Here is a 120,466-nt window from a genome sequence, read left to right as displayed (position 1 = left end):
GGTTTCTCTCTCTCTCTCTCTCTCTATATATATATATATATATAATTCTCACAGGAGGAAAAATAAATGAGTCCAAGGAATGTCTATATCATGAAAAAAATAAAATGACTTCGTCAAACATTAAATTAATACTGCCGAAAAAAGAATCGTATTGAAACGTTTCTAAATCATTTCTAATATTTTTTTTCATTTAAATATTCTTTCTGTTTAGAAATTGCTTTCACTTATACGATCTTCTAATGAAAGCTCAAAACTAATTTTCCTAAAATCACTACTCATTAGGCAGAAAGTACTTAAAAGGAAATTTCAAACAACGATTTTAAACATTTAATCATGATTTAATCTTTCTGAAGATCTTAAGAAAGCTCTTCTTGTTTGGTTATATGATCCGATTCTTATAGAAAGTATGTTATTAAAAATGCCTAAGAATATATTAGAAGCATAAAGTGGTACATTTTCACCCACAAAGGAGATTTATTCTAATAAATGTTATGAAACGTAATCCTAAGATTATAGGTTTAGGGAGAAATGTAATTTCTTAATTATCCCCATAATCTTTGAAACTTTCGTTAAAGATGTACTGTTTCTGAAAATTTTCAAAAATATGTCATGACTGGGCCATGAGAGAGGTAATTAACTGCTTAAAGAACAAAATTTTGAAAGAGGAATAAACCATATTTAAAGCGATAAAAGCTTAAAATGATTACAGAAAATTATATGTTAATTAGGGAGTTAATTTAGAAGTTATTTTTAGACCAATTTTAGAAATTGCTCCGAGTTGTTATCGTAAATTATCATATTTTTTTACTTCTAAATTTTGCAGTGACTCATTAAATTTCATATCTTTAGAATAATTGTTCTAGCTTGAAATCAAACTGATAAAATTCGTGGGATTTGGATGGACAGGGTAATCTGAAATAACAACCAAAGAAGTTTCGTCAAAAATCAATAAAAAAAACTATACTCCTTAGAGTCTCTCTGAGTGTCTCATTTAAAAAATGCTATTGAAATATAAAAAAGTACTTTTGAGGAAGTGATATTGAAAAGATTAAAACCTTTGTAATTGCGTTGAGAAAGAGAGAGGAGATTTTAAAACAACAGATTTCGGTGATTTAACCCGGCTTTCTTCAATAGTGATTTGTAGCGTTTTTTTTTTATATATATATATTTTTTTACTTACATATTAGTTTGTGGCATTCAATGTGTACTCTTTTTTGCTTTATTTTTGGGAATTGCATGTTAAACTTGGTGATTATGATACACCTTTCATAATACGTATTTTCAACTTTTGAAAGTTCCCCCCTTTTCATTTAAAAACGCAAATTTTAATTTTTATCGATATCGTTTATGAAATAAGATCTCTTAAAAATGGAAATGCAAAAAAATTGTATCCAATGTTTTGGAAATATTTTAATCCTGTTCGCATAGAAAGAAGTTAGACGTGTAGCGAACCAATTGTGCGCAAAATCTTCTACCTCTTCATTAGATGATTACCGTGAACTTCTACACACTTTTTCCAACGTTTTGGTTTACCCTGGTGACATAGAAAGAAGTTAGCTGTGTAGTGAACCAGTTGAGCACAAAATCTTCCACCTCTTCATTAGATGATTACCGTGAACTTCTACACACTTTTTCCAACGTTTTGGTTTACCCTGGTGACATAGAAAGAAGTTGGCGTGTAGTGAAATAGTTGAGTACAAAATCTTCTACCTTTTCATTAGATGATTAATGTGAGCTTCTACATACTTTTTCCAACATTTTGGTTTACCGTGGTGACATAAAAAGAAGTTGGCGTGTAGTGAACCAGTTAAGCACGAAATCTTCTACCTCTTCATTAGATGAAAATCTTGCTCCCCCCAATGCCACGACCAGAAGGATGTATGGAGGATGTTCAACTGTTTCCGCGTGTAATGCCTGTAACTTTTATTGTGCTACTGCTGCTTTATGAGGTGTCTTGCTTCAAGAGCACTTTGTAGATCGGCATGCTGCGTCTTTTGGACTGATAGGCTGCTTTGACTTTCTCTGAAAGTTCACAAGTCCCGCAGTGATCGTTTAGACATGGTTCCCAGCAGATCACCGAAGTCAAGCATCACTGGCTAAGGTCAGTGTGCGGGTGGGTGATCACTTGGATCAGTCTTGGTATGGACCGAGGGTGTGCGGTATTGGTCCTCGTTAAACTGTTCTATCGTTAATCGCGTGCAGGTCGACGGGCTACCGAAACGGGGGTTTTGCTTCATAGCGACTCAATAATCTTTGACAACTGTCTTTCCTTGCATCGTTTTGATTTGTGTTCAAAATTCTAGGCACCTACGTTCCTGAGATTATTCAATATTCTAAATCGCCCTTAATTATACTTTGCATACTTCCGTAACTCATCTGGGTTGCAGTACTAATTTCTTAACTTTACTTCGTCAGTCATTATGAATAAGGTCACGAACTTAGTCGATTTTCTCAGTTGTAAGACACGTTCTTGGTCGAAGAGCATGAGATAAGTTTTAAACTCCTTCACATCCTTGTTTAAATAACTTGATCCATTAGCATGCTTGAATCCTCGGCAGAGTGCCATTGCCGAACTGTGTTTGTAATCTGCGCAAAGTTTCAAAAGGTTTGACATTTTATTTTGTTAAAAATTTAATTATTATGCATTGTGCAACTGCATTAGGAACGTTAGGCTCACTCATGATTGAAGTTACTAAAAACGATAATAATAACAAAGAATTGAACTCAGCCAAATAACTATTTAGACTCTATTGTTGTTATGACAATGAAAATAAAAATCTTCGACTGCAATTAAAAAAAGTCTCATTGATATTTGATCCACCTACGTATTATAGATAAACCAGCCAACGCAGAAAACGTAACAAGGACGATCATGTTGTTCTTACCATGCATAATGACCATAAAAATACCTGATTAACTCAAGTTTAAAGGAAATTGGATAAATAAGGATTAATAAAGCTCATTTGCAAATAAATACACTTAAAATGTTGTAAGAAAGAACAGATAAAAACAAAAAGGACGGATTGCTTCAGTATGTGAAGAACTTTCTTCAGTATCGAAGCATCGAATTAGAATACGAAATTCAAAGATTCAAGAGAATGAATCTCAATGTTTCTCTCTTTCCTTGGTTTTTCAAAGCAGGTTTATTGGTTTATTGATACAACTTTCATTTGCAGGCATGTGAGCTCAATTAAATATTTTCAAAACAAACATTGAAGTAGGTAGGTACTTTATTTACATCGCTCTAGGATGACCATAGGATGATCTCTGACGATGATCCGAAGACGTGCCATCACAATTTTTTGATCCTCTGCAGAGGAGATAGTTCCCCCGCTTTGGTAGCCCGACGACCTGTGCGTAAAGTCGAGCACTTTACGGTAGAACAGTTTAGCGAGGACCGATACCTTTGCACCCTCGGTCCTTAAGCAAACTGATCAAAGTGGTCACCCACCCGCTTGCAGACAGCAGCCAGTGATGCTTGACTTTGGTGTCCTACTGGGCAACGTGCTCTTAGGAACGGGACGATAATTGTTGTTCGGGACGATAATTTTATTGTTTTTATTGTTTTATTGATACAACATACATTTGCAGGCTTGTGCGCTCAATTAAGGCTTGTATACCTTTGTCAAGTAAAAGAATAGATAGGGTTTAAAATAATCGGTAGTTAACACAGCTCTTTTTTTAAAAAATAACCTTCCAAATCATTCATCATGGGGCCTCGTGGCCGAGCTTTCTTGTAGTACCGCCAAATGCTCTGTAACGTGGAGGTAGCGTGTTGAAATCCCGCCGTAACCTTGGATGTATCTTTGTAATGTCCTTCTCTAATTTACTGTAGCTTGACAAGGTCTTATAGGCTGTCTTTGTAATGAGCACATGATATGCCCGTATATGTATGCGTAATAATAAAAGAAATTAAACAAAATAGTATAAGTCTTCACTAAGATACATCCAAGATTATACGGCTGGATTTGAACCCGCTTCCTCTACGTAACAAAACGATTGGAGAAACTGAGAGATCGCTCGGCCAGGGAGACTCCATTTAAGCCTTTATCAACTTCAAGTAATGGTAGTACTTTGATTACGTCACACTAGAACTGCACAGTCGGCTATTAGCAACGGTCTGGTAAACATCCAAACGAAGACATGCCATCACAATTTTGATTCTATAGAGATTGAATGATTTCCCCGCTTTGGTTGCCCAACGACCTGCACGCGAACTCGAGCATTTTATGGTAGAACAGTTTAACGAAGATCGATACCACACGCCCTTGGTTCCTTCTCAGTATAGTCAAAGTGGTTAGCCACCCGCTCACTGACCACAGACGGTAAATCGTGAGGAACTGGGTCCATGTCTTATGATCAGTCCACTGCGGGTCCTGACGTTAACAATTATGTTTTTTTTTTCAATTTAAGACTCTTGTTTCTTTTTATTAAATGCTGAAGTTCTTCAAGAAATTTAAGGGCATTGATCTGTGACCTTTACGGGACTTTAATTTCTACACCTCTTTAGTGGTCCTGATGATGGGCAAAAATAGGCAACCGGAAATGTGAAAAACTTAAAATTTCAAATGTTAGTTAAATTTGTATCAGCTTGTTGTTGAGAGGCGATTTATTGTATTGAAATATTTTATCCAGGAGTTAATTTATTAAGAAGATTCTTCATTTTTAAATTTATCATTTAGAAAACTTGCATAATGTTCCAACCATATCTGAAACTAGTGTTCAGTTTTTTAATGCATTTCTTCAAACGTTCTGTCTATGAAGTTAATAAACTAGTTTCACGTAAGTAAAAAGTTTCGAATTTCAATTCGTTATAATTCATTTACTTTTTAAATCAAAAAAATTCAACCAAAAAAAAAGGTTAAAAAAAAGTTCCTCTTTTGAAAAAAAAATTATAAATTGCTAAATAGTTGGTATTGAATGTAAAATTTTTAATGATTTATATTTTCTTTTTATATTTTCTTTTTATGGTATTATTTATAACTTTTTAAATTAGTTAATACTCATGAGCTTTATCAGGAAAAAATTGTGTTGATGTTTGTTTTGACAAGATAATTATTTCGTGAAACCTAAAAGATTAACTCAATCTCAAACCCATAATGTATTTTTATAGTTTTATATTTATAGTTTTATATTTATCATAGTTTCCCTTCATAAAATATATACCGGGTGCTTTAAGAAAAGCAATACAGTAAGTTAGCACAGCATCTTTTAACTTAACTTAATCTGGTGTGCACCGTTGGCTCTGTTAATTTTAAAACAACTTATCAGTCTATTCATATAATAAAGTAATAGGGTTTCTTTATGTAGTTTTATGTTTATCAGGATAATTTCAATTTTGAGGAAATAAAGTATTTTTAACAGAGCTTGTGTATTATACTCTTCTCGCAACTTAATTTCCAAAGCCTAAAATTCACAAAAATGAACTCTTACTCTCTGTTTCAGAAAATAATTGGAGATTAAATTTTATATTTAGTACTTATTTTTGGGTTCTTAACTTCTTGCCAACCTTAACTTAATATTCAAAATGAACATTTTAAATGCAAATTTAAATTTTCTGGAGTAAGCGTTATATAGTCTATGCATAAGTGGATGTAGTTTTTTTTCAAACTTTGCATTGATTTTTATAACATTCTTCAGAGATCAAAAATAGCAAAAAGGAAATCATTGTTAACTGTGCTATTTTTTTTCTCCACTAAATGGAGATAACGTGATAACTTGAAACAATGCTAAGAACAACTTTTAAAAAAAAACCAATGAAATCTAAATAATAGTTTCTTTACAAAAATTTTCAGTTGAAAACAAAAAATTTGATATTTAAAGATAGTGGTATGGAAAAACAATTTGTTTGAATTCTACCTAAAGAAAAAAGTAAATGGTTTTTAATGCTAAACAAAGATTTAAAACCAATTTAATTACATATTTCTAAATATTTAATATTCTTATAAGAGCCGTGATGGCTCAGGGATAGAGCGTTCGCCTTCCAATGAGGTGGACGATACTAATCCTGCATCTGGCTTGCATCAACCACAGTGCTGACGTTAAATATCCTCAGTGGTAGATGGTTTATGGATTAGAGTTCCCTTGCAGTTAGGCTAACCGTGGAAGGTTTCCTCGCCATGCAAAGCAAATGTGGGTTAGTTTCATCAAAAAGTCATCTACGAAGGTTATACGAGGGTAATAACTGTAACGACGGTTATAAAATAAAATATTCTGATAAGCTGAGAAAAAATTAAAATATTTTGCAGATGGTTAAAATATTTAAATGGTTTAGTTATCAACTCACACTAGAGCTACACTTGAAGACTATTTTTGACGGTTATAATTTTTACTTAATGATTATCTGAGGACAATATGCCACCACTATTTAGATGGGAGAACAGATGGAAGTAGTTATCACTTGATTAATCTATTAAACTATCTTACTAATCTATTGTACATTTGACACTGATATATGGCAAAAGTTCATAATCTAAATTATTAAAAATATTGAATTATTTAAAATTTTAATTGTTAAAATCTTAAAAATATGCTGCATAAATCTCAATATTTCTTAAATTTTAACTTCATTAAAAGTCTAAAACTGTTTTTACGTAATAAATAATAAAATAAACTTTACAATTATAGTTTCGAAAAATTTTTTTTGAAATGTTTTTTATCCATTACAGGTAATAACTGCAAAGATCAGAATTATTTAAAATTTTCTGAAAATGCTTGGGACATCGACCATTATGTTTTTCAAGTTAAAAAAACTAACTTTCTGCATGATTTTATTAAAATAAATGGCGATATGGAGCTCAATGGCAGAATCGAAGGCTTAAAAAATATTAATATTATCCGTTACAACTATTGCTACGATGACAAAGTCCTATGCATGATGGCAGAATTCGAAGCAAGTGAATTAAGGATACATTATGATGGAATTATAAGGCTTGCAAGCATTGGTCTAGGATTTCTTGTGAGAGCTATTTTTAAGAATGTAAAAATTCAAATTAAATTCAAAATTTATCCACTCCAACGTATAACATTTTACCTCGATGAGGTAAGGATTGATGATTTGAAAGTAATAGTCAGTGTTTCTGGACTGAATATAATTAGTTGGATGATTAATTTAATAATTAATTATGCCATTAAAGTAATATCTTTCATAATTCTATGCGTTATAGAGTTTCACACCAAGTGTTATTTAAATAAAACTTTTTCGAAGCTTTATTTCTCTCAAGATTATGTACTAGAAAAAGTTTACAGAAAGTTGAAAAAATATACTTCGGCAGAAATTGAACCTTGTTTGAACTATCTAGCTGAAATTGAAATTGCACGCGAAATATTACTTAAAAAAATCAAGTTCGGACCTACATCCCATTTTTATAATCTTATTACTGGGCTGTTCGAGTTCAATAAAGCTTTTAACAAGGCTGTCATAGCACAAGAATTGAATGAAAGTTTTAAAGATTTCCCGTGCAACGCTTTACACTTGGAAACATCTGAATTGGATCTAAGTTTCCCCCAATCAAGTGAAAGTGAATCTGACACTAGTTCTTCAATAAGTAGCTATTCTGGATTTGATAATTGTGGCCAAGAAAATACAATAAATTCGAATGAAGGAAATTCAAAAAGGGATTCATACTCGACTGAAACTGTCTCCACCTTCAGTGGATTTAGTTCCGATTATGGACATAGTTATCATAATGGCTGGTGAAGATGTCGTCCATTTGGAATCTTGTCTTCAGAATAATTCTCATGATGAGAGTACCTTCATGAAATGAAATAAAAACCAGAGTGAAAAAAATACGATTATCAAGCAGGAAATTGTAATTAGAACTTTTTTACTCAAATTCAGAACATCAATGATGACATTGTTACTCCACCTGAAAGCAACATCATTATTGAAGATATTACTCAATCTGAGAACTTCAGAGAAAAAAAAAACTCCTAAATTTGAAGAAATTATGCATTCAATTTTTGAAGTTTCTCGCTAATTAAAGCCACAGTTCATTTTTATGAAGATAAGAGATTTGGATTGAAAAACAAAATAGACAAGTCTCTATTTAAAACTATCGTTTCACGATTTGAAATTTCGACATCTCAGACATTTTTTCAAAAATAAAAAACCACCGAATCTGAGATCCCTAAAAAATTAAAAACTTCCATTAATAAGGTGTCAGCAACCTAGTGTTTTCAAAAGGCCAACTCAATTGTTAATATATTACTTGATTTTTTTTTCCAATTTGTTTGGAATTTATTTCAAAATTCGAATGCTAAAAGTTCGTAAATTTTTTTCATTCATATATGGTAAACTATCCTATATTTAGAACTCTGATACTCGAATGTTTTGAATTTAGCGTGCTCGTTAAATTTCATATTCAGAAGGCCTAAAAAGAGTATTGTTTTGCTTAAGAGGCTTTTACCCTCTCCACGTTGTAATTTAGGTTAATTTTTCGACTTGCATTTTCTTTATTTTTTTATTTCTTCTTATTTATTTGCTAATAAAATTTTGACGCAGTATTTGACAGAAGCTTTTAAAAGAGATAAAAAATAACACTTTAAAGGGAGATAAGTTTTAGAACTTCCATGGAATATTGAACTATAACTAAAAATGATGCTATTTGTGGTTTTTTAATCAGTCCTTTCAGTTTATGGATTTTTTTTAAATTAAAATTAATTCTAGTTTAAACTGACAAAAACAGATTTGGACAATTCTCACTACGTTCTCTGCACAAAAACAAAGATGTTTATCGAAAATCTGAAAACAGACAACCGTATACTATTTAACTACTTTTCAAAAAAATTAGAATTGCAGAATCGTAATGGTGTAATCTTGTCAGAAAAAAGTTAAAAAGAATCTATAATGCCGCATGCTTTTTATCTCAAATTCTGATTGTGTGACGGCCTTTATACTTTACTGGTAATAAAAAGTACTGTCTAATAAAGATCCATCATTTTATTTGTAAAAATTATATAAAAAAAGATTTCAAAGGATATTGAGGACTTTCAGTCTTGGTCTTCATACCATCAGTCCAGAATTTGATGTCAATTATTTACTGTGTTTTTCATCTGTTTGTTTACAACTATTGTTTTTCTTAAATATTTATTTTCAAAATATATTGAATAAAGTAAGTATAATTCAAAAAGAATACTGAATGGTTAATCTCTTTGACACTAGTATTAAACTGGATAGGAAATATTGTTCCTTTGCAATAATCATATACTTGCTCTCTAACACAGAATCCTATTTAGTATAAACAAAATACGATTGCTAAGGGTAAATAGAAATGCGCTCTGAAAGTTAAAATATAATATTAGCTATTTAAAAACAGCCTTTTGGTGAGAAAGTAAAGAGGTACTTTAATGCATATCAAAAGTAGTTTATGAAATTTAGAAAAATGAGGAAATTCCCGAAAAATCTGTTTCTAAATAACTTTAAAATTCCTTTCAAGATTAACACTTTCCAAGGCTGGTTTAATAACTCCTCTTTATAATATCTTGTTAATTACATACCATACCCATCTTGCATGTGTAAAAAAAGGTTACTTTAAACTGATGTAATGAAGTTCTGTAATATACTGTAAAATTTTCAACTTTTCAGAATCAACTTATGTCCTCGTTTGGAATCTACTTAAATCTTGAATTTGGGGTTTTCTTAATGACTTCGACATGCTTAAACCTTGTTTCTTTAGCAAGTTTTTTTTACTGGAGGTTGTGGAGATAAATCATTCACCTTACTCATCGGAAAAAATTAAGCATCCCTTAATATACCACATGTATTAGAGTGGTTGGTAATTAATTAGTCACAAAGGAGCAAAAGTATGCCAGACTTTTTGTTAATTAAACTGAAATATTTGTTAAGGGAACTAGGTTTTCCCGAAGTCACCATGGAAACTGATCCTAAGTCAAAGGTCAAAACTGGTTTTGCAAGAGCAACACCAGATTAGATTCCAAAATTTCATTTCACCGTGTACGTAACCCAGAGTTAACCTGAAAATATTCTCGGTCAGAGTAACCACGCATGAGCAGTAAACTAATATTTATATACTCCCCGTTTTCACGACTGGCATATTTCTATATTTATTATTGGACGATTATAATTTAGTCGGAGAACTAGAATTTTTTAGAAAAACTTGAAAATAGAAAGCCATGAAACATTGAAAAGGTGAGAATAAGTCCATTCGATGATTTAAATCGATGATTAATTCGATGATTAGTCCAACATTTAAATTTTAAAAAGAGATTATGCCTCGATAAAGAAAGTGTTTGTACGCTGATTTCGATCACAGATAAAGACTAAGAACAGTCATCTACATTAAATAATGCCTTATATCTATTAGAGCAAGTACTTCTTGCACTACTTTATCATGCTTTCAGCTTCTTCTCGGAGATTGTTTCCAGGTGAGACAGCCAACAGTATGCAGAGTAATTCTTTGAGTCAGCAATGTCCTTGCCTCAATGCGCAAGGACTTTATTTTCTTCCCAAAGACAAAAGAAGAATGTGAAGAGGTGAGTGAAGTTTATTTTACTTAACTTGCTAAAACCTACAAAGCAAATAATGTCAATAAAAATTAAGCACCTGTTCAAAAGTAAAATTTCTAAATTATATTTGTCTGTCAATTACATTCAAGATAATACTTGAGATAATACTCAAGCAAATACTTAAGTTATCTTAATTTACAATCATTTCTTATAGTTAAAGTAAGAGGTCTTATATTTAATTGAAAAAAATATGTTTCGCATATTGTATAATCATCAAAAGTAATATAGCTTATACCTCTGTGAATGTTATTTTTTAATGCATCTGCTAAATTTTTGTTTATTAAGTGATGTAAGAAAACGTAGTGGTTGACATAATCATAAAAAATAAAGGCAAAATCAAAAAGCTTAAAGTTTGTAAAAATTTATCAATTTGCATTCTAATACTTAACTATTAATTCATATTTTATTACATTAAATAATTTAATTTACCATAAAAAATGTTATTAAATTATTTCTACACAAACGGAAAATACTAATTTCTCTGTTTTTAAACAATCATACATTTGCTAGTACTATATACCTTCACATGGGAATAGTTTTTTAAAGATATTTTAAAAAATATCAATGATTACCGAAACATGAAAAGTTATGTTGTAAACATGTAGCTAAAGTTGAAGGCACTAGCATTATTTTGAAATTTTTTCCTTCGAAATGAAATAAATTTTAAATTTATTTAGGGAGTTGATAAACTGTGTCGAACTGAACACGTTGCACGCAGGAAGTTGGCTAATTTGGCAACAAGGACAGCCCAAACAAAAGCGGGGAAAAAAAACTTTTTTTTTTTGCAAACCATAAATAAATCACAAAAAATTAAGTAATTTGAAACTATAATTTTTAAGTTTTGTCCTTTACGCACTATTCAATATTCAATTTATAGCTAGACATAAGGTATGAACAATCTTAACATCCATTTAAATAAGTTTCTCCCACTTTTCATACGATAATTAAAGTTGAACTCCAATTCTTGGGAGAATGTTACATATGTCAGAAGAAATTTAAAATTTTAGTGAGAAAGTACTTGGTTAATGAAATATATCATAATGTAATGTTTTCAAAAAATGATTGGAAGAAAAAAAGAACCCAAACATTTCTAACACAAACATGGGGCTGTCTCAATCTCTTAACCCTCAGGCCTTCTTGTTTATAAGCTCTGTTCTTTTTACAACTAAAAATACAAAAAGTTCTCTCACAATTGAGAGCAATAAAAAGTACTGAAACTTCCCCAAAACATTTAAACTAAAATTACATAATATTCATAAACTTTTCTTCCCCTTAGGTGTCGCGAAAATTTCTCTGTATAGCTGGGTTTCCTGGAGTACTGGGAGCAATTGATTGCTCTCATGTGAGAATTCTTCCTCTTGGAAGATTTCAGTGTAAAAAGTGTTTTCTTTCGTTAAATGCTCAGTCTGCGATGTAGATTTGTTAATAAGAAATGCTATGGCAAGGTAGCCTGGATCTGTGCTCGATAGCACAATTTTCTAATAATGCTGCCTGCTCGACCTACAGACAGAACCAATTTTTAGGAATTATATCATATAGGTTATAATGGCTATAGCTGTCAGCCCTTTTTTTAATGACGCCAGAATTGGGATCTAGATCACCTGCGCAGGGAGGTATGCGATTGCATTCGTATATTTTAAAATGATTATTATACTTTAAAACATGATTTTATTTTACTAACGAATAAAATCATTTCATATGATATGTTTTATAATGAGGCAATAAATTATTGCCCCCTAGATTTTAATTATTTACTCTAACAATTAAATATAAAAAAATTTATCATTTTGAAGCTTATCACTTTTCGATAGATATAGTAACTATTACACTGTTGAATAATATGCTGATATTAGTAATGAAAGGAATTTATCTATTTCTCTAATTGTTCTATTCTCCGGACTATTTTTAATGAAATCAAAACATTTAACCATGTAGCGATTTTCAAATTCTATACTAATGTGTTAGGCAGATGTAAGGGGAATCTCACAAAATCTTTTATATTTAACCTCAACTCAAGATTGATTGGCAGAAAAAGACTACCGATTGTATTAATCTTTTTTATTCATTTAAAAACGATTACATAAGATAATTCAGTTTTTCAATGTTCGAAAATGTACATATTTTTGCATGGCATATACATAACGTATTTTTTCTTATTTCAATAAAAGTGTATGACTAATTATTATCCAATGTCATGACGCTTGAGTATCAAAATCAATTAATAAACTAAAGATGAATCACTTTAAACATTGAATTTCCAACGAACTTTTGGCCAGATTATACTGTTAATAATGCGGGGTTGGCTTTATTTTTGTCTGTATTATTTTTCGATAACTCTCAGGATTTTGTATCTCTTTCAATGCTTCTAGCATCCATTAGCAAGTATGCATTCACTGGAAATTTAAATTTCTTCGTGTTAGGACAGGGAGTTTTTTGATGCCTATGGCCTTTCAGTCCAACCATTGAAAAGTGTTACAAAAATCTATAGAAACGGATGCTTGAAACAAACTCTTCGAATCTGCAAATGAGATTTCTAATAATCTATTAACATAATATAGGCAATGTACCAAATTCACTATAATCATCTGGCATGACAGGCACAATGTATATCATGTTAAATTAATATTGATAGAAAGAATGTAATAAAAACAGCTGTAATTAGACTGGGATTTTGTTTCAGATACAACAAAGCACGTGTATTGACCAGAAATATAGTCTAGAGGAGCTACTGAATTTTAAAGAGCAGGTTCTCTTGTCTCAAACTGGGCATGTCAATAATAGTTGCATGTTGCGTTCTTCAGAACATTGCCTTAAATTTAGGTAAGTATCTTTCTAACCTTCGATCCTTTTAATGATTTAAATTTTATATATTAATTATTGATGTGATCAAAGTTCAGGCTGTTATGCAAAAAACAGATTACATTAGTAGTGAATTATTTTGAAATAAGTTGCAATAAAATATAGTAAAGTATCAAAACTTTCACTAGATAATTAATTTTAAGAGTTCAACAAGACTTATATCTACAAGTTATCAAGGCTATTCATTTTTTCAAGCTTTTACCAATCGCCTAGTGTCTATTGGAATTTGATTTGACTATTGGAAAAAAACTGAATTTTAGTCGCCATGTGGCAGTCTTTAAATTTATAGAATTGTAATATGCTGCCAAGAAAAAAACAAATTCTGTGTAAACTTTTTATATTTACAATGTATCGTGCTAACTTTTCAGCGCTGAGTTGTGTTAGTTTTAACACACATCAAGGCAGAAAATGTTTCTTCAAGTTACCTCAAGTAGTGATTGTATTAAAAACAGCAACATTGTAAAATTTTGTAATAGATTTACCATAGCAAAAGATTTACCATAAAGAAAATGTAGATAAAAAAGTGTAAGCAAAAGATAATGAAGAAAGTTTGAAAAGGAAGAAAATTTTTTAGTTACTGAACCTTTTTAATTTATTTTCTGTAGGTGATGAAGATGTAGGTACCACCTATGGATCCAGAGATAGAAAAATTGCTGAAGCAGCTAAAGATACCAAGAAATTATAACCTCGCGCTCTCCCACCGGCTTTTCTAAATAAAATGTCCTCTTTTCAAGTTATTTTAATTAATATTTGCCTTTTTGTACTCAAGTAAATAAAATTGTTTCTTAGTTTGTCAAACTTATGTAACATAATAAAATTCATTCTAAAATAAAACACTTTTCTTTTTTTACATACCGCTTGTTTCACTTGAAAATTAAAAGCTTACTACATCCAATTCTTTATTCAAAATATAACATTTTAAATATTTAACAGGCCATCAATTACTATTATAGTTTTCATTTCAGGCAGCAAGTCTCTTGAAAAAAAATTTTTTTTAAATGACAGCATATTGAAAGAAAAATATCTTTTAATAAACTCTTAAAATTCAATTAATCAAAGCTACATATGTGACAAAGAACATCATATATGTAAAACGAGCTAAATTAGTAACAAAAACTTTGTAAAATTTCCATCCAACCCGAATGAAATTTTATGATGTAATCAAGTTCAGTTTTTATTAAAAAAGAAAAAAAATTGCACAATTTTAACAGGGATTGTCAAAAGTTGTAAAATCTTAGTAGACAACTTCTGGAATTATTATGACTTAATCACATTTGATGCAAAATAAACTAGTTTTTCAAAGACATACATACTTTCCAATTTTTTAGTGATATGAGTTATATATGTGACTTTGAACAAAAAATAAATAAATGAATAATTAAAAAAAAAAGTTAGACATTCTATTAAAAATCAAATTTGAATCAAATTTTCTAGATAATTCCTTCCTATGAAATTAACACAAAAGCAGTAGATAAATGAAAACATACATTACATTTGAATTAAAATACCAACCATAAATGACTATTTCACAACAAAGGAAAAATTACTGGATTTGATTTTTTTAATGAATCTTCCTGCTTAAAATAAAAAAGTAATAGAATAAAATTCTGAAAAAATTAACCACCAAGGAAATTTTTCTAGTCACCTGGATGACTTGGCATCCGGGATTTGTCAATCCCTGCTCATTCAATATACAATACAGTGCCAAGAACGGGACTTTTCAGTTTTTACAAAATCTAAGGCATAAATAAATTGGCCTAAAAAAGCATGGTTTCAAAAACCCCATATATTTCAAGGTAGTGAAACTCAACACATGAATTTGTAGAGTACTGAATTGCATAAAGTGTACAAATACTTAATTCCTTTAACTCAAATAAGATGTGAGAGCGTTCTCTGAACTTAAACTAATCATGTCTCATCTTCTTGGACGATTAGCATTTAGAAGCGTTTGTTATGATGATTACTGAGAAAGACATACTAAATTTCCATTGAAAATGACAGTGTGAGAAAACAGTTCAAAAACGAAACAACTTTTAACTTTTTAAAAGCAGCAATCTTAACTCTTCAGAAATATTATTTAAACCTACAAAACCCTTTTTTTAAATATAAATATTATAATATTAATGCTTATTTATGTTTTTTATTTTTTTGTTCTATTTTTTGAAAGGTTCAGTAAAGATTTTACTGACCCTTGTAATAGCTTGCAAGGACAATTCATGGGTTCACTTAAAAAAAATTCTTTTGAAAGTTTTTCCAAGAAATTTATATTTTTTTAGATTAGTGTTTCGTAATATTTTAAAATATTAAAGATATTATGCCTTTTTCGTTATAATTTTAATCTACAATTCATTTATTTGCATTTAGTTCATTTCAGAAATTTAAAAAATTTGAAATAATTTTAAAAAACTGTAAAACTACTAGAGGAAATTAAATTTTCCAATTTTCATCTGTATACATATTATTATATTTAATATAACTGTTCCACACGTCGCCCCCTAAAAATTGCACCCACCAGTCCACCCTTGACTGTTTCCAAATCGAGATTTCGGACTGGGTGTTTCACGTTGGGTCAGGGTCAGCGATGAAAACAGGAGGTAAAGACTGGCCAAATTAAAAAACATCCAGGAAATAATAGTTATAAAATAATTGAAGATGCAATGGGGAAAACGGCTTATCCATGAAAGCTGATTCTGAGAAAAACGGCTTATCCATGAAAGCTGATTCTGAGAAAAACTAATTTCAAGGTTTGAGAATTTTTAGAAGCAAGCCTACGATTGAAATCATAAAAATAAAAACGCCTGAATGTCATAAGCATTTATTTACGTCCCCTATAAATTTAAAAACAAAATTTACAATTTTTGATGTGAAGAAAAAATTCAATTTAAGCACCTTCTCAAATTCCTCCCAATCAATACTTCCTCACTCTAGTCTTGCCGTCGTCTTCTTCACTATACTTTTCTTTATTCCCCGTATCTATGCTTGAACAGGAACCTCACTACTCTCGGGAAGAACTGATTTTCTAAATTATTAATTTCTCAAAACTTAGTAATCTTCAAAATGCACGAGAAGGCTATCCAAACATCATTTTATGAAAAATGGACATAAACCAATTTTCCCCTTTAAATCTTCAGTTGTTTTTGAAACGTTTAAAACCGCGTACAAAAATGCACTAAGTTGAGGTTACTATGAAACTTGTGAAATGGGTATGTAATTGATATTTTTAGGAGATATTTAATTAATTCTGGAAATTAATACCCACACTTTATCAGTTGCTAATACAAAGTCTTGCAAATATTTCCGAACATTCTCTGCATAATATTGGTTTTTATTCATATAATATAGGGCCCATGTTCGAGAGTTCATGGGTTCGAACCTCGCTGGCCGAAGACTCCCCGTGTAGTAAATGGTGATTGATGCGCGTTAAGTCCGTCGAGTCGCAAAGTCCTCCATGTTCTCATAACAAATCAAACCCCTGGGGGTACTGGATTGGAGATTGATCGTTCTCTGATTCAGGTCAAAATTACGATCTGTAGATGAATGAAAGGATGTATGAATGAGTCCGCCCTATAAACAGGTGCGACGTATGGGTGTGGCCTAAGTCAAATTCTTGACCATAGATGGCGCCACTAGAAGACAAGAACAATCGCACCCCTCTGCCTTAACAGGCATACGTCAATAGCAACATTCACTGTAATCATGTATAGCTACAACATGCGATTCGTAACAGTTAGAAGAAGGTAGCAATCTTTGAACTAGCTTCCTCGTTGGGACACCTTCATTATTTTGTAGTCATTGACAACAGGCACTCCCTGATGACTACTTAGTATACTTTATGAAGTGTGAAATTCGCCATCTTGACTTTGAGTTAGCTCACATTCAAATGAATTTCCTACACTGAAAAGTGCGAAATTTGTACCTTTCTTATAAATTTAGAATGCGAGCAAACTATGGATATCAATAAGACGTTGTTTCAATTTTTGCAGATAACATTAAAAGCTGCCTTTAACCAGCGTTATTTAGACATAATTTACTTTGTTACAACAGAATTAACGAACGGCCGAGTTGCTATGAATAGGCTGGTGACCACAGAAAAAAACCGCACATCCATACCTCTGAGTCACTTTGGATTGCGGTGCAGAAGAAATAAATAGCTTACACGTGCTTTACATAGTAACTTTTTGTCCAAAAAAAAAATATATATATATATAATTCAACGTTTTTTCGAAAATGTTCAAGAGCACTTTTATTCTTGACTCATACTTAAATCGGCAGGCACATGAGATCAAATTATATAAATTCAATGAAGAGCAGATTGCAAAAATTGGAGGCAAAGATACGGCGAGAATAGAATTCGCTACCTCAACTCTTTAGAACATTTGGCGGCAGGACAATATGCCTGTCTAAACAGTCTCTCAGAGAAGTGAAGTTTACCTCACTTGAGCTGAGCTTTTTTATGCTATTCACTTGCATAAGCACTGAGGTTTTTTCTTAACTCCAAAGCATGAGCATGGGCATGAACCTGTGATCTTTGCCATCGCGGTACGGAAACTCAGTCTCTAAGCCTCTTGTTTCTTTATTCTTTATTGGAAGGCTCTTGTGCTCAATTTAGGCTTATAAAACCCTGGCAGAACGGTATCGCATGCCAAACGATGTGCAAAGCATTGAGGTAGCGGGTTCGAATCCCGCCGTTATCCTGGATATACTATCTGTCCTTCCATTTGACAAAGGCTTATAAATATGAATTGAGCACATAAGCCTGCAAATGCATGCTGTTCCAATAAAAAAAGAAATAAATTTAATGCTAAAAATGTTCGTGTTGTTCAAGAAGTTAATTTGAATTACATAAAAAATAGTCTTTCTCACTTGAATTTCACGGTTCTCAGCAGATCACCGAAGTCAAGCATCACTGGCTGCCGTCAGTGTGCGGGTGGGTGACCACTTGGATCAGTCTGCGTAGGGACCGAGGGTGTGCGGTATTGGTCCTCGTTAAACTGTGCTACCGTAAAGTGCTCGACTTCGTGCGCAGGTCGTCGGGCTACCGAAGCGGGGGTGCCATCCCCTCTGTAGAGGATCAAAATTGTGATGGCATGTCTTCGGATCATCCTCAGGGGTGTTTCCCAGACCTTCGCCAACAGCCCATCGTGAAGCTCTAGTGCGACGTAAATTAACTACAACAACAAGAACTAAGCTTTATTATGCTCTTCACTTGTATAAGCACTGAGGTTTTTTCTTAACTCCAAAGCATGAGCATGAACCTGTGATCTTTGCCATCACGGTATCTAAGCCTCTTGTTTATTTATTCTTTACTGGAATAACATACATTTGCAGGCTCTTGTGCTCAATTTAGGCTTATTGTTGTTGTTGTTTTTGTTGTTGTTGTTGTAGTTAATTTACGTCACACTAGAGCTGCACAATGGGCTATTGGCGACGGTCTGGGAAACATCCCTGAGGATGATCCGAAGACATGCCATCACTGCAGAGGGGATGGCAGCCCCCGCTTCGGTAGCCCAACGACCTGCACGCGAAGTCGAGCACTTTACGGTAGAACAGTTTAACGAGGACCAATACCGCAGACCCTCGGTCCCTACGCAGACTAATCCAAGTGGTCACCCACCAGCGCACTGACCGCAGCCAGTGATGCTTGACTTCGGTGATCTGCTGGGAACCGTGTCTTAGCGATCAGTTCACTGCGGGATCAATTTAGGCTTATAAAACCCTGGCCGAACGTTATTGCATGCCAAACGATGTGCGAAGCATGGAGGTAGCGGGTTCGAATCCCGCCGCTATCCTGGATGTACTTCTATTTGACAAAGGTTTATAAATATGAATTGAGCACATGAGCCTGCAAATGCATGTAGTTCCAATAAATAAATCCAATGTTGAAAATGTTCGTGTTGTTCAAGAAGTTGATTTGAATTACGTAAAAAATAGTTTTTCTCACTTGATTGTTTGTTTATTTACGTCGCACTAGAGCTGCACAATGGGCTATTGGCGACGGTTTGGGAAACATCTCTTTTCTCACTTGAATTGCGTTATGTTTGTTTTAACTCTGTTTAATTTTTAATACATTTTGTCAAACGTTCAGTTTATGACTTATCAACTGTTTTTAGGTAAGAAAAAATATTTGAAAATTAACTTTATGCATTTTATTATGTGGTCTTATTTGCGCTTGTACCTTTGTTTTTTAGGAATTGAAAATATGCATATCTATGTTCATTTATCAAATAGAAAAATGGTTCTTGTGTTAGAAACGTAAGAAACTTTAATTTTACATTTCTTTTTAAAAATGCTAAAAAGTTGTTAAAGAGTTTGATTATTACTAATATTAATTATGATCATAATTGTTATTTTTCCTTTGATGTCATATTTTTCAATTTTTGTGAGTAAATATGATAAATGATATTAAGAAACCCAATGCCAAGCTTCGTGCATGACTAATTTTTTTATGACGAAAACTAATTTGAATAAAAGAAGCAAAAATAATATTGGTGTAATTTATAGAACTTGCTGCAATTACATATATTTATTTATTTATTACTATAATTTATTTTTTTACTAAGACTAGAAACTTTGATTTTGTTAAATATTACGAGCTACTTTAGAATATAATTTATGTTAATATTTTTAACGTTAAGATATCCAGGAACCTAGATTTTATGCTTACTGCAAATTAGTAATAATTTTTTATATAATTTTAACTTACATTTTGTTCCTCCAGAAATTTTTACTAAGTATTTTAAGAGAAACGGTGCACAAAATATTTTTATCTTTTGATTTTAAAATGCACTGCTTATTTTAAAATATTGTATTAATTCTACTCACTTGAGTGCTAAACTTATATTGTCTTACATTTTTTTAATACTTTCAAATTTGATGAAACACAGTGCATTGAAAATAGTTTATTTTGTATTTCACGTTGATTTCTTTCCAATATCAGATATTCATAACACTGGATTCATTATTTTTGAAAACTTCTCTACCAAGAAACAAAGCATAAAAATTATTTTAATTAGAATTCGAAATTTTTCTAATTTAAGCGTATTTCTGGTGTTATGGCATTCGACTTCTTGCCAGTCATTCGAAATCTGCATTTTAAATGCAAATTTTTGACTATATATGATTTTGGACCATAAATATTAATTTAAGTCTATATCTGGTATATGCAATATGCAGTGCTGTATGGTGTAAAAAAGAGTAAGCGCTACGCAGTATCGAACAACGGCGTGATTCGGCGTGACTGTATAACACCACTGTATGGGGGAACGGCCGTAGGTATTCAGATAAAGAGGACTAAAATTGACAACTAAGGCTAGTTGAAATTTTACCATCGCAGAAAATAGTAATTTCGATTATTTTCTTGATACAACAAAGATGCTAACAAAAATAATAGGCCGTGAGTTCGATCCTTGCCGGCCGAAAACTCCCCGTGTAGTAAATGGTGACTGATACACGTTAACTCTGTCGAGTCTCTAAGTCCTCCATGCTCCCATAACAAATCAATGCCTCTGGGGGTACTGAATTGGAGATTGATCGTACTGTGATTCAGGTCAAAATTGCGATCTGTGGATGAATGAATGGATGTATGAATGGGTCACGCCTTATAAACGGGTGTGATGTATGGGTGTGGCAGGAGTCGAATTCTTGGTTATAGATGGCGCCACTGGAAAGCAAGAACAATCGCCCACCCTCTGCCTAAAATGGCATATGTCAACAACAACAACAAAAATAATTTCTAATACTCGTCAACCAAATTGGAAACGGTTATTTTATGATTCATTATTAGATTGTTTTGTCGCAATATATAAGGAATTAATTCCAGTAAGTTTGGAGAAGAGGCAACTTTATCTACTACAGCTGAAATTTGTATATTAGAACTTTAAATATATAACTATTCTTTTTTAAGTGAAGTTAAAAAATTTAAATGATAAATATATGGCACAAGGAAAATATTGTACGGTGAATATATTAAGCTTTTCCAACAAATTTAAATAAGATGTTTTATGTCATGATAATATTGAACAGATAAACCACGAATGGGAATAATTTTTTTCAAGGAAATAATTTCCGCTTGAATTGTAAGTGAAAACCTCATAATATGGATTTATATTTAAAATGAATCTGTATCTTTTGTTTAAATTCATTTCCCCCCTTTCAAGTGGTTATTAGAAAAGTAGTTGTTTCTGAGACTTTTACAATCGAGTACGGAACTGTATTATATCAAGTGGAGATTATTTCAATGAACTATCTTCAGTTATGAATGTTCTGGTGGCCCAAACACAGAAACATTATCTAGGCTAACACATTTTGCAAATTGCACAAAGAAATGCCGTGATTTCTGATTTAATGGATATCAGGAGTTATCATTCTATAATAATCTATTAATTTCTTTCACATCTATGTAGTAGGAGTGGGAAATTGAACACCTTAAATTACTTTTGATCTAATGATGAGTTTTTTCACGCACTAGGACTCAATCTTTTTTGAGGGGTTAACCTCAAATATGCTAATTAGCTAGTGCTGACGACATACTTTATAAAAAAAATATAACAGCAACCGGCTTATTCATAGAAACTTCCTGACCTTATGAAAGCAACCGGGTTTCTTCAGTTGGTCTAGGGCTGTAGCTATTATTTTTCTAATATTTACTTAACATTTTATAATTATAACGTTTCTATGGTATGGACTGTATAACATTAACATGTCCAAAACTGTAAAATTGATCAATTTAATGCCTAAGTCAATGGCCGAAATTAAATACCCCAACAATAACAAACTTCCCCTAATTATGTAAACAAGATTACTCTAAATTAGATTATTCTAACAATTACAGATAACAGTACGTTCAGTACAATATTTTCCTCTTTTTTTCCAAAAAGAAATTAAATATTTGTACGCGCATATAATTTTTAGTGAATATTTTCAGTATTTCTGGTAAAAAATATTGTATTCTTACAGGGAGTATTGTACTTTTACAGGGACTTTAGAATCTTCTAATATATCAAAGTATATCATCCTTGAGTTTTATATTTTAAACACACTCTAAATGCTTGTATTAGAAAATGAACACACCTCAAGATGCGCAAATATAACTAATATAATGTCTATTATTCCTGGAAGAATTATCTGAAGATTTTGGACCCACTTTCTATCATTGTTACTCATTAAAAATGTAAGCGGAATTTTAAATTTATTTGTTTTAATGCTTAAAACTTTGCCAATAGGGAAAATGTGTATTTTGTATTGGGTCGGTTTTATTTAACGCATTCTAAGCTAAGTCCATTTTTCAAAACAAGCATTTTAATCTGCGTCTATTTTTTTTAAAACTACACATTTCAAGCTATGAACACGCGTATTGCGCTGTATCATTAAAAGCTCACCAATCGTATGCAAGGTGTTCCTAAATGTCCACATTTAATTCATACTTTCAAAATCCTTGTCAAAAATGAAGACAAAGTACACGCGATGGTGGTAAACAAATTAATATTAGATCCCAAAAAAAAAAATTCTAATTCGGAAAAATCATTGAGAAAGACTGTTGTAGAAAACATGAAATTTGTTCATTTTGAGTTTTCCACATTTCATTTGCTTGTGACAAAGAACGTCACATATTCGAACTACGAAGTCATTGAAAAACTTATGCACTTATTTAAATTAAACATTCTCCTGCGTCCTCTCTGTGTTGTGAGTGGAGTGTTCATATACCTCGGCTTGGACGGAGAATTTGATTACTTATATTAGACACTGGATGTTCGACCGGAATTGCACTTTTTCCGTGTAGAGTTGAGTCCTTTCTCAATGCATCAGATTTTTCTTCATGGCATGCCTTTTGCCGACTATCATATCCAGCAGGGCATGCAAAAATTGGGTGATTTTACGAACTTTGGTGAGAATGACTCTTTAATGGTTAAGAATAAACTCTGATTTGATGCTCTTGATGGTTTTAAAGTCCGAACTATTGAGATCGTGATACGGATGATTGGTGGTAACAATTGCTAGCTGCTTTCCGATCTAAATTGTGGAAGTGAAGTAGTTACATGGATCAACATTGTTATCGGATCATCATCTCAATGTAGAATTCCAGACTCTCGCCAATAGTCCTAAGTTAAGAAACGAAAGAAATTAAAAGTTAATTGAATGTGAAGTGTGTATCCGGTCTCCAACAGTTAAAAGATGTAGGGTGCAAGCAGTTGAAATTGCTCTAGAGTAATTATTCAAGTATATGATTACAATGGACCGGTGTTATATAATTACAATGGATAATTAAAGAGACAATAACCAAGTACTATATAATTTTGTACACTCTTTATTATTTCGTCATTCTTAAGTTAATTAAAAAAAAAAAACTTTACTCACTCTAGATAAGTTAAAGTTAGTGGTTTATAACTCTAAGTAAAAAAAATAATTTAATATTAATAAGACATTTCAAGGAAATTTTCCTTGTGAAATAGCAGAAGTGTGGGGGCTATCTAAGCAGATGAAATAAATTACTTCACTCATTTATTTAGTGGGGAATTTTCGACGCGGAAAGATAAATCTCGATTAAAGCTGCGCGAAAGTATGTGAAAAATGCTTCCAATCGTGGCCACCCCCTCTTATCAGCAGGTGTGTGTGTGTGAGGGTGGACATTATCTTCCAGATGAAAGACATAGCTTCGTGGTAGCTAAGCACCTAATCCCTCGGTAGGGCCTACTCCTAAACGAATTCGTTCCGCGCAAACTGTTTGCTTCTCGGCCAGATCATTAGTGTGAAACGCCGATCACTTTACTTGACCGCTGTAGGATTAGGCTATCAAGGGAGAGGGGCTGCTCCTGCTTCCTAGGGCTACGCTCCACTGGGCGCGCCCGGAGCCTTAAGCGCCCTCCGAAACCGATTTTCCGCTTCTTCCTCCACCAAGCTCTCTCATTTTCAACCCTCAACCATTACAAAATGCAAATATAAAAGCAAAGAATGTGCTGCTGCCATCTATTGAGCGCTATTGTAACTAACTTTGTAATTTTCTTTACTCTATCTTTGTAAACTTTCTGAAAAAGATTTAAAAAATTCTGAGGTCGATACTTCGAACCATCGGTCGATTACCACCGTATTTCTTCCCAACTTTTCCATAACTGTAACTTGTGAATGCCTTTTAGTAAGGGTGGACGAGAAAAAGATTTTTTGGATGGTTGAAAGAAAGGCCATAAAACGGATCGAACAAAAGGTTGAAACGTTTTATATTCTGTTCTGGTTTTGAAATGTTTAAGGGAAAATCTCTTAGGGCTTATCCTTTTTATTTTTTTCATTTTTGAAACAGGCTTTATTTTTAGCTACTTGTTTTCGGTAATTTTTAACTTAAGGAACTTAGAGAAAAAGCTGAAAACACAAAAAGTAGTGATCTTTTTTTTTTTTTTAATTCTTAACAAATATGATTAAATGAAAATAGTAAAAATTAAAAATACTGTAAAGAAGTACTTTTATTTAGACGAAAATGCTCAAAAAAGTCTTCACACATTCAAGATAAAAATTTCATTGTTCGTAAATTTATATATATATAATATATATTTCCAGTATTTTAATAATTTTTATATCATAGTTCTCACATTTTTTTTTCCAATGACACTAAAATTAAGAAAATTGGTTTAAAAATTAAAAAAAAGTCGTCTGAACATATAGACGTTTGAACATATGAGCCATTTTTTTTCTAGTTACGCAATTTTTTTAAATTGAGTAAAATTTTAAAATGGCCCTCTCATCTTATAGTTTTGGTCCAAAAAGTTTGTAAAAATTATAAATTTCCCAAAATTTTGTCGCATGTCGGCAACTAGATTTTTTTAAAAATTTACTTCCCTTTTTTTATTTTGAAGAGAAATGCATCTTCTTTTGAAAGAAATGCATCTTCTGTCTAACCTAAATTTANAAATTAGTGTATTGGGGAGAAAGTTTCTCCTAACTTTGCCCATTTGCTATACCGCCAATGGGTTAAAATGATAATTGTGTTTATTGGAAATTATCGTAGAAGGTAAAGGAGAATCGTTGCTAAAGAACACTACTTTAGATCAAATTATTTTAAATTCTTGAAAACATCTATGAAACTTTTAGTAAAGACAATTATTTCCTGAAAATATAGCAGAATTTTTTTTTTTTTTTTACATAAATAATTAAAAAATAGATATTTTTTTATTTTAGAATTTTTTATAAGATCGTTCAAAGAAAGCAGTCGCCATTAGTCATTTATCAACGACTATGAAAGAGAATTGTAAAATTTAAAATTATTTGATAATTACAAACTATGATAAATCTAAGATATATTTGTTAATATATTTTGCAAGTTAAACAGAAAATATCTGATTGAATTTGACTTCGGCTCCATTAAAAATAAAGCTGATGTTCATTTTAAATAAGAAAAAAAATAGAGAATTAGATATTAATTTAAGAACTAAACGAAATTAAAAAGATAGGACATATGTAATGCCTAAAATGGCATGTCAAGAATCTTTGTCAAAAATGATGTCAAAAAGATAGGCACACTAGGAGTTGATAAATATCTATTGGGGGAATATGAAAACCAGCTGGGTTGCTAGATGAAACTTAGATGTTTCAAATAATCGTGTTCTATATTCTTTCAATTTCTTCCGACAATCAAACAGGTTTTGATTTTCTCAATCTCGCATTCGTTGTCAATGATTCGCCAAGCTTTAATGCTTTTCTTTATCAATATTTCCTTTCTAAATATTAATTTGCAACTAAGAACAGTGATAGCAGAAGACTTTTTCTCTTTTTTCGAAGATGTTTTTCCAATATACATTTTCTTATACATTGGAATTACCTTTTTAATTCAACATAATTTGCAAGCATTTTTTAAGCTTACTCGCAAAGTGGAAAAAACTTTCATCTCAATGCAATTGGGTGCATTCTTTTTTTGTCGAAAGCTAGTTCTAGACATAAAATGAAACGAAAAAAGTGAAATTCACAAAAGGGTGCTACTTTTTATTTTACCAAGTAAGTTATATTCTAGATATAGAAAATAGAAAAATTAAAATTCATAAAAAGAGCAACATTTTTGTCCATTTTTTTCCTTTTTTAATTAGACAAAGTTTTTCTCTTAATTTGTTTATCTGAAGCAAATAAGTGAAATTTCGATAACAGAAAAAGTAAAATTTATAAATGGTATAACTTTTAATCTTTAGCATGACTAAATTGTAAATAGGTATAGCGTGTTGGATCTCAAACTTATTGCAGCTACCCTTATATTTTGAATCGATGGTTAAAAATCCAAATCATTCGGAAAGATTATATTTGAATGTCTTAGCTTTAATTAATTGATGTATTTTAATTGGGCATATCATAATGGTTTGAGAAAACCATCATGATTGTTCCGTACTAAAAAAAATATGTAGAAACAAATTCAAGTAGGTCAGAATTCCTTTCAAGCAAATTCATTTAAATTTTCAATGAAAAGGTTTTTCATTGAATTTGTTCACTTGTTTTGTTGAAAAAAAAGTTAAGTGAAAAAGTGAAAAAAGTGAATTTGTTTTGTTGAATTTGTTTTCATTAAATTTGAATTGAATTTCATTGGTTTCGAAGACCAATGAATTTCGAAGACCAATGTCTTCGGTTCATCCTCTGAGATGTTTCCTAGACGTTTACCAATAGCCCATAGTGCAGCTCTAGTGCGACATAAGTAAACTACAAAGCCTGAAAAACTCATAATTTTACATAGCTTTTAGTCTTACATTTTTAAGGATATTATAGAATCTAAATTTATTGTAGAAAAATGAATGCTAATGTTAAAGAAATTTTTATTATGTGTTTAATAAATTTAAGATAAATTCGCTCGAACATTTTTTTTAAAATTTATACGAATTTTATTAAATACATTAAAATGCCACGAAAACAAATTCAAAAGCAAATAAAAGTCCACGTAATGAAGCAACTGTTTCATTTATTCAACTCAAATAAATACAGTAAGCTCCAACACACATTTTATCCAAATTAGAAAATAAACAACGACATACATTCACTGTCTCGATGGCAAACTTTTGTTCGAAATAAAACCTTCCTCCATGCTTCACAATTTACAAAATGCTACTTTTTAGTGTCAATAAAAAGTATTCCTTTTCTTTATCCTCAAAGACTGAATCATACCAGGCGTTGAATACATTTCCTCAAAGCCGGTGGAGAAAAAAAAATCAAAAAATTACGCAAGAAAATACGCGTAAGGCATTGAATTGAATCAAAAGTTATCGTATGATAAAAACGATGGTGTCAACCATGCGAAATTCAAACGATGCTAACCTTGTATTGCTCTGGCTATAATTATGATCCATTACTAGGTTCAGACAAGCCAGGAAACATCCCATCTTAAGTGAATGCGTAAATCTCAGTTCCTCCTATTATTGTGAAAGTAGGTAAATCTACCGCTTCATGTTGACTTAGTAAGTCCCTAGGTACCGAAGGGAACTATAAAAGCTTGAACGCTTCTTTTTTTGAAGAAATTTATCGAGAGTACTGAACACCAGAATTGATGGAATTTAATTTCCTACGCAAACAGCAGTGACAAGATAGACTTATACGGATCGTCGAGCCTTGACTTGAATTTTACTTCATGGCTTTTGACTTTTTTTTCCCTTCTTTTTGGTGTCAGCCCGCCTTACTTCTCAGTTTATATATATATATTCGCTTTCCGCATCTCCTTGGCTTCTTATAAAACTAGCTAAGTACATGTTTCTGAAATAAGCTAAAGATATCGCCTTTTCTTCTTGAATGACTTCAGCTCCATCCAAAACTCTTCTTTCTGCTTGGTGTATTTACCACCCTTCCTAGCTTTGAAATAAAGCCTTAAACTCGTTTTAAGTATTAAGAACTCTGTATCCTGTGATTCTGATGGGATACGGAGGAATTTAATTTCCATTCCTTATTACGCAAAGAGTGAAAGAAATTAAGTTACATTTTTGACAACTTTTAATCATGGGCTCTCTTTGAAGGTTTGTATTTTGAAATGTCATAAAAAATATACTTTTTGAAGACACTTAAAGTGGATGAATCATGTAAGTGAAATTTTCAGATTGGCTGTAATCAGGGTACGAAAAGTGCTATACGAACTATTTTATTATAAATTCATTAGATGGCGGGGCTGACAATTATTTACCTTATTTTATTTACCATTACCTAATTGTAAAAAAAAAATCAAGCAAACATATTCAAAACTAATATGGATTAGTTATGTTGAAATTAAAGGGAAATCAAAAACAATTTTGTTACATTGCGACCACTTTATTTTTTTCTGATTGACTTACTCCTGAAAATGTCACTTACTTGCTTCATCCACTAAACTCTTCAAATGCACTTTGATACACTTTGTACCTTGGTAAGAGAAATGTATCAGAAGAATTTTATTATTATCATCATATACAAGATGTGGCTCATTCTAAGTGAAATCGACCCATAAACGTTGCCGTCATGTCACAGATTTTTATGAAAATTTTTTGTAGAAAAGTACTTTATTAATGAAAATTCAAAAACATTTTCTGAAATTTTGGATTACAGTTATCACAATGGCGTCCTAAGAAAGATGGTTCATATGTTTGTAATCTCTAACTTTTTATTCATGAACCAATTTTTTAATTTTTATTTTTTTTGTGTGCGTGTGTCATTAGAAAGATAACGGTACCAGTTATGCATTAAAACTATTAAAATGCTGAATATATATCCAGAAATGTTTTAAAATTTGCATTAAAAAAATTAAGAAATTTTTTGCAAATTTTTTTTTCTGAGAAGGAACAATTTTTATCAGATTTATTTTTCTCATGATGCTTAATAACGCACTTTTCAGCATAAAAAAAATCAGGTGGGTTTTTGTTTTTAGTATTGAAAGGACTTAAAAATGAAAGAAGCCAAACTTTTACAATGAAGATCATAACATTTTATCGAATTGCTCTAATTATTTATCGAATGAGAATAGTTGAATTAATAATAGTATTCTTATGGTTTTTGATATTTGATGACACTTAATTCTCTGTGATTCGCTTGAAATTTTCAAATTGAAATGCAAACAAGTGATGAAACATTTTTAATTGTCATTAAAATGAAATTGAATAATATAAATAAATATAAAAGTAAGTAGAAGCAATTATCACACTCTATTTTTAAAATATTATGCATTTTTAAAATTTTAACCATATTTCAGTTTTTTTATTGATGGTTTTTTCCGTTGTAAAATGAACTACGCTAATTTTTAAAACTTTTGAAATCAGTTTTTCTTCCTTTTTTAAACCGGTTTTTTTTATATATATTTTTTAAAACAATAGGACGAATAAAATTTCAAGTGTTCTTAATTGAAATTAACTAAACAATTTAAAAGTTTTTCATAGCATTAAACTATTTTATTTTATTTTATAACCGTCGTTGAACAGCCGACCCAATTTATGGGTTTTCGACTACTAATATTCAATTCCGTAGACTTGTAATTTTGAACCCAATCCAGAAGACAAGAGAACTCCTGGATCGAGTATTGGGAGAAATTTGCCTTCGTGGAGGACTTTTGATGGAGCTAACCCTCATTTGCGTTACATGAAGAGGAAGACCATGAGAACCTCCCACGGTTAGCCTGACGGCAAGGGGACTCTAACTCATGATCCGTCTACCACTGAGGATATTTCACGTCAGCACTGTGGTCGGTGCAAGTCGAATGCGGAATTCGTATCGACTGGGTTTTGAACCCGGTTCGCCTCATTGGAAGGCGGCATTAAACTATTAATTAATGTTTTCAATAATTTGGCCCGGGATAGCCTGTTTTGTAAGGCACTGGACCCATGTCCAACAGGTCGTGGGTTCGATCTCCGCCGGCCAAACACTCCCCGTTTAGTAAATAGTGACTGGTGCACGTTAAATATTTCGGGTCACAAAGTCCTCCATGTTCCCTTAACAAATCATACCTCTGGAGGTACTGATATAGGAGTTTCCTTGTCTTCTGGATTGGGTTCAAAATTACCAGGCTACGGAGTTGAAAATTAGTAGTTGTAAACCCAAAATTGGGTTGGCTATTCAACGACGGTTGTAAAAAATACAAAATAAAAAAATATAAGCGGCTCAAAAATATTCACTTTTTTTCCTTAAAATTGCTAACAAAATAACAAAAAAAGAACTGAACAATTTAAATATGCTTTTATATTATTTTACAACTTAACTTAACAAGAAATTAAACGCTCAACATTTAAATTCTATTTTAGTAGTATACGTTAGAGAGTGATACCCTCCCCCCTCTTGCTTGTCCGTGATATAAATATAATATAAATATCAAAATAAATCTGCATATCTGTAATGCAAATAAACCTGTAAATAAATATAAAAATATATCTGTAATATGAATATAAAAACAACACATTTTAATATATTTAAGACAATATATTGTAAAGATTCCAAATTAAAGATAGTTAAAAAATTGCTTGATAATAATGGAATAATGAAAAGGTACAAAAATGACATAGGTTGCATATAAAATAGTAAAATGCAATTGCTATTATTCACTATTTTTCATATATTTCAACATAATAGAGCTTAAACTTTAATATCTGAGTTAGTATGAAAACTCTCATTTTTCTGATAAAAATATTTCTCGTTACTTGCCCTTAATTTTCAGCTTTTCGTCCTGATATTTCTGATTCGTATGCGTTCCGAGCATCCCATTTTCTACTATAGTTATGCAGTTCCTAAAATAATCGGTTTGAATAATCGAAAGTATTGGATTTTTGATCTAATATATTTTTACTTTAATTAATAATTCCTACAGAGAAAATTACTTTTGAAAACAAATGCTAAACGAAAAATATTCTGTGTGTTTTCGTTTTAAAATTATTGAGACCCCTCTTATATTTTATTAAAGAAGTCATGAACTCGATTGCAAATGTTAAATAAATACTGGTATGTAAGAATATGAAATCGAAATGAAAATGGAATTGAAGAATATGAAATTGGAGATCGACCGTTCTCTGATTCAGGTCAAAATTGCGATCTGTGGATGAATGAATGGGTCCGCCCTATGAACGGGTGCGACGTATGGTGTGCCAGAAATCGAATTTTTGGCCATAGATGGCGCCACTGAAAAAACAAGAAACGCACACTCTGCCTTAAATTTGCTCGGCTTCAACAAGCAGGCTTGTCCGTGTGGCAAGTGGCATTAGAACCAACCNTTTTTTTAATTTTTTGAGGATAAAATTGGCACTTATTATACTTAAGTAAATTACACTTTTTATAATTTGTTGTTTGCAAATAATCTAGTACACGTATATTGTACTAAAAAATGCCCTGGTTTTTTTCTTTAGCCCACTATAAGGCCTGCAATTTGCTTATTATCATAATGCAGCACTAAATATTAAATACAATGTAAATATAGTAAATTAATTCCAGAGTTAGCAAAAATAATGATATAGAAGGGAAAAAAATGGATTTATTTGATTTAAATCTGATTTTTTCTACAATTACCAATCATTGACCAATGTTTGTCTTATAAAATGCTTTAATGTAATACTTAATATTATTTAAAACAATATAACAGCTAAAATAGTTGATATTTCTCACAAAGATGGTTAAAATTATTTAATTATTAAAAACTAATCAGTGAATAAGTAAAACAATAGATATATTTCACAAGTTCAGCTTAAAGATTGAGATACTATTTGTCAATTATGTAGATATATAATGAAAACTAAATTAGTTAAAATCAGAAAACATTGTTGAAAAAAAAAACATTTTATATTACTTTGGGTAGAATAAGTCTTAGTATACACGAGCTACATGCGCAAACTGCATTTAAATGAGCATAAAACTAAATGGGTACAATTGAATTATGTTTTCTGCTCGCAAGCTATTTTGCGTGCATTTAATGGAAAATTATAAAAGTTGAAAGTCACTGTTATCCATATTTATTTTATGTTGTTTTCAGTCAATTACTCTTTTTTTTTCTCCTTTTTTGTCTATTTACTATTATTCAGCCTTTCATCCCTTCAGTGGGTCGATAAATGAGTACCAAGCATGCTGACCACCTGACCTTAATGACACCATAATGTGTCTTTAACAAGACAAAAAAAAAAAGTCTCTACCTTTTTACTATAACTTGTTCAATAATTACATATTTAGCTAATTTTATCTTCAATGATCAGGAAATTAATTCGATGACGCTGTATGTTATATTAAGCATTTTTAGAACATTTTGCTCACATAAATTTATTTTTATACATATATTTGCAGAAAGCTACGATATCTAAACATTTAAAAATTATATATTTGTCTATTTAACGAAATGCAAATTCCCGTTAAACTTAATAGTGGAGATTTTTAATGGGGAAATCTGATTTTTTTTCCTTTTTTCATTTGGCTCTATTCAAACTACGTGTTTCCACATTAAATCAATATTTTCAAGTTTCACTTGTGCCTCAAATCAAAAAACCACCTACTAGGATAATTAAAAGTTTGTGGCAGCAATCTACAACAATCAATATGCCTGAGAAAAATTTGGCCGATCAGTGAAGAAAATCAAGATACCAGCCAAAATAACTTTCATGAAACCCAGCTCTCCATCCTCAGCTTATACGTAACTTATTCCGTTGGATGTTTGCTGAGCCCCTTTCGAAAATCTTCTCATTAACTTTCCTATTCCAAGCAAAATGATCAGTTCTGGTCCCTTATATATAGTTAGCCCAGATGTAACATCATTCAGAAATTATTTGAAAAGATTTATAAACATTAGAATGCCTTTTAAATAACATTAAATGTTAAAAACACCTAAACTTGCAATGTTTATTTTTAGTTTTCATTGTTACTTCTTTAATGACATAAAACACCCTTTTGATTTTTTTGAACACTGAAAAGTACGAAAGATTTATTTTCTATAATCTTTTGGGTAAGAAATTTGGCAGTAAGAATTGCGATTTCCTGGTTGAAAAACAAAACCTTAAATTTGGATTTAAATATACTGAAGCATATACACATATCAAACAATTTAATAAGTTTGTTTCATACTTGTGTCATTTTTATACTTATAACATTTATAATTTTATGAAACATAAAATATATGCTTATTTAGATATTATGTATTTATTTATATTGTTAAACTTAAGTTATTATTAAAATGTATTTATTATGAACACTTTAAGTAAATTATATTTGTCTCAGATGTTTGATTTATATGGTATAGTATTTAAAAATTAGTTTATTATTTAGTTGCATTTAATTTTTTGTTTTTAAACAAAACAATTGAAATTAGGCGTTTTCAAGCTTTATAAACTATTGTAGTTATGCTGTTATTAAATAAATTATTCTCAGTTGACAAAAACAAGCAAGTATTATTATTTATTTTTATGCAAATACAGTCAACCTACGCATAACGGTTCCAGCCAAAGCTATGCTATTAAGCGGGTTATTCGATTAAAAGTTCAATATTCAATATTTAATTTCTAAATTTTTGCGAAATTTTGCTTTTTAATAATATTTAATACATAGTATAGCGTTTTGATTAAATAAACTCGGTTTTATGATCAATAAACAGTTATAATTAAAACTGTCTGCGTTAGTATCATAAAATATAAATGTCCCCTAAAGTTACATAAAACTGAATCAATGTTAGTAAAAGTATAATATAGGTACTAAAATATTATTTGATAACTTCCGAAAAAATTTATAATTGTGGAAGTTTTTATACACGTTAAATTCGTCAATTTATCAAAATTAGATTTTCCCTTTCAATTTGTACTAAGACTTTCATAACTTGCGAATTCCTTTCAAACCTTTTTTTACATTCTAAATGATGTGTGAGTGAAGTAAGTCAAAGAATGTATAACTGGCATCAAGATTTGATTAATTTTTCAACTTTAAAACCTGTTTAGACCAATTAAGGAACAGGAAGACCCTATTGAATCCTTATCTTAACTGAAAAACGGAATTTCCAATTTAACTGGTGAAACATTTCTCATAAATAAAAAATTTTTCATTTCTGTACCACCTCTTCATGCAATTCGGCAGGGACAAAAAACAACAAATATCCGTTTAAACGGGGAAGTTTAACATTAGTTTCATATAAAATGATTTGGTTCCATTAAATTTTATTCGTATAAGCGGGTTATTCGATTATCCGATATGCAACTAAGCTGGGACGACTATAGATTGCGAAATTCATAATTAGGCTTTTTTCACTGTTTATTTTTTATAGATTAAAAACAAAAAACACACTCTTGATTTTTTTTTTAATGTAAAAAAAGTGCGCTATTAGGCATCATAAGAAAAAAATCAAAGTGGTATGTTGTTTCTTCTCTGCAAAATAAATAAAAGAAGAAAAAAAATTGCCAAAAATGTTTTTAAATTTAAATTTTAAAACAGTTTTGGATAGATATATTCAGCATTTTAATATTTTTAACACATAACCGGTACCTTTATCTTTCTAATGACACAAAAAATGGTTCATAAATAAAATTTGAAGTCACAAACATTGAAACCACCTTATCTAGGGACACCATTTTATTAAAATGAGCCAGATTTCAAAGAGGCCCCGCCCCCCTAACACCAATTTTGATACAAAAATTCTGAAAAAATTATTGTAACAGTTTTTCACAAAATACTTTCCAACAAAAACTCTTTCATGAAAATCTGTGACATGACGGCAACATTTTTTGTTTTAGTAGATTTCATTTGGAATGAGCCACGTGTATTTTAAATCTCAATAGTTGTTCAAAATAAAAGAAAGAAATATGTTACTTCATTTTTTTTTTTTTTGCAATTAGCATTAAATCTGTGCATTATTTGCTTATAATAACATTTCATTATATATATCCCAGTCACGTTATACTTACAATCTGATAGTAAATATAGTATAATTGGCAATGAATATATTCACATTTCGATATTGTTTTAATAACTACAGTGAAACCTCTCAGGAGCGACCACTCTCCATTCCACAGTAAAATGGCGTTGATTTGGGTTGGTCGTTTTTAGAGGTTACCTCCATTGACTTCAAAATTGTCATCGAAGGTACACGAGATTTTAATTTAAGTCAGTAGAAATGACACTTCTGCTGGTGTCATGAAAAGACTGATCGATGAATAAAATTTAGCATCTATAAAAATGATCCCAACTGATATAATTAAGTGCAAAAACAAATTTACCAATTATGCATAATAAACCTATTTTAAATAAATAAATAATCATGTTTGTTTAAATTTGTATATCATAAAAATTAGTTAGCTTTAAAAGATGAGAAGAGGCTTGTTTGTTTGAGATGTTTGCTTTTTTTAAAATATCTTTTTTTTTTCTTTCTAGTTTAACTTTCAACTATAAAAGTAAATCATTGATAATGGCTTCTTTAGTGCACTCTGAATTCAACATGAGATTCAAAAAGAGCTCTCTAAATAAGAGCATCACACAAATATTTTGAATACATTTGTATCTACCTTTATTGTTTTGTTAAATTGTTTGTTTTCACTTTTTTGTGTGTGTTTCCATATTTTACCTTTTCCGCATTTGGTGCAGATGTTTTCCTGGTCGCTAGAAGAGGTTTTAACGGTCTCCCCTGAAAGTTTTCTTCATAAAGTCTAAGGAAAAAAATTCCATGCCTACCAAAAGTGGTCGTAAATAGAGGTGGTCACGACATAGAGGTGGTCTTTCTGGAGGTTTTACTGTATTTCCATATAAAGGAAATAGATTGCCCTGTTGATTGATCAGTGATTGTTACATTAAAAAAAAAACATTACAAGAGGAGAAAGGTTTTCTGATAACTGCTTTTGCTTAAGTTAATTGTTGTTTTCCTAATTAACTGAATGATAAAAAATGGAATCTGATAAAATAAAGTGAAAAAAATGAGTACTTTAATACCTGATTTGAATTTCAGGAGTTGTAATAAAACTCAAGCAAAAATCAAAACAATTTTCAAAAAAAAAAAGGCACTACTTGACTTTCATGGTGACCACTATTAAAATGACGCCAAGAATAATGACAAGCTAGAATTATTCGCATTTAGCTTGTGGCTTCCGTATCACCCCGATTGCTTTCAATATTAAAAATTAAAACGCTTGTCTTCCCCATAGGATTTTAGACACATGAATTCTGCAGGATAAGACTCTAAAGATGACAAGCCATGCCTCTTTGACTTTCGCTCCCAACATAAAAAAGGCTGAAAACTTTTCACATTGCACCTCCACAAACTTTCCTTTACACAATTCGATAGCGAGATACCTTTTTTTCCTGGAAAAAACTACATTACTATATCACACGCTTTGAATGCAAAGTCTAAATGGAATCGAAAGTGAGTATAATTACTCTTAGTTTGGCGGTTTATTGCGGTCGCCATGAAAATATAGTACCAAAAAATTGCCAATTACAATGTAAATTTAAAAAATAATAGAAAAAGAGTCTTTTTTGAGCAATTACTTCAAAATACAGTATATTTTGAAATTACTTCTTATACTATCAATTATACACATTAATTTTTGACTTGTTCTGTGTAATAAAAAAAATAACAATCTAAGCATATATAACAAAATACTTTTATTATCATTCACTGTAAAAATGCTTGAGATATAATATTAAGCTAATGAGTAGAAGAAACTGTCATGACAAACTGCAACAGTAAAGTAATAAGGTTTTTTGTTGTGCAAAATTGACTTAGAAAATACTTATTGAACAAATAAATTATCAAAACTATTTAAAAATTTTTATCAAAACATAAATAATATGAGCAATAATTAACAAGGAACACAAAATTAGATGAAAATAATCAATGGAATGAAATAACATTAAAAAAAATAATTGCCCTCAAAATTCTTCAAAACATTTTTAAGATCAGATTTATCAGCATATTTCACACATAAACTTTGATTACAGGAAAAAAAATAAAAGAACCCAAAAAAAAAAAACATACATTTACCAAATTAAGCTTTTTTTACTCAAGTTTTAAAAATTCAACAATTAGAATAGAAAATATTAAGTATGAAAAATTGTTTCAGTCCATGGCTTCAAATAATGGGACATTAAACTCCTCTATTTGGCAAATCTTTCACTTTGTATATCCTAACAAGCCAATGTTCAGTTGTGTAAGCCTCTTCTAATACATCTAACTCAAAATCTTTATTTCCAATCTCAGCATTTCTAACACGATCATATCCAGGAGGTTTACCTAAAATTGAAAATACAATATTGATTAGTAAAAGATGCAATTTTTGTCGTTTTTAAATATTTATTTCACAATAAAGTGAGGCTAACTTCTACAGAGTTCGCCAAGGTGGGCCTACAAGAAAAACTTCTTTATACCCACCAAGTGGGTTTTTTTTAACATAACATTTCTAATCAAATTTCTTTGCAATTATTAAACCAAATTATTCTTTAAAACTATCAACTTATTGCTTTAGAAATTTAACCTTCTCAAACTTTTTATACAAAATTAAGTAAAGCATATTTCAGCTAAGAAAATGTATTATAAATGAAATAAAAATAGGGAAAAAAGAACATGATATACACTGCACAAAATAAAAAATGAACCGCCCGTAATAACTTTTGAGCAATGATCGAATATATTTGAGGTCACTAGAATGAGTCCTAGAACGTGACCTCAAATATATTAATTTAGTGCAGACGATATTTTAAGTTACGAAATTCAACACAACAATGTACTTTCTCTGAATAAACATATTTTTGATGGATTCAGATTTTTGCCCCCCCCCCAAAAAAACAGAGGGTAGCTGAAATTGGGCTATATGGTCCTCATAGTTTGGACCCTTTAATGTTTACTTCTCTTTTAGCATATCTCCAGAAATTAAGCAAATTGAAAAATTTTTGCCCAAAGATAATTCCATGCAAAAAATAAATGTTAGTAAATATTTATTATTTTATTTAATAATAATTGAAAAATGTTTAAATTGTAAGATAAACAATTTTTTACATCATTTTAAAGAATATAATTTTTTATGGCAAAATTTGAGTAAAATATGTCTAATAGTCCCTGAGAAATCGAATTTTTAAAATACGACTTTTTTTAAGATTTGGTTTCTCAGGAATTATTCGATCAATTTTGCCAAGTAAAATGATATATTTTTAAAATGACGTAAGAAATTGAATACCTTACAATTAAAAAAAATTTTCAACTAATATCAAATAAAAGGATAAAAAATATATATTTATTAATTTTAATAAGTTAATTCTTCGGATAAACGAATTTTATAATTGTGTGCAAAATTTTTCAGTTCGCTTTATATACGCAGAAGGTAAAATTATCATTAAAGGTTCCAAACTTTGGACTTCTCTCCTGACCAATTTATTGGGACCATATTTCTAAGATTGCAGTTACCTCTTATGTATTGGGGGTTAGAAATTCGAACCTGTAGAAAAAAGTAATGCTAATTCAGAAAACATACGTTTTTGTGTCTGATTTTGTAACTTAAAATATCGTCTGTACTAACATATTTAAATTTATCCCCTTAAACCATTAGATCAAAAGTTATTTAGGTTGGTCCATTTTTTACCTTGCACACTATAAATTATATATATCTAATATTTCAAAATGAATATAATATATACCTTTAGACTAAAAAAATACAACACGAAAAAATGTCTGTACTGAGTATTTTAAAAGATGAAAATATCCCTATTTTATTTTAAGATTTTGCTTACAATTTTAAAGATGACAATATGTTTTCTAACATTTCAACAGTGGGAGCAGAAGAAAACCACATTATGCCATCTTCCTTAAATAATAATTTCTTTAATAAGACTGAGTGATGTCTTTTTCACTACTTTTATTGGAAGATTCCCAAATAATTAAACTTAATGTGACTTACAGATTAAAACATTATAATTTCAGCATTAGATATATGCGAGCATTCCTAGAAGAAATCATCATTCTCTAAAATGTCAGTGCTATTAAGTGGTGTTCTCAGACATGTCGCACTCAATGGATTTGGGAAACCGCTTTTTCTGAAACCATGGACTATGCAGTCTTGAGTAACTTTCTTCCAAGTAGATAACAAATTTAAGATTCTGAAACGTTTATTTTTTTTTTTCAGTTGAATATTAAATCTCACATAAGAATCTAAATTCAGCCAATGCTACCTTTATAAATTGTCGGTAAACAACCCTAGAAGAATTAATGATGTCTAAATCACATGGTAGTAATTTGATTGTGCAGGAGGAAAAAAATTTAATCTGATCACCTCTTAGATCCAATTTTTTATGTGCTCCTCACTGATCAGTAAGGAAGATAATTTCCTTTTTATGTAAACACATTTTTTTGTCAAAATTTCGTAAGTACTCGGTGAAGATAAATCGATGATCCACACATTTTTTAAAGCACTTGGCCACCTGTCCAGCCTATATAATTTAAAACTAATCACTTAACATATTATGCTTTACATTTTACAAATAATCATTTCAGTAACTTCATCATCAAGCAATTCAATATACATTTAGAAGAAAGAAAAATGACTAAAATAGTTATTTTAGGCAAGATTTTATTTGAATCTGTAGTACGAGATAAAATGCATGTCAGTAGAAGATGTTTGAAGTCCAGAGACAAACATAAAATCCATTTATTATATTCATAAAAATGACCCAAAATAAAGAAGCCATGTACCAACTTGTACCACGAAGGTGGCTCGAGTTGGTGCTATTGTTTTATGAAAAGGAAAAAAATATCTGTAAGGACAAGAACCACTGTTTGGCAAAACCATCCAAAAAATTAGGAAGGAAAAAAAATTACTTCCTGAAGTTTGTAAAAGGTGTGGTAAAATTTCTCCTTTTTTAATTATAAACTTGGAGGAAACACCACTCACATTTGATTGCCCTGCTAGTAGAACGGTTGACAATACAGGAACAAAGTGTTCCAATAATTACTACTAGGAATGAGATTACATCTTTTACCTATATATAAGCCTGCACAGTAGATGGAAAATGATTATATTGAAAAGAATAATGCAATCGAGTGATATGGTTAAAAGTAAACAATACCAAAAGGTAATTCCCCTCAACATAATTGTCAAAGCAAACGATAATGTTGGTTTCATGCCGCCAAACGCCTGGGAAAAGGTTGTGATGTTGCATGACAAAGATGCCGTGGTTACCTCGATGATGGATTATAACATTTGTTTTATTCTAAAAGTGAAGAATCTGATTTTGATTAAATAAAAGATCAGAAATATTTGAAAAATAAATAAAAAGATGATTTATTTTCATTTTGTGATTAGTTTATTTTTTATCGCGTACACATTCTCAACTTATAATTCTGATTGGTTATATTTTTCTTCTGTAAGTAAGCATCATTCTCAATACATTCCTGTTACAAGTGCATATGAAAAAAAGATTTATCAATAACTGTTTTCTAAGTATAGATTTTATGTTTTAAAGATTATTTTCATGCATATCATATTTAATAAGAATTGATGTGGCGACCAATGTGGTGCCCACTATTCCACATTTATAAAGATGTTACCTTCTTTCTTTTGTAAATAACTTTTATTATGCATTTGGAAAGCGAACCATAGCGGACTTATATGTAGTACTCCTTTTCAATATAATTGAGTAAATCTCGTGACATTTCATACTTTAGTGAATAAACAGTGCGACCTTTACCACATAATGGCCCACATATGAAAATTTAAATTCTTAACAATATTCTTCGGATGTGCGGTGTATCTACCGGAAATTAAAGTCCAAAAATAGAATTAGAATATAATCAAACAGTTTTTAACTATCTCTTTTTCAAATTTAAAAATATGCAATGAGAGACAATAACAGAAATATTAGGTCAGAATAAGTTCTTCTAAAAACATTTATACAATTATTTGCATAAAAATACATTGTACTGCTCATTATTTCAAATTTAAGTTTTTACATTTAGTTTGTGAGGCTGAGCGACTGTTTCCATATGGTTCCTTAATTTTTTATTAGGAGTTAGGAGAAACACATATAGAACATTCAGTCTCATTTAAATTATTATTTACACTGTTTAATATGAAAAACAATGTGTGTTCATCCATCATTTTTTACTTAATCAAAAAAAGTTAATTCTTTCTTTGAGTCATTTTCTGACTTTCCTTTGTTAGAACATTAAGCTAATTTCTACTCTTTCTGTCCTTAAAATTAGTCAGCAAAATCCTTATTTTTGTTTTTTCAAAAACACTGTTTGTTAGCCTTTTGGATAAGCTCTTCAATTAAGATTATGTGCCTGATATTTAAACAAAATGTATTAAAAAAGTGTATTCTGCACATGAAAATACATACAGGTTTTCAAAAGTGCTTTAGCCATTTCCAAGTAGTTTGTCAAATTCCAATATTTTTAATAGTGTTATTAGTGTAGGCTTCCAGTAAATGGGTAACTCCATAAGCAGATAATTTATTTGGTCCCAAAAGTGTCCACTTAACGAAGGTTACAATGTTATGACAACATCCGAAAATCAAAATTAGGTTATCACTTCTGGCAGCACTTGAAAAGAAAATTTTTTTTTGATTTTGTTTAAAAATAGTAGACTTTCATGATTTTCAAGAGCAGAAGACATCCCGACTCTTATTAAAAAAAATTGAGAATGTTTCAAAAATTAATGAAAAATCAAGTAAAACTCTGCTATTTTTCTAGTAACTGTAAATAAACTTACCTGCTTCAGTATAAACAGACCCAAATCTATAATAACACATTTTGTACATCAAACAGTTCAATAGTGTTGGAGAGCCTTCTTTATCAATACGAAACTCTCCTGACGAGGTATAGTAATCATTTTCTTTTATGTGCTTTCCTCTATCTGTGCTTCCTCCAATTCGAACCATCCACAAAAATTTATTTATATCTAAAAAATAAGTTTTAAATCAAATTGCAATATTTTACACATGCAAATTACTTTTTCTAGAACCCACAAACTGAGTTTTGTATTTGACTTGATTACTTTCATGAACAAGTTTTTCTTCATTGTTACATCACTAAATGCTTATGTGTATTATGCATTTAAAAGGTTAAAGCACAGAGACAAGTGTTTTCTAAACATAACTTTTCTAAAGCGCATTTACCTATATTTATAATAAAAAAGTATGTACAGAACTCTGAACACTAAATTAATGATTATGGTTAGTAATTCCCCTGCTAATTTTTAAAAACAAATTAAGTAATCTATTATTTTAAATTTTAACAAAATTTTTAAAAAAAGACAGCCAATAATTGAAAACAACTAAGCAAAATATTGGCAAATAATCTAGCAGTTAAAGCTCAGTAGAATAATTAAGAGAATACTAATATGTCTATTATACAATTGATAATAAAACATATCTCAAGATTTTCTTTAAAAAGATCAGACCTTTAGAATAGAATCTCTAATTTTTTTGTTGTTAAAAATTATAGAAAATTATCTTACCATCAGAAGAATATCCAGTAAGTCCACCAAAAATAACAAGAACATAATTGACATCCAGTTCTCTCATTATTTCATAAGCTTTTTCTTCAGTAGAAGCCATAGCTTGGCCAACTCTAGAGATATGTGTATTATTCCAAGTATTATTATCAACAAGGATAGTACGGTTAGCCATTGCAGTAATTTGATAACCATAATCCCACCATGACATTACTTTTGCATCCTAAACACAAATAAAATAATTTTATCATTTGACAGTCCCTTTACATTTGTTTAAAGAGTAACCAATAAATTTGTAGTTAAAAATGAAAATTTCACATTTTATTTTTCAAATCAATGTTTTGAATTACTCAATGGATTAGATGATTTGAATCATCAGGATTAGAATCACTTGACTCAAATCAGTTTCAAACTGATAATTCAAATCATTGACTCAGTACTTAACTTCAATTTCAGCTAGAATTTAAAATGTGAAATTGTTACTTTTTTGTTTGTTACATTTCATTTAGCAACAAATTTAATTGATTTTCAAATTCAATTGGTTTGAATCATGATCACTTCATTTGAATAAGTTCACGACTCTGAATGACTTTCTTTTACTTAAGTATACTTAAATAGAAATAATGTTTTTCTTTTTTAGAATTATATATTGTTCATATCTACATACCGTTTCACTATGTAAACATAAAACTTTACTATAACTTCTCATGACAAAAGGGACATACTAAATAACCCACTTTTGGTAGCCAACTTCTTCCGGGTCATGAATTTCATGGACATTGTTTAGCCCTGCTAATTTTGGGGATAAGGAAGAAGATAACTTCTCATTCTCTAAGCATTCTGTGTAAATACATTCAGCAAAAGTGCCTGCATTTTATTAAATTATGTTCAAAGAATTTCACACAAATTTATTCTTTGCTTTGCTTTTATTTTATTTTTCTATTTTTATTTCAGTTATTAAAATTTAGCATTTTGGCATTTTTGAAAAATTACCCCAAATTAAAAGTATTTCACCATTTAGCATTAAATACACTGGTGTGCAAAACTTAAGCAACGAGTGCGCTTTTTGTCATAACTCTACAAGAAATCATCTGATTGACATGAAATTTGAATATGATGTACATTATTTTGTACTTAAACGATGGTAAAAGAATAATGGCGCAGAAATGAATATAAAGCTTAAAGTAGGGTATGGAACAAAAAAAGGCTTTATTTGACATATAGTGGCGTTACACATGATTGCCTGAAGAAGCGTAAGTACAACTGGCAGATGTTCCCTAGTATGGGATATGCCCTCCCCTTACTGTAATTGTTGCTTGGCATCGTCTCTCCATGCTAAGCACCAGATTATCCAGGAGTTCTTGGGGTAAACGTCTCCATTCCTCCTTTAACGCATCTTTCAGCTGATGGGTGTTACCAGGAGGATACTGTCGTGTCGCAAGACGTCTCCCTAATGCATCCCACACATGCTCTATGGGATTTAGATCTGGAGAGTAAGCTGGCCAATCCATTCGTGTGATATCTTCACTTTCCAGTAGCTCTTGAACATTAGCAGTACGGTGTGGCCGGGCATTGTCATCCATAAAAATGAAGTCTGGTCCAATGGCCCCTCGGAACAGACGCACATGGGGTAGGATTACCTCATTGCAGTAGCGGTCTCCAGTTACAGAACCTCGGTCGAAGATCTGAAGCTCAGTCCGCCCGTTCAACATAATGCCACCCCAGACGACAACTCCAGGACCACCGTAACGATCTCTTTCCGCGATGTTATTGGGATGAAATCGAGCTCCAACCTCTCTCCAGATCAACTGACGTTGAGAATCGCTTGTAGCACTAAAACGACTCTCATCTGTGAAGAGGACGCGACTCCATTGTTGAGGTGTCCAGGTTTCATGCTCTCTGCACCACTCTAAACAGTGCTGCCGATGGCTAACTTTTAAAGGTATGCAGCGTTCAGGACGTCTAGCAAATAAGGCACCTTTGTGGAGGCGTCTGAACACTGTAAATCTTGATACTTGTCGTCCTGTGGTTGTGCACAGTTGCTGAGATATGGCGCTCACTGACTGAAAACGGTTTTTTTTCGCCTGGAGGACAATGTAACGGTCATCTCTTGGTGTTGTTTTCCTTGGACGGGCCACCACCAACCTTCCGAACAGCTGTACCAGTAGTTTTAAAGGCATTCGAAGCATGAGAAACAACACTTTTGTTGATCCTGAACTCTTCGGCGACACTGGTCACACTACGCCCCTCCTCAAGCTTCCCAAGCATTCTTCCTCGAATAAAGTCCTCTAAATGAATTCTTAAAGACATGTTTCACAAAACAAATCACTTGCACTTACAGCGGATGTCTTTAACTACGGTGCTCTTCATCCTTTTATCACAGCTTTCACCTGCGCGCCGACTCACAAGGTTTACGTACACTTATATCACCTACGACGTTTTATTTCCAAAATTTGCATACAAATAATCTTTCTACTGAATTACGTGCATATTATACTGTAATTTCATGGCTATCTTATACTTTGTTGGGAAGCTGTGGCTGAAAAACCACTTGTTGCTTAAGTTTTACACACCAGTGTATATTATAAAAATATAATTGGTATTGGAACAAACTCTAAACATACTCTACACGAACTGCAATGGGAATGATTTTGAGCCATGTTCAGTAAGGCTGAAAATCATTCCTTTTTCATCCCAGGTTGAGTAGTGTAAGTGCAAACAATTCTATTTAATAATTACTTAAATTTTCAAAACAGTATGATGCAGATAGTACTAATTAAAGAAAGTACCTAAATTGTTAATGATTAAAAATTTTTAAGTAAAAACTGCTACCACAAGCAATGAGAAATATAATAAGTATAGCTTAAAATCATTTTTAATTTTAAGTGAAATGAAAAATGATATAAGTAAACATTATTCCTTTCCCAAATTTCCAGAAATTTAAATATAATAAAGAAATAAGAGATAATCACATATAGAATAAAATGGAGAAATAAAATAAAACACAGAAATTCAATCAAATTATTGTATTATAATTTGCTTATTGTTGTACTTCTTGAAATTTAATGTTCTTGAGGACTGAGATGTTTACAACAAAGGAATTTCAGGTGTATAAGCAAAAAAGACACAATAACTTACATAGGGTTTGCAGCATAAAATTGAATGTTGGGAAGAGGGGTAAAGTTAACTTCTTGTTCTTTAAAAAACTTGCTGCTCCTTTAACTCTTAGCAACACACATATTTTATTATTCCTTTTAAATGTCTTAAAAATGTTATTTAATTTAAAAGTTAAATACAATTGTTTCAGCTAATAGAACATGCTTTTTTGGAAAAAAATATTTAAATTAATTAATAGTTAATAAATATTTTATTTGAATTATTTTAAACAAATACATAATGATGTAAAAAACAATGAAGTACATAATTAAGCTAATACATTTATTAAACTTTTATAAAAAATATGTTATAGACACGCCTAATATTTAATCGTAATATTCCTTTAATCGAGTACCGTAAATCAACAAATACTAAAACAACTTATTTAAATATCATTTCCTACATTCAAGAAAATCAATGAATTTATTTACAAAATAGAATTTTTAAAGCTATGGTATCTCTGTATTTAATTTCCTCTTCAATGATAATGTATCACTTTTTTTGTCCGATGAGAAATCTATTAATGTTTGAATCAACAAGAGTTTCTTGATTTTAAATTCTGATTTGAACCAGTAAATGATTCACTTTAGTGATTCCAAATCCCCGATTCAAATTACCTAAGTGTACTAATTCAATTCATTTGAATTACCTTGACGATTCATTGTACCCAACTCTTCAGTAAACTAACCCAAAGCAAACCATATAAAAGCTCGTTGTAAATTTTAAAACCTTGATGAAGTTAAAATGTTGTACTACTGTTAAAAAAAATGTTAACAAAATAACTGCACTGTGAGGATTGATTTATATGGCATTTAAATTTGCTAAATTTGATCAAGTTTACTTGTATATTAAAAAACCAAACCTGTCATCAAACTTATTTTAATTGGCAAACAAACACCTTATTATAATATGTACAACTGCTTGTTTATATTAGAAGATCAAGAAAATTTCCAAAGTTTTGAAGTAATTTTTAAAATTAATTCTAAGTACTTTTATAATCTTTTTTAAAAGTTTTAAACATACTTCAGGAGTGTTATGCCTCAACCAATAATATGCTTCTCGAAAATCATCAAATATAATTCTGGAACCATCATGACTTCGCGCAGAAAGAACTATTGAAGGAGATGAATATGCTTCAGAAGTTACCCATGTACAATGGATCATGTATGCAGTTAAGAAAAATGACATGATGAAAATAAAGGAATAAGCAATCTGAAACAGTGAAGTTATGTATTAAAAACTGGTCTTAAGCAAATTTACAAATATATACTCATACACACATGAATTTAAAAAATGCAATTTCCGAAAATTACCTCATTTTTCTTAAAATAATTACTTCCAAACCTCTTAGATTTTTTATCTGGTGTAATTTCTAATTGTTTACAATAGATGGTGAGAACTGAAGAAATTCCAATACCAGAAAGAATACACATAACAGGTGCTAAAACCAGCATTAATCGGACCATAACTCCCTAAAAAAACATAAGACACTCAGTATTTTTATAATTACAGGTAATCATATTTCAATAATAAAGATCTTATGAGACAAACATTACTTTAATCTTGGGATTTTTAGATTTGAATAATAAAAGCTATTGTGAAGGAAAACCAAGGAAAAATTAGAAACATTTTTACACCAAATAATCTTTTATGAAATTTTTTTCCAGGGACAATCTTTATGGTTTGTGAAAGATACTTACAGACCTAGTGGTTCAAAATAAAAAGCAGGGCAAAATTTTTTTTGTGCGATATATACAAACTAGATTATTTTTAAGGGCAAAAAAAATAAATAAAATATTGTAATCCACTGGTTTAAAAATTTCTTTTTGAATGGCATCTTTCTTTAATTCACCACAACATAAAAAAAGAAAAAAAAAACACGGCAACAATTAATGTTCCAAATGAAAATTTAAGATAAAACAGACGTGTGATTGCTGGAAGAAGAAATTATCTGAATTTTTTTCTTTCTTTCTCAATCAAGTTTTTTTTCTCTTTAGAACTCAAATTTTCTTTTTTTTTAAATCTTTTTGTACGAAGATAAATAACGCCTGTTATTTTCATGCATGCAAAAAGGAACATATAATATTGAAAAACATTAGTCAAACAAGTTAAAGTAAAAGTTGCTTTTACTACTTAATTCTATATAGGTATACACTTAATTTTATTAATATTAAGCATAAATTTACTATTTAAAATAATACTAACACATAAGTGTTTTTTTTAATGTTTGCTGTAAACAAAAAAACAAAAAAAAAACAAAAAAACTTAACTTTTATTACTCAACCATAAGATTGTTTTAGCTATATTAATATTGCAAATTTAAGATATTGAAATACTTTTTTTAAAAAAAAACATTTGAAACTGTTTTTCTTGCAATCTGAAACATTTTTATAAAATCTATTATCATGCCACAATAAGCATAGCATATTTCCGAGCCTTCTTAAATTATTAAAGTTATTTCTCAATAAAATTCTTTTTTTTTTCTCAATAAAATTGTCAAATTATCACATGCTTGAAACTAGAAGCTATAAAAATTTTTCAAAAGGACCTATGTATAGTTTTATTCAAAATCCTAATAAACTAATATGAATTTCTTCCACCATTGCAATGAAATGGAATATCTCTTCAATAATTATAAAAAGTAGTCTTTCTCACCAGATTTAGAATATTCATTAATGGAATAATCAACTCCAATAAAAATATCAACTGCAACATAATAATTTCTATTTTTTTCATACATAATATTAAACTTGTAAAATTTTGAAGTCCTTTCTTTATTTCTAATAGCTATGCAAACAAATAGATAGATCATAAAATGAAAAACATAAGACTTACGCCATTGCCCAAAGAACCTTCTTGCCTTTAACTACAATTTATGTTTTTTTTTCTAATAAAACAACAGATAGAACACTTAAATGAATATACACAACACATATTTAAAACTAAAGTGCACAGCTAAATATTATGCATTATTATTGGAATAGAAATTTACTTTTTTTAAAAATAAAACACTTACAGCAAAATAAATACTTGTCACACCATATAATATTATGAAAATATTAGCATCTGTCAATTTTGAGAAGCAATAGTACAATCCAACTATAAAAAAAAACATAAAATTAATTTATGTATTAGTTCAAAAAAGTAAAGAGTGCTTAATATATACTGGCTTACTTCAAGAAAGGATAATTTTAAAAGTTGATACACTATTTGCAGTCAGGTTTCTCACAAATCTAGTTCGAGACTATAATTTTTATGGCTACTTAAGTACAAAATTAGGCTATATTTAAGTTTAGATTGGCTTCATAAATGACAATTGAATTTAGTGAAAGGAAAACTTTTTCCACTATTTAGATGTCAAGAAATTAATAAAGAAAGAAACAAAAATGTGAACAGAACACATAAAATTTGGCAGTTATGTAAGTAATTGATGCAATGTACAAAGTTAATATAAAATATTCCCAGTGATAAATGGTTTATAAAGTTGTAAAAGCTCGGTCCTTAAAGCTGCCATTGTGAAAGACTGGGGTTTGATCCTCAGTTGTGGTGCTAAGACCACCTAGATTCAGATTGATGGACACCAGCTTGTTTGGGAAATAAAGGAAAATTGAGGGCAATGCTGACTATAGCCACAATCACACAATTAGTCATGAAATTGTAGAACCTTAAAGACCATGATCCCCGTAGCCCACAATAGGTCCATTGCCACTGGGCTGACCATGAGAAATTTTTACATATTTCCTTACATGTAATATAAAAAGTGATAAATTTAATTCTAAAGAGACCTCCAAACAGTGAGTATAACATTAAACTACACTCTGGAATTACCTTGCCTTTTGTTTCCCTCATAATTATAAGATTACGAGGCTGTAATTCTAAAGTTATTTAGTTACATAAAGATAAATTATAACTAATGATAAATATAAATAATGTATGAAATAAATAAAAGTTTTGTAAAAAAAACAATTTTAAAAAAATTATTTTTTTTACAGAAATTATTTATAATAAATTAATTGAAGCTTTTTAAAATATTTGAGGAAATAATTTATTTAAATTTAAAAACCTCAGATTTTAAATGTTATCTGCTGCGATTTTTTTTTTCACTTATAAAATAGTTTAATATTACCTTTACCTTTCACTTCATATATGTATAGCAAAATATTATGAAAATTATAAATATTTCTTAAATGAGCTCTAAATCTAATACATGCTTATTACTAGTTCTGATGAGGAATCGAAACGTACATAATTTTCAAGCGATAGGTGGTAATAGCATGATTTTAATAATTATTATTATATATTCTTTATCCAAAGCAAAATTAAAAATAAATAAATTAACAGCACTAACCGGGAAACATAAATACTAGAAATTGAAGATCAAAATAAAAACTTGACCAAGATGTTGGTTGATGTTCTGAGACGGATGCAATAATCGGAATGTTGTTCTTTGCATAAGAAGGGTCCAAAAGAGAGTAAAATCTTCCGGTCCAAGGAGAAATTTCTAAAGTAGGTTAAGACAACTAAATAGTTCAAAATTTTAACAAAAAGAAATATTACAACTAAAGATTAGCTTATCAAAATTTATAGATACTTGTGAAATTTTAAGCGATTCATTACAAAATTAATAAAAAATTTTGTTGAACAGTCAAAAAATAGCTTAAAGCACAAAAATTAGAAATAAGAACATTTATAGTTGATGTCAGGTAAAATCAATAACATGTTTAAAAAACAATGTCGGTCATAACAAATAACACAAGATTGAAAGGGATAACATCAAACAAAATGGACAATACAAAATTAAAACAGAAACTCACAACTTTTATGTTGAAAAGCAAAACAAAAATATTCAAGCAATTTCTGAACATAGATAAATTTCTAATTATAGATAATTGTAATTTTTTATCGCTTAAGGTAAGATGAAATACTTACAACATTACACTTTAATTTTCATCATTTTACAATTATGCAACAAATAGTTCTCAAATCGAATTTGTAACAAGAGTTGCAAACAGTACTTATATTAAGAACAGTCAAAATTTGAACAGTACTGATGTTTAGAACAGTCAAGACTACTTACAGCAGATTTTCCTTTTCTTAACCTATGGTGTTGGATCACAATATCTTAGAAGTTATTTAACCAGCTTGAAAAGTTTTGTGTTTAAAATGCTCTTTGGTGAGCTTTATCCCCGAGATGTTGCCAGCCAGAAATTACAAAAGTGCATCAGAAAATAGCATCAGCCAATCACAATAGCTTTTAAAAATAACTGTTACAGACAATTATAAGAAAACCAGTAGTAGACGAGATGGCAATTACCAAAGCAAGGTATGTCCACCATACGGACTGTACACAGCTGTATTGTTTCTTTCCATGAAACAAGTCAGTAATTACTGGTGTAAACATTCCAGAGTATGGAATAATATATTCATTATTTTCATGGAAATAAATATCGATTTTCCACAGGATGGATTAAGTAACGAAAATGAAACTTTCTTATCAAACATGCAATCTGAAAGCATCAAGTATGGTATCTGTTGAATATTGTTCTCAGTTCTGTTATTGTACAATATTTAAAACTTACCACAAGAGAACTCAATTACAAGTCTGTCAACTGCTATGAAATTTTTACAAAATATTTTGCAGAGAAAGAATAATCCATTAAAACATAAACTCAGCAACTAGTAGAAGAAATTTTCCTCAAAAGTGTAAAAAGTTGGCAACCCTGCAATTATAAAACTAATAAATGATTTTAGGAAGGAAAAAAAACTTACTTACAGCTTACTAAAAACATCATATTTTTTCTTTCCAAAATTCTTATACATATTTTACAAATAGTTACAAAACATGATTTAAAAAAAAAAAAAGCAATTTATAATATACTTCAAATTATTAAGAAACAACTCTTTAGATCTGATGCAGAGAATTTTGAAAAATTATAAGTCTATTTAATAGCAATGAAAAAATGAAATTGTAGGGTTAAGCTAATTGTAAATGTTTTTCACTATCCCCAGAAAATGAAAAAAAGAATCTTAACAAGCTTTTTTTTATTTTAGGTTCATAGTAAAAATTTAACACAAGAGAAAGATTATAAAAATGATAAAAATAGAGAATCAGCCTTTAAAATATTTAATTTTCAATAAATTATCTTCTAGTTATCAGTTCATTTCACCAGAGAACTAATGCAAGAAAATACCATTAAATGCTTTATCTTTTTAACTAATTAGACAAATTTATAGTAACAAGGAACCAGATTCCTACCTGAAACTTAATTTTGTGTCCACAGTTAAAGTGTTAAACCCAAAACAAATAGCAAATTCTTAGAAGTATTTTTGTTTAAATGACATTAAAATGAACACACAATTATTTTTAAATATAGCTGTTCAACATTTCCTTAGTTTTACATTATAGGTTAACATTTAGTTTTTAAGAATAATGAACAGAAAAAGAAAATAACGTTATAATAAGTTACAACAAAAAGGATACTTCCAGTGAAAGTTAGAACTGTTGCTACAGCTATAAATGCAACAGCAGCAATAGTATACACAGCTTGAATTAAAACACGGTAATTTTCATAACTCAGCCGAGATTTCACATAATCTGCAAATGCATGAAGCTGACACAAGCCAAAAACTCCTAAAGCCTAGTACAAAAAAAATTATCTTCACTTAAAAAAGAAATAATAATAATAGCATTAACAATAGCTATCATGCAATAAATTCTTAAATGATTCAAATTAATATTACAAGTAAAAGTAGCATATATACAGAAACGAAATACAAAGGATGATCAAAATTCATTAATTAATCACTGTTTTAAATGAAATTTCAACATACATAAGCTAATAAAATATGTATTCTATTTTTTGTCAACATATTGGACAAATATTTCAGAATTTAGTGTAATCGTACACTTCTTACATAGTTAGATGCTACCATTCTTGGAGTTGAACTTTATTTCTGAATAACGGCACATAAATAAATAAAATTTTGAATGAATTTTCCACCAAGCCAGGGACAATTTGTGGCATGCAGGGCCTTTGGAAATGGCCCCGTCACTACTTCATTAAAATTTTGATTCTTCTAAAAAAATAATTTGAAAAAATTTCAAAACATTCATTTTTTTCTTCCTTGAATGGAAAATATTTCATTCTAGACAGTTCTCTTTTTTTACCACATGGATTACACCACTAAAACTGGTTGAGGAAGGGGAAAAAAGTATAAAAGACACCTGGGAAAACAGTGGAGGAGATAGTCCTTATTAACATAAATAAGCTTGAGTCCCCACGATTCTTAATTTCTAAGAATCACTTGATACTGCTTTTGACAACAGGCGCTTTGCTTTCTAAATTCTTTGTAACCCGTAACAGAGAGCTCCAAACCATCAAACAAATCAGCCTGCTCCAGTAGTTGTGTCACTACAATATAATACATTGATATCCCCACTTTAAAAGAATTCTTCCGCTACTTTTCTAAGAACTTCTTCCAAAAATTTTATTTACATCATAACCCAATTGTTCACTCACTCTCAGACATTGACAGATCAGAGAACAGAAAAAGACCCACAGCTACTTTGAGAACATAGTCCTCTCTCCCTACCATCATTAGTCAAGTCTCTCCCTCACCAGGCAGACTATTAGCATCTTCTTTTTTGATGATACCTAGAATAACATTTTTTAGAAGTTTTTTTTTTACTTCGTTGTTTTACTTACTTACGTCTTTGGCCAAACTTAATTTGTTTGTTAAATAAAGGAAAGGTGATAATAAAAATCAGAAATTTCAAGATGCATGGACTGAAAAATATTGTTTCATTAATAATGATGGAGAAGTCATATGCTTACTGTGTACTAGTAGTGGCAAAATGACATAGCAAAAGAATGACATGACAATGGCAAAAGAATATAACTTGCGTCATCGCTATGAAACAAAATAAGAGTAATTTTGATCAACCAAAGGGCACAAGGGCTCCCAAAAAAATCAAAATTCTTAATCAAATCAAGTGAATTATTTTCAGAAACAATCATCTAAGTTAGATTCCTGTGTGAAAGTGAGTCTTGGCACACCCCAATTGATTGCTAACCAGGGCCAACTGTTTACTGATGGTGATTTTAATAAAGATTGTTTACTGCTTAAAAAAGTTTAAGAACTTGAGTCTTAATAAGAATGACTATACAAAAAAGGGGATGGAATTAAGGAGCAACTTAAATCTGAGGCCTCGCAATTTCATTTTTTTCTCTTGCTTTTGATGAATCCAGACTGTAAATCAGTCGCCCACTTACTGGTGCACGTTTAAGGAATTTCTGATCAATTTTCCATTACTGACGAATTTCTTGGTGTAAATCAAACAACTGTAAGTGAAATTCTCCTGATCTTGACAGGATTGTGTTACAATGATAAAGATAAATATGTCAGCATAACTAAGGATGGTGTTCATGCTATGATGGGAGTGAATAATGGAATGGTTTCCTTGTTAAAAGGACAACTTGGACATGGGCATGAATTAAAACAATTTCATTGCCTTATTCACTAAGAATCATTAAGAAATAAAAAGCACCGGTTTCATGATTTGATGAAACGTGTTAAGGAAGCCATCAAATTTGTGTGTAGTTGTGCATTAAAACACAGAGAGTTCAAAGAATTTTTAAGTGAGTTTGAAGACATTCTTCATTACAGAGGAGTAAGGTGGCTGAGCCACGGAACTTCACTAAAACGTTTCATCAAACTTTTTGATCAAATCATCTCTTATTTGTGTAACAGGAAAAAAACTAAGCAATTAAAAGAACTGATTTAGCTTTTTTAACTAATACAACTGGTTATTTAAATTACCTAAATACCAAATTACAGAGAAAAGATTAATTTTTATTTCTGTTAGTGAATAATATAACTACCTATTCAAGAAGCAGCTCAAAAAAGGTGCCCATTTCCGCACCTGCCAGAGAATGTAAGAAAAATTTCCTCATGTGAAAATGCAGTAAGAGAATCAAGTACAGATTCTTATCAATGCATTTGGCAAGCACTTTGTTGATTTTGAAAGAGCAAAATAAAGCTCAATTTGTTTTTTCCATTTTAAATGTGGATTTAAAAACAGTGAGTGATAATTTCCAGTTAGCATTGGTTGATTTGGAAAGTTCAGCTGTTGAAAAATGAACACAAGAAAAGGAAGCTCTATCAATTTTATAATTCCTTACCTGAAAAGTTTCATGAGCTGAAAAAAATGTTGCAACTTGTTCTGCAATATTTGCAAGCACATATATATTTTGATCATAAATGTCAATAAATGTAAGACAAGATGCAGTATATATAAACGAACTATGTATAATATAAACGAATGCTTAAAATGCATCGGGAGCTTTTTGATAATCATTTTTCAATTTAATAAAAAAAATACTCCTTTTCAAAACAAAGTTCACCTTTTTCAAATTCCCGAGGAAAAATTATTTGTTTTTACACTTTTGCCTACATATGCAAACACAATTTAAAATTACAGTCACATGATTTAAAATCACACATACCAATATGTGTTCACATTATTTAAAATTGCACGTCGCGATACAGGAAAAGCCACTATTGTGATTCTTGTCCAAGTGACTCAAAAATTATAAATTTGAATTCCTATTTTACACAATTTTAAAATTAAATATCGAGATTGGTATTTATATGATTTTAAAAATAAATATCGAGATTCATATTCGCGTGATTTAAAAATCACACTGAGAATCACATTCGCACAATTTAAATAAAATTTAGCATTGATATGTTTATTAAGATGTAGATAACATTCTGTGGATAATGCTTCCTACATGCACTTTTTTCTTCCTACATACACGCATATAAAATTTTGATATTTCCATTTTCAGCTTTTTGGTTCAAAACTCATCCTGTGGTTTGAATCAATATAGAGTTTTAAACAATCCATAATTTTCAAACAAATTTCACAAAAATGAGGTGGCAACAAAAAGGGTATAAACCACTTACCAGAGTCCATCAATTGCTTGCAGAAAGATATTCATTTTATTTAAATCTGATAAGAAGCAGAATGACAGATGAAAATTTCCTTTCTGTTTCATATATTGCCTCCAATAAACTCAATCAATGTAAAAAAAGTGTCCAAAATTCAGTTCCAACCATCACAATAAGATAGGTGGGAAAATTGTAATATTTTGTTCTTGAAAACACTGAATTCCAGGTTGTAGATAATCCACTTAAAAATAGTGCTAAGTGGATGTGACTCACTATTGAAAGTGTTTTAGTGGCACCTCCCCTTGTGTCCCCAGCTCTGAATGATTATAAAATGAGAACTGATTTCTTTTGCTCTTAACAATGTTTGTAACAAAAACTTAAAATTATGTAAGGTAATTAATTAAACCATGTTAATTTTTTTTTCACTTAAAATTTCTTTTTTTTCCTATTCCGAATATATACTCATCATGTATAAGTCATACAACAAATTTCTAAGTGGGCAATGCTATGTTGCAATTCGCTGCAACAAATTGCTATTTGTCATTTATGCAAGTCTGGAAAAAGCAATACATTTTAAACTCCATTTTTAAAATCATAATGCTACACTATAATATCAGCATTGTCTCTTCTCAGTTTTTGTGGCCCATTGACCAAAAAAGGTTGTGCCCCCCTGCATCTAGCTACATTAAATTTCTAAAGAACATCCTCAGTGTTCCCACTCAATTTCAGAAGGAAAAAAAAATTCCTGACTTTTCAGGTATACCAGGTAAATTTCAATGAAAATTGAGACCATATTTCCATCAGAAAACTTTGATTCTTTTACTTGTAATGTGAAATATTAAATTTTCTGTGCAAAAAAATATTATTAAATGAGGAAGGAAATATTTCAGTTTGACTAAAATCTGAAATTTTTACAACAAATAATTGCAATACATGTCAGAATTATTCAACTCGAATCTCAATAACTGATTAATGTTACAACAATTTTAAGACTGGTTATTTTCCAGGTATGATATAGGAATATTCCAGGTTTTTGCAAAAAAAATTGCAACTTTCCCTGACTTTTGGAGTTAAAATATTTCCCTCACAATTCCAGGTTTTCCCTGTTCTCCTTGACCTTTTGGGAACCCTGCATCCTAATACTGGTTTTAATATTTGAAGTAAAAAACATTAAAACAAAAGACTATACTATTTTTACATCATTTTTATTGCTTTCAAAAGAAAATGTGAAATATTTTAAGTTTGAATTAAGTTTAAGTTAAGTTTAAGTAGAAACCACAAATCAGGTAAGAATAAAATGGCAATTTATATGAATTATTTAGCATATCAATATATTTTAACAGCAACTATAGTAATACATGCTAATGCTGCTAGTCAATTTTAATTAATGTTATTAAATATGAATTAATGAAAATGCATAATTCTAATTCAACTAAAATAGCCCCTTTTCACTATGTTATCATTTTAAAAACTATTTTATCCACTTATTTGATATTCTACAAACATACTTACAGCCATATGTTCACTTGATTGTACAGGTTGAAATCCAACAAAAGATATCTGCATTGACAACAATGTTCCAAGGCAATATAGCTAAAATACATCAATTTGATTCAATTTACAAGACAAAATAATGAAATACTAAAATTTTTAAATGCTCTATTAAAAATGTAAAGCTACATATTATAAGTATTACAAATAAAAAGAGAATGTTGAAACCTTAGGACAATTTTCAAATTTTAATTTTTGACTCTGACAATGATGCCAGAGTTATTGTCTAAAAATATTTAAATTCACACACATTTTCTTTGTAATGCATCCAGCATAAATAATGAAAAATATGAATTTGTAAAAATTGCAAATTGTCCCAGGATATAACATATCCTTGTACTTTGCGACATATTTTATGACTCAGACAATAGTCACATATTTAAACCGATATTATGCCATTAAACAAATATTTTATTTATTTAAGGGACTAAAATAGAAAAATAGTTATTCCATAAAGGATAAAAGTTCTTACTTTTAAACCAATATTTAATAAAAACAGTTAAATCTAATTGCAATGAATAGAGCAAACATCAGCATATAGAACACCATTTCCTACATGCTAAGGTTTGCTGCAGCACCCTACTACAGCAATTATTTCAATAAGAGATATGGACATTTATACCAGCTTTTCCTAATTTGATAATGCAGGCATTTTTAGAGGTAGAAGAAGGTGAACAAATATTTATACATAAGTTTTTTTTTCTTTTAACATATTAGAAACTTAATTCTGAAAGAACTTTATTAGGGAAATTGTACACAAGCTGACTTAGGAAAAAAAAAATTACAATAATTTCCCTGAGATACACTGCAGCAATTATGATTTAAAACTCTAATTTTTATGTGTGACGTATCTCACAATTTTTCTCTCTCCATAAAAGCTTGAAAGTGTTTTCTTTTGTTGAATTGATTCTCAAAAATTTCATTAACACTCTTCCCATTTTCATCTTCAGCTGTGACATATTTTTATACTTTAAGATCAATAATAATCTAAAGAATTAACACTGTAGGTGAAAAAGAGATGGCAAAAATGTAACAACAGCTCAAAAAAGAGCGGGTCAACAGAAATACAATTCCCCCTCCCCTCTTTCTCTTTCTTCTGCTGCAGGTGTGAAGAAAAGAGGAAAAGTCACTCTTTAAAAGGAATGAGTGGGGTGAAATGCTTAGACTATCTTGAAGGTCAAGTTAATTCACACTTTCAGCTGAAAGTTAGCTTCATTATTTTTATGCTGAGAAATATAAGTTTTCAAAATCTAAAGACTTACAAGCAGACTGATACAACATGATTAGCACATGGATAAAGGGAAAATATGTGAAATGCTGTTTTTGTATTTTAGGAAATCTGCTTGTTTCCTGTTTTTTTTAATGTTTTTTATTTTTATTTACTTTGACAGCTGATTTAAAGAAAAATCAATATCCTTCATTGATTCTACATTTAAAGTTTATTTTCAGCTGTTTAATCATTTGAATTATTTATGATTGTGATATTATAAATTAATTATAAAAGACAAAATGCATTCTCGATTATTTTATGATTCAGTTTTGTGCAAAACAAGTTTTTAAATTTTTATTACTATTTTTTAAAGAGTATTTGAAAGGTTTTTAGCTGTTTAGTTATTTGATTTAATAATATTTAGGTATTTTGAATCAAAATAAAATATATGATGTGATCGCAATTGTTTTATATAGTACAATATTGCACTATATAAGATATAGTAAAATTCTTTTCATTAATTTACTATAATGTAACTATTTTAGGTACTTAATAGCTTTAACATAAAATTGGCACAATTAAAATTAGGATTCATTGACATAATGCATTTGCTATTGTTTTGTGTTTGAATTGCGCAAACTTGTAGACGGCCTAATTCAGTGCAATTTTGAAGAGTTATTATGAAAATTAATAAAATGCATCATTTCTTAATTTAAAGTAAGATAGCATTGATTATTAGATATGCAATAATTATTATTTATTGACTTTTATTATTTATATTAAGCATAATTTGTCATTCATAATAGATGCATTGACTCTGCTATTCTTCATGCAGTAAAATTTTTCAGAGCTTTTTAAAGAAAAACTTTTAATTTTTAGTTGAATTTTGCAGATGCAGAGCATATCTCAAAATGGTGTATCTGAACGAAATTACAACATTTATTTGATCAAACTACATACAAAAAGTTGCAAGTCATAGGATAAGAACTTCGCTTCCAAATTAACAATATGTACATTAACCTTATGTATATGCAAATTAACAAATTAACAATATGAAAAATATTGTAAATATGTCAATTAATTATATAAAAAACACAGTAAATTATTTAGATAAAATCAAATTAATCCATTTTTGGCCAAAGGTGCATAAACACACATAAATAGTTCTTTATTAACACCGTGGCGAATATTTTTCATTTATTTTTCTGTTGTCTTCAAGGGTTCTAAAGACATCTATAAAATATTAGTAATTCAATTGGAGTACATAATTTCTGTTGAGAAATTTTCAGTTAGTTTTTAAACTTCAAATGGTTGTTGAAAAAGTCAATTTTTTAAAATTGTATTATTATTCCACTTGAGATTTATTATATGTTTTTATAATGGGTTAAAGTTGTAAGTTCAGAAAATAAAATTAAAATAAAACAAATATCAAAATATATTAAAAAAATTTCATTCAAATTTAATGGTGCGTTAACGCACCATTGGCCGAATGCATGAGAAATAGGCAAAATTTGAAAACCCACTTTTTATGCAAGGTTTCAGAGTTCTATTGTATATTCAGAGTTTTATTAGTCTTATTTGTAAGTTTTTAATTTATCAAAGTTTTATTGTGCTGAGGCTAACAGTGTTGAACAAAATATACCATTAGGAACAAGCATTGTTCTGAAGTTACTTAGCATTGTTTCAAAACCTGAGATGGAAAAATTTATTTCGATAACTTTTTCTCTTCCTGTAGTTTGTTTGAAATTTTGAAAGTAAAGGGCTTCTTCCCATCTGGCACAGCTAGCGAAAATCTCATAGCTGGTTGTATATTGGATGACTACACACATATGAAGGGGGGAAAAAGGAAAATATCGTGGTTCCTACGATATTGCATTCAGCAAGGCTACAGAGACACGTGCAATAAAATGGAACGACAATGCTGTGGTAACAATTGTTACTAATGGTACCATTTTGCTCCTTGTAAATGCCAAACAATACAGTCGCATAGAGAGAAAAGAAGTTTCTTAATTAATTTTTTATATATATAAACTCATGTTTGTGAAAATTGCGACACCATGAAGGACTTGCGCGAGTGAGCTGAAATTTTCATAAAATGCAAAGTAGAGCATGATATGCAAATTATTAGAATTTCAGACCCGTAGAGCATGCAGGGGTGATTGTCAAAATTCCGGAAAATTTCTTGAGTAAAAAAAAAATTTTATTTAAAATATATTTAAAATTTTACACATACCTATACCATTTACATATACCTATGATGACCTGGAGAAGTAATTGAAATTTACAAGTATGTCTTTCTTGAGTTTATGATTATAACAACTATATATACTGATAAAAAATGAATATCAATCTTGAATATAAGCTTATCTGGCTCTCACTTACAAACAAATAAAATAAACTGTGTTTTTAAGTTCCGCCTTTGAAAATTTGATTTCCGGAAACTTTTGGGATCAATGATTTTTTGAAACGTAAGAATCTTCGATCTCCGGAAACTTCCGGATCACGGCTAGCGAAAAATCTGGAAATCCAGATTTTTTCCGGAGCACAATCAGCCCTGCACATGCGTATGCTGAGCAGCGCCCTCTGAATGGAGGATGGATCCGAATAGACGGCTGTAGTGAGGCGTGTATGGTTGTCGATGATGGTTATCTGCTAGTGGTAAACGTTAGCTCAGTCGTTACTTATGCCTCTTCGACGAAAGAGAGCGAGATTTTAACAACTTGCAAAGTTTAAACGGGGGAGAATCATTGGCCTTCGTGAAGCTGGATTGTCTTATCGTGCAGTAGCCACTTGTATACAGCGTACTAGCAGCACAGTAATGTGTGTTTGGAAGCAGTGGACGGACGAGTGTCAGACAACTCGGAAATCTGGGAGTGGATCCCGAAATGTCACGTCAGCTCGCGATGATAGACACCTGGCAACACAGTGGTCCATAGCTACAGGTGTTTCATTGTGTGCTTCATCAATTTGAAGATGCCTGCTGCAGCGTGTACTGCGCGCAAGGATCCCCCTCACGCTAAACCGTTGTCGCCTGCGGCCACAATGGGCCAATCAGCATAGGGACTGGCATGCTGATTGGTGGCGTGTCGTGTTTTCTGATGAATCCCTCTTTAACTTGTAGTACCATGATGGCCGCATTCGTGTCAGACGTTATGCCGGTGAACACCACCTTCCGGGGTGCATTATCGAACTCCACAGTGAACAAACATCCGGAGTTAAGATCTGGGGTGTCATAGCATATCATAGACGATCTCAATTGCTACAAATTGCGGGTAATCTGAACAGAAACCGGTACATCAGTGAAGTTCTACAGCCCTAAGCTGTTCCCTTCCTTCAAGCCTTGCCAGGAGCTGTATTTCAACAGGACAATGCCTTCCCTCATATTGCTAGGACTGTTCAATCCTTCCTTGAATCGCAGCAAGTACAGCTTCTTCCTTGGCCTGCGTGTTCCCCGGATATGTCGCCGATTGAACATGTGTGGGATTTCATTGGTCGGCGTCTCGCTTGTGATCCTCGTCCGGTTGTTTCTACGGACGAACTTTGGGTACGCATACAAACAATACGGAATGCTCTTCTTCAGAAAGACATTCAAAATTTGCTTGACTCCATGTCACGTTGTGTAGCAGCACTTATTGCGGTGCATGGTGGCTACACAAAATACCGATTTCAATCTCTCATTATTGTTTGTTTGCTTTGAAAGTTAAACCATTTATTTGTACCACTACCACTCAACTGAGTTTATATAACCGTCCTTGAACAGCCGACCCAATTTTTGGGTTTACAACTTCTAATGTTCATCTAAGCAGCCTTGTAACTTTGTACCCAATCCAGATGACAAGGGAATTTCTGGATCAAACATTGGGAGGAATTTGACTTCGTGGAGAACTTTTTGATGGAACTAACCCGCATTTTGCTTTACATGGAGAGGAAAACCACAAGAATCACCCACACTTAGCCCGACTGCAAAGAGACTCTTACCCATGATCCATCTACAACTGAGGATATTTTACGGTCAGTGCAAGCCGGATGAGGATTCGTATCAACCAGCCATCACAGGGATTCGAGCAAGGCTTTATCCCTTGAGTCATTGCAGCTCAAGAAAAGAAGTTGTGATTTCACAACTCAGTCTTATGTCAGATTACAATAAGCATAGGAGAGGTGTAGACCTACATGACAATGCCATAGTTAAATACTGCCTCAAGATTCAAGGTAAGAAATGGTAAGAAATGGATTTACAAACATCATTGATAGCATTATAGTAAATTTCTGTAAGCTACATAGAATTTCAACAGGCTCAAAAATATCACTTATAGACTATAGATCTTATATAGCTATTGCACAATTAAAATCTGAATCCAAGAACAATCCATCTGGTGAAAGAGTACAAGTTACCCATTCAAACAAAGGCTGCCCATCATCCGAAGCTCTACTAATAGAAGTACAGACTGATAGAATCGAACATACAATAAATGGGCATGGAAAAAAAATCATTAGACGATGTAAAGTGTGCAAAAACCATACGGTTAATTTATGCATCAAATGCAAAGTCCATTTGCATTCAAAATGTTTCCATTAAAAATATAAGAGCTGAACTAAACGAATTGTTCATTAATCTGGTCAATGGTGCGTATACGCACCATTTTGTTTCTTAAATAAAATATTACTTTTCATGCAGGAAACTTATTTTTTGTCTTAAAGAAAGTAATTTAAACATATTTTAATGAAAATAATACCACATTTTTTAAAATTTCTATACTTGGCCTAAAATATACCTGTAATATTTTTTGCATTTAAAGGATTGTCATGGGTTAGAACCCTTGTAACGAAAAATGTTGAATTTATTAAAATAATGCATATCTTTTACTCTGGGATATGTTCCAAGGTACAGCATGATTTACTGTCCACAGGTACAATAACTACACCCTTTAAAGAAAATCACAAGTGTGGTCAATTTAAATGAATAATCATTCCTTTCTAATAATTAAAATTAAAAAAAAATCATATTTTCTAAAGCCAAATCAAATTTAGATGAATAGTTGTATGACATTTTAGAAAATTAATTAGAATGAGAAGAAAGTACTTTTAACAGATGACATTTTCTTTCTCCCACTGAGACAATTTTCAATGCATTAAATACTAACATTTCCTTCCATAACATCAACTCATTAAGAATGGCAACTCACAAAAAATGGATAATATTGCTATTTGACTCTTAGAAATGGTCAACATCCTCAGATAAAACACTTTACTCTAAATTAAAAGTAGTCAACTGAAAAAAAAATAAAGTTATGCTTACTGTACTATATGCAACGTAAACTCGATGGGAAAAACGACCAGTAATCATCAGCACTAATACATGCAAAGGAATCAAATTTATGAGAAACACATAACCTCCCCAAGATGATACCTGCAAACACAAGTTCAAAATATTACAATTGAATAGATACAATTAACATATAAACATGCGTCAGCTTATTAATTAAAAGTAGGTTAACCCTTTTTTCGTACACTTTTGTTGCAATTATTGAATATGTTAATTTTAATATTCTTACAAAAATGAAATTCTGAGTGTTGTCATAGAAAAATAAAATTCTGGTTAACTATAACGAAAAAAACAATAAATAAAATAAAAAACTTTAATGAGAAAGCTTAGTGTCCAAGTTTTCAGCGTTTATTAAATTTTTTTTTGGTGTTATAACTGCACTCACTGAACTACCCTGCTTTAAGGTTTGATTGAAGATAAATATATACTTAATATTAAACAAAAGCGAAATTATAAAGATGTTTTTTAATCTGATAAAAATTACAAGGCTAAAAAAACTGGACCTTACAAAAATAAATTACATAAACATATAAACAAACACAATTTTTGCTTAATAGACAGTTTTTGTGCATAGATTCTGGTTCAGAAAAGAAACCATTGAAAAAAAATATTCTAATTTTGTCCTGGTTATAGAAATAATTGCTTTTTGAAGTGAAAATTTTAGTTTTCTTTTTTTTAATAGATCACTAATTATCTCTAACTTATAGGTATATATTTTGAAATACAATCATTTGTATTCACACAATTTTAAAATTAAATGATCAAGATTCATATTCACGTAATTTAAAAAAACAGATTGAGGTTCATACTCACAAAATTTAAATAAATAAATAAAATCTCACATCTATATTTGTATTAAAACGTTGATATCATTTTGTAGATAAATGCATACTTTTTCCTTGCCAAAATTTCAGGCATTTTTTTCAATTATTTAAAGTTTTTTTTGCTCATAACATTTTTGAAATTCTATTTTAAACATTTCTAAAAAATCCATGATTTTCCTGTTGGAGGAAATATTAAACTCAAATAAATAGTCGTATATATCCCTAAATAATAAGTGGTCTAGCTTGATCATGGGATCTTTAAATTTTCCTTAAATCCACAAAAATTTGCAAATATCTTACTCACTTAAATAGTTGCAACCCAGAAATACATGGGCAGTGGATCCCCTTTATAAAATTTTTGCGTGGTTTTAGCCTTTAAAGATTTTTTAACACTTCTGTAAGAATTTTTCTACATTTCTTTTTATCATTTATCTATGAGTAAACAGAAAAAAAAATTACGTAATCAAACGAAAACAACCACTTAGGAAAGAAAACGTAAATAAAACAACTGCCATTATTCTTTTAAAACACCTGCTAGCAGTTTCTATCATCTTTGACCTTGAGTCTAAAACTGGCTTGTAGGAAAGTAAAAAGATTGATAGAAATAAAAAGGAAGGAAAACAAAGTGTTTTTAATATTAATACTTATTAGTATTGTTTATGAAGTAGAAGAAAAGATAATAAAAATTTAGCAGCTAACAAAAAAAAAGCTACTTTTAAAAATTTTTACAGTTAGGGGCAGGGGATCCTAAAATTCGGCAACTTTATTTTAAAATAAAGACATTACATAGCTAAAGTGATCTATTATCAGTAGAAAAATAATCTTGAAAATAAAATTAATCTTGCTAAACAAAAACACTACATAACTCAAGGTTGATTATAACAGCAAAAGTTGTGTGTTGCAATAAATATGTCCCCAAAGAAAAAGATAACTTCAATCGAATTTTCCAGCACTTAATAACACTCTTTATTTTCACCTTCATTTTCTTTTCAAGAAAACAAAGCTAGACGAGGTAGTTCTAAAAAAATTCAATTCATCAATCTTTTGTCAGTTTTTTTTATATTTTATTTCATAACTGGAATAAAACAGACAACCCAATTCTGAGTTTAACTATCAGTACTATACTCCATTGTCCTATAATTTTGAACATAACAAAGAAGACAAGGGAACTCCTGGATCAAGCATTGGAACAAACTGGCCTTCATGGAGGACTTCGATGGAACTAACCTGCATTGGTGTTACAAGGTCAGAAAACCTTCCACTGTTAGCCCGATGGCAAGGGGATTCTAACCCATGATCCGTCGACCATTGAGGATACTTTAAATCAACACGGTAATTGTTGTGAGTCGGGAGCAGAATTCGCATCAACGAGACACCACTAGGATTTGAACTTGGACCACCTGATTGGGAGACAAACGCTTTATCACCTAAGTCTGCAGTTAAAAAATAATTTCGGCACTGGAACCTTAAATAATTAATCTTCTTCCAGAAAAGCATCGACTATATAAATACAGTTTATTAAGATAATTGTGAACGTTATAACCTATGTAAAACTATGTTTAAACTATCTAATTAAAGGAATGACGGTTTTTCATCCTTTCATCATTAATAATCTTAAATTAGATGAAAAAAATAATTCGAATTATGATTATTAGGGAAACATGTTTCTTTATTAAAGAATTATTTCTTTTTGTATTAAAAAGCACAATAGGAAGTGCTAATGCAATATTATATAAATGCTTGTTCTTTTTCATAATTTGTTCAATATACTGTTATAAGAAACTTATTTTCTTTTTAAAAAATGCATTCATTGGCATTTTACTTAAATTTTATAAAGGCAACTGAAAGATTAAATAAATTATGAATTATAGGTTGTATCTAAATATAATCAGAGGTTTCAAAACTCATCACTGGTAATCCTCCCGGAATCCCTTTCACTCTTCCACAGAACCCTAAGGTTCTGCGGAACATCATTTGGGAACCACTGCCCTAAGTCACTGCAGCTCTGTCTGTAGTCATTGTGTAACTTTCCACTTGAACATAATGTTCAAAGCCAAAATTAAGATTATTTTCATTAGACCACAGAAAGAGTAAAGAAGTAAAATTTTATAAAGCAGCGCATTTTTTCATTACATTAAAATATTTCTATGCCATCATTGATCTTATTGCAAACGAAAGTTTTGTTTCTGGTTTCTGGCGACTAAGTTTGGTTTCTAAAAAGAGAAAGCATATTTGCACAAATCTCAATAAAAAAAAATTTCAAGAAAAATATTTGAGAAAATGTAGATCTGAATAATAATAAACAATTTATAATAGATGTATCCTATCTGCAGTTACTATAACTTTCCACTTCAACAAAAAATATTCAAAGTCAAAATTAAGATTATACTGCGATGAAAAGAAATCATTTTATGACACAGCATATTTTTCTGATATTTTGAAATATTTCTACGCTATCACAATAGAAAACCTTTCTGCAAGTGAGTTTCATCTCGGTCAATTATGCCATCATATTTCAAGCTTGATCACGAGGATTTATAAAATAAATTTATAATTCTTAAAAGTTAATAATTAAATCTAAATACTTAAAATGCAAAATCAAATAAGCTAAGAAAAGAAAACAAAAAAAAGGTTTAAATCAACTCATCAGGTAGTGTAAAATGTTCCTTTTATATCTGAAGAAATGACTTACGCTCTAATGATTTAACATGGTCCATAAGTACAAATCAAATCTTTTGGATTATGTCATTTCCTTGCAGGAAACGGTACAATAGCACACAGTGCATTTATTTAATTTTCTAATACACTCACATAAATATATTCCTTCAATTTGTTTTTCCAACCAATCCCATCACCAGGGATTTTTAATTTTTTTATCTATTTACCAAACCTCAAAAAAAAGAATGAGATACTATATCTGTAGGAAAGCTGGCCATTCTTCTAAGAACAGATCAAATTATTAGCAATTATTATGAAAAAGCTGGAGGAACAGATTTCAATCAAATAGTGACGGGGAAAGAAAGAACAAACAATGAGTCCGGAATGAGTCCTCCAACGATAAGAAAATACTGAAGTAGGCAACGGGGATGCTTTATGAAGATCAACCAGTTTTACCCCAGGGCAGAATGAAGGCTTCAATACTTTTGCTACACAGAAAATAAAACTCCTAATAAAATATTTTCACCTCTGCAAAAAAAAATTTTACCGGAAATTTTATATGGGAAGAAGCGGGAAAATGGAATAATCTGAAGGGAAAACTACGAGATAAACCCTGAATTGACCATTAACTAATAAATGTTTTAAACTACAAGACGAAAAAATTTATCATCACTTAATACAAGAAAAGCATAACCTGGTATTTCAAACTTTATACAATAATTTATTTAATTTTTATAGCTTGCATGTCCACTGGAATCTTGCATGTCCATTGGAATGAACTATCTTTATACATATATTTCTTAATGTCAAACATAAACATCTGTAATAAGGTTAAATAAATAAATCACAGAGAAAAATATTAAAATACATACATACCATGTAAAAATAAGCAATCCCACACATTGCAGCCCAATAAATAGATCCAGTTTTTACAGATTTAATCCACATATAGTAAGTTAGAAGCATACAAAAAATAGCTATTCCTTCGTTATCATATGACCCAGCAACAGATCTAGAAATATAACCAGGTACAACTGATATCATAGCAGCAGCAACCAATCCAGCCCCAGCATCCTAAAAATTAAGTTAATCTATTAGATAAAGAAAAAAAAATTGGCATTAAAATTTTTTCCAAAAATTTACCGAGGTTGAACAATTAAAGCTTAAATATGCATCCATACATGCATAATAAAATACATACTATAAAATACATCCATATTTTAAAGTTTAAAATCAAATAGCATTCCTAAACTGAACTGTAAAATCAGTCCCCGACTGAGTTTGTGAATAATATATTTTGTCCGCATGGAAAGTTAAACAACTGTAATATTAAGCCAAATAAAGTTTTCAAATTTTAAAGAAGAGTTACTATAGTTGAATCTAAATCCCTGATTCCTGTATATTTTGTTTTCCTGAATGTATCATCTTGTTTTAGCGGCATAGTCATAAATGTTATTCTTATAATGCTAATAGTAATCATTTAGAACATTTACGAAACTATCAGATTCAATTATCTATCAATCAGAAATTTTGCTTAGATTTGAAAAAAATACTTGTCATAAAATTTATTGCAACCGTGACTTTGAATGCACATTAACATTGAGAGGAAACTGATGGCAGATACAATGTCAATCATGATTGCATGTTCAATGCAATCTGCAATGAGCTGACAATAGGATGCTATGAACTGACAATATGATAGTAAGAGGTAGATAAAACAATAAACATTATTACCCAGGTCGCTCCTGGTTGTTCTAAATGTGACCTAGAACATGCATGTTCAGTAAGAAAGTGTGAAGGTGGATAGGACAAAACAAAAGTTTGTTTTTGAAAAATGCCACTTAATACTCTCATTTTAGCTCAAGTCCTGATACAGCATTATCTTCGTTTTTTTCCTGTCAATTGCTATTAAAATGGCAAAACTAATTCATACTTCTAAAGAAAGAGTTCTCATGCTCAAAGAAATAGAGGCACATCTAATTGAGAAAAGAATTCACATTTTTCAGTTTAAACTCATTGCCTTCAGTGTTAAATTCAATAATTTAAAGAGATGTTTTTGGAGAACAATCTTCCGCACATAGGATTTTGTACTGTATAATGATGGGAAAAAAAGGAATTCTGCCCCTATTAAAAAGATCAAATACAAATATAACTGTAACTAACCTTTAGCTCCTTTGTGAGAAGATAGGTTATTATTGTTGTGAAACTCGAAAATAATGGGGCCAAGAAAACACATACATTTCGAATATCAATAGTCACATTTAAATATTGGAGAACATGATAAATAGATGCAGAAGTAACCATAAGACCTAAAAATAAATATATTTTCAATGTCACATCAATATAAATTTGAAGTATAATAAAAGTAACAAATAAATTAATAAAAAATAATAACAAACCAGGATAGATTGTGCCGCCAATAATCCTACCTAAAGGATACCATGCCCTATCATCAAACCAATTATGAAAACTATAAAAACCATTTTCAGATAAATACTTGGTTGTTCTATAGTTGAAGTAAGGATCAAACTCATGTATCACACTTTCAAATCTCAAAACAGAAAACAGCCTAGTTGAAAATGCTGAAACCAAAAACAAAAAATTCAATTCTGATAAGTTTAGAGTAATTTGTATAAACTACTACATGTTATATTATAACAAAAAATAATAATTTGCTTGTATTTAATGAAGTATTTAAACTTAATTTTCAAAACTTGAATGGTAAAAATTATCAATTTCTTATTAATATTTAATTTCAAATATTTTAATACCATTTTATCATTTTTAGCAAAAAAAGAAAAAATCAGAAACTTTTACTATTAAATTTAAGTGATCAAATATAAAGACAATAAGCAGAAATTAAAGTGTTATGTACAAGCTATCATAGTTAATTAGTAAACTATTAAAATTAGAATTTTAGTGAGTTGCCAAAAGCAACTTCAAAGTGTAAATTTTCAATTAAGTAAGAACATTTGCGTATAAAATAAATCTCCAATAAGATTAATATTAATTCTTTAATAACAAAAACCATTTATGATGAAAGTGACAACAGTATAAATGACTACAGTATTAAACATAAAAAATAGACCTGATAAAACATTTAAAATTGCATCTCTTACAATTTGCATTCGCAAATAATATACAATACACATGTAAGGGTGCACAACCTTTCGCTCGTGGGCCACATGCAGCTCGCGAGAGCTTCTGAACACAATGAAAAAAATCTTATTTGAAAAGAAAAAAATAGTTTACAGACAAATTATGATATTTGCCACCAGCATGACTTAACAAGCAAGCGGCCCTTTGCTAGTCAACCTGATACACAAATGGCTCCTCACTGAAAAAGGATGTGCCCCCTTAATTTATAGATTTAAACATGAACTGATACTTACACAAAACTGCAGCCATAGACAATATTAACATTTTAAGTAATGTATCTTGTTTTTCGGGTGACATTCTAATGAACCATCTAGGCCGTTTATATAATAAGTATGAGGAAGACATGGTGGCTGGAAAAAGTATAATGGAAATATATTTATTAATCAGACTATCAGAAAATGTACACAAAAAAGTTGTTACTACTGGAGCTCTATGATGACCTGACAAGAACTAGGGGAACTTTTAACCTTCTAGTTTAATACCTACTTTATACATCAAATAAAAAAGTTATTAATGAAAAATATATTTAAGACCAACCATTAAATTGGAAAAGAAAATGAATATTAACATTTTCTCGCACTAATAAAAAAAAAATAACATATTGCATTAGAAGAAATGAGTTAATATTAAAATGAGATCATTATTTTGCTTACAATAAGTTTTCAAAAAATTTAATAAGATTGAGTTCTGTGATACAGAGCTAATGTGTCAAATTAAAGCCTCAAATTAAACTTTTAAAACATTAACAATCATATAACTTTCCAATTCCAAGTAAATTCAGGGTTTCCATGGGGCATGAGACTGAGTAAGTGCAAATTAAAGGCATGGTGCACCAGGCTCAATTATTTTAATCCCATTAATAATTTTCATTTGTTTTTCCCATTTCCATCCTACTAGTATACTACAAATTCTATTTAAGAATTTAATAGCTTAATTGAAGTGGGCAAATTTTTATTACATGAAGTTGTATTTTAGATCTGTACTGTTATACATTCGAAAGTTTATTTCGATAAGAATAGAGAAGATCAGATTTATTTTGCAAGGTCAGATTTATAACTTTACTATTACCAGCAGTTATTTCAGTTAATGTGATGAGGAAAAAAAATCATTGTATTCTTTTGCCAAACCCAGAACATGGGATATGTTGGCCCATCAAAATAATTCAGAGAAACTTTGTTACAAGAATTATTCTAACATCTTATGGAATTATACAGTTAATCATAATCCAATCATAATTATATAATCATAATCCAATTACATAATCAAATCATAATTATAATCATTTAAATTTTTTAGAAGTAGGAAAGTCTTTAAAATATTCTTTTTGAAACTGCGTGTAGAATATTTACATGCAGGGAGCTTTTTGTAAATTAAAACAAGAAAAAAATGTGTACAATGTCTTTTTTAAACTTTAAGCACATTATGATTGTAGTTGTAAAAATAGTTAACTTCATTCAGTCTGATGGTGACATTTACTTTCAATTTTTATCTGAGAGAAAAGATTTTCACATTGTGAAGTGCAGCAAAATAACCGTGAAGTACTTTTTTAGTTTCTTCGGACAGCCACACAAAGAAACTAAAAAAAATCTCTAAGGAGACCAACTCGTAGCCAACCGCAGCGTTAATTTAGAATCCAGCAGTCCTTATCAGATTGCTCTCTTTTTTTGGAGATTTTTCTCTTACTTGTAGTTGGTCTGATTAATAATGTAAGCTGAATTAGAAAAACCAGAACTAAATACAGGTCAAGAATCAAATTTTTTTTTTTTTTCATTTAAGAAAATATCAAACAGAAAAGTGTAACGCTAAACACTGCTGAATTGAAAAATAGTCTCACACAAACCTCTACATAATTTTTTACAACAAATTTGCATATACAAAACTCATTTGAAACTTGACGATTGTAATTGGTGTACCGGATAACAATACAAAAATATCAGTTTTTTTAAATACCAGAAATTCATTCTAAAGTTATTTGCTAGATTCATTCTGCTACTAAAATTTATTACCTAATGTACGTGTGGCCCTCGGTCGTAAAAAGTTGAAGGCCCCTGATGTAAAGTTTTGAAGAAACTATCCTAGATAATGTTGTCAAGATAGATAGAAGTTATTTAATTCGACGTTAATGATTGCAATACAGCATTTCTAAATGTCTGAATGACAAGCGGGTCTTAAAACTAATACAGTATTTTAATTTTAAAATCAACAATGAAAACATCTTCTTTAAAATATAAATAATATTCAAAATCGATCAGAAATTTCTCAAATTATCAAAACATAAGAATATCACAATAACATTTTACGTAACGAAAACCACGGTAAGACAAAGCGCAGAAAAAATATTGAGCAAAAAATTAGCGAAACTTTTAAAAAAAAAGAATAAAATGCATTTATTTTATGTTAGGAAAATTATCAAAACCACGTCATTAACTTATTTCAAATAATACAAATACCGGTAATTGACTAATCTCACTCCAACCGGCACAAACGTCAAATCAAAGAATTTTCAACAAAAAAAAATGTGAATTAAGTAGCAAACACTTTGTTCAGGTGTTAGAAAGTTGAACGAATTTTTACTCAGGTGTAAATTAAAAGAATAAAAGCATATTTCCTTCGCTGCCTAGTATGAACATCAGAGAAGTCACATTATCTTTTTGTTTACATTAAAATTAAATAAAAAAAAATAAATGTTTACGTTGACAAAAAAATCATTGCCACATTTGAATTTTAAAAAAAAAAAATGTCTAAAACTTAGTTGACTTAAGGGACATTCACACAAAACACAAATTGAAGATGAGAGCGAGAACCTGATTGGCGGATTTTCCGCCAATAAATATTTTTCGTCATATGGTTCTCGCTCGCATCTCCGAATTCAAATCCATAAATTTTGCTCATCTAGTGTGAATGCTGCTTAAAGGACACTGACGCTTCATTCGATTCCTTTTCCAGTCCGGAAGGACTCGGATTCGATCCTCGACTCCGCTAATAAACACCGAATAGAAAGGATATATGTGCTCGTAAGATCTGTAGAATCGAAAATCCTATGGAGCAGAAGATCAAAATTGTGCTGGCTTGTCTTCGGATCTACCTCGTGGATGTTTCCCAGCTTGAATACGCCCCTTAGCGGAGATGATATTTTCCAGATGGTTGACCGTGTAAAGTTAAGCGCGGATGGTGCTAGGATTTAAAATTCATCGAAAGACTTCCGGGTTACTGCTTCCGACTGATTTTTACGTCAAAGCTTGAAAAAATGCACCATCCAATATTATTATACTTGTAGTGTTTTCAATATAACATGCTCTTTTAATAAAATTTTCAACGAAATAACAATAGATGAATTCGAAAGACTCCGCAACATTTCTGTGATGCTACCCAAAAAATAACAAACGGAGCTATATAGCTCCGTTTGAAATATTTCAAACAAATATAGCCAGATAAGGATAACACTCAAAACATGGCTAACCTTACACTTTATTTATGCTGTGATATTTTGTTAAATTTGTTTCAGGCTCACAACCTGTTAGAATTTGCAAATTACAGAAAATTCTTATTAATGGTAAAATTAGGTATAAATTTAAACACAAATCACATTAATGAAACTTCCTAGAATATTAAGCCTGGTCACACATCACCTCATGAAACATAACATAAGCGGAGGAATGTATAGTCTGTCTGAGATAAGAACTCCTCCCGCCACGAAGTCTGAGGCCGTCTGGTGCTATGGAAACAAGAATGGCGCATTTTAGGGAGGGTAGCTTCACTCTAGGACTAACACAATAGGCCGAAGAAAGAGATTCCCTTTCTCCCGCCGACCCGAGTCAAAACCACTCCAAAATAGTGACCCCGCACCCCTACCTGAAATATTCATACCTCGTGACCATGGTCACCGCCACAGGTCCAAACGAATGTCAGGGGGAGTTCTTATTTTAGATAAATTTCTTCCTGTTTCAGGAAGCTTGTTTTTGTTTACATTCAGTCAACCATCCATTGTGATCTACTTTATAGAGGCTGCTAGTATTGGCGATTGAAATGAGCTACAGCTGGCGTAGAGCAGAACTTTCTACCTATGGCAACACTACGCATGCTTTCACCATTAGCGTGTGGGAGAATCATAGAAAAAGGGAGCACGTTAGTTTCTAGTAGTAGCTAGCACGTTATTTCGACTGTTAAATAGATTAAAATCATTTAAGATAGGAAACGATATGGAACTGAAAACTATATTAAACATAGATTTAAAAGGAAGCGTCATGTAAATTTAAAAAAACATTTTTACTAATTAAACACGAAAAATATTAAGAAAGAGGAAAATATCGTAGTACATTCCTACACAGCTGAGAAGGGGAGGAGAGGGAGGGACCAAAGGCATGAACTAGTTTTCCCTCTAAATGGCGTATTCAAGCTTTGCGATAGCCTTATTATTTTAAAATTTGGTTAAGTTAACACAATTATGTGAACAAAATTCATTAAATAACTAGAGGAATAAATCTTGAACAATTAGATTTGTTACATGATTAAATTTGCAAAGCTTTCTAATTGGAAAAAAGAAAATTATGTTCAGTTTCGCTTTTCAAACTGATAAGTAAAAGAATGTTTTATCATTATATATTTATAATAACTCATAAAATTAAAATTTGATTGAATTCAGAAAATCTCACATAAAGAGAGAAACATTAAGAAATTCTTTTATCTTTTTCCTTAACATATTTTCCATACTTTTAACTATTTGGGAGATTTTTTTTCAAACTTTAAATTAAATTGTATAAAGTAATCTTCACAGCTCAGATTAGAGCAATCAATGCATTCGTATCACCCAGAAGAAGTTAAAAACGCCTCTGCTGATAATGGAAAGAATCACCGTTAGGGAGAAGGTGAATATTTAAAATTGGATTTCCAAAGAACTATTCGAACAAATTTTATATTTCGCCATATAAAATTACATTATTTAAATAAAAAAATATGTATACCTTACAAATCAATTTTTTTTTCAGTCTTTTATAAAATAAAATATTATACAAAATTATTTTTGGATAAATGAATTTTATACTTGCGTGCAAATTTCTGTTTGATTCATTAAAAAAATTTCTCTATATACGGCGAGATGTGCAAGAAGTAAAATTAACATTAAGAATTCCAAACTGATGTTTTTGCAACAAAAGCACGCTTTTGTGCTTAATGTCGTAATTCGAAATATAGAGAGCACTAATTAGCACATTTAAGGTGACTCCATTAAACAATTAAAATAGAATCCTAGTCAGGGGCGGTTCCAGAAATTTTTCAAGGGGGGGGGGTTAAAGACTCAGATTCCCCCCCCCACACACAATAAATTCTTTTTATAAAAATAATTTTTTTAAAATATTTTTTTTGAAAAAAAAAATTTTTTTTAATGCTAGTCTTCTCATTTATTCTTTTCATAATGAACGATACATAAATAATCCAAGTATTCAACATCTTAAAATAATAAATGTTATGCGTTTTTTAGAAACTTTGGCAAATCTGTCAATGATTAATTTCAACATCCAAATTAATTTCTCGATGAATGTTCAATAATGCGAGTCCATTTAATCGTTTGATTTTAAGTTGCTCTAAGCCAAGTTTTGAGGCGTCGAAGAGTTGAAAAGGAGTGTCATGCTCCTGTCGGGCATGGCCAGCCCCCCCATCGGGAAAATTTTAAAGTCTCGTCGGGAAAATAGTCTGATCACATTTTTTTCTAAATTTCGTCAAAAATTCATTTACGAATTCCTAATAAAAAATTTTTTAGTTGACTTTTTAGTTTTTATTTATTTATTTTCAAGAATTAGTAACAAAAATTAGTAAAATATATTGTAAATTCTATGTAATTGTAGTTTCACTGCACTTCTCATAACTTTGCCCATACATTGTTAAACTAGAGACCGGATGCGATTAGACATGGGTGAAATTGACGACTTTTCGAATTCCCTTAGAAATCCTTTCCCATACAGACACATTCTTAATTTTCTTGGAAACTTATCTTTCAAACTGCTATTCTTTCTTTAGGAGAACTGAGAAGGGGATAATCACACCTTGACAAAAGCCCGAGGGATAGAAACAGACGCAAGTCCTATTTACGAATTCTTTTTCATGTAATGTGTTTATCAATGGTTTATGGGATCACATAATTGCTTTTTGAAATTTTCAAGCAAAATGAAAGTTTAAGAATAAAATAAAATGCTTTTAATTTTTTATCTCTCTTTTTTTAATACTTTTAAATGAGGAAAATCAACGCAATTCGGATTCAAGGTTTATATTTTAATCAACGCAATAATTATGCAGTCGGAAAAAAAGAAAAACAGTAACAAAATATTTTTAATTTATTATCACTTTTTTAGTAGTAAAAAGATTGATTCAGAAAAACAATTAAACTGTTCGTATTCAATATCTTAAAATATATATTAATCAACACAACAGATTCTCATTGACTTATTTTATGTACAGTGTATGAAATGGAAAAAGGGAACACCTTGATTAACTTTTGATTATCATATTTTCACGTACAAAGACTCAATACCATATTTTAAGTTACGAAAATGAACAGAAAAGCGCATTCTGTTCTGGATAAACATACAAATTTTGTCTATAGTTTTAGGTTTTTAATTTTCAAAATGCAGAAACAGCCGCAATCTGGAAGATATGACCCATTATCTCGAGAGCTTTTTGAGTGTATTGAAAAATGTTTGCATAAAATTACAAAAAACATTTTATACACAAATTTTTAAACAAAAATAATTTTGAATAATTATTTGTTATTAGTTTATTAAATAATAGTAAAATATATTGAATTGTATGTTCTACATATTTTTACATCCTTTTAATTTCAAAATACGAACTTTCAGAGCAATCGATCAATTAGTTTCTGAGTTATCAAATTTTAAAAAAGTCAGTTTGCTTAAAATTTTATTGATTTCGAATCATTCAACCGATTTCATTCAAATTTTGTATTTTACAATTTAAAATTACCTTCCATAAAATTTTATAAAAATTTGTATATCTTGCTATTTTATTTTATCCGTCGTTGAACAACCAACCCAATTTTCGGGTTTACGACTACTAATGTTCAACTCTATAACTTGTAATTTTGAACCAATCCAGAAGACAAGGAAACTCCTGGATAAGCACCCCAGGGGTATTGATTTGTTATGGGAACAAGGAGGACTTTGCGACTCGACAGATTTAACGCGCATCAGTCGCCATTTACTACACGGGGATTTCAAAAATCGGGTTTCAGAATTTTTCCAACGCATATTATAAATATAAAAAATATTAAATATTTTATAACTATTTAAACCTATATTTTTTTGCATGGCATTACCTTTGGAAAAACGAATTTTTGCAATTGTACGAAATTTTTTTCGATTCAATCAAAACGCAAAACGTTCTTGAGATATGACGAGATTGAGATATTATCATCATTATCATTGAGCTATTATTTCGAATCTATTACTATGCAATTATATGAAATTAACAAAAGAGGACAAAATGAAAGACGTTTTTATTTATTTATATCTGATATAAATATTGAAAGTGAACATCATTTCACCTTATTTTCCTCTTTCAATTATAATCCTTAAAATTATCAAAGCATATATATATGGATAACCACCAGCTTAATTACCTTTCTATATAAAAAAGAAAAATTATTTTGCTATTCCCAATTTTTTTTAAGCGAATTGAAAAAGTTTTGCATACAATTCCAATCAGATCAATCAATTCTTATTCGTTTTTCTAAAGATAATTTCACGCAAAATAAAACTTTCAATAAACATTTATTACTACTTTATTTAAGGGAAGTTGAGAAACTTAAGAAATGTAAGGTGTACAATTTTTTCATCATTTGCAATTTTAAATGTCAAAATACAAAATTTAAGCAAAATCGGTCAAATAAGTCCCGATAAATAAAAAAAAATCTTATTTTTCGAAATTTGGTCCCCTAACTTCTTAATCTTTAGTGTCCATTTTTTGTGACTTGAAATTCGTAACTATGAAAGCAAAAGCAAATTTAAATCGTAGAGGAAAGAATGTTTCGCGTTGATATGTGGTAAACAATAATTAATTGTGTGAAAGGTTATTCGTAGCAGGCGTATGTCAATATGTAAAAAGCTTCTGCAGGGCAAAACAGAAATCTTTATAGAATGTGTGCTTTCAGCTTTGCAGAGAAACGAAAACATAGGCAGACAAACAGCAGCCACGTGTGGCATTTTTTTTTAAAATGTAAGCTAGTTAATATTCGTTTCTCGGACCCAAATTCAAAATTTGTAAATTGAAAAATAATTACAAATTTAAGCTGCATTGTTTGAATCTTATATTCTAAGCCGATGGACTTACTCTTTTTCTCAAATGGAGAAATTAACATTTTGCCGGACATAGATGTTTACTTTAAAAGCATCTTTGAAAAGAAAAAGGAATAGCAAGGAGAAATTTTAAAAGTCTCTTTGTTTTTATTTACAATATATATTAACAACGAGTCCCCTGATTAAAATAGCCCTTTTTTTGTCCGTAAAATTATACTATGGAACAATTAAAAGAAATTCGAATTTTACAATTTTATGGGCATATCAATTTCGAAGTTCGTTCAAAACTGTGCATGATATCTTTAGATAGAATACGTGGATGCAAAAAATGTACTTAAAACTTTATTTGCAAAACATTTAAATGATTCAAAAGCCAATCGATGCATATAAAAATGTTGTTTAAATGTCTAGTTAAATGTGCATGAAATTTCAAATTTTTATCAGCGAATAATTTTTGCGTTATGAGAGTAAGAAGGGTAGAAATTTTTTGAAATAGCGGTTACTGCTACAACTATTTTTCTTTATTACAAAAGTAATTTTTACGCTTACAATGTATGGTAAATTGCACCACACAGTACAAAATACATCGATAACAGAAAAAAAAATTAGATTTAATCTTACATTAAAGGGAATCTGCACATTATGGTATCAATATTAGTGATTTTAGATTGTTAGAAACACACTTGAAAAACATGACGTGAGTAAAAAATTTAAAGTATAAAATTCGTTTTAATTTAAATATTTTGAATTAATTTGTTTGAGCCCCCCAGTCGGGGGAAACTTGACCCCTTGTCGGGCAGAGTCTGGCGCCAACCTTGGTTCTGCTATTGCTGCACTAACTGGCAGAGTTATTAAAATTTTCAACAACATATTGATTGATGGGTACAAATCGATGTCACATGCATTAATAATGTTGGAAAGATCGTTGGGCACTTCAAGTCCTGCGTCTGTTTCACGCTGTCCTTTTGCCACCCAAAGACGAAATTCTGTTTCGACAGCTTTTACGGAAGCATTCAAGAGATTCTTATAAGACTCGGCAGTTTCACGAATGGCTATAAGATCTTCTGTAACAGTTTGACGATGTAAAAAAACTCGTTAATCATAAAGTTTCATCACATCTGGGGAAAGTCTGTCCTTTAAATCTGTTAAAATATCTAATAAAGGAATATAAATAGCCTTCCGAAAATATTCTTCTGGGGTCTGGTTTGGCTGATTATTATTTCTTTGTGCTTGTCGAGAAACTAAACGCTTTGGTTGCAGCTCTACATTTAATTGTTCAGCAGCATCTCCAGCTTCAGAAAACAGTTGTTGAAAAGCAGTATCGGCCCTTTTCTTATATTCTCAAGAATAGTAATAGTATCAGTCAAAGCGGTTGTGGCCCTTTTTAAGTCCAGGGATGGAGTTTGAAGAAGACGACTGAGCGGTACTGTTGTTCCTAAAATGTAAAACAAAACAATAAATATTATTCACGATAAGTATACATTGTAGAANATTTGGGGGGTTTAAAAATTTTATCCTACAATCTGTAGAACCCAAGTTAATTATCAATGAAGTTTTTCTTCGTTTTAGACGTAACGGTAGTATTGAGTCTATACACAGCTGCCGTACAGGTTCAGAGATAATTTTTGTTGTAATAATATAATATGCAAATTGTAAAATAATGAAAAAAAAAAGGTTTAATTTAAGAAGGGAAAAAATTATTACATCAAAGCACAATTTGAGAAATATTACTTTTGAATGTCTCTAATGTCAACCAACTTATGTAAAAAGTAATTTTTTTTTTTAATTTTATAACCGTCCACCCAATTCTGAGTTTATGAATTCCAAAGTTCAATTCCATAACTTTGTAATTTTGAACTGAACTCTGAAGACAAGGGAACTTCTGGATCAAGCATTGGGAAAAACTAGCCTTCATGGAAAAATTTTTGATGGAACTAATCTGTATTTGCGTTACACGGAGTGGAAAACCTGATAAGATAATTCTAACCCATGATCCATTTACTACCAGGGATATTTTATGTCAGCACCGTGGTCGGTACGATCAGGGTGCAGAATTCATATAGAGAAGGCATTACTAGGATTCAAACCCGGGTCACCTCTTCGGGAGGCGAACGTTCTACTCCCTGAGCCACCACAGCTTATGTGAATAGTATTAATATCATTATGGACCTTTGCAGAGGTGGCAAATAGACGCACAACTGGAATAGGAAAAAAAATTAAGTGGCTAAGAGTAGACAACAAAGAATAGGATTAAATAATTATAATTAAGAAAAAAGCATGGGTGAATTTCTTAAATTGTAGTAGTTTGTTAAATTCTTACAAAATTAAATATAACCTTTGATAATGACCTTAATCTTTATTTCTAATGAAATACAATTTGTTTTTAGTATGCACAATCACATGCTCAGATGACTTTCACAGATAAACAAAACTGAGTGTAACACAATAAAAAAAAAGTTTTCAAAATATTAACAACTAATCCAAGATTTACATAATTCACATTATTATATTCCTACAAAAATATGACTAAATATAAGAACATACACATGGAAAAAATGTAATTGCACAACCACATAATTTTTGGCTACAAAATAAGCTGTCACATTTCTTGACAATACAGGTCACTTTCAGAAAACTAAAATGATTATTTCTGGAACATAAAATTTTGAACAGAAATAATCTCTTACACATAGATTGGATAGTTTTAAATTTATTTCTTTAAGACAAGCAATAGTATGGATTATCACATATTTACATCAAGTAAAGTTTGTGCAAAATATACCAGCCAAAAGGAAGCCGATAGTGCTTGTGCTAATAGTGCACAAAAGCTGTATAGTTAAAATTTAAAAAGAAAAGACTAAAAAATATAACTTAAACCTTTTATTCAAGCAAGACAACAAAATAGTTTACTATCATTGGATGTGTGCATCCATTTGTTTAATCACAAGAGCACTTTTAGAATGGTATACTTGGCCTTTAAAACTGCACAGTTACCACAAACGTTTGCTAAATTTCAAAATATTTCACAATTGCATAGGAACTGTCACCATTAGTTTAGAATTTATTTTAAGGAGGCTGGACGTGTAAAGCCTAGGAACTGCCTACCTATTAAAATTGTAAGGACAGAGTCAACAATTCTTGGAAGAATCAAATAGAACAATATGATAGCACTTTCAACAGTTATATTTATTTTTGAATAAGGTTAAATAATAAAACTAAATCATATAACTTGCAAATTATAAAATAATTTTTTTTCCTTCAAAAAATGACTACAACACACTTGCAGATAACTAAATTTTTGATAAAGAATCCTTTCTTTAAGAAAAATATTAAAACTAACAAAATTAAATTTGTGAATGAAAATACAAATAAAAACATTGTGAAAACTTACAGATAAGACTACAGCAGTTGAGCTATTTGCTTTTGATTTTGTCTCATTTGATTGTTTAGGTCACAATCTAATTTTTGAGAAATACAATTACAAGCTTGGTTAAAATAAAAACATAGTGGGATAAAAGCATAATATCAGAATATTACTTAGAAATAAAAAGGCAACACATATTACAAAATGAAAACAAAACAGAATTTTAACAGCCACAGAGATGATAACTTGCTGTGCTTTGTGGTAGTAAAATTTGATTAAGAGTTATTTTGCCCACTGCTATATAAATAATTCATAAGTTCATATAAAATATAACTTTCTTCCAATTATTTTATGGTGCGCCACTTAATGTTTATTCGAAATTAAAACAAATAATGCAAGATTTTAAATCTCTACCATTGAATAAAATCTTTTCACGCTAGTGAGCAGTTGGCATCTTAGAAGTCACAAACATGTAGAATTCAAGGTTAAGAAATTGATGTTTTTATTTCATTAAAATAAAAATTAAAATTGACAAAATTTGTTTATTTTATTAATATTTACTATCTAAACAGTCTTCAAACAGTTATATCTAATTTTGGAAAAATTTTAAGATATTTAAATATATGTTAAGTTTTTTAAAAACTTTTAATATATCTAAAGTTTTTTTTGTTGCTTAATGTGCATTGTAAATGTATTATATGCATATTGTATACACATACTCAATTCTGAAATGCAACAAGATTAAAAAAAAAAATAACAGTTAATGAAAAGTAAAACTAGGATTTAAAATCAAAAAGAAATTGATAATCAATTGTTAAACTGTGAAATAATTGTTATAAATTATATTGGTGATATATTTTCTACTATTTCCATGGCTAACAGCATTCAAGGGAGAAAAAAAATAGTTTAATTTGTAAATGATTATTTATAAAAAATGTTCAGTTGATTATACAAAATGATTGTTTCTTATAATTAAAGTTGATGTAAAATAATAATTTTAAATGATTCTAATTAAAAAAAATTTATAAATTACTTCCACAATTTAGATTAAATCAAAAAATAAGAATTACAGTTATGATTTTGAATATGTAGTATTTATTTGGTTACAAATAAAAAGACTATTAATTTAACTTAATTCTTGTATCATTAAAAAAATAAATGAGAAGTTTCTAAAACTGAATTCTATAGACCTATTGTGAACAACATTTCTAAAAATAAATTGCCATCCAGATTATTTTACATTAAAAATGGCAATAGGGTCTACTTTACTAGTACATTTGTGACTAATTTTTAATCTGTGAAATACTGATTAAAGTGTGCAAAATATCTAATGTAAATTTGACACTATAGACAGGTTTTCTAGTAGTGCATAAATGTTTTGTAAATTTTATGTAAACAATAAATCTATACTAAATTTGCAAATTAATTAGCATTAATTTGTCTCACCTCATACGCACTTGCATTAGAGAGAGCTATATACAATTTTTACTTGTTTAAATACTTATATTTAAGTCAATATTTACATCATCCAAATCCTGTGTTTACAGCTGACTATTTTCATTATATCCACTCTCGGTTTTTGTATGTATTTTTAAGAAACACTTTTATTGCATGCAAAGAGAACAAAGTTATCTAAACTGGCTCAGAATAATTAAAGGATATTTCAATGCTTTGGAAAGAGATAATGTTCTTTTTTGGTTTACAACAGTAAAAGTAAAAACAAAAAGAGCAGTTAAGATGCACCATATTAAAGAGTTTTGGTAGTTAGCCCAAAAAGTAAAATCGTTCTACAATAATAAAATAATTTAACAGTTCTAAGCAAGCTTAAATATAACATTTCACAAGGTGATAAAAATATGCTGTTGACAGTTGTTAGGTGTGAATCCTATATCCTGTGTTTATTGGCATAATGCTTTTGTATAAAAGGATGATACTCTCTTACAGAACAGAAGAATATGTATATTTAAGCACTTAAATATAACTAATGTTACGAGTTTAGCATGCATTTTTTTAGTATTATATATATATTTTATTTAAGTTAAATAATCTTTTACTATATAATATACAGAGAGAGCATAAAAAAAGTTTCATATTTTTTTCTCCTCTTTCTGCTATAAGAAGCCAACTATCAGTTATAAAAATTATGCATTTTAACAAAATAAAGATTTAATAACTTTAAAAATCTTTAAGGCATGAAATCCATTTAATATAAAAAGAGATAATCTAAAAAATTATATACACATATATACATCTAAAAATATGTAACTCTTTAGGAAAACTGAAACCTCTAAAGAATGCACATAGTTTGATATATGTGGGTTTTAAGTTATGACAAAGCTGTTCACCATGGAAATATAAGATGTATTAACTAAAAATGTCATCCAAGACATTAATGAATAATCATTCTTTCTAAATATTAATACACTATACTAATACAAACATAATGTAAAGTAAAAGCTAATTATCTATATGAAAAAATAATTGAAGAACACCATGATTTAAGACATTAAAAAAAAAACTTAAATTCTACATGTCATTGGTAATATTTCACAGTGTTAGTCTAAATAATATAAAAAATTTAGTAGGAAAAATTTAGTGGCCATATTAAATTTAAACATAGTTTATGATAAAAACATAAATTTGATAATTTTAACGATTTGAAATATTAAGTAATCCTTATATATTGTTGTAACTTTGCATGATTGAAACAAAGCAATTCAAGCCTTTTCAATATATATTAAGTCAGGCATTTTAATAAGAAATGAATTTTTTTTTTTTTGTTCCTTAGAGCAGTGTGTTCCAAATCACTTTTGTTTTTTATTCTTCTGCAAATTTATGAGTTATTTTTCAAATCTTTTGTCCCCCTCTACATATATAGTAATGCTGTATTTTAAGCCTTAATTTCTGAGTTTACATTTTATTCTGGTGACTTACTTTTATTCTTGGGTATTATTTTTTGTTTCTCCAACAATAATTTTACACACATCTTTCAGACTTCTGTAGATGTGTACCACTAAAAAGAAATCACAACCCTAAGGAGTAAGCAAAAGAAGTTCAACTGCATATAACACATGATGGAATTATACAAGTGGCGTAAATAGATCACAAAAACTTGTAAAATATATGTATTATACATGTTAATATAACTAAAACGAAATATGTTTTTGTTACCCTAAGTTTTCATAATGATTTATCAATTAGAAAATCAGATTCGATGACATACATTGTAAGCAGAAAATACACTTTTAAATAAGGCAATAACAATTTCAAGAAATGTTAATGTATGGAAATATTTATTTCCTATAACAAATGAGAGAAATTAAACATTTTTTTTTTTTTTGATTAGACTAAGTATGACACACAAAATAAAAATTTTTATGAGAAAATGATCATATAGCACAAAAAGTAGATAATCATTCAATACAAAAAAATAGACAAAACAATTCTAACACCAACCAACTTTTAGCCTTAAAAGACCATTAATTATAAGACTACAATTTTTAACTTTACACAAATGCTATCACAGGACTCATGAATCAATTATAAAGTAATGCTAAAGGCCATTCTACGAGTAGAAATTTCAAATGTGTTCAATCACTACAATTAATACATATGTCATGCTAAAGCGATCAATCAGGTTCACCTAAAATCACGCAAGTCATCGTGCATGATTTCATAACATTGATTGCTCATTCTTGAGTTTTTGAGAATACCAGAATATTTATCATGGACTAAAAATAATATTGAAGAATTAACTGAAATATTTGCAAAACTGACTGAAAATATAACTTAATCCTGAGTTTTCTTAAAGCTATTCTTACTGCATCACGTGAGATTCTTTTTGCAGTATACTTAAAAATATCCGAAGTGTCAGCCATAGGTTTGCCTGAAGATATTTGTAGTAAAATCTTTCAGATTTTAGTGTGTGCTTGCCACCATGAAATGGCCCTTAATCTTATTGCAATAATCGAACAATCTAAATTGAAATAGCAATATATTATTCATCTAAAATTATATTTAAATACTGAAATCACATAAGGAAGCTTTCAATTTCTCAGCAGATGTTAATTACTCGAATACATACCAAAGTAATTCAGCAAATTGTCACTATTTTGTGCCAATCTCCAGATTTATGCAAAAGTGATTGAGCCGCGATGGCTCAGTGGTTAAGGCACTGAACTGTTCATTTTAAAGAACTTTGGTTCGATCCCCAGTGGCGGCTTGAAGCCCACCCAGCTTTAGAGTGATGGGTACCAGCCTATCTGGGAAGTAAAGGTGGCCCATGCGCAGTGCTGGCATCATTGACACAATCATGCCGTTGGTCACAAAATTGTTGAGCCTTAACCTCCATGACCCCTGGCCCACAACGGGCTGTTGTGTGAATGCTTTTTTTTGCTATGCAAAAGTGATTATAGTTTTCATATTTAAACAAACTTTTCAATTACTAATTCAACAGTATGACTTTGAAACTTGGACAAGAAGCATTGATATTACACATAAAATCATTTAAGTTTTGAACTGCAAGGCCATTAATCTTACAATCATCTCATGAAATATATCATTTGGATTGATCTTAGCTTTTAGTCAGGCTTAACTTGAGAAACTTTACTCGAATCCAGCCGAGTATACAAAAAAGTACATTTATCGCATGGTTCCAAAAATTGTTTTAAGTAAAGAAGCATCCAGATTAGAAACAGATAATCATCTAGCAATTTGCAAAAAAAAAAAAAAAATAATATTTTTCTCTAAAAAAGTAAAAATGCATAAGAAAATTTAAACATTTAATTGACTAGATTTTACTCTTTCTAACTATAATGAATACTAAACAATTTTTCAAATAAAGCTAACTAAGTGCATTCACATCATAACTAAAAATATGAAAATGAAACAGTATAACTAAATATTTAGATGATGCACATATGTATTCATTAGAATTTCTGTTAATAGATTTATAACAGATACATTTTTACTAGCATTTTTAAAAAAATGAGGTGTTAGAATCATTTTGTTCATTCTATTCTAAAATATTGAAATAAGTCTTAATACTTTGGTACTTATAACAAAATATTTTGGTTGTACTAAACAATGATACAATTTTGTTGTACAAAACAAGATACATTTTTTTCAAAAACATTAAAAATTTTATTTATTTTGCCTATATTCCAATCAAGCAGTTCATAGCAATCAGTATAAAATGTTTAATTTCTTACAAGATTCTTAAACCATAATTTCTGATTTATTTTGATATTTGCAATTGTTCATTTTTCTTTGATATCATGTAAAAGATATTTACATTCGAATGAATTCACTATTATCTCATACTATCAAGGCAACTGACAAAGAATATTTTTTAGTAATCACATTTATAGGAACAATGTATATTTATAAAGGCTTCATATATTTCCTGGAAAATAATGCAGCATTAAAAGTAAAAGCCCTCTCTTAGGTGGCATTTAACACTAAGGTTGACTTTGAGCTGAGAAATACAATATTTATGTTTAAAACATATTACACCTTACAATCTTTGATTATGTTACATATTAACGGCAGAATGATATGACAAAGTCCTTGTAAGTCATTCATTAATGTTTTATAATCAATGACTATGTAAAATAGTTTAAGCTTTGTGTGTATACTTCTAACATAGTTTTCCTCATTAAATGAGGATATGATGATAAAAACTAGTTAAAAGTCTAAACATATTAAAAAAATAACTATAGTGAAATAAGTAAATTTAAGTTTTTGAAACCCAAGGCTTAAAAAATTGCATTGAAAAAAAAACATAACATAAAATTGAAATATATTCTATTTAAATTTATAAAAAAATGAACATTTAAAAATAAAAATATAAAATTACCCAAAACAATATAAATTACTGAATCCCTGAGAAAATGACTAAAAAATACAGGGAATAAAACCATATCCATCACTCACAAATCACTTACAGTAATAGGAACATTTAGCAGTAAGATAACTTACACGAAATAGGTTCAAAACCATTGTATGAGTGAGTTATACAACACTAAACATTTATTTTACATGTATAACAAAACACACAATCACTAAAAAATTGGTTTAACCTGTATTTAAACAATATATGCATAGACATATTATTATACATACATATAATATATATATTATACATACATATATTATACATACATATAAACAAGAAGGCCTAAAGTACTTTATAAGGTAACTTTAGACATCTTATCAAAGATGGAGTTACGAATTAAAGTAGGAATGGGAACTTGTTTCAAAATAATATCCACATTGATTCAATTATAAATCCATCTTTGATTCAAAACAAAATGTATAGATTCCTATATTTTGACAAGTGCTAATTTCACTAATTAGAAAAGACACAAAGTAATATCCAAAATACGTATACAATTCAGATTGATTAAAATGTATATCTGTTATAGTTTTGAACTTTTGATTCCAGGCAGTTAGAGAACCAAATTGCAACTTTGGCTCAAACACATAAGACAGAAACATAGATGAAAATGCAAAGATTAGACACATTTAAAAGAGCATAGGGGAGAATATAAAATATCTAAAGCTATTTTGATTGGTGCAGTTTAAGCCTCACCCTGGCTTGTTTTAGTTATGAACAAATTCAAGAAGACTGAAAAGAAATATACATCTGCATGTTCAGTATCCAGTCTTTTGAAAAACTATCACAGTGAATCAAAAAGCTTAACCTTTTGAGAAAGATATAGGTTTGAGCATCCTACTTATTAATGAAACCTTTGGTGATAGAGATTATGAAATCTATGTTTAAAATTGAAAACAAAAATGAAATTTAAGACTAGTATTTTAGATTTCGTATGAAAAAATAATAATATATTTTTGTCTTAACTCACTAAAAAAAAAAAAAAAAAAAAAAAAAAAAAAAAAAAAAAAAAAGAGATGGAAAAACAAAAAATAAAGATAATGATTTTCATAGTTAGTCTTCAGCTATTAATATACATATAGTCAAATAAAAAGATATTTCATATGAGAAAGAAAAAAATTCTAACATCAAGTCCACTTGGTAGAAAATTAATAAATACTTTTAAACAGTATTAGAATAGCAATATTTTTAAATTCGTTTAAAGTTATTTGAAGATAAGTTGCAGTAGTTGATACACACATTTAAAAATAAACTAAATTTGATTTTCCTTCAGGAAAATAAATTTTCCAAGATAAATTATCTTCAATTTTACTGAGTTGACTAGCATAATATTTTAAGCTAATAGAACTAAAAGTGTTAATTTATAACTTTAAAAAGTAAAAATAAAACAGAAACAAAGAAAAACTTTTGAACAAGATTTGAGTAATGTTTTTCAAATGCATAAAATAGAGTTATATGAAATAGGACCACAATAACATGCTGGTCTAGAAAATATCAGTTTAAGTCAAAGAAAAACAAATATTCAAAACAATATTTTTCGAGCTATCAGTGATCTACCAGCATAAGTAGATAATGGCATAGATTTTAAAAACATTTTAACACTTAAAAACTAGTAAGATGGCAAAATCTCATATTTAATTACTTAATATTAAACATACATTAAATGTATGTTTACTATGACTTTCAGGTATTTATTTTCGTTATAGTTATTAACAGTTTTAAGTTTACTTAATTTTAAGGAAGAACTTATAACAAAGACTGTTTTTTAATAAGTATCAAGTGAGAAAAATAAACCTCAGAAAATGACGCCTAGACCGAGAAGTTTTGTTAAAATGGTCAAGATACTCTTATAATATCTTAAATTATTAGAATTGAAAAAATTAAGATATTTTTTATGAATCTACGCCAGTTTTTGCAAACATTTTTCTGTTGTTGTTACTCATCCCCCTGGTGTAGGAAAGCCTACACCAAGTCCAAAAGACCTTGTCATCAAACATCAAAAAATCTCTTGCTCAACCAACAGCCACCTCCTAAGAATAATTTTTTTTTCTTGAAAACATTAGCGATAACTGCCTGTGTAGACTAGATTGTACTTGTGATTGTTAAGTTTAAGTGCGATTGTATGCAATCCACTACACCGTTATTTAAGGTTAAGGAATTGCCGGATTGCTCTGATTAGTAGATTTTCGTATAAGCTTTAAAGAGACAAGCATGTGCAAAATCGTCACCTGTGTTTATTTTAGGTTTGATGACAGATGTTATTTGGGGTTGCCTGGATTTCTTCAATCATCTACATTGCCAGGATAAATTAAGAATGTTTAAAACAATTTTGAAGTTTTGCACAGAATTGGTTTTAAGTGAAATGTAAAATCCACCAGCTTGGTTTAAAGCTCATTTGTTTAAATAGAGCCTGAGAAGATTGACATAGCTGCGTTATGCATTAATAAGTAAATTCGTTGAATAAGAAAAGATTTAATATGACATGAAGTCAATTTTTCATTGAAGTGCATCTGTTAAGACTATGATTAAAGTCTTAAGTCTCTATGATAATTTCAATGATTTTGAAGAAAAGAAATAGGTATCACATTTTATTAGTAACTTTAATGAGTTTCATATTGCATTTTTTTATAATCCTGTTTCATTAAATAATAGTTTTGAGCTTACATATTGCAGAAGAGATACAACAAAAAAAGTTTAGTTTGTAAAATAATAGTTTTGTGTGCGTCTATTGAGAAATTTTTCATGAAATTTGCAGCAGGTAACAAAACTATCGACTCAGAAGAAAATAGATATAGATCTGCTGTTTTTAATGTATATTTTGTGTTAAAAAATGAGAATTATACATAGAAAATTTTGAATTTTTTAGGATTGCAATAGTCTACGTTCTGCACGTGATGAAAGTGGCATTAATAGAAATGTGTTAAAAGTGGTTGGCGAGAAAAAAAATCAGCAAACAACTGTCGCAAACGCATAACAGATCAGTTCCAAATATAAAAATATTTCATAATTAAAAATGTAATGCTAAATATATTGAGACTGTCAAACTGGATCATGAATATCTATCGCTTTAAAAGTAGAGTACCAACTGAAACCGGATGAAGGTATGTACCACTTTTAAAAATTAAGAGTACTGCCAACTTATTTTTGCTTTATACACAAACATAAAGCAAAGTTAAGTAAAACTAAAATAAATTGGCCTTTCATGCAATAGCTAGTTTTTCATCTTCTTTAATTAAACTTCAGTTAATAAAGGACATTTTTTAGTAGCGTAGATACTTTATCATGCATTGTTGTATTGGACATTGCCTTTGAATATTGGTGAACTTAGTAAGTACATCATTTGAATACAAATGTGATAAATTTTAGAATTTTTCCTTGCATGTTGCAGATAAATTAGGTGGTTCTGCTATTGGTCTGTTGCATTTATAAAAAGAGGTACGAGTTATTTCAGTTTTATAACACTGGCAATAGATTTTAATAAATCTATTACAACACATTAATCATATTTTAAACTATATAAAATGAGATGTTAATCCAAATAACTTTCTAAAAAATCGAGAACAAAAAATAAAGATCACATATACTTCTAAAATCTAACAAAACATTAGGTATATGAAAAAAAAAAGCAATGTTACCTGGATAATTCCTGGTCAATAAACTTTCAAAGCAACTCCTGGTCACAACTTTTTAATATACTTGGAAAAATTCTCAAAAAAAAAAAAAATATCAAAGAGATACCCTGAACTATTCGAACATTAGAATACATTACTCTGAACATTAAAATCATTGATTCAATTATAAGATCAATATTTATAAAGTCTAAAAAAAATTTAAATCTTAAATAAATTTCTATAAAATAATACTGGCCTAGGGAAGGATACATTTTAACAAAGATCATTCTCACAACTAAGTTTTAAATAGTTCTCTTTTCAGTTGAAATAAGTCACCAGAGCAACAAGGAGTGAAGAGCATTCTTGGAAAGAGCAGGTAAATTATACAGGTCAAAATTGTATACAAAAATGAAACAGCAGCTATTTTGGTGCAGAAAAAATGTGTTTTTGGAGCAAATAAATGTGATTTTTGGAACCAATAATTTTTATATTTGGCTATATTAACTGTTTTAGTTTGTGGCACGCATAGCCTTGTTTGCTCATTTGATGAAAATTTTTTCTCATTACCTACTCTAAGATCTTGATTATGCATCACACTATATTGAAGAGGGAGGGAAAAAACTTAATTCTAGATGATTTCAAAGTAAATTCCCATGGTTTTTGGATAGCATTTACAGCACATAGTTACTTCTGGCCATTCCTGCAGGGTTTTTCAAATTCCAATATTTTATATTTAATATTTTATTTTCCAATATATTTATTATTAAACACACAAATTTTAAATTCAAATTTTCCCTTTCTGATGCATTTGTTTCGCAGCAATTTAATCTTAAATACACGTCATATGATTGTTTTCGGTGGTAATTTACAATTTCTTCTCACACTTTGATAAAGTTTTTCAAATTCTGATATTTTAAAAGCACTAATTATGTGCTGAGTCATTGTTAATCTACGTCATTTTCTTATAGTTTTTCTACATGTGATTTTTTAAAATTACGATATTATTAATTGTTATTACATGCAAATTTGTTTTGAGTAATAATTTGTTAATGACTTATGCAAAAACCACTCTAGATTATATACCACATTTTTTATGATTATTTCTACTATTTTTTTAAAATTCCAATATTTTAAATACAATGCTACTGTGACACACATACTTCAAATTTTAGGTCTTTTTGTCACACTCTATTTGAGAAAAAAGTTGTCATGTATTGATAGTTTACTAAGTTTGATTTGATGTTGTGATACCTGATTTTTTGCCAAAGTTTACCTTTTGCACAATTAATAGTATTAGAGTTCAGAAGCAGTTTAGTGCAATTTGGCAGAGGGGGGGGGGCATGTAGGAGAAGCAAAAGTTTCACTTTGAAGAATTTTGCACTACAGTTCCAACCCTGTAGGTTGAATAATGACAATTAGCATTTGTTCTACTTTTAGAAGGAAAAAAAGAAAAAAACAGCATTTAGGAGAAGTTTCCCTTTGGAGCAATTGCGCAGCTGTTCCAACCCTGTAGGTGAAATACTGACAGTAAACATTTGTTCCATTCTTTTATGGGCCAATTACTTTAAAAGGTGTAGATTAAATCACAATAGACAGGGAAGCCAGAGATATGTATACAAAATGCACAAAAAATACCTAGGCTAAAGTTTTGCTGAATGTGAATAAATTTATATTTAGTTCAAAAATATTGTTATAAACTCTATAAACATAATATTATTAATGTCTACATATGATGAAAATAAGCTTTATTGGTTTAATAAATTGAAGTAGCAAATAAAAAGAAAAAAATATTTATATTAAATTTGTAAGTGAACAGCAATTACCCAATAGGTGACCAGAAATTATCCCATTCCAAGAGATATTCTGGGTCATTTATTTAAAATAGAAGAGTATGACCGATTAAAAATAATTTATTAGAAGGACATAATTTACTTCTTTCATGCCAAAATCGGTAATTTTATTTCGTAATTTTTTTTTTTTAAAACTATGAATTAATCATTAGGATAGCACTACTTTCAAATCAGAAAACTCTCTTTCTGCGATAATTTATACCAACATAACTGATAATTTGTCATTTAAAATGAATATTGTTACACAAACCTAAATAACTAATCTAAAATATAATCAATTCGGACTGATAGAGTTTCTCTTAAATACACGTATAATGCTGGCAAAATCCTATGAGAGGCACACTCAAAAGAAAAACCATTCAGTCAAGACAATCTAGGAATATTGTAATTCCTTAAAAAAAAATTAAAAGAACATAGCTACAAAACCAATTTATCTTCCATGAAACATATCTTTATGTTAGAAATCTAGCTTTAAAAATATGAATCACATTATTTTAAAAGTAAAATAATTTTACATAAGTTTATTTAAATCAATTATTTGTTTACTATAACCCTACCTGTATGCTAAATTTTGTAGTAAGTAACATTCAATTATAATTTAATATGCATTGATATGAAAGCAAAGCATTTCAGCCATCTAAATTCGACTTAGTTTACTGACATTTTTACAAGGATATTAAAATATAATAAAAAGTTTACTGGCAAGATAAACAAGGGTATTAAAATATAATTTTACATTTAAATCAAAAATAAGAATTAGAATTTGTACTGTTTTAAATATCTTAGAGAAAAAAAGATTTATTGCTAAAATGAATTCAGCAACAAAAATTATCACATAAACTAATTTCATTCTAGTAACAATACTCACTAGAAGAATTCTGTTCTTAGCTAAAACACAGAACAAAAATAACATTAAAAGTTTATATTAAAAAAAGTAATAAGTTTTAAGTTATTGACAGTAAATATACTTATAGAAAGATAACTAAATTAAAAAAATAAACTATAAACCTAATAAATAACTAAAGCAAACAAAAATTCTAATTATAGTTTTTAAATATTGATATTATTGGTTAATGAATTCTAAAAGTGACTTAAATGGAATTATGCATAAAATATTTTATTAAACTAAATCTTAATTATGTAATTTAATATCACAAAACTTTCAAATGGTACTACACCGGGAAAAAAAAACACAAAAGCTGAAGACTGAATATTTAAAATCATTGCAGGTACATATAATCGATACTTTAGATGCACCTTTATAAATAATATTCAAATAGTTCAACAAATCTAAATAAACTTTAAAAACAAATATTTTAGACATATCTCATTCATATGAATAAGTTGTAACAAATAATTATGCCAGGACCGCAGCCAGGATTTTATTTAGTAAAAGGTTAAAATAATCAAGCGTATTTAAAATATGGAAATATAAATATTAACATTTCTTAGCTAAGGCAAAGATTGCAAAATTTTATAGAGTAGTTAGTGATTTATTCTCAACTTAAGATAAAAAAGTTAATTAAAAACTATTTCTTGGGTAAAGTTTGCACTCACCAACATATAAAATTCGCGATACTTTATATCAGGTTCTTTTATTCACAAGAAAATTATTATAACCAGTCAGTTATACTAACTTTTATAAATTATATTCTAATTCATTATCACCATATCTTCCCTAATTGTTTGAATAATTTATCCTAATAAAGTCTTTAAAAAAAAAAAGATATTTTGATATAAAGAGCAATACTTTATAACAATTAGAGCAACTAAAAATTTTTTTTATTGCTATAGGGACAATTGTAAAGCTTAGCATTCTAAAAAGTTAAAATGAAATAAAGTAGACAAACTTTTAATTTCACTTTGTATATTGTCCACACTTTAAAATGAAAATATTAAAAACTTATTTAAAAATTTATTGGCAGGTTCTTTTGGTAAATTTTGTTTCGGGGACTGGTTTATTCATCCTATATTTCACTTTATAGCTACGGCCCTGAATTATACAATTCTTAAAAGAAAAAAAAAAAAGAAGTTTTATTCAAAATAAATTTAAATTTAATTCAATATCAGCAATAAAACAAAATATGGTAGATATTACTTTGCAGATTTCATAATTGATCAGATAACATTTAGCAAACTGCTACTTTCTAATATCATATGTCAAATTGTTCTTAAAAACAAACTAATGTTACTGTAGTTACATTTAGTTTTAAAGCAGATATGACTAAACTATCAGCATAAATAAATATATATACTCTACACTCGATCACAAGACAAATTTAAACATTTTGCTTCACACACTTTTAAGTGCTTCAATTTAGGAACATGTACCATTTGCAAAATTTTAGTCACATTTATGACAATTTTCATGTCAAAACTCCACTTCATTTTAATGAAAATTCGTCGACATAAATGCACGATTAATAGTAAATGCTTAAAGAGTACAGTAAAATTAGAAAACTAAAGTAACGAAAATAACAAATTGCAACTGCTATGCAGCAATGCAGTAAAATTTTCAAAGAAAAAATTATAATTCCTTTAATTTGAGGTAGAAGAAAATTGTCATGAAATGACTTTAGTAGCGAGGTATAAAATCTTATCACACGCTATAAAAAAAGTTAAAAAGGAACTTATTAAACTAAGCACCTCTAAAATATTTTAATGCTTTGAAGACCCATTCCCTGAGCTATATAATGCTACAGAGGTCATCAGTTATAGGTATCAGAGCATCTTGATACAAAACTTCTTAAAATACTTGAATTCTATTGTTACCAAAATCCACTATAATAATATAGCCTTCAGGAGAAACGCATACACCTGAAGGTCTATCCATCTGATCAGGTCCCACTCCATATGTTCCAAACTTACAGAGAAAATGTCCATTTGGATGGAAAATTTGAATGCGATGATTCCTTGAATCTGCAACAATAATATGCCCTTCTGGATCAACAGCTACTCCTTGAGGTCTTAAGAAATGACCATTGTTTGAACCTTCTTGCCCTAAAAATCTTGCCGATTGAAAATTTGGATGAACCACAAGAATACGGTGATTATTAAAGTCAGTTACAACCATATGACCATCTGATGTAAAACTCACTCCACGAGGAGAATCAAATTGCTTCCACAGACCACCATCAAAACCATACTTGTTAATAAAAGATCCATCAGATCCAAAAAGTTGTAATCTATGATTTCTAGTGTCTGATACCAAGATGTGCCCTTCAGCATTAACAGCAACATCCCATGGATAATTGAATTGTCCATTCTTACTTCCCCTTTCTCCAAACTTAAGAATAAAATTCCCGTCTCCATCAAAAATCTGAATTCGATGATTATCTTTATCTGCAACAATAATTCTATTTAGATGATCAGTAGTAACACCAGCAGGTCTATCAAATTGCCCTGGTCTTTGACCTGGAGAACCAAATTTAAATTTGAAGGTACCATCAGGATTAAAAATTTGTACTCTGTTATTGCTTCGATCAGCTACAATAATATTTCCACTTTTGTCAGTACAAACTCCCCAGGGTCTGCAAAGTTTTCCATCACTATCTCCTTCACCACCAAAAGAAAGCAAGACTTTTCCAACTTGGCTATAATTGCGTCCCATACGAACATTAACGTGGAAAGGACTCTGTTGAATATGCATCCCACGTAATAAAACAGATATTACATGTTGGCCAACAACTTCTGGGGCATAGCAGATAGCATAGGTACCATTTTGGCGATCAATGACATGTGCTTTGCAATTAGTGCCATCAGGTGACTGGACATTCACACTCAAGATATCACCTCCAACTACTTGAAGCTCACCCAAATAATCTTTTACTTGGACCAAAAATGTTGACTGGTGACCACAAAGGGCTTGTTGGAGACCTTCACCAGCAGCAACAGAATTAGGACCAAATCCTGATGTGCTTAGAAACCCAAGGGTACTAATGGCACCCAACAGAGCATTGTCAGGCTGCGTAAATATTACGTTGTCATCTTCATTAAACTGCATATTACTACGTCGTTGTCTTAATTCACTTATTTCTAATAAGCACTTTTCTTTTGCTTTTAAAATATCAATATCACTACCAGAGTCTAATACATGTTGAATAAATTCTATTATTCGTGACATTTCCTTCAAAAGAGACTTTAAATCTTTAGTCTGTAATAAAATTGCTCTACCTTTAATTTGCCTTATCTTTTCCAGTTGGCGTAATAGTTCTCGCTCCCTTTCCTCTAAAACAGACACGTGTCTTCGAACAGTTGTTCTGATTTCAGTAGCAACATTTTGTATTTTAAGCTCAACATCATCAGACAATCTTTGACTTCTTTGGATGCTTTCCTCTAAGCTAATTTTATTATTTGCTGCTTCTTCCAACAAAGTTAAAGTTGCTTTCCTGCAATCAGCAACTGCATCTTGTAAATAGCTCATTGAGTGCCCAGAATGATTGACATCCATGATGCATTCATTGCATAAAGGTTCCCTGCATAACTCGCAATACAGGCGGAGGACTTTTGAGGGATGCAGATCACAAAAATTTGACTGTTTAATTGTTGGTAATGAGCTGACAGGTAACTGGTAATCGGGAGAATTTGCCGAAAATGTATCAATAACATGATCTTTTGTTAAACGAACCCGCTGATGAGCTCTGACACAATTCTCGCAAAGAACTTCATTGCAATCTTTACAACGTGCAACTGTTTTATTACCTTCATCACAAGATGTACATAATGAACTAGGCTCATCAACAGGAGAAGAATAGGCACTAAAGTCATCAACCAGATTAATGATGGTGTTAAAGGATGGATGGTGTTTAAGCATGTGGTTAAGGAAGGTTGCTTGAACATTAGCTATCTCAGGGATAAAATCTTCTTGCAAAGATGCATTTTTATGACAACTTGGGCAAACAATAAATTCTGAAAAATTCCATGAACGATCGTGTGCAAGCTGATTTAAACAAAACTTACAGAATGAATGAAGGCAAGGCAACAAGCTCGAGTAAACAGTATGTTCACTACAGCGAGAACACATTTGATTTTTGCGTGGCTCAATAAATTCAACAGCAGTATCACTCCCATAACCACTAGTAGAGCACCACATGATTATTCAATACTCCTAACACAATCGTAGAGACGTTAAAAATGAACGCTGATTCAAAGAGATGAGTAAATAGCTACAAGGATTAAAATAATGCAAACGCTTGCACTCTTTGTAAACTAACTGCAGTGTCAAAGCAGCATAACAATAAGTGGCGTTAGAAAATTCTACCTACCAGACAACTCTTTTGTCATAGTCAAAACTCTTGTAAGTGTAGTTTGCTTTGGCACTTAGCTATAAACAATTACGGGAAGCTTTTAAAACCTTGATAGGAACTGTATAAATTGCATTTCACACAATAAATTCTTATATTACTTAATGCAAATAAAATTATACCAGCTTAGTGATTTTTAATGTATGTACAGACTTAATTATTTACATGGTAGAGCAATATATCACTTACAGTCTTATATGCATCTCTAACAATAAATAATAATGAGAATTTTCATCAATATGACGTCACTAACAAGCGATTGCAGCGTCTTCTACTATAAAATCAAGAACTTGGCCAAATGAGATACTATTTCTGCCACCAAGTTTCTGCTACAAAATGGCAACGTTGCAACTGATCTAGTTTCTCCTTTTTTAGGGTTATATCATTTGGCATTTTATCACTCTTCTTTCAAATCTAGACAGATTGTGTGTACTAAACACAGATAGATCGTGTGTACAAAAGAATTTTTCATTTTTTTTTGTAATATGGTATGGGTTACTGCTTCATATTTACAATTTACTTTTCGGAAAATAAAATCAATAGTCAATTTTCAAAACAGTTCTTTTTTTAATTGTAATAATTCCTGGTCTTAATTGTACGTGCATATCTTTGAATAATATAAGAGATTTTATTCGTGAAAGTATCATATTTTAAATCTTTAATATAACCACCAGAGGTGCTTTGATAAGAAGAAAAAAATCTTAAAATATTTTGCAGCAGAGTGATTGAAAAGGATTTTTTTAAAAAGTACCATGAGATTTATTGTTTGTTTCAATATTATTTGTCATGAGCAATAAAAAGTAAAAAAGAGATTTTAATGTTCTATTTTTTTGTAAACACTGTAAAACTTTATAAAGCATTAGACTCGGATGAATTTTAAAGTTGCAATTTTCTTCTCTTCTTTTCAAATCTTAAAAATTTTCGGTCTTTCTCTAAAAATATAATAAAAAAGAGACAGAAGAAAAGACAAATTAGAAAAGTTCGAGGCAAAATGTTTTTTTTTCAACGCATTTATAGCAAAGTAAAAAGACTCAAAATATTTATAATGGAAAATTAGCTCTGATATATATATATATATATATATATATATGTCAAAACAACATATTAGAGATCAAACTNAAAAAAAATATGTGATAGCACTAAATTTTAATATCATTATTTAATTTAAACAAATAATATTATAAACCATTGAATAATAGCATCAATAAATGGAACTATTATCAAAATATAAATATTAATAGATAAATATAATATTACCGGAATAAATATTTGGAACAATAAACATAAAATTATATGTTCCTATTTCAATATATGAGCGTAAATGATTCAAAAGTATTCACGTTTAAAAACTTAAACTTTTGAGAGTAAATACCAATCACATCTGTAATTAATCACCAATAAATCACTTCTAATATTTGATGAATCACGCGCACACGCGAGCGGAATCATAGCTACCACTTGAGATCACATTTTTGGTCATCTTCCGTTCAAGGAAACACAGAACACTCGAGAAAATCGCCAGAAAACGAAATCAATTCGATCATATGCTGAACCTTTATCAATCCTCAATGAGACCGACAAGCAGCAAGCAAGTAGGGCAACACAGCAAGCACTTGCTGTAAATCCGCAAGAAGCTAATTGTTGATGGTAACACACGGTAGGCGAAAACGAAACCAAAACAGCGAAGACATCAATTCTTTAACGGCGATTCCGGTACAACGGTGTAGAGGCAACGTCTGGACCCATTATGAAGGAAAGTCCCGAAATTCTCATTCTTTTAGTCAGGATATCTGTTTCACGAGCAACGCCGGCATCGAAGGCGACACACCACGAACTGAAAGTTTGCAGGACGGATAAAGCATGTTGTGGTATGCAAATGATTAGCTTATCAGCGCATCCATGCAAAGCAGGCGGCGGTAGCGACACCTACAATGTGTATAAGAAGAAATTTGACAGTAAGTTTCTCATACAGAAATTGAACGTTGTTCTTGGGTAAAAATTTTTTTGTTATGCTTCGTGTAAGAAGAAGAAATGCCTACCATCAGGTGTCTGAGTTTGATCGAGGTCGAATTGTGGCCTACGGGGATTGCTGTTTATCATACCGAAGTATTGCTGCTCGCGTTGGTCGAGATTCCATGACTGTTAGCAGAATATGGAATCGATCTGATCATGACTGTCATATGGAACACTATACAGGATCTCAGCGCCCCCCTATCACTAACAGCAGAGAATACAGACATGTTATCCACGTGGCCTTAAATGATCGTACAGCTACGTCACGAAACCTGAGTCAACAAATAGAGTAATTAGCAAGACAATAAATGCCTGCACGAGCAATTCGACAACGTTTGCAGCAGCACGGACTATCAGCACGGCGACCATGACTTCGGCTACTCTTGACGCTGCATCACAGACAGGAATGCCTCCTATTGAGTAAGCAACGACGAGCCTGGAAGCAGGAATGGCATGACGTCATCTTTTCAGATGAATGCTGGTTCTGTATATTATTTATTTTGTTATAACATAATGCATAGTTCATAGAAATTTCAAGATGGGAAAAAACGGTTAATTTTATATGTGGAAATTATATTTAGGAATTTAAAATAAGATTATCGTTTGCTTTCCAAAAAATAAGAGATTGAGTTTTATATGCCTTAAAATAAATTTTAAAACGAATTTTAATAACTTTACAGTTATAAATTTTTTTAATGCATGCACAATGTATGTGTGCATTGTAAATACATATATTTAAATGTACGCATGTATTTATACATTAAATGTAATTACGTTTATATATACGTTGTATGTATATACGTACATTGTAAATCCAACCATTTTTTGTACATCCATACATTACATGCGCATATGTATTTACAAAGTACATATGTTGCGTGTACAAACCATATATCTATGTACATGTAAGTGTACATTCATACATGCATGCATTTTATTTACGCAACTATGTACATATAGTGTACCTATAAACAACATTCTTACATATTGTACATAAATACGTACAGTGTATTTACATACGTACATTGTATATATGTGTTATTATCGCAAATTTATGCAATGTATGTACTTGCGTACATACATTCATGCATACGAATGGAAATTTGTTTCACGTACTTTTATACATATGTTGTCTATGTATACAATCATACAAAATATTGCATTCGCATGCAAACTAACATACATGCGTACATGTACATAAATATATAGTTATGTGTATTAAGCATATACGTATTGTATTATGTATATTTCAATATAATTATGTATATTGTACTTATAAACAACGTTTGTGTATTCATTGTATTTGTATATATACGAATCTGAAATTGTACGTACATGCGTGCGTACATTCTATGTACATAAAAATATGTATCCCTATACATACTTACATAATGTATTTGTATATAGTCTGCAATTGTAATCACTTGTAATCGTGTAATATGATTACAAGTAATCACAATTACTTGTAATCAAGATTACATGCAATCATATATTTGATTACTTGTAATAAAAATTACCCGTAATCGTTTTTGTTGTGATTACTTGTAATCGTAATTACTTGTAATCTTGATTACAAGATATTGATTACTGTAATCAATATTGTAATCATGATTACAGCTGTAATCAAAATTTTCAAAAGTTGTAATCACGATTACAAGCAATTGATTACTGTAATCGACTATTGTAATCACGATTACAGCTGTAATCAAAGTTTTAATCACGATTACAAGTAATTGATTACTGTAATTGTTTGTTGTAATCACGTTTACAGTTGTAATCAAAATTATGTTATCTTGTAATCATGATTACAAGTAATTGATTACTGTAATCGAAAAATGTAATCGATAACATTTTTGTCCAACTCTGCTACGGATGACGAATTGTGGCATATTGTTGAAACTGCATTGAGTGCTGAACCCGTCCATGCTATCCAATCTCTGTTCGAGTCGATGCCCAGGAGAATAACTGCTGTTACTGATGGCAGGGGAGGTTGCTCTGAGTACTGACTGATTCCTCAGGATCCAAATATCCTGAAAATTTAACGTTGGACTCAAGCATTAATGTCTGGTTGTTCTTCAATTCAAATTCTAAAAACAAGTACTTTATTCATTTTTCCAAATTATTTGCATTAGTTTTAATATTTCTTGATGTAATTTATAATTTCCGCCTCACCGCAATTTCATCCATATATTAAAATTTAATTTCATTAATTATTGTAGTTACATTTAGAAGAGAAAATTTTTAAAATTTTTTTAAATTGCATTTTATCTTAACCCTAAACACTATAGCAAAACAAAAATATAACTTCTACTAATCAATAAATCAGAGAAACTGTAACACATAAAACAATAAATATGAAAATAATTTTTCTAAAAATTTTTTATACCAATCAATAACAATCAATTCACTGAAAATAAAAATTTCAAGAATTTTTTTTTTAACAGTAAATGAGTTTCTGAAATGTAAAAATAAACATATCTGTTAAACAATGAAAAAATTTAAAGTCATAATCTATTATATTTGTTTATTCACATGAGTGTTTTTTTATTTATTGATCAATAAAAATTAAAGAAATAAATGCTTTATGAAAAAAAAAAAAAAAAATGCCACAAAGAATACGTAGCTGGATAAAGTTCGAATTAATCCAAGAACACATTTTGAAAATCACATCACCATGAAAGTTGATAAATAATTTAGTTTCTTCTTAGGAATCATATTTCTCCTTGAATGAGGCGGGGTGAAAACAAATTATTGACGACACAATCCAGAGCATCACACGGATAGGCATATCAGCTTTCATAAAGTCATTTGTAAAGAAAAGGGATGGGATTTCAAAGAAAACTTTTTAATTATCAGGAGTCCTATTCAGTTTTTCTTTTTAGTCCAAGGGGGGTGAAAGATATTGAATCTCAGCTCTCTAGTAGTATTCATCGCATTTAGAACGTAGGCATAACATGCAGCACAGACAAATGGGAAATCGATGATTGTCAAGATCCACTGGGCGTAGGTATCATTTATATAAACAAAAAGTTTGATGATTGAAGCATTTATTTTTTGTTTAAGATACTGGATGAATTATGAATTGCCATGAGTTGCAGAAGAATTTGACTGATAAATTTTCAACTTTGCATATGAATGAGATATTCTATATTTTTGATGTACCCTCTTCCGATTGATTTAATTTTAAAATTTCAGATGATTATTTTTATGAGATATTACATATCTTTGATGTGCTTTTACCCTTATAGCCAAAGACATCACCGACGCTCTTACAGGCCAAAACTACCAGGAAGCCCTCAAAATAAAAGACAGAAAGAAATAAAAATAGCAACTTCACCCCCTTTAAAATAGCCATTTGGAACGCAAATAGACTAGCAGTAAATATAGAAAAGTTGAGAAACTTTGTTTATGATCACGATATAGACTCCATGGACATCAGTGAGACACACCTTAACATACCTAATGGATGCAAAATTGCAAATTACAATTTATACCGCTGCGACAGAACCACCTTTTGAGGGGGGTGGTGTCACAACTTATGTTAAGAATTCCTACTACACCACTTTGTACAGAAAAAGCAATAGCACAGACAATGAAGAAGTAACAGTTATTGCAACTCTAAGAAACGACTGACAAATCAAGATAACAAGCTTCTATAACTCACCTCACACCACTATTGACGAAAGCTGGGTTAAAGACTTCTTTCCACACAACCACGAATCCATTGTCGTAGGAGACCTTAATTCAAACAACACTTTATGCGGCTGTAGAAAAACTAATCACAATGAAAAACACATAAATAATATTATAAATAAATACAACATCAGTCTATATGTACCGTCAGAAGCAAACATATCAATCATTTATTAGCGATATCCTGGATATTCTTTTTACTAACTCCTTCTCACTTTATTCACTTGAAGTACTTAACGAATTAAACAGTGTTCATCTGCCAGTTATTGCTACCACCTGTTTTGACCAAGAAGATCATACTACCACCAAGAAAAATACCTAATGGATTCTTTACGAAAATATCCTGAATCATCTCTCATTTCCAATAAATAACAATATCAGTACAATAGAAGACATCGATAAAGAAATCCTTAATCTTACCCCAACGACATTCAAAATACTTATAATGAAGCTACTGAAACTATTAAAATTAGAGCGGATTATAAATTTATACCAAAAAGAATTAAAGATGAAATAAAGATAAAAAAACAAATCCGAGAAAAATTACCAAAGAACTCAAGACCCAATACTAAAGGCTAAAATTAATAAAAGGCAAAAAGGAATCCAAAAACAACTACTTGATTATGGACAGGACATCTGGGACTATAAAGTCCGAAGCTTAGAAATGCAAGATAATTCTGCCTGTAAGATGATTTTTTAGATGACAAATAACTACTAACATGCCCTTAAACTCTCAAAATGAAAAAGTTTACTCAGACAAGAGAAAAGCTGAAATTTTCACCAAAACAATAGAAGAACAGTTTTCACTTAACAACGAACCTATTGATATTAATTCTGAAAGAGAGATAAATAAGAAATATTTAAAATACATTAAAAGGAAGAATTTCCTTAAAATCATGGAATTGACTTATGAAAATGAAATTAAGAAAATAATTAGTAAAGTTAACAATAAAAAAGCCCCAGGACACACAAATGGTATGATGAAAAAATTACCGCCTAACAAAATCAAACAAATCTCCAATATTTATAATACATGCATCCATAACAGCATGGAAGAACGCCACAGTGATATTATTCCCCAAGCCAGGAAAAACTCATCTCCAGCCCGAAAATTATAGACCTATAAGTCAATTAAATACCTTATCAAAAATACTTGAAAAAATTATCCTTAATATATTGAAACTATTTCTCGAATTCTTACGTGATGAGTAGTACGGTTTTCGTAGTAACCTCTCTACAACCAAACAACTCATTAGAATTTTAGAATTTATAAGCCAAGGCTTATTTAAAAAAGAAACAACCACCATGATTATGCTTGACGTAGCTAGGGCCTTCTCGCCTCTACAAAAAAGAACCATCAAGGCAGGCGTGCAGTAAGGATTTATCCTAGACCCAATTCTGTTCCTTATTTACGCATCCGACTTTCCAATTGATAGGAATGATAAAAATATGCTGCCTTTTATGCAGACGATACAGCGATTCTAGCTACATCCCTCCATCCCAATAGAGCCCTCATAAAAACTCAAGATAAAATTCAATCAATTGAGCACTGTTGCTCCAGATGGAAAACCAAAATTATTGGTAGCAAATCTAATTTATTTATTGTAAGGAGAAGCCACAGAAAGAAACTTAACGAAAACAATAAAATAAAGCTATTCAACGAAGAAGTACCTACTGTAAATCGAGCCAAATATTTAGGTGTTACTCTCACAAACACGTTAAATTGGAACAAGCATATATCCGAAATTATTAAGAAACCAAACGCAGACTATTATGCCCTCCGACCCATTCTTTCACATAACTCAAAAGTGGCCCTAACTACCAAAAGAATAATTTATATTATGTGCATAAGATCCATTTTAACTGATGCTTCCTCATCGTGGAGAACATTAACAATAACCCAAATTCGAAAACTAATTGTCTTTCAATATAAAATACTCAGGAAAATAACAGGTGCCCCCTTGTACATCAGTAACAACACTATTCATGAAGACCTTAATATAGATAATATAGACAACTACCTACAGTATCTCAATGCATCCATTTTTAAAGAAGCACCGCTATGCTCTAAGTTTAATTTTAACTATATTTTTAATTTCGATTGGATTAATGAAAATGGCGAATTTAGACCAGCTACCGCCTTTTTCATAAGCGAAGGGGTTCTATCGAAATACTTCAACTAATAAGCAACCCTATCTCTAATTTCTGTGGATGAACTGCATCACTCTGCACCGTAGAAGCTATATTGGGGGAGGGGGAGGTGAGGGAGTGATGCAGGGATTCAGGGGAAGCATCCTTCTCACAAGCATCCTTTCGTGATTGTTGGGTATTCTCAATTCTCGATGTGCATATGTAAATATTTTATCCCTTGTAAATAATTTTCATGTATTTTTTAATTTATCTCAGATTGCAGATCACCGAAGTCAAGCATCACTGGCTGCGGTCAGTGTGCGGGTGGGTGACCACTTGGATCAGCCTGCGTAGGGACCGAGGGTGTGCGGTATTGGTCCTCGTTAAACTGTTCTACCGTAAAGTGCTCGACTTCGCGTGCAGGTCGTCGGGCTACCGAAGCGGGGGTGCCATACTCTCCGCAGAGGATCAAAATTGTGATGGCATGTCTTCGGATCATCCTCAGGGATGTTTCCCCCACCGTCGCCAATAGCCCATTGTGCAGCTCTAGTGCGACGTAAATGAACAACAACAACAGATTTCAATTTATTGCGTTTTGTAATATATTTAATTTTGCTCTAATGTATCATTCAGTTATGTATTTATTTATCTTTTTTTCAAGCATGCGTAAAATTATCTCACCCCTATTCATCCCTCATTGAATAAACAATTTAGCATGAATGAGCAGATAGCCCTACAGGCTAGCAAATCAGGAAAATTAAGCTTAAATCGGTCAATCGGTAGACTCTACTCTTGAAGACCCAGTCTAAATTTGCTTCAGATAGGCAGCAACATCAATTATTCGTGATCACTACACTCGGATAGGCCATATGGGGAGAAGACCAGTTCCATATCTTGACCTCCCCCGTATTCTCCTCCCCTGTTTGTATGGGATAATGTATTACAATATATCCCCTTCCTAGATATTTTTCGAATTTAGATTGTCAAAAATATGTTTTAAAATTCACAACGTCCTTACTTTAAGCACCATGTTTAATGCAGTTTATAGCTCCATGTAGTTTTTACATTAAAAAATATAACGAAATAAAACTAACGTATTTCCTACTCCTGTGACTACCCACATGCTAATGGTGAAAGCGAGACATTGAGGCAGCTCGGCAAGCATCACGAAAGGACCACCACTCTGTCAGAGCAGTGTCAGCAACTGATTCAAACGTTGATTTTAAGTATCCTGAGAGAGATCCATAATTCTGATTATTCGCTGATAATTTGATAATCTGATAATTCGCTGATTGGAAAGTATCCCGTGAGAGATCCATAATTCGAGAGAAAACATGTCGTTTAGAAATAGAAAAACAAAATGTTGGGGGTGCGGTAAGGATGGGTATGTACGTAAAAACTGCCCGAAATGTAGGGATGTTGGGAGTTACAAGCTCCAAGTAAAAGTATTGCAGATTTCTTCATTGAGTGGCTGCGACAATGGACCTTTCGCTACGGTGCATGCCAATGGAGATCAATACCATATGATAATTGATACAGGAGCCAATATCATCATCATCAGAACAGACTTGGCTAAGAAACTAAGCGGCAAATCTGTACTCTACCCCGCTTTGCACTACAGACTGTGACAAAATCCGCATTCAAGGAAAATTCCACCTTAAGATTACAATTGGAGATATCAGTTACCATTATGTGGCATATGTAGCTGATATCAATGACGAATCAATCCGTCTAGAAAATTATTTCAAACTGGATATCAAGGAAAACAAAATGAACTCAAGTTCGGTAGATATCACCGTGTTTAAAACGAGGTATCACCGTTTTAAGACGAGGTCAAGGAGCCGGGTGTATTCATCTTTTCCAGGAATATGACTTCAAGATTCGTCTTCGCAAGGATACTTCCAATGGAAATGCCAACGCATTATGGTGGAAGCCCTGGAATGAAAGCTGCTAATATTGCTCCAGAATAGAGAAGAAATATTAGCCAACGAATTCTGTGTTACGCCAAGCTGCGGTTTTAACGACATCGAAACCAGATCAACGGAGTGATAAAGAGAAAAGATAAACCCAATTGGAAGATTCTGGTATAAGACCTATCATTGAAATGAAGGACTGTTCGAACATAAGACCAAGTTGGCAAGACATTTCCACCTACAGCCCTGCTACTAAACATTATTGGGCTCTATGGGACTCTATACTAGAAATGGTAATTTATACTGTTATACAGAAAATGGGAATGTGATGACGAACGGAGCTTGAAGCAGCAGTTTGCTCTTCCCAAATCAAGAATTGCGGATATCTTGAAAGAACTGCATGAAAATTCAACCGGAGACCTCTTCGGGTTAAGGAAGACTCTAATTAAGTTTCTTGAGCGTTTCTACTGGATCAAGTCATGAGACGATGTAAAGAAGTGGTGTCGATCTTGTGATGGCTGTGTGGCTCGAAAGGGACCGAAGAAACTTAAATGTGGAAAATTGCATCGTTATAACATAGGAGTGCCATTTGAGCTTATCGCGCTTGACATTTAGGTTCTTTACCTGGATTTTCAGTTGGCAACAAATGCATTTTAGTTGACATGAACTATTTTGTTAGTCACCCGAAGCGTGTCCCATACCCTATGAAGAAGCTACTACAATAGCGGAAGTCTTGGTACACCAATGGGTGTCCAGATTTGGCACACCCTTACAAATTTATTCAGACCAAGGAACGAATTTTACTTCACTGATTTTAAAGGATTATGCCAAATTCCTGGAATAGACAAGACTCAAACAACTCACTTACATCCTCAATTTTGACGGCATTGTTGAGAGGTTTAACCTAACCGCCCTGAATAATCTCTCACTTATAGTGTCAAGGAATCAGGAAGAGTGGGACTTGAGGCTACCACTGCTCTTGCTAACATTTCGCAATGCTGTCCACGAGATTACAGGACACACCCCATCTCAGTTGGTGTTTGGTCGCGAAGTTTGTCTCCCTAGTGATCTTCGGTTCAGGGTTCAGTTGTCAGCCTGATGCACCTTCATTGCTTGAAGAGTATCTTCAAGAACTCCAGGCACATTTGGAACTTTGCTCGTCAGAGGATCAACATGGCAACAGAGAGGATGAAGTCTAGGTATGGCACCAGAGCAACAGGGCATGAGTTCAAAGAAGGAGACAAAGTCTGGCTATTTAACCCGATTAACCTGCCATAGTTGTTTCAACTATAGAAGCTCCCAGATCATATGTTGCATCCACTCCTGAAGGAGGTATATACCGCCGTAATACTGAAATGTTACGTTCCACCTAAGCTAACATTCTCGTTCGTGGAACGTGAATTGGTGTTAAATCCAACCAGTTTGCTTTCTCTTTCAGTGAGACAGTCTGTTCCTTCTACCAGCTCACAAACTGAGTGACTGCCTTCGAAAATAATATCCACACTGCCGTCATCATATTCTTATCCTGTGAAAACCCTTTCCGACTAAATTGTCCATCCACCTGATTGACTGAACTTGTGACTCTTTTACCATCTGATAGATTGAACTAGTGACTCTTTCATATGCCTTTCATTATGAACTTGATTCTTTTACATACTTATTAATGAATTAATATCATGTTTGTATTTTAAAGTTTACTTTTCTTTTATTAAAAAAAAAGGGGAGATGTCATGTGACATCCGGAACATCATTATTCCTTATTGCGTTTTGGCAGCATATAGTAAGTGAACTCCCAGTTTGTGCATCAATTTTCAGTTCTCCCATCGGCGTCAATAAAACATGTTTGTCTTTTAATATACTTTGTTTTTTTAATTAGTCTTGCAAGTATTATTATAGATAACAAATAATACTACAATCAACGCGAAAGTCCTGCAACAATACATAAAACTAGATTTTGGCACTCACATTTCTTGATTAATCCTTTTATTAAAAATAATAAACAGCGATTATCAATAATAGTCGTATTTCATACACTAATATTTTCTTCAATCTTTTATTAGAAGTCCCGCAGTGGACTGATGGTTAAGACACGGTTCCCAGAAGATCACCGAAGTCAAGCATCACTGGCTGCGGTCAGTGTGCGGGTGGGTGACCACTTGGATCAGTCTGCGTAAGGACCGAGGGTGCGCGGTGCTGGTTCTCGTTAAACTGTTCTACCGTAAAGTGCTCGACTTCGCTTGCAGGTCGTCGGGCTACCAAAGCGGGGGTGCCATCCCTTCTGCAGAGGATCAAAATTGTGATGGCATGTCTTCGGATCATCCTCAGGGATGCTTCCCAGACCGTCGCCAATAGCCCATTGTGCAGCTCTAGTGCAACGTAAATGAAACTACTACTACTACTACTTGTTAGAAAAAAGTGCAAAATTAAAAAAAAAATTCCAACGACTGAAAAATGAGTTTTATTTTAATATAATATAAAAGCAGGCAAAAGCGTTTTAAAATTTAGTATCCATCGAAATACATTTAACTGTAGATTTATGTTACAGAAAAAGAATAGTTATATTTCAAAATTCTGAAACCGAAAATAAATTCTGTCTGCTGTGTTCGTTGGGTTTGAGGCTTGAGATAATTACGTAATCGTATAAAAGATAGGTAGGTACTTGGGCTTTTTATTTACGTCGCGTTGGAGCCGCACAATGGGCTATTTTATTATTTTCATTTTGTATCCGTTGCTGAACAGCTGACCCAATTTTATGGGTTTGCGACTACAAATGTTCAACTCCGTATCTTTGTAATTTTGAACCCAATCCAGAAGACAAGGAAACTCTTGGATCGAGTATTGGGACAAATTTGCCTTCGTGGAGGACTTTTTGATGGAGCTAACCTGCATTTGCGTTACATGGAAAGGAAGACCACGAAAACCTCCCACGGTTAACCTGACGGCAAGGGGAACAATGAGCTATTGGCGATGGCCAGGGAAATATCTCTGAGATTGATCCGAGGACAGGATATCACAATATTGATCGTCTGCAGAGGAGTTGACTTCTCCGCTTAAGGCCTGGTTTCTTAGGACAGGACGCCGTCAGCTGGAAATCAGCGCTAACCTCTGATTGGTCCATTTTTGAGTTTGATAGTGTACGTCATCGAATGCTCATCTTGAACTCGATGACGTATACTATCAAATTCACAAATGGACCAATCAGAGGTTAGCGCTGATTTCCAGCTGACGGCGTCCTGTCCTAAGAAACCAGGCCTTAAGGTTGCCCGGCGACCTGCGCCAAGTTCAGCACTTCAGGGATGAACTGGGATACACTGTAGGATGGTGGATGCACTTTTTAGGGGACGCTTTGTGATATGTATATATTTATATCAGTATATAAATCGATATATGTATATAATAAATTGGAAAACTTAATTTTGAATTCCTCTTGAAGTAATAATACTTTCCTATTGTTCTGAATTATTCAATTTTCAAAAAAAAAAAAAGAAAATAATAATAATAAAAATAAATAAATAAATACAAATCAATCAATCAAAAATAATCAAAATTTTAATGGCAGAAGCGTAATATTTTAGATAATATTTTAAAATATTGAGGAACACTAATCTAAAAAAATATTGTTAAATTGATAGAAAAAATTTTCAAAAAAAACAAAAGCATTTTTTTTCCAAATGCATTAATAAATTGTCCTTACTAACAAGCATAAGTGTGAGTAAAATCTTAACGTAACCTTTCTAAAATCTTTAGAAGTACAAAGGAAGGAAAAACATTAAAATTGCAATTTTTTGTATTTGAAAAAAAAAAGAATGTTTTTCTTGTTTAAATAATATTTATAAAGAACTAAGACTGCTTCGTTAAATAGTTAAAAGACACCTCATTTCTAAACTGGTTTCACACAAACAATGTCACTTTTAATGGGAATTCAATTTGTCTTTCTTAGTAATCATCTTAGCAAACACTTCTAAATGTTAATCGTCCACGACTCGATAACACTCTCTCATATCTAATTTGAGTTAAAGAAATTGTAAATAAGTGTTGCGGAGTACTTACATGAAAAACCAAGTTATTTTAACTCATCTTTCGTTTACTTTTATTATTCTTAGCTTGAATTATATAATACAACCTATATAAAATGAAACTCAAAGTTCAGAACAAAGAACAAAAATTCAAATCGAAAAATTTAATGGAAACTCGAACCGAAAATTTTTGAAAGTTTAATTGATTTACTTAATTTTTACCAAGTAGTAATTTTATTTAAATTATCAAATTAAACCCAAAGAAATATTTTAAATTACACATATGCTTAAAAATTCAAATCGCAAAAATTTTCAAAATATTCCCTTGCAAATGAATTGATTGTCTGACGGTACACACAGGTGATTTCACTTACAGGCTCAGAAGAAAGAGAAAATGCAAGCATAGAGGCATATGTAGAATCAAAAAATTCTTGATATTAGTTTATATAAATATTAACACTGAACCACTTAATTAAAATAATTCTAAGAAGAGGATATGCTTGGTTTTGATTCTGTAAAAAAATAAAAATAAATAAATGAAGACGCATTATTTGTTGCATCTTTATAATATAAAATACACCAAAATTTAAAAACTTAATAACTCCGAATCTCAGGGATGAACTAAGATATCCTGGAGGGCGGTGATCACACTTTTTAAAGGGCTCCATGTGTGTAAGTGTGTATATATATATGTGTGTGTGCGTGGGGGGGGATAAGTTATCGACAATGTCAACCTTCGTCTATGTAAAGGTACCCCGACATAGAGTCGAATTAACATGTCTTATATACTAGTGAATTGGGATTGTACTTTTGCAGTGGTAAATACACTACAGTACTCTCCCACCAGAATTATATCTGTGATAGATTTCAATGAATGGATACCACTAGTTGTTTCATTGCTGTTTTGTGAGAAGCCGGAAGACCTGTATTAAGATCACCGTACTTTTTGAGTGCTGATTGTGAGAGCTGTATTAAGTTCACGATCGTGGTTGCTCTTGTGTTGCCATTAGCAGTCGAGTGAATATATTGCGAGTTGCGTGTGATCGAAACTGAGTAGCAACAGCACGAGGAGGTGGATAATGTCGCAGTCACAAGTAGCGAATCAACTGTTCAATGTGGACCATCCATCGAAGTAGACGTGTTCAGATCGAAGTGAGAGTTGCTGTCAAGATAGGCGTGTTCACATCACGTCCGAAGGTCACCAATGTGGTGAGTGATGTTATAGTCAATGTCAACCTTCATCTATGTAAAGGTCTTGATCTATGTGGTAGATACACTACAGTACTCTCCCACCAGAATTATATCTGTGATAGAATTCAATGAATGGATACTCCTAGTTGATTCATTGCTGTTTTTTGTGAGAAGCCGGGAGACCTGTATTAAGATCACCGTGTTTTTTGAGTGCTGATTGTGAGAGCTGTATTAAGTTCACGATCGTGGTCGCTCCTGTGTTGCCATTAGCAGTCGAGTGAATATATTGTGCGTTGCGTATGATCGAAACTGAGTAGCAACAGCACGAGCAGGTGGATTATGTCGCAGTCGCAAGTCTACTGTTCAATGTGGACCATCCATCGAAGTAGGCGTGTTCAGATCTAAGTGAGAGTTGCTGTCAAGATAGGCGTGTTCCCATCGCGTCCGATGTTATCGTCAATGTCAACCTTCGTCTATGTAAAGGTACCCCGACATAGAATCGAGTTAACATGTCTTATATGCTAGTAAATTGGGATTGTATTTTTGTAGTGGTAGATACACTAATATATATATATTATTCTTATTATTATTACTGTATGTAAAAAATTGAAAAATTTAATTTTGATGTTCTCTATAACTTTAAATTGTTTGGAAATATTCAATTTTTTTTAAATATAATAAATACAAGGAAGTAAAATATAGATTAAAATATTAAAACTATAACTGTAACCAACAAAGCGCAATAACTGAGGTAGTATTTCAAAATATTGATAAACACTAATCTAAAAAAAATATTATTAAATCCTTAGAAAAAAATTTCAGGAATTTGTTCTATTTTTTAAATGCTCCAATAAATTGTCCTTACTAACAAGCATAAGAGTCAGTAAAATCTTTACTAAACCTTTCTAAATTCTTTACTAGCACAAAGGCATGAAAATTTTTTATTTTTAAATTGCAATAAGGATTTTTTAAAAAAAAAGGCTTTGCAGGTTCAAATAATTTTTCTGAAGAACTAAGAATGCTGTATTAAAAAATTAAAAGACGTTTCCTAACTGGTTTCACCCGAACAATGTAATCTTTAATTTGAATCAGTAGCCATCATAACTAACGATTCTGAGTATTAATCGTCCACGAAAACGAGGTTTGATAATTTCATGTTTGTAACTTGATCATGTCATATCACATTTTGAATTAAAGAAATTTTTTAAGTGCTGTACAAGGTTTATATGTAATTCACATTAAATGGCTCGTTATTTTGATTAATTTTTTATTTATTTATATCATTCTTAGTATTAATTATTAAATACAACCTATAAAATGAAATTAAGAAACTACATAAGTTCAGAATAAAGAATAAAATTTCAAGTCGAAAAGTTTAGTAGAAACTCAAATCGAAAATTTTAAAAACTGAAATAGTTTTATTTAATTTTTATCTGGTAAACACTTTTTAATTATCATATTCACCATAAAAAATTTAAATAACACATATATGTATGAATGTTCAAAAATTCCAATCGCAAAAGTTTGAAATTTAAAAATAAGCCCTTGCAAATAAATTAAGTAGAAGGAAATGATAACCTGACGTCCCGTACAGGCGACGTCACTTACAGGCGAGGAGAAAAATGAAACGAAAGCATAGAGACAGATACAGAATAGAAAAACTCTCGATATTAGTTTAAATATACACCAACCCCCTAATTAAAACAATTTTAAGAAAAGGCAATACTTTGCTTCGATNGTGGCAGTCTGTGCTATCTAGGTAACAGCCTCTTGAAATACAGTCGGACATCTATTTAACGAGCTTCCATTTTGCGAATTTTTTCTAGGAACTAAGAACTTTATGGAAATTTCTTCGTAAAATAACTTCTAAATAGCGAAGTGAATTTTCTATTTAACGAACTATTCTTTGAGATCCAATTTCCCAAAATATTTCATACTTGTTAACGCATTTTATGGGGGAAATGACATTGAGTAACAACATCTTCCCGACGAGTATATATATATATATATATAAAAACGTTTGTTGTTCTTTATGTAAAGGAAAAATAAATTGAAAAATGAATTATTAATTTTAAAAACGAATTATTCATTTAAAAAAAATAAAGAAATCCGTCTTAGATTTTGAAGCTATTTGCAATGAACTGCGTGGGCTCTTAGACGAATTCCGGTCACTAGCGAGCGATGGTGAGTTGGAGCATTTCATCGATTATTAATACATTACTATAAATCGTAAAATATATTAGAACATAAATCCTGGGGTATTGAACAATAATTAGGCGAGCGAATGCGATCTGAAGCAAAATGCCAACTGAATGAACAGTTAGTTCAGGCGTATATTTTGCCGATGAGCCGGTCAGGTGGCCGAGTGGTTAGCGTGCCTGACTGCGAAGCCAATTCCAGCGGGTTCGAATCCCGCTCTGGGCATGGATGTTTCTCTCTCTCTCTGTTGTCTACTGATGCGTGAATCTGGCCCGCACTATGAACGGGTATTTGTGGCAGTGTGACTTTGGTTCACAGGTGCTCACTAGGTAACGACAAATGAGCAACACTTCCGGCATCTTCTAAGGCGAGGAACGAAAGTTCAGTGCCTGCCGTTATTAAAAAAAAAATATATATATATTTTGCCGATAAACTGAAAATGACAAATACTAAGTCTCAGTTCAAAATTCTAATAACTTATGGAACGTTGTATAGCTGATGATTTTCGCGGGAAATTTTCATCTTACATTTAAAGTATTAACAAAATGTATCCTTATTTAATATTTTTGTAAATGTGTAATATTTTTTTCTTGATTTAACAAAGTTAATTTATAATGATTTTTTCCACCATTACATAAAATTAATTTCAATAAATATATTTAAGTACTAACAACTATCTTTCAAAATATTAAGAGTTTATGAAGATAAAATAATTTTTGCTTACAGTTGTAAATTCATTTTCTGTTTCATTACCACTGCAAAAAATCTTAATCAGAAAAGAAAAAAAACCCGCTACTGGAAGCTATATTTCTAAATTGCTTATTTTTACGGAAAAATACTGATTTACCCATTATCTTGATTTTTGATTGCTTTGTAGACGATCTGCCTCAGATTGTGAAGCAATCTGAAATCAACTTCATGAGCAGTTCCGTCGGTATACTTAAAAAGCAAAAGCGAGCGAAGGGGAGCAAAGCAAAAGCGAGTAGATCTTCCAAGATAATATATAATATATTAAAGAATAAAAGCTGAAGTATTAAAAAAGATCAAAGTAGAGACAGCGAGAGAAGAAATCGAAAAGGATTGGAGAGCGATAGCGAACAGGGGTTGGATTTACCTATTTAGTTAAGTGAAAATTATTAGCAGGAGAATTATGTTTTTTGTCGGTGAATTGAAGATGCTTAATTTGCTTATATTTCTAATTGCCTTTGAAAAAATTAAATTGTAAAGTTGCATTTATTTATTTTTTACGAACGAATATCAACGTCTTGATTTTTTACAGAGTGTAAATACTGACGTAAAATAACTTTAGTGGTAGGCAGATCATGGGATAGTCTCCTTGCAGTCTGGCAAACCGCAAGAAGTTTTCGTTGCTTTCCTCTCCATGTAAAGCAAATGCGGCTATTTCCATCAAAAAGTCCTTCACGAAGGCAAATTTCTCACAATATTTGATGCAGGAGTTCCCCTGGCTACGGAGTCAAACATTGATAGTCAGAAACTCCAAATTAGGTCAGTTGTTCAACAACAGGTTATTAAAAAAATGCAAATTATTATTGCTGCATATTCCTAATGAACAAGATAAAGATTTTATTTTCTTAATGACCATGCAGATCCACTAAAATTTAGTGAAAAAATTTATATTTTCTACTTTATTAGAAATTTTAAATCAAGTCTTTTATTAGTACTACACTCTTTGAATAATTGGCGGAAATTGTTCGTTAAGCACTGCATTGAGTTAACTATTAGAAAAAGTGTCGCTTTGTTTGCCCAATTGCATAGTTATTAATTTGCAAGATTTTTATTGAAATCTGCAGAATTTGATTAAAATTGAAAAATATTAGTCTATTTTTTAAACTTTTAAATAGGTGTCAAGCCAATTTTTTCAATCATGAAGCATAATAATTATCACCCATTTGCACTTTAATTATGACTCTTATAACAACTATTTAAAAATATTTGTTTTAACGCACGTTGATCAAATTTGGAGGTGAACATTCATCTTATCATTTTAGCCGACATATAATCCACGTAGAATAGTTAGAAAATATTAAAACGACTGACATTTTGCGACTTTACCTCTTTAATGACGATCATTAACTCCTTAAACATTAGACTAGTACATATTAATTCTTAAAAATATTTAAATTTTTTAAGTGATTAAATTTTTCAACATTAATTCTAAACATTAAGTAAAGTAGACCTCGATAATTTTAAAATAGATTATGGTTACTTTAATTATTTTAAACAAATCAAAAGTTAGAAGCTGGAAATTTTAATTACCTTACTGACCAATAATTTTGACCTTGACGGTCCATTAAAAAAAAATCAGTCCGTAAAATATAATTGAGTGTTGTCAATAAGTTTTAAAAGAATTTAAATTATAAAATACTCAAATAATTAAACTATTCAACTCTATATAACACAACGTTAAACAATTAATACACACATGAATTATTGCATTTGACATTTAAAAAGAAAAAAATAATTTTCTTAACTCACCGGAAAAGGGACTAGGCGGCTCGAGGGAAAGTATTTTTTAGTGATGAGCACAAGCAACATTCTTATAAGAAAATGACCAAACAATCTGGTCTTCCTTGTGATTTCATTTGTTCATTTCTAAAGTTGTGCTTCTCTGATTTATTAACAATTCTTATTAAGAAAAAGATCCCCAGTAAATTTCCACGGGAAGAAATAAGAAAGATTCTGCTATTTGGATAAAGGATTACGCAGACATGTGCCATAGGGGAGAAAATTTTTAGGTCAGAAAGAAGCCCGACAATACTTTTCGTGATGCAATAAAGATAAGACCGAGTGACATTTAAATTTTAAGTATTTTCCCATTGGTCAGAAAAGGGATATATGTCACCTTGGCTGGAGATTAGTAAGGGGATTATTTGACGAGCTGTTTCTTCCAAGGAATTGTTTAAGCTCCCTTAAAATAGATATTTTTTTTTCTAATACCAAGAAAAGAAGGTTCTATCGGAACATTCTATTTTAGATAGAAACAAAATTAATCAAGCAGTTAGGGTGGATGTTAGTTTCTTAGAACTTTTGCAAGCAGTTATGCTATGACCTTCGACCTCTTTGCTCCCCCTCTTGTTGTTAGATGGAAAAAAAAATTTTCTTAGAGAAGGATAAACGATTTTAAAAAGGTGAAAGATAAAATAAAATTTTCTTACAAATCCTCTAAAATTTTTTTTCTAAGAAAAACGAAAATTCAAAGCAAAATTAATATAAATTTCTTTATAATAAGAGGAAGGAGCACCGGGATAGGTCCCGGTATCCCAGTGAGCCAGCTCTGGAGCACATTACGGTAAAACATTTTAACGAGGACCGATACCGCACACCTTCGGTCCTTGCGCAGGCTGATCGAAGTGGTCAAACACTTTTACTGGCTGCAGTCTGTGTTGCTTCAATTTGGTATTCTTTGAACCATGTCTTTACGTTCAATCCACTGCATTTAAGAGTAGTAGAAAGGTAATTTAAATTTAATTACTTATCACTATTGGCGAAGAAATATTCACAGATTGGCACTAGAAGACCTATAATTTCGCAGGTGAATATTCTTCACCGATTAGGTTCGTATTTAGGGCCTGATCTAAAAATGCTGGTCCTCTGGTCATTATTTTAAACCAAATTTCCATGGTTAAATATGAAAATTTTTTAAATTACTTTATATCACAAATAAATCGCGATATTAGTGAATTTGAACTTATATTTACTTAAAGTTTTGTTAACTGATAACAGACAATTCTTATGAAAAACATAAGAATTTGTAATATTTAGGGGGCACTCTGAAATGTAGGGGCTCTAGGCCTCATGATAAATGAGACAATGTTCATATTCACATACATTAATATTTCGCATGCAGAGGCAACGGTCTAACTACTCGCACATGCACGAATCTCATTTATGTATCGCATATGCGAATTGCCTGCAGTGAGAATGCTCCCTTAGAGATAATTTTTTTGTCCGCAATTCTTTTGAAACTTGCAAGTGAATGAAGACTATTAACAAAATAGACAAAATTCTTTTAAAATACTAGACTAAAGATACAATCTAGGAAAAGATACATATTAAGAGGGGAACTAAGGATACTTTCATATTCTTAAACTAGAATAAAACAATTTATCTATTAAAAATAGATAATTTAAAAAGACCCTTTATAATAAAAATTATTAAATTGAATTTGCCTAAAAACTGCCGAATTTATCAAAATTTCACAAAGGAAATTTTAGACAATATTTAGTATTATATATTATGGACAATATGTAGCATTTTATCTTCATTGATTATCTTCAAAATAACTAGAATTTTAGACATAAAATTTTACTAATCTTTCATGCACATATGAAATAGTCATGCAATTTTATTTTCATGACATGTAAGCAAAATAACTTAAAGATTTAAGTTCTTGACATTTT

The 120,466-nt window shown here is 30.6% G+C and overlaps 3 protein-coding genes and 1 long non-coding RNA gene across 6 annotated transcripts; 1 reads left to right on the top strand and 3 right to left on the bottom strand.

The window, feature by feature from the left end:
• The first annotated feature begins 4,488 nt into the window (after nucleotides 1–4,488).
• On the top strand, nucleotides 4,489–9,128 carry LOC107437644 (uncharacterized). Its single transcript, XM_016049724.4, has 2 exons — nucleotides 4,489–4,782; nucleotides 6,669–9,128. Exons 1-2 carry the CDS (start codon nucleotides 4,695–4,697, stop codon nucleotides 7,697–7,699), a joined length of 1,119 nt encoding a protein of 372 aa, XP_015905210.1. The 5' UTR covers nucleotides 4,489–4,694; the 3' UTR covers nucleotides 7,700–9,128.
• A 27,748-nt stretch (nucleotides 9,129–36,876) lies between these two features.
• LOC107437643 (dolichyl-diphosphooligosaccharide--protein glycosyltransferase subunit STT3A) lies at nucleotides 36,877–73,301 on the bottom strand. 3 transcript variants are annotated; one of them, XM_016049722.4, is made up of 15 exons: nucleotides 73,014–73,301; nucleotides 70,797–70,913; nucleotides 69,804–69,986; nucleotides 69,568–69,713; nucleotides 68,281–68,478; nucleotides 63,896–64,006; nucleotides 57,351–57,431; nucleotides 52,366–52,522; nucleotides 50,233–50,385; nucleotides 48,901–48,983; nucleotides 47,198–47,356; nucleotides 46,908–47,096; nucleotides 42,732–42,951; nucleotides 41,985–42,173; nucleotides 36,877–37,519 (listed from the first exon to the last, which is right to left on the bottom strand). In XM_016049722.4, the coding sequence occupies exons 2-15, from the start codon at nucleotides 70,906–70,908 to the stop codon at nucleotides 37,374–37,376; spliced, it is 2,127 nt and encodes a 708-aa protein (XP_015905208.1). In that variant the 5' UTR covers nucleotides 70,909–70,913; nucleotides 73,014–73,301; the 3' UTR covers nucleotides 36,877–37,373. The 3 variants fall into 3 exon arrangements, with proteins under 3 accessions (XP_015905208.1, XP_071043993.1, XP_042896009.1); XM_071187892.1 differs by having other exon boundaries at nucleotides 73,138–73,261; XM_043040075.2 differs by having other exon boundaries at nucleotides 72,570–73,017.
• A 7,901-nt stretch (nucleotides 73,302–81,202) lies between these two features.
• Nucleotides 81,203–99,146, bottom strand: LOC107437642 (E3 ubiquitin-protein ligase TRIM71-like). The gene has a single exon (XM_016049721.3). The coding sequence runs from the start codon at nucleotides 98,677–98,679 to the stop codon at nucleotides 96,334–96,336; it is 2,346 nt and encodes a 781-aa protein (XP_015905207.1). The 5' UTR covers nucleotides 98,680–99,146; the 3' UTR covers nucleotides 81,203–96,333.
• Nucleotides 99,147–102,291: 3,145 nt separating this feature from the next.
• LOC139427132 (uncharacterized) lies at nucleotides 102,292–118,774 on the bottom strand. The gene is made up of 3 exons (XR_011638284.1): nucleotides 118,542–118,774; nucleotides 104,568–104,667; nucleotides 102,292–102,933 (listed from the first exon to the last, which is right to left on the bottom strand). It is a non-coding gene; the product is annotated as an uncharacterized lncRNA (long non-coding RNA).
• Nucleotides 118,775–120,466: the final 1,692 nt, after the last annotated feature.

This window comes from Parasteatoda tepidariorum, chromosome X1, assembly GCF_043381705.1.
Source record: "Parasteatoda tepidariorum isolate YZ-2023 chromosome X1, CAS_Ptep_4.0, whole genome shotgun sequence".
In the NCBI taxonomy this organism is placed as follows: domain Eukaryota; kingdom Metazoa; phylum Arthropoda; class Arachnida; order Araneae; family Theridiidae; genus Parasteatoda; species Parasteatoda tepidariorum.
This window is presented reverse-complemented; position numbering and strand designations above follow the sequence as displayed.

Excerpts from the sequence above, each read along its gene's own strand:
- LOC107437643 (XM_016049722.4), bottom strand. The coding sequence starts at position 70,908 with ATGTCTTCCTCATACTTATTATATAAACGGCCTAGATGGTTCATTAGA. Across the intron at positions 69,987-70,796 it reads GTCTATGGCTGCAGTTTTGT|CATTTTCAACTAGGCTGTTT; the intron begins GTAAGTATCAGT and ends TTTTGGTTTCAG. Across the intron at positions 64,007-68,280 it reads GGATTGCTTATTTTTACATG|GTATCATCTTGGGGAGGTTA; the intron begins GTATGTATGTAT and ends TTGTGTTTGCAG.
- LOC107437644 (XM_016049724.4), top strand. The coding sequence starts at position 4,695 with ATGTTCCAACCATATCTGAAACTAGTGTTCAGTTTTTTAATGCATTTC. Across the intron at positions 4,783-6,668 it reads AGTTAATAAACTAGTTTCAC|GTAATAACTGCAAAGATCAG; the intron begins GTAAGTAAAAAG and ends TATCCATTACAG.
- LOC107437642 (XM_016049721.3), bottom strand. The coding sequence starts at position 98,679 with ATGTGGTGCTCTACTAGTGGTTATGGGAGTGATACTGCTGTTGAATTT.